The following is a 142,122-nucleotide window of genomic DNA, read 5'->3' on the forward strand; positions in this document are numbered from 1 at the left end:
AAGGCAACGTGGAAGCCCAGGCGCTGCTGCAGGGAAGGAAATCCTCGTTCCTCACAGAATTTATATATCCGTTTCCCACGAGCTGGATCAACAAAGCCTCACAGCCTCTGCCCAGGCAAAGTACGGAACGTGTCCCTGGGGGCAGGAGGAAACGGCTCTTCCATTTTGGGTAGACTTGCACATAAGCCGGTCTCAAGTTCCATGGGCAAGCTTCTCTGTTGTCATCTACAAATAAGTGGGAAAGCCAGTAGAGGACCTGCACCGCTTGTCTCTTCCTCATCAGAGTATGTATGCATGTGCCACAGGCAAGGTGCAAGTACAGAGTGCTGCGTACTGTGCCTGCAATGTCAGCCAGCTAACCTTCTCCAGCACTGAGTGCTTTCTTCCTCTGCCCATTCACACAACGCGCTTGACCAAGGACTCTGATGTGTTCCTGGAAATGGACTTGACCGGACAGGAAACGGAGCCTATTCGTCCCTCTTAGAATGGGAAGTTTCCCCCGGTATCCTGAGAAACACTTTGAATGGAGCCACCCACACCATGTTTGTCTCACAGGGTTGAGGACTCTGAAGGAAAGGTAGACTTTTGCCTTTGACACACGGAGGGGTGCGTTTCGTAAACATGGAGAGCTGATATTTCCATTTGCTGTCAGAACTTGACTGCCACCACAGCCGCTGACGAATGTGATCGCAAGGGCTTGCAGACGGCCACTCGCAGCAGGTTTCTCCCTGAAAGCCCATTAGGGAAGCGTTCCTCACCTTCAGAAGCAACGACTACACGCTCTAATGTATCTCGCAGCGAAGACATATTTGAAGTCTAGTGCAGCACTACATTGTTGAAGAGATCAGGAATACTTTGGGCTCTCCGCTGAGGTGTTTGCAAGAAGTGCAAAACCTCTGCGTGCCGAAGGAGAGAAGGCCGGAGGGCTTGACACACTGCTGTGAATTCCTGCTGCCCATCGTAAACGGAATGTGTCGCCCTAAGCTCTGTACTCGCCGAGGTGTGTCAGAGAAGGCCAGTAAGGGCCGGAAGAGGTTGAGAGGGCTAGAGCCCGAGGAGTGTCGGCGAGAGCCCTAAAATCAGCCTACCATGAGCTTCACGGAACGCTGCGTGATGCTCTCTGCGCCAAAGCCATCAAGGGAGTAAGCTGTTCAGACGGCCTGCCAAGGCTGAGTTGTGCCCAGTCAAACTTCCTCTCTCCCATTTACAGGAAGGTATCTCTGGGAACACTGTCCTTGACGTGTATGTATGGCTGGCAGGGGACTGAAACAGGGCGTGAGTTCTCTCCCATGCGTGCTAACAAGCGTGCTGGGATAGGCGGTGTTTCCTCCGTCCTAGCCTGGCAATGGCCACAGCCTGCAAGCAAAGGCCTTCCCGTCCCGCCTACAACGAAGAGCTTCCCAAAGGGAACCTGAGCTTTTCAGCCGGCACAGTTTGACCTGTGTCTCACCTGAGGAATGCAGCCAAGTGTTTCCCTCTCTCGATTCAATGACCCTGCCCTGCGGCCTTTCCTTGAAAGGAAGTCAAGGTCCAAGTGTGCTGTGTACGACATTGCTTGTTGCAGCCACCAGGAGTATTGCACGTGCTCTGGGAACTTCGAGCTCTGCCGGAGCTCTGTGTGCCCACCAGCGGAATTGTATGTGCGATTGGGTACGGATCTAACACGCCGTGATCTCAGTCAGGTGCAGGGCAAGATCTTTCAGACGGCAGAGTGAAACCTGCATTTCACCCTAAGTTTGCGGGCACTTGTTTCTCCCCCTAAGACTCGACTACCCTTCAGGGATATTTCTCTGAGGGGAAGATGTATGTGAAGGGTGAGGGTGGTGCATCAAGCGTCGTGATTAACACTCCTGTCATTTGGCTCTTTCCAGTTCATTGAGAGCGCCGCTCGAGCACCGTGTGCCAAAGGCAACGTGGAAGCACAGGCGCTGCTGCAGGGAAGGAAATCCTCGTTCCTCACAGAATTTATATATCCGTTTCCCACGAGCTGGATCAACAAAGCCTCACAGCCTCTGCCCAGGCAAAGTACGGAACGTGTCCCTGGGGGCAGGAGGAAACGGCTCTTCCATTTTGGGTAGACTTGCACATAAGCCGGTCTCAAGTTCCATGGGCAAGCTTCTCTGTTGTCATCTACAAATAAGTGGGAAAGCCAGTAGAGGACCTGCACCGCTTGTCTCTTCCTCATCAGAGTATGTATGCATGTGCCACAGGCAAGGTGCAAGTACAGAGTGCTGCGTACTGTGCCTGCAATGTCAGCCAGCTAACCTTCTCCAGCACTGAGTGCTTTCTTCCTCTGCCCATTCACACAACGCGCTTGACCAAGGACTCTGATGTGTTCCTGGAAATGGACTTGACCGGACAGGAAACGGAGCCTATTCGTCCCTCTTAGAATGGGAAGTTTCCCCCGGTATCCTGAGAAACACTTTGAATGGAGCCACCCACACCATGTTTGTCTCACAGGGTTGAGGACTCTGAAGGAAAGGTAGACTTTTGCCTTTGACACACGGAGGGGTGCGTTTCGTAAACATGGAGAGCTGATATTTCCATTTGCTGTCAGAACTTGACTGCCACCACAGCCGCTGACGAATGTGATCGCAAGGGCTTGCAGACGGCCACTCGCAGCAGGTTTCTCCCTGAAAGCCCATTAGGGAAGCGTTCCTCACCTTCAGAAGCAACGACTACACGCTCTAATGTATCTCGCAGCGAAGACATATTTGAAGTCTAGTGCAGCACTACATTGTTGAAGAGATCAGGAATACTTTGGGCTCTCCGCTGAGGTGTTTGCAAGAAGTGCAAAACCTCTGCGTGCCGAAGGAGAGAAGGCCGGAGGGCTTGACACACTGCTGTGAATTCCTGCTGCCCATCGTAAACGGAATGTGTCGCCCTAAGCTCTGTACTCGCCGGGGTGTGTCAGAGAAGGCCAGTAAGGGCCGGAAGAGGTTGAGAGGGCTAGAGCCCGAGGAGTGTCGGCGAGAGCCCTAAAATCAGCCTACCATGAGCTTCACGGAACGCTGCGTGATGCTCTCTGCGCCAAAGCCATCAAGGGAGTAAGCTGTTCAGACGGCCTGCCAAGGCTGAGTTTTGCCCAGTCAAACTTCCTCTCTCCCATTTACAGGAAGGTATCTCTGGGAACACTGTCCTTGACGTGTATGTATGGCTGGCAGGGGACTGAAACAGGGCGTGAGTTCTCTCCCATGCGTGCTAACAAGCGTGCTGGGATAGGCGGTGTTTCCTCCGTCCTAGCCTGGCAATGGCCACAGCCTGCAAGCAAAGGCCTTCCCGTCCCGCCTACAACGAAGAGCTTCCCAAAGGGAACCTGAGCTTTTCAGCCGGCACAGTTTGACCTGTGTCTCACCTGAGGAATGCAGCCAAGTGTTTCCCTCTCTCGATTCAATGACCCTGCCCTGCGGCCTTTCCTTGAAAGGAAGTCAAGGTCCAAGTGTGCTGTGTACGACATTGCTTGTTGCAGCCACCAGGAGGATTGCACGTGCTCTGGGAACTTCGAGCTCTGCCGGAGCTCTGTGTGCCCACCAGCGGAATTGTATGTGCGATTGGGTACGGATCTAACACGCCGTGATCTCAGTCAGGTGCAGGGCAAGATCTTTCAGACGGCAGAGTGAAACCTGCATTTCACCCTAAGTTTGCGGGCACTTGTTTCTCCCCCTAAGACTCGACTACCCTTCAGGGATATTTCTCTGAGGGGAAGATGTATGTGAAGGGTGAGGGTGGTGCATCAAGCGTCGTGATTAACACTCCTGTCATTTGGCTCTTTCCAGTTCATTGAGAGCGCCGCTCGAGCACCGTGTGCCAAAGGCAACGTGGAAGCCCAGGCGCTGCTGCAGGGAAGGAAATCCTCGTTCCTCACAGAATTTATATATCCGTTTCCCACGAGCTGGATCAACAAAGCCTCACAGCCTCTGCCCAGGCAAAGTACGGAACGTGTCCCTGGGGGCAGGAGGAAACGGCTCTTCCATTTTGGGTAGACTTGCACATAAGCCGGTCTCAAGTTCCATGGGCAAGCTTCTCTGTTGTCATCTACAAATAAGTGGGAAAGCCAGTAGAGGACCTGCACCGCTTGTCTCTTCCTCATCAGAGTATGTATGCATTTGCCACAGGCAAGGTGCAAGTACAGAGTGCTGCGTACTGTGCCTGCAATGTCAGCCAGCTAACCTTCTCCAGCACTGAGTGCTTTCTTCCTCTGCTCATTCACACAACGCGCTTGACCAAGGACTCTGATGTGTTCCTGGAAATGGACTTGACCGGACAGGAAACGGAGCCTATTCGTCCCTCTTAGAATGGGAAGTTTCCCCCGGTATCCTGAGAAACACTTTGAATGGAGCCACCCGCACCATGTTTGTCTCACAGGGTTGAGGACTCTGAAGGAAAGGTAGACTTTTGCCTTTGACACACGGAGGGGTGCGTTTCGTAAACATGGAGAGCTGATATTTCCATTTGCTGTCAGAACTTGACTGCCACCACAGCCGCTGACGAATGTGATCGCAAGGGCTTGCAGACGGCCACTCGCAGCAGGTTTCTCCCTGAAAGCCCATTAGGGAAGCGTTCCTCACCTTCAGAAGCAACGACTACACGCTCTAATGTATCTCGCAGCGAAGACATATTTGAAGTCTAGTGCAGCACTACATTGTTGAAGAGATCAGGAATACTTTGGGCTCTCCGCTGAGGTGTTTGCAAGAAGTGCAAAACCTCTGCGTGCCGAAGGAGAGAAGGCCGGAGGGCTTGACACACTGCTGTGAATTCCTGCTGCCCATCGTAAACGGAATGTGTCGCCCTAAGCCCTGTACTCGCCGGGGTGTGTCAGAGAAGGCCAGTAAGGGCCGGAAGAGGTTGAGAGGGCTAGAGCCCGAGGAGTGTCGGCGAGAGCCCTAAAATCAGCCTACCATGAGCTTCACGGAACGCTGCGTGATGCTCTCTGCGCCAAAGCCATCAAGGGAGTAAGCTGTTCAGACGGCCTGCCAAGGCTGAGTTGTGCCCAGTCAAACTTCCTCTCTCCCATTTACAGGAAGGTATCTCTGGGAACACTGTCCTTGACGTGTATGTATGGCTGGCAGGGGACTGAAACAGGGCGTGAGTTCTCTCCCATGCGTGCTAACAAGCGTGCTGGGATAGGCGGTGTTTCCTCCGTCCTAGCCTGGCAATGGCCACAGCCTGCAAGCAAAGGCCTTCCCGTCCCGCCTACAACGAAGAGCTTCCCAAAGGGAACCTGAGCTTTTCAGCCGGCACAGTTTGACCTGTGTCTCACCTGAGGAATGCAGCCAAGTGTTTCCCTCTCTCGATTCAATGACCCTGCCCTGCGGCCTTTCCTTGAAAGGAAGTCAAGGTCCAAGTGTGCTGTGTACGACATTGCTTGTTGCAGCCACCAGGAGTATTGCACGTGCTCTGGGAACTTCGAGCTCTGCCGGAGCTCTGTGTGCCCACCAGCGGAATTGTATGTGCGATTGGGTACGGATCTAACACGCCGTGATCTCAGTCAGGTGCAGGGCAAGATCTTTCAGACGGCAGAGTGAAACCTGCATTTCACCCTAAGTTTGCGGGCACTTGTTTCTCCCCCTAAGACTCGACTACCCTTCAGGGATATTTCTCTGAGGGGAAGATGTATGTGAAGGGTGAGGGTGGTGCATCAAGCGTCGTGATTAACACTCCTGTCATTTGGCTCTTTCCAGTTCATTGAGAGCGCCGCTCGAGCACCGTGTGCCAAAGGCAACGTGGAAGCCCAGGCGCTGCTGCAGGGAAGGAAATCCTCGTTCCTCACAGAATTTATATATCCGTTTCCCACGAGCTGGATCAACAAAGCCTCACAGCCTCTGCCCAGGCAAAGTACGGAACGTGTCCCTGGGGGCAGGAGGAAACGGCTCTTCCATTTTGGGTAGACTTGCACATAAGCCGGTCTCAAGTTCCATGGGCAAGCTTCTCTGTTGTCATCTACAAATAAGTGGGAAAGCCAGTAGAGGACCTGCACCGCTTGTCTCTTCCTCATCAGAGTATGTATGCATTTGCCACAGGCAAGGTGCAAGTACAGAGTGCTGCGTACTGTGCCTGCAATGTCAGCCAGCTAACCTTCTCCAGCACTGAGTGCTTTCTTCCTCTGCCCATTCACACAACGCGCTTGACCAAGGACTCTGATGTGTTCCTGGAAATGGACTTGACCGGACAGGAAACAGAGCCTATTCGTCCCTCTTAGAATGGGAAGTTTCCCCCGGTATCCTGAGAAACACTTTGAATGGAGCCACCCGCACCATGTTTGTCTCACAGGGTTGAGGACTCTGAAGGAAAGGTAGACTTTTGCCTTTGACACACGGAGGGGTGCGTTTCGTAAACCTGGAGAGCTGATATTTCCATTTGCTGTCAGAACTTGACTGCCACCACAGCCGCTGACGAATGTGATCGCAAGGGCTTGCAGACGGCCACTCGCAGCAGGTTTCTCCCTGAAAGCCCATTAGGGAAGCGTTCCTCACCTTCAGAAGCAACGACTACACGCTCTAATGTATCTCGCAGCGAAGACATATTTGAAGTCTAGTGCAGCACTACATTGTTGAAGAGATCAGGAATACTTTGGGCTCTCCGCTGAGGTGTTTGCAAGAAGTGCAAAACCTCTGCGTGCCGAAGGAGAGAAGGCCGGAGGGCTTGACACACTGCTGTGAATTCCTGCTGCCCATCGTAAACGGAATGTGTCGCCCTAAGCCCTGTACTCGCCGGGGTGTGTCAGAGAAGGCCAGTAAGGGCCGGAAGAGGTTGAGAGGGCTAGAGCCCGAGGAGTGTCGGCGAGAGCCCTAAAATCAGCCTACCATGAGCTTCACGGAACGCTGCGTGATGCTCTCTGCGCCAAAGCCATCAAGGGAGTAAGCTGTTCAGACGGCCTGCCAAGGCTGAGTTGTGCCCAGTCAAACTTCCTCTCTCCCATTTACAGGAAGGTATCTCTGGGAACACTGTCCTTGACGTGTATGTATGGCTGGCAGGGGACTGAAACAGGGCGTGAGTTCTCTCCCATGCGTGCTAACAAGCGTGCTGGGATAGGCGGTGTTTCCTCCGTCCTAGCCTGGCAATGGCCACAGCCTGCAAGCAAAGGCCTTCCCGTCCCGCCTACAACGAAGAGCTTCCCAAAGGGAACCTGAGCTTTTCAGCCGGCACAGTTTGACCTGTGTCTCACCTGAGGAATGCAGCCAAGTGTTTCCCTCTCTCGATTCAATGACCCTGCCCTGCGGCCTTTCCTTGAAAGGAAGTCAAGGTCCAAGTGTGCTGTGTACGACATTGCTTGTTGCAGCCACCAGGAGGATTGCACGTGCTCTGGGAACTTCGAGCTCTGCCGGAGCTCTGTGTGCCCACCAGCGGAATTGTATGTGCGATTGGGTACGGATCTAACACGCCGTGATCTCAGTCAGGTGCAGGGCAAGATCTTTCAGACGGCAGAGTGAAACCTGCATTTCACCCTAAGTTTGCGGGCACTTGTTTCTCCCCCTAAGACTCGACTACCCTTCAGGGATATTTCTCTGAGGGGAAGATGTATGTGAAGGGTGAGGGTGGTGCATCAAGCGTCGTGATTAACACTCCTGTCATTTGGCTCTTTCCAGTTCATTGAGAGCGCCGCTCGAGCACCGTGTGCCAAAGGCAACGTGGAAGCCCAGGCGCTGCTGCAGGGAAGGAAATCCTCGTTCCTCACAGAATTTATATATCCGTTTCCCACGAGCTGGATCAACAAAGCCTCACAGCCTCTGCCCAGGCAAAGTACGGAACGTGTCCCTGGGGGCAGGAGGAAACGGCTCTTCCATTTTGGGTAGACTTGCACATAAGCCGGTCTCAAGTTCCATGGGCAAGCTTCTCTGTTGTCATCTACAAATAAGTGGGAAAGCCAGTAGAGGACCTGCACCGCTTGTCTCTTCCTCATCAGAGTATGTATGCATTTGCCACAGGCAAGGTGCAAGTACAGAGTGCTGCGTACTGTGCCTGCAATGTCAGCCAGCTAACCTTCTCCAGCACTGAGTGCTTTCTTCCTCTGCCCATTCACACAACGCGCTTGACCAAGGACTCTGATGTGTTCCTGGAAATGGACTTGACCGGACAGGAAACAGAGCCTATTCGTCCCTCTTAGAATGGGAAGTTTCCCCCGGTATCCTGAGAAACACTTTGAATGGAGCCACCCGCACCATGTTTGTCTCACAGGGTTGAGGACTCTGAAGGAAAGGTAGACTTTTGCCTTTGACACACGGAGGGGTGCGTTTCGTAAACCTGGAGAGCTGATATTTCCATTTGCTGTCAGAACTTGACTGCCACCACAGCCGCTGACGAATGTGATCGCAAGGGCTTGCAGACGGCCACTCGCAGCAGGTTTCTCCCTGAAAGCCCATTAGGGAAGCGTTCCTCACCTTCAGAAGCAACGACTACACGCTCTAATGTATCTCGCAGCGAAGACATATTTGAAGTCTAGTGCAGCACTACATTGTTGAAGAGATCAGGAATACTTTGGGCTCTCCGCTGAGGTGTTTGCAAGAAGTGCAAAACCTCTGCGTGCCGAAGGAGAGAAGGCCGGAGGGCTTGACACACTGCTGTGAATTCCTGCTGCCCATCGTAAACGGAATGTGTCGCCCTAAGCCCTGTACTCGCCGGGGTGTGTCAGAGAAGGCCAGTAAGGGCCGGAAGAGGTTGAGAGGGCTAGAGCCCGAGGAGTGTCGGCGAGAGCCCTAAAATCAGCCTACCATGAGCTTCACGGAACGCTGCGTGATGCTCTCTGCGCCAAAGCCATCAAGGGAGTAAGCTGTTCAGACGGCCTGCCAAGGCTGAGTTGTGCCCAGTCAAACTTCCTCTCTCCCATTTACAGGAAGGTATCTCTGGGAACACTGTCCTTGACGTGTATGTATGGCTGGCAGGGGACTGAAACAGGGCGTGAGTTCTCTCCCATGCGTGCTAACAAGCGTGCTGGGATAGGCGGTGTTTCCTCCGTCCTAGCCTGGCAATGGCCACAGCCTGCAAGCAAAGGCCTTCCCGTCCCGCCTACAACGAAGAGCTTCCCAAAGGGAACCTGAGCTTTTCAGCCGGCACAGTTTGACCTGTGTCTCACCTGAGGAATGCAGCCAAGTGTTTCCCTCTCTCGATTCAATGACCCTGCCCTGCGGCCTTTCCTTGAAAGGAAGTCAAGGTCCAAGTGTGCTGTGTACGACATTGCTTGTTGCAGCCACCAGGAGGATTGCACGTGCTCTGGGAACTTCGAGCTCTGCCGGAGCTCTGTGTGCCCACCAGCGGAATTGTATGTGCGATTGGGTACGGATCTAACACGCCGTGATCTCAGTCAGGTGCAGGGCAAGATCTTTCAGACGGCAGAGTGAAACCTGCATTTCACCCTAAGTTTGCGGGCACTTGTTTCTCCCCCTAAGACTCGACTACCCTTCAGGGATATTTCTCTGAGGGGAAGATGTATGTGAAGGGTGAGGGTGGTGCATCAAGCGTCGTGATTAACACTCCTGTCATTTGGCTCTTTCCAGTTCATTGAGAGCGCCGCTCGAGCACCGTGTGCCAAAGGCAACGTGGAAGCCCAGGCGCTGCTGCAGGGAAGGAAATCCTCGTTCCTCACAGAATTTATATATCCGTTTCCCACGAGCTGGATCAACAAAGCCTCACAGCCTCTGCCCAGGCAAAGTACGGAACGTGTCCCTGGGGGCAGGAGGAAACGGCTCTTCCATTTTGGGTAGACTTGCACATAAGCCGGTCTCAAGTTCCATGGGCAAGCTTCTCTGTTGTCATCTACAAATAAGTGGGAAAGCCAGTAGAGGACCTGCACCGCTTGTCTCTTCCTCATCAGAGTATGTATGCATTTGCCACAGGCAAGGTGCAAGTACAGAGTGCTGCGTACTGTGCCTGCAATGTCAGCCAGCTAACCTTCTCCAGCACTGAGTGCTTTCTTCCTCTGCCCATTCACACAACGCGCTTGACCAAGGACTCTGATGTGTTCCTGGAAATGGACTTGACCGGACAGGAAACAGAGCCTATTCGTCCCTCTTAGAATGGGAAGTTTCCCCCGGTATCCTGAGAAACACTTTGAATGGAGCCACCCGCACCATGTTTGTCTCACAGGGTTGAGGACTCTGAAGGAAAGGTAGACTTTTGCCTTTGACACACGGAGGGGTGCGTTTCGTAAACCTGGAGAGCTGATATTTCCATTTGCTGTCAGAACTTGACTGCCACCACAGCCGCTGACGAATGTGATCGCAAGGGCTTGCAGACGGCCACTCGCAGCAGGTTTCTCCCTGAAAGCCCATTAGGGAAGCGTTCCTCACCTTCAGAAGCAACGACTACACGCTCTAATGTATCTCGCAGCGAAGACATATTTGAAGTCTAGTGCAGCACTACATTGTTGAAGAGATCAGGAATACTTTGGGCTCTCCGCTGAGGTGTTTGCAAGAAGTGCAAAACCTCTGCGTGCCGAAGGAGAGAAGGCCGGAGGGCTTGACACACTGCTGTGAATTCCTGCTGCCCATCGTAAACGGAATGTGTCGCCCTAAGCCCTGTACTCGCCGAGGTGTGTCAGAGAAGGCCAGTAAGGGCCGGAAGAGGTTGAGAGGGCTAGAGCCCGAGGAGTGTCGGCGAGAGCCCTAAAATCAGCCTACCATGAGCTTCACGGAACGCTGCGTGATGCTCTCTGCGCCAAAGCCATCAAGGGAGTAAGCTGTTCAGACGGCCTGCCAAGGCTGAGTTGTGCCCAGTCAAACTTCCTCTCTCCCATTTACAGGAAGGTATCTCTGGGAACACTGTCCTTGACGTGTATGTATGGCTGGCAGGGGACTGAAACAGGGCGTGAGTTCTCTCCCATGCGTGCTAACAAGCGTGCTGGGATAGGCGGTGTTTCCTCCGTCCTAGCCTGGCAATGGCCACAGCCTGCAAGCAAAGGCCTTCCCGTCCCGCCTACAACGAAGAGCTTCCCAAAGGGAACCTGAGCTTTTCAGCCGGCACAGTTTGACCTGTGTCTCACCTGAGGAATGCAGCCAAGTGTTTCCCTCTCTCGATTCAATGACCCTGCCCTGCGGCCTTTCCTTGAAAGGAAGTCAAGGTCCAAGTGTGCTGTGTACGACATTGCTTGTTGCAGCCACCAGGAGGATTGCACGTGCTCTGGGAACTTCGAGCTCTGCCGGAGCTCTGTGTGCCCACCAGCGGAATTGTATGTGCGATTGGGTACGGATCTAACACGCCGTGATCTCAGTCAGGTGCAGGGCAAGATCTTTCAGACGGCAGAGTGAAACCTGCATTTCACCCTAAGTTTGCGGGCACTTGTTTCTCCCCCTAAGACTCGACTACCCTTCAGGGATATTTCTCTGAGGGGAAGATGTATGTGAAGGGTGAGGGTGGTGCATCAAGCGTCGTGATTAACACTCCTGTCATTTGGCTCTTTCCAGTTCATTGAGAGCGCCGCTCGAGCACCGTGTGCCAAAGGCAACGTGGAAGCCCAGGCGCTGCTGCAGGGAAGGAAATCCTCGTTCCTCACAGAATTTATATATCCGTTTCCCACGAGCTGGATCAACAAAGCCTCACAGCCTCTGCCCAGGCAAAGTACGGAACGTGTCCCTGGGGGCAGGAGGAAACGGCTCTTCCATTTTGGGTAGACTTGCACATAAGCCGGTCTCAAGTTCCATGGGCAAGCTTCTCTGTTGTCATCTACAAATAAGTGGGAAAGCCAGTAGAGGACCTGCACCGCTTGTCTCTTCCTCATCAGAGTATGTATGCATTTGCCACAGGCAAGGTGCAAGTACAGAGTGCTGCGTACTGTGCCTGCAATGTCAGCCAGCTAACCTTCTCCAGCACTGAGTGCTTTCTTCCTCTGCCCATTCACACAACGCGCTTGACCAAGGACTCTGATGTGTTCCTGGAAATGGACTTGACCGGACAGGAAACGGAGCCTATTCGTCCCTCTTAGAATGGGAAGTTTCCCCCGGTATCCTGAGAAACACTTTGAATGGAGCCACCCGCACCATGTTTGTCTCACAGGGTTGAGGACTCTGAAGGAAAGGTAGACTTTTGCCTTTGACACACGGAGGGGTGCGTTTCGTAAACCTGGAGAGCTGATATTTCCATTTGCTGTCAGAACTTGACTGCCACCACAGCCGCTGACGAATGTGATCGCAAGGGCTTGCAGACGGCCACTCGCAGCAGGTTTCTCCCTGAAAGCCCATTAGGGAAGCGTTCCTCACCTTCAGAAGCAACGACTACACACTCTAATGTATCTCGCAGCGAAGACATATTTGAAGTCTAGTGCAGCACTACATTGTTGAAGAGATCAGGAATACTTTGGGCTCTCCGCTGAGGTGTTTGCAAGAAGTGCAAAACCTCTGCGTGCCGAAGGAGAGAAGGCCGGAGGGCTTGACACACTGCTGTGAATTCCTGCTGCCCATCGTAAACGGAATGTGTCGCCCTAAGCCCTGTACTCGCCGGGGTGTGTCAGAGAAGGCCAGTAAGGGCCGGAAGAGGTTGAGAGGGCTAGAGCCCGAGGAGTGTCGGCGAGAGCCCTAAAATCAGCCTACCATGAGCTTCACGGAACGCTGCGTGATGCTCTCGGCGCCAAAGCCATCAAGGGAGTAAGCTGTTCAGACGGCCTGCCAAGGCTGAGTTGTGCCCAGTCAAACTTCCTCTCTCCCATTTACAGGAAGGTATCTCTGGGAACACTGTCCTTGACGTGTATGTATGGCTGGCAGGGGACTGAAACAGGGCGTGAGTTCTCTCCCATGCGTGCTAACAAGCGTGCTGGGATAGGCGGTGTTTCCTCCGTCCTAGCCTGGCAATGGCCACAGCCTGCAAGCAAAGGCCTTCCCGTCCCGCCTACAACGAAGAGCTTCCCAAAGGGAACCTGAGCTTTTCAGCCGGCACAGTTTGACCTGTGTCTCACCTGAGGAATGCAGCCAAGTGTTTCCCTCTCTCGATTCAATGACCCTGCCCTGCGGCCTTTCCTTGAAAGGAAGTCAAGGTCCAAGTGTGCTGTGTACGACATTGCTTGTTGCAGCCACCAGGAGTATTGCACGTGCTCTGGGAACTTCGAGCTCTGCCGGAGCTCTGTGTGCCCACCAGCGGAATTGTATGTGCGATTGGGTACGGATCTAACACGCCGTGATCTCAGTCAGGTGCAGGGCAAGATCTTTCAGACGGCAGAGTGAAACCTGCATTTCACCCTAAGTTTGCGGGCACTTGTTTCTCCCCCTAAGACTCGACTACCCTTCAGGGATATTTCTCTGAGGGGAAGATGTATGTGAAGGGTGAGGGTGGTGCATCAAGCGTCGTGATTAACACTCCTGTCATTTGGCTCTTTCCAGTTCATTGAGAGCGCCGCTCGAGCACCGTGTGCCAAAGGCAACGTGGAAGCCCAGGCGCTGCTGCAGGGAAGGAAATCCTCGTTCCTCACAGAATTTATATATCCGTTTCCCACGAGCTGGATCAACAAAGCCTCACAGCCTCTGCCCAGGCAAAGTACGGAACGTGTCCCTGGGGGCAGGAGGAAACGGCTCTTCCATTTTGGGTAGACTTGCACATAAGCCGGTCTCAAGTTCCATGGGCAAGCTTCTCTGTTGTCATCTACAAATAAGTGGGAAAGCCAGTAGAGGACCTGCACCGCTTGTCTCTTCCTCATCAGAGTATGTATGCATTTGCCACAGGCAAGGTGCAAGTACAGAGTGCTGCGTACTGTGCCTGCAATGTCAGCCAGCTAACCTTCTCCAGCACTGAGTGCTTTCTTCCTCTGCCCATTCACACAACGCGCTTGACCAAGGACTCTGATGTGTTCCTGGAAATGGACTTGACCGGACAGGAAACGGAGCCTATTCGTCCCTCTTAGAATGGGAAGTTTCCCCCGGTATCCTGAGAAACACTTTGAATGGAGCCACCCGCACCATGTTTGTCTCACAGGGTTGAGGACTCTGAAGGAAAGGTAGACTTTTGCCTTTGACACACGGAGGGGTGCGTTTCGTAAACCTGGAGAGCTGATATTTCCATTTGCTGTCAGAACTTGACTGCCACCACAGCCGCTGACGAATGTGATCGCAAGGGCTTGCAGACGGCCACTCGCAGCAGGTTTCTCCCTGAAAGCCCATTAGGGAAGCGTTCCTCACCTTCAGAAGCAACGACTACACGCTCTAATGTATCTCGCAGCGAAGACATATTTGAAGTCTAGTGCAGCACTACATTGTTGAAGAGATCAGGAATACTTTGGGCTCTCCGCTGAGGTGTTTGCAAGAAGTGCAAAACCTCTGCGTGCCGAAGGAGAGAAGGCCGGAGGGCTTGACACACTGCTGTGAATTCCTGCTGCCCATCGTAAACGGAATGTGTCGCCCTAAGCTCTGTACTCGCCGAGGTGTGTCAGAGAAGGCCAGTAAGGGCCGGAAGAGGTTGAGAGGGCTAGAGCCCGAGGAGTGTCGGCGAGAGCCCTAAAATCAGCCTACCATGAGCTTCACGGAACGCTGCGTGATGCTCTCTGCGCCAAAGCCATCAAGGGAGTAAGCTGTTCAGACGGCCTGCCAAGGCTGAGTTTTGCCCAGTCAAACTTCCTCTCTCCCATTTACAGGAAGGTATCTCTGGGAACACTGTCCTTGACGTGTATGTATGGCTGGCAGGGGACTGAAACAGGGCGTGAGTTCTCTCCCATGCGTGCTAACAAGCGTGCTGGGATAGGCGGTGTTTCCTCCGTCCTAGCCTGGCAATGGCCACAGCCTGCAAGCAAAGGCCTTCCCGTCCCGCCTACAACGAAGAGCTTCCCAAAGGGAACCTGAGCTTTTCAGCCGGCACAGTTTGACCTGTGTCTCACCTGAGGAATGCAGCCAAGTGTTTCCCTCTCTCGATTCAATGACCCTGCCCTGCGGCCTTTCCTTGAAAGGAAGTCAAGGTCCAAGTGTGCTGTGTACGACATTGCTTGTTGCAGCCACCAGGAGGATTGCACGTGCTCTGGGAACTTCGAGCTCTGCCGGAGCTCTGTGTGCCCACCAGCGGAATTGTATGTGCGATTGGGTACGGATCTAACACGCCGTGATCTCAGTCACGTGCAGGGCAAGATTTTTCAGACGGCAGAGTGAAACCTGCATTTCACCCTAAGTTTGCGGGCACTTGTTTCTCCCCCTAAGACTCGACTACCCGGCAGGGATATTTCTCTGAGGGGAAGATGTATGTGAAGGGTGAGGGTGGTGCATCAAGCGTCGTGATTAACATTCCTGTCATTTGGCTCTTTCCAGTTCATTGAGAGCGCCGCTCGAGCACCGTGTGCCAAAGGCAACGTGGAAGCCCAGGCGCTGCTGCAGGGAAGGAAATCCTCGTTCCTCACAGAATTTATATATCCATTTCCCACGAGCTGGATCAACAAAGCCTCACAGCCTCTGCCCAGGCAAAGTACGGAACGTGTCCCTGGGGGCAGGAGGAAACGGCTCTTCCATTTTGGGTAGACTTGCACATAAGCCGGTCTCAAGTTCCATGGGCAAGCTTCTCTGTTGTCATCTACAAATAAGTGGGAAAGCCAGTAGAGGACCTGCACCGCTTGTCTCTTCCTCATCAGAGTATGTATGCATTTGCCACAGGCAAGGTGCAAGTACAGAGTGCTGCGTACTGTGCCTGCAATGTCAGCCAGCTAACCTTCTCCAGCACTGAGTGCTTTCTTCCTCTGCCCATTCACACAACGCGCTTGACCAAGGACTCTGATGTGTTCCTGGAAATGGACTTGACCGGACAGGAAACGGAGCCTATTCGTCCCTCTTAGAATGGGAAGTTTCCCCCGGTATCCTGAGAAACACTTTGAATGGAGCCACCCGCACCATGTTTGTCTCACAGGGTTGAGGACTCTGAAGGAAAGGTAGACTTTTGCCTTTGACACACGGAGGGGTGCGTTTCGTAAACCTGGAGAGCTGATATTTCCATTTGCTGTCAGAACTTGACTGCCACCACAGCCGCTGACGAATGTGATCGCAAGGGCTTGCAGACGGCCACTCGCAGCAGGTTTCTCCCTGAAAGCCCATTAGGGAAGCGTTCCTCACCTTCAGAAGCAACGACTACACGCTCTAATGTATCTCGCAGCGAAGACATATTTGAAGTCTAGTGCAGCACTACATTGTTGAAGAGATCAGGAATACTTTGGGCTCTCCGCTGAGGTGTTTGCAAGAAGTGCAAAACCTCTGCGTGCCGAAGGAGAGAAGGCCGGAGGGCTTGACACACTGTTGTGAATTCCTGCTGCCCATCGTAAACGGAATGTGTCGCCCTAAGCCCTGTACTCGCCGGGGTGTGTCAGAGAAGGCCAGTAAGGGCCGGAAGAGGTTGAGAGGGCTAGAGCCCGAGGAGTGTCGGCGAGAGCCCTAAAATCAGCCTACCATGAGCTTCACGGAACGCTGCGTGATGCTCTCGGCGCCAAAGCCATCAAGGGAGTAAGCTGTTCAGACGGCCTGCCAAGGCTGAGTTGTGCCCAGTCAAACTTCCTCTCTCCCATTTACAGGAAGGTATCTCTGGGAACACTGTCCTTGACGTGTATGTATGGCTGGCAGGGGACTGAAACAGGGCGTGAGTTCTCTCCCATGCGTGCTAACAAGCGTGCTGGGATAGGCGGTGTTTCCTCCGTCCTAGCCTGGCAATGGCCACAGCCTGCAAGCAAAGGCCTTCCCGTCCCGCCTACAACGAAGAGCTTCCCAAAGGGAACCTGAGCTTTTCAGCCGGCACAGTTTGACCTGTGTCTCACCTGAGGAATGCAGCCAAGTGTTTCCCTCTCTCGATTCAATGACCCTGCCCTGCGGCCTTTCCTTGAAAGGAAGTCAAGGTCCAAGTGTGCTGTGTACGACATTGCTTGTTGCAGCCACCAGGAGTATTGCACGTGCTCTGGGAACTTCGAGCTCTGCCGGAGCTCTGTGTGCCCACCAGCGGAATTGTATGTGCGATTGGGTACGGATCTAACACGCCGTGATCTCAGTCAGGTGCAGGGCAAGATCTTTCAGACGGCAGAGTGAAACCTGCATTTCACCCTAAGTTTGCGGGCACTTGTTTCTCCCCCTAAGACTCGACTACCCTTCAGGGATATTTCTCTGAGGGGAAGATGTATGTGAAGGGTGAGGGTGGTGCATCAAGCGTCGTGATTAACACTCCTGTCATTTGGCTCTTTCCAGTTCATTGAGAGCGCCGCTCGAGCACCGTGTGCCAAAGGCAACGTGGAAGCCCAGGCGCTGCTGCAGGGAAGGAAATCCTCGTTCCTCACAGAATTTATATATCCGTTTCCCACGAGCTGGATCAACAAAGCCTCACAGCCTCTGCCCAGGCAAAGTACGGAACGTGTCCCTGGGGGCAGGAGGAAACGGCTCTTCCATTTTGGGTAGACTTGCACATAAGCCGGTCTCAAGTTCCATGGGCAAGCTTCTCTGTTGTCATCTACAAATAAGTGGGAAAGCCAGTAGAGGACCTGCACCGCTTGTCTCTTCCTCATCAGAGTATGTATGCATTTGCCACAGGCAAGGTGCAAGTACAGAGTGCTGCGTACTGTGCCTGCAATGTCAGCCAGCTAACCTTCTCCAGCACTGAGTGCTTTCTTCCTCTGCCCATTCACACAACGCGCTTGACCAAGGACTCTGATGTGTTCCTGGAAATGGACTTGACCGGACAGGAAACGGAGCCTATTCGTCCCTCTTAGAATGGGAAGTTTCCCCCGGTATCCTGAGAAACACTTTGAATGGAGCCACCCGCACCATGTTTGTCTCACAGGGTTGAGGACTCTGAAGGAAAGGTAGACTTTTGCCTTTGACACACGGAGGGGTGCGTTTCGTAAACCTGGAGAGCTGATATTTCCATTTGCTGTCAGAACTTGACTGCCACCACAGCCGCTGACGAATGTGATCGCAAGGGCTTGCAGACGGCCACTCGCAGCAGGTTTCTCCCTGAAAGCCCATTAGGGAAGCGTTCCTCACCTTCAGAAGCAACGACTACACGCTCTAATGTATCTCGCAGCGAAGACATATTTGAAGTCTAGTGCAGCACTACATTGTTGAAGAGATCAGGAATACTTTGGGCTCTCCGCTGAGGTGTTTGCAAGAAGTGCAAAACCTCTGCGTGCCGAAGGAGAGAAGGCCGGAGGGCTTGACACACTGCTGTGAATTCCTGCTGCCCATCGTAAACGGAATGTGTCGCCCTAAGCTCTGTACTCGCCGAGGTGTGTCAGAGAAGGCCAGTAAGGGCCGGAAGAGGTTGAGAGGGCTAGAGCCCGAGGAGTGTCGGCGAGAGCCCTAAAATCAGCCTACCATGAGCTTCACGGAACGCTGCGTGATGCTCTCGGCGCCAAAGCCATCAAGGGAGTAAGCTGTTCAGACGGCCTGCCAAGGCTGAGTTGTGCCCAGTCAAACTTCCTCTCTCCCATTTACAGGAAGGTATCTCTGGGAACACTGTCCTTGACGTGTATGTATGGCTGGCAGGGGACTGAAACAGGGCGTGAGTTCTCTCCCATGCGTGCTAACAAGCGTGCTGGGATAGGCGGTGTTTCCTCCGTCCTAGCCTGGCAATGGCCACAGCCTGCAAGCAAAGGCCTTCCCGTCCCGCCTACAACGAAGAGCTTCCCAAAGGGAACCTGAGCTTTTCAGCCGGCACAGTTTGACCTGTGTCTCACCTGAGGAATGCAGCCAAGTGTTTCCCTCTCTCGATTCAATGACCCTGCCCTGCGGCCTTTCCTTGAAAGGAAGTCAAGGTCCAAGTGTGCTGTGTACGACATTGCTTGTTGCAGCCACCAGGAGGATTGCACGTGCTCTGGGAACTTCGAGCTCTGCCGGAGCTCTGTGTGCCCACCAGCGGAATTGTATGTGCGATTGGGTACGGATCTAACACGCCGTGATCTCAGTCAGGTGCAGGGCAAGATCTTTCAGACGGCAGAGTGAAACCTGCATTTCACCCTAAGTTTGCGGGCACTTGTTTCTCCCCCTAAGACTCGACTACCCTTCAGGGATATTTCTCTGAGGGGAAGATGTATGTGAAGGGTGAGGGTGGTGCATCAAGCGTCGTGTTTAACATTCCTGTCATTTGGCTCTTTCCAGTTCATTGAGAGCGCCGCTCGAGCACCGTGTGCCAAAGGCAACGTGGAAGCACAGGCGCTGCTGCAGGGAAGGAAATCCTCGTTCCTCACAGAATTTATATATCCGTTTCCCACGAGCTGGATCAACAAAGCCTCACAGCCTCTGCCCAGGCAAAGTACGGAACGTGTCCCTGGGGGCAGGAGGAAACGGCTCTTCCATTTTGGGTAGACTTGCACATAAGCCGGTCTCAAGTTCCATGGGCAAGCTTCTCTGTTGTCATCTACAAATAAGTGGGAAAGCCAGTAGAGGACCTGCACCGCTTGTCTCTTCCTCATCAGAGTATGTATGCATTTGCCACAGGCAAGGTGCAAGTACAGAGTGCTGCGTACTGTGCCTGCAATGTCAGCCAGCTAACCTTCTCCAGCACTGAGTGCTTTCTTCCTCTGCCCATTCACACAACACGCTTGACCAAGGACTCTGATGTGTTCCTGGAAATGGACTTGACCGGACAGGAAACAGAGCCTATTCGTCCCTCTTAGAATGGGAAGTTTCCCCCGGTATCCTGAGAAACACTTTGAATGGAGCCACCCGCACCATGTTTGTCTCACAGGGTTGAGGACTCTGAAGGAAAGGTAGACTTTTGCCTTTGACACACGGAGGGGTGCGTTTCGTAAACCTGGAGAGCTGATATTTCCATTTGCTGTCAGAACTTGACTGCCACCACAGCCGCTGACGAATGTGATCGCAAGGGCTTGCAGACGGCCACTCGCAGCAGGTTTCTCCCTGAAAGCCCATTAGGGAAGCGTTCCTCACCTTCAGAAGCAACGACTACACGCTCTAATGTATCTCGCAGCGAAGACATATTTGAAGTCTAGTGCAGCACTACATTGTTGAAGAGATCAGGAATACTTTGGGCTCTCCGCTGAGGTGTTTGCAAGAAGTGCAAAACCTCTGCGTGCCGAAGGAGAGAAGGCCGGAGGGCTTGACACACTGCTGTGAATTCCTGCTGCCCATCGTAAACGGAATGTGTCGCCCTAAGCTCTGTACTCGCCGAGGTGTGTCAGAGAAGGCCAGTAAGGGCCGGAAGAGGTTGAGAGGGCTAGAGCCCGAGGAGTGTCGGCGAGAGCCCTAAAATCAGCCTACCATGAGCTTCACGGAACGCTGCGTGATGCTCTCTGCGCCAAAGCCATCAAGGGAGTAAGCTGTTCAGACGGCCTGCCAAGGCTGAGTTTTGCCCAAACTTCCTCTCTCCCATTTACAGGAAGGTATCTCTGGGAACACTGTCCTTGACGTGTATGTATGGCTGGCAGGGGACTGAAACAGGGCGTGAGTTCTCTCCCATGCATGCTAACAAGCGTGCTGGGATAGGCGGTGTTTCCTCCGTCATAGCCTGGCAATGGCCACAGCCTGCAAGCAAAGGCCTTCCCGTCCCGCCTACAACGAAGAGCTTCCCAAAGGGAACCTGAGCTTTTCAGCCGGCACAGTTTGACCTGTGTCTCACCTGAGGAATGCAGCCAAGTGTTTCCCTCTCTCGATTCAATGACCCTGCCCTGCGGCCTTTCCTTGAAAGGAAGTCAAGGTCCAAGTGTGCTGTGTACGACATTGCTTGTTGCAGCCACCAGGAGGATTGCACGTGCTCTGGGAACTTCGAGCTCTGCCGGAGCTCTGTGTGCCCACCAGCGGAATTGTATGTGCGATTGGGTACGGATCTAACACGCCGTGATCTCAGTCAGGTGCAGGGCAAGATCTTTCAGACGGCAGAGTGAAACCTGCATTTCACCCTAAGTTTGCGGGCACTTGTTTCTCCCCCTAAGACTCGACTACCCTTCAGGGATATTTCTCTGAGGGGAAGATGTATGTGAAGGGTGAGGGTGGTGCATCAAGCGTCGTGATTAACATTCCTGTCATTTGGCTCTTTCCAGTTCATTGAGAGCGCCGCTCGAGCACCGTGTGCCAAAGGCAACGTGGAAGCCCAGGCGCTGCTGCAGGGAAGGAAATCCTCGTTCCTCACAGAATTTATATATCCGTTTCCCACGAGCTGGATCAACAAAGCCTCACAGCCTCTGCCCAGGCAAAGTACGGAACGTGTCCCTGGGGGCAGGAGGAAACGGCTCTTCCATTTTGGGTAGACTTGCACATAAGCCGGTCTCAAGTTCCATGGGCAAGCTTCTCTGTTGTCATCTACAAATAAGTGGGAAAGCCAGTAGAGGACCTGCACCGCTTGTCTCTTCCTCATCAGAGTATGTATGCATTTGCCACAGGCAAGGTGCAAGTACAGAGTGCTGCGTACTGTGCCTGCAATGTCAGCCAGCTAACCTTCTCCAGCACTGAGTGCTTTCTTCCTCTGCCCATTCACACAACGCGCTTGACCAAGGACTCTGATGTGTTCCTGGAAATGGACTTGACCGGACAGGAAACGGAGCCTATTCGTCCCTCTTAGAATGGGAAGTTTCCCCCGGTATCCTGAGAAACACTTTGAATGGAGCCACCCACACCATGTTTGTCTCACAGGGTTGAGGACTCTGAAGGAAAGGTAGACTTTTGCCTTTGACACACGGAGGGGTGCGTTTCGTAAACATGGAGAGCTGATATTTCCATTTGCTGTCAGAACTTGACTGCCACCACAGCCGCTGACGAATGTGATCGCAAGGGCTTGCAGACGGCCACTCGCAGCAGGTTTCTCCCTGAAAGCCCATTAGGGAAGCGTTCCTCACCTTCAGAAGCAACGACTACACGCTCTAATGTATCTCGCAGCGAAGACATATTTGAAGTCTAGTGCAGCACTACATTGTTGAAGAGATCAGGAATACTTTGGGCTCTCCGCTGAGGTGTTTGCAAGAAGTGCAAAACCTCTGCGTGCCGAAGGAGAGAAGGCCGGAGGGCTTGACACACTGCTGTGAATTCCTGCTGCCCATCGTAAACGGAATGTGTCGCCCTAAGCTCTGTACTCGCCGAGGTGTGTCAGAGAAGGCCAGTAAGGGCCGGAAGAGGTTGAGAGGGCTAGAGCCCGAGGAGTGTCGGCGAGAGCCCTAAAATCAGCCTACCATGAGCTTCACGGAACGCTGCGTGATGCTCTCTGCGCCAAAGCCATCAAGGGAGTAAGCTGTTCAGACGGCCTGCCAAGGCTGAGTTGTGCCCAGTCAAACTTCCTCTCTCCCATTTACAGGAAGGTATCTCTGGGAACACTGTCCTTGACGTGTATGTATGGCTGGCAGGGGACTGAAACAGGGCGTGAGTTCTCTCCCATGCGTGCTAACAAGCGTGCTGGGATAGGCGGTGTTTCCTCCGTCCTAGCCTGGCAATGGCCACAGCCTGCAAGCAAAGGCCTTCCCGTCCCGCCTACAACGAAGAGCTTCCCAAAGGGAACCTGAGCTTTTCAGCCGGCACAGTTTGACCTGTGTCTCACCTGAGGAATGCAGCCAAGTGTTTCCCTCTCTCGATTCAATGACCCTGCCCTGCGGCCTTTCCTTGAAAGGAAGTCAAGGTCCAAGTGTGCTGTGTACGACATTGCTTGTTGCAGCCACCAGGAGTATTGCACGTGCTCTGGGAACTTCGAGCTCTGCCGGAGCTCTGTGTGCCCACCAGCGGAATTGTATGTGCGATTGGGTACGGATCTAACACGCCGTGATCTCAGTCAGGTGCAGGGCAAGATCTTTCAGACGGCAGAGTGAAACCTGCATTTCACCCTAAGTTTGCGGGCACTTGTTTCTCCCCCTAAGACTCGACTACCCTTCAGGGATATTTCTCTGAGGGGAAGATGTATGTGAAGGGTGAGGGTGGTGCATCAAGCGTCGTGATTAACACTCCTGTCATTTGGCTCTTTCCAGTTCATTGAGAGCGCCGCTCGAGCACCGTGTGCCAAAGGCAACGTGGAAGCACAGGCGCTGCTGCAGGGAAGGAAATCCTCGTTCCTCACAGAATTTATATATCCGTTTCCCACGAGCTGGATCAACAAAGCCTCACAGCCTCTGCCCAGGCAAAGTACGGAACGTGTCCCTGGGGGCAGGAGGAAACGGCTCTTCCATTTTGGGTAGACTTGCACATAAGCCGGTCTCAAGTTCCATGGGCAAGCTTCTCTGTTGTCATCTACAAATAAGTGGGAAAGCCAGTAGAGGACCTGCACCGCTTGTCTCTTCCTCATCAGAGTATGTATGCATGTGCCACAGGCAAGGTGCAAGTACAGAGTGCTGCGTACTGTGCCTGCAATGTCAGCCAGCTAACCTTCTCCAGCACTGAGTGCTTTCTTCCTCTGCCCATTCACACAACGCGCTTGACCAAGGACTCTGATGTGTTCCTGGAAATGGACTTGACCGGACAGGAAACGGAGCCTATTCGTCCCTCTTAGAATGGGAAGTTTCCCCCGGTATCCTGAGAAACACTTTGAATGGAGCCACCCACACCATGTTTGTCTCACAGGGTTGAGGACTCTGAAGGAAAGGTAGACTTTTGCCTTTGACACACGGAGGGGTGCGTTTCGTAAACATGGAGAGCTGATATTTCCATTTGCTGTCAGAACTTGACTGCCACCACAGCCGCTGACGAATGTGATCGCAAGGGCTTGCAGACGGCCACTCGCAGCAGGTTTCTCCCTGAAAGCCCATTAGGGAAGCGTTCCTCACCTTCAGAAGCAACGACTACACGCTCTAATGTATCTCGCAGCGAAGACATATTTGAAGTCTAGTGCAGCACTACATTGTTGAAGAGATCAGGAATACTTTGGGCTCTCCGCTGAGGTGTTTGCAAGAAGTGCAAAACCTCTGCGTGCCGAAGGAGAGAAGGCCGGAGGGCTTGACACACTGCTGTGAATTCCTGCTGCCCATCGTAAACGGAATGTGTCGCCCTAAGCTCTGTACTCGCCGAGGTGTGTCAGAGAAGGCCAGTAAGGGCCGGAAGAGGTTGAGAGGGCTAGAGCCCGAGGAGTGTCGGCGAGAGCCCTAAAATCAGCCTACCATGAGCTTCACGGAACGCTGCGTGATGCTCTCTGCGCCAAAGCCATCAAGGGAGTAAGCTGTTCAGACGGCCTGCCAAGGCTGAGTTTTGCCCAGTCAAACTTCCTCTCTCCCATTTACAGGAAGGTATCTCTGGGAACACTGTCCTTGACGTGTATGTATGGCTGGCAGGGGACTGAAACAGGGCGTGAGTTCTCTCCCATGCGTGCTAACAAGCGTGCTGGGATAGGCGGTGTTTCCTCCGTCCTAGCCTGGCAATGGCCACAGCCTGCAAGCAAAGGCCTTCCCGTCCCGCCTACAACGAAGAGCTTCCCAAAGGGAACCTGAGCTTTTCAGCCGGCACAGTTTGACCTGTGTCTCACCTGAGGAATGCAGCCAAGTGTTTCCCTCTCTCGATTCAATGACCCTGCCCTGCGGCCTTTCCTTGAAAGGAAGTCAAGGTCCAAGTGTGCTGTGTACGACATTGCTTGTTGCAGCCACCAGGAGTATTGCACGTGCTCTGGGAACTTCGAGCTCTGCCGGAGCTCTGTGTGCCCACCAGCGGAATTGTATGTGCGATTGGGTACGGATCTAACACGCCGTGATCTCAGTCAGGTGCAGGGCAAGATCTTTCAGACGGCAGAGTGAAACCTGCATTTCACCCTAAGTTTGCGGGCACTTGTTTCTCCCCCTAAGACTCGACTACCCTTCAGGGATATTTCTCTGAGGGGAAGATGTATGTGAAGGGTGAGGGTGGTGCATCAAGCGTCGTGATTAACACTCCTGTCATTTGGCTCTTTCCAGTTCATTGAGAGCGCCGCTCGAGCACCGTGTGCCAAAGGCAACGTGGAAGCACAGGCGCTGCTGCAGGGAAGGAAATCCTCGTTCCTCACAGAATTTATATATCCGTTTCCCACGAGCTGGATCAACAAAGCCTCACAGCCTCTGCCCAGGCAAAGTACGGAACGTGTCCCTGGGGGCAGGAGGAAACGGCTCTTCCATTTTGGGTAGACTTGCACATAAGCCGGTCTCAAGTTCCATGGGCAAGCTTCTCTGTTGTCATCTACAAATAAGTGGGAAAGCCAGTAGAGGACCTGCACCGCTTGTCTCTTCCTCATCAGAGTATGTATGCATGTGCCACAGGCAAGGTGCAAGTACAGAGTGCTGCGTACTGTGCCTGCAATGTCAGCCAGCTAACCTTCTCCAGCACTGAGTGCTTTCTTCCTCTGCCCATTCACACAACGCGCTTGACCAAGGACTCTGATGTGTTCCTGGAAATGGACTTGACCGGACAGGAAACGGAGCCTATTCGTCCCTCTTAGAATGGGAAGTTTCCCCCGGTATCCTGAGAAACACTTTGAATGGAGCCACCCACACCATGTTTGTCTCACAGGGTTGAGGACTCTGAAGGAAAGGTAGACTTTTGCCTTTGACACACGGAGGGGTGCGTTTCGTAAACATGGAGAGCTGATATTTCCATTTGCTGTCAGAACTTGACTGCCACCACAGCCGCTGACGAATGTGATCGCAAGGGCTTGCAGACGGCCACTCGCAGCAGGTTTCTCCCTGAAAGCCCATTAGGGAAGCGTTCCTCACCTTCAGAAGCAACGACTACACGCTCTAATGTATCTCGCAGCGAAGACATATTTGAAGTCTAGTGCAGCACTACATTGTTGAAGAGATCAGGAATACTTTGGGCTCTCCGCTGAGGTGTTTGCAAGAAGTGCAAAACCTCTGCGTGCCGAAGGAGAGAAGGCCGGAGGGCTTGACACACTGCTGTGAATTCCTGCTGCCCATCGTAAACGGAATGTGTCGCCCTAAGCTCTGTACTCGCCGAGGTGTGTCAGAGAAGGCCAGTAAGGGCCGGAAGAGGTTGAGAGGGCTAGAGCCCGAGGAGTGTCGGCGAGAGCCCTAAAATCAGCCTACCATGAGCTTCACGGAACGCTGCGTGATGCTCTCTGCGCCAAAGCCATCAAGGGAGTAAGCTGTTCAGACGGCCTGCCAAGGCTGAGTTGTGCCCAGTCAAACTTCCTCTCTCCCATTTACAGGAAGGTATCTCTGGGAACACTGTCCTTGACGTGTATGTATGGCTGGCAGGGGACTGAAACAGGGCGTGAGTTCTCTCCCATGCGTGCTAACAAGCGTGCTGGGATAGGCGGTGTTTCCTCCGTCCTAGCCTGGCAATGGCCACAGCCTGCAAGCAAAGGCCTTCCCGTCCCGCCTACAACGAAGAGCTTCCCAAAGGGAACCTGAGCTTTTCAGCCGGCACAGTTTGACCTGTGTCTCACCTGAGGAATGCAGCCAAGTGTTTCCCTCTCTCGATTCAATGACCCTGCCCTGCGGCCTTTCCTTGAAAGGAAGTCAAGGTCCAAGTGTGCTGTGTACGACATTGCTTGTTGCAGCCACCAGGAGGATTGCACGTGCTCTGGGAACTTCGAGCTCTGCCGGAGCTCTGTGTGCCCACCAGCGGAATTGTATGTGCGATTGGGTACGGATCTAACACGCCGTGATCTCAGTCAGGTGCAGGGCAAGATCTTTCAGACGGCAGAGTGAAACCTGCATTTCACCCTAAGTTTGCGGGCACTTGTTTCTCCCCCTAAGACTCGACTACCCTTCAGGGATATTTCTCTGAGGGGAAGATGTATGTGAAGGGTGAGGGTGGTGCATCAAGCGTCGTGATTAACACTCCTGTCATTTGGCTCTTTCCAGTTCATTGAGAGCGCCGCTCGAGCACCGTGTGCCAAAGGCAACGTGGAAGCACAGGCGCTGCTGCAGGGAAGGAAATCCTCGTTCCTCACAGAATTTATATATCCGTTTCCCACGAGCTGGATCAACAAAGCCTCACAGCCTCTGCCCAGGCAAAGTACGGAACGTGTCCCTGGGGGCAGGAGGAAACGGCTCTTCCATTTTGGGTAGACTTGCACATAAGCCGGTCTCAAGTTCCATGGGCAAGCTTCTCTGTTGTCATCTACAAATAAGTGGGAAAGCCAGTAGAGGACCTGCACCGCTTGTCTCTTCCTCATCAGAGTATGTATGCATTTGCCACAGGCAAGGTGCAAGTACAGAGTGCTGCGTACTGTGCCTGCAATGTCAGCCAGCTAACCTTCTCCAGCACTGAGTGCTTTCTTCCTCTGCCCATTCACACAACGCGCTTGACCAAGGACTCTGATGTGTTCCTGGAAATGGACTTGACCGGACAGGAAACGGAGCCTATTCGTCCCTCTTAGAATGGGAAGTTTCCCCCGGTATCCTGAGAAACACTTTGAATGGAGCCACCCACACCATGTTTGTCTCACAGGGTTGAGGACTCTGAAGGAAAGGTAGACTTTTGCCTTTGACACACGGAGGGGTGCGTTTCGTAAACATGGAGAGCTGATATTTCCATTTGCTGTCAGAACTTGACTGCCACCACAGCCGCTGACGAATGTGATCGCAAGGGCTTGCAGACGGCCACTCGCAGCAGGTTTCTCCCTGAAAGCCCATTAGGGAAGCGTTCCTCACCTTCAGAAGCAACGACTACACGCTCTAATGTATCTCGCAGCGAAGACATATTTGAAGTCTAGTGCAGCACTACATTGTTGAAGAGATCAGGAATACTTTGGGCTCTCCGCTGAGGTGTTTGCAAGAAGTGCAAAACCTCTGCGTGCCGAAGGAGAGAAGGCCGGAGGGCTTGACACACTGCTGTGAATTCCTGCTGCCCATCGTAAACGGAATGTGTCGCCCTAAGCTCTGTACTCGCCGAGGTGTGTCAGAGAAGGCCAGTAAGGGCCGGAAGAGGTTGAGAGGGCTAGAGCCCGAGGAGTGTCGGCGAGAGCCCTAAAATCAGCCTACCATGAGCTTCACGGAACGCTGCGTGATGCTCTCTGCGCCAAAGCCATCAAGGGAGTAAGCTGTTCAGACGGCCTGCCAAGGCTGAGTTGTGCCCAGTCAAACTTCCTCTCTCCCATTTACAGGAAGGTATCTCTGGGAACACTGTCCTTGACGTGTATGTATGGCTGGCAGGGGACTGAAACAGGGCGTGAGTTCTCTCCCATGCGTGCTAACAAGCGTGCTGGGATAGGCGGTGTTTCCTCCGTCCTAGCCTGGCAATGGCCACAGCCTGCAAGCAAAGGCCTTCCCGTCCCGCCTACAACGAAGAGCTTCCCAAAGGGAACCTGAGCTTTTCAGCCGGCACAGTTTGACCTGTGTCTCACCTGAGGAATGCAGCCAAGTGTTTCCCTCTCTCGATTCAATGACCCTGCCCTGCGGCCTTTCCTTGAAAGGAAGTCAAGGTCCAAGTGTGCTGTGTACGACATTGCTTGTTGCAGCCACCAGGAGGATTGCACGTGCTCTGGGAACTTCGAGCTCTGCCGGAGCTCTGTGTGCCCACCAGCGGAATTGTATGTGCGATTGGGTACGGATCTAACACGCCGTGATCTCAGTCAGGTGCAGGGCAAGATCTTTCAGACGGCAGAGTGAAACCTGCATTTCACCCTAAGTTTGCGGGCACTTGTTTCTCCCCCTAAGACTCGACTACCCTTCAGGGATATTTCTCTGAGGGGAAGATGTATGTGAAGGGTGAGGGTGGTGCATCAAGCGTCGTGATTAACACTCCTGTCATTTGGCTCTTTCAAGTTCATTGAGAGCGCCGCTCGAGCACCGTGTGCCAAAGGCAACGTGGAAGCACAGGCGCTGCTGCAGGGAAGGAAATCCTCGTTCCTCACAGAATTTATATATCCGTTTCCCACGAGCTGGATCAACAAAGCCTCACAGCCTCTGCCCAGGCAAAGTACGGAACGTGTCCCTGGGGGCAGGAGGAAACGGCTCTTCCATTTTGGGTAGACTTGCACACAAGCCGGTCTCAAGTTCCATGGGCAAGCTTCTCTGTTGTCATCTACAAATAAGTGGGAAAGCCAGTAGAGGACCTGCACCGCTTGTCTCTTCCTCATCAGAGTATGTATGCATTTGCCACAGGCAAGGTGCAAGTACAGAGTGCTGCGTACTGTGCCTGCAATGTCAGCCAGCTAACCTTCTCCAGCACTGAGTGCTTTCTTCCTCTGCCCATTCACACAACGCGCTTGACCAAGGACTCTGATGTGTTCCTGGAAATGGACTTGACCGGACAGGAAACGGAGCCTATTCGTCCCTCTTAGAATGGGAAGTTTCCCCCGGTATCCTGAGAAACACTTTGAATGGAGCCACCCACACCATGTTTGTCTCACAGGGTTGAGGACTCTGAAGGAAAGGTAGACTTTTGCCTTTGACACACGGAGGGGTGCGTTTCGTAAACATGGAGAGCTGATATTTCCATTTGCTGTCAGAACTTGACTGCCACCACAGCCGCTGACGAATGTGATCGCAAGGGCTTGCAGACGGCCACTCGCAGCAGGTTTCTCCCTGAAAGCCCATTAGGGAAGCGTTCCTCACCTTCAGAAGCAACGACTACACGCTCTAATGTATCTCGCAGCGAAGACATATTTGAAGTCTAGTGCAGCACTACATTGTTGAAGAGATCAGGAATACTTTGGGCTCTCCGCTGAGGTGTTTGCAAGAAGTGCAAAACCTCTGCGCGCCGAAGGAGAGAAGGCCGGAGGGCTTGACACACTGCTGTGAATTCCTGCTGCCCATCGTAAACGGAATGTGTCGCCCTAAGCTCTGTACTCGCCGAGGTGTGTCAGAGAAGGCCAGTAAGGGCCGGAAGAGGTTGAGAGGGCTAGAGCCCGAGGAGTGTCGGCGAGAGCCCTAAAATCAGCCTACCATGAGCTTCACGGAACGCTGCGTGATGCTCTCTGCGCCAAAGCCATCAAGGGAGTAAGCTGTTCAGACGGCCTGCCAAGGCTGAGTTGTGCCCAGTCAAACTTCCTCTCTCCCATTTACAGGAAGGTATCTCTGGGAACACTGTCCTTGACGTGTATGTATGGCTGGCAGGGGACTGAAACAGGGCGTGAGTTCTCTCCCATGCGTGCTAACAAGCGTGCTGGGATAGGCGGTGTTTCCTCCGTCCTAGCCTGGCAATGGCCACAGCCTGCAAGCAAAGGCCTTCCCGTCCCGCCTACAACGAAGAGCTTCCCAAAGGGAACCTGAGCTTTTCAGCCGGCACAGTTTGACCTGTGTCTCACCTGAGGAATGCAGCCAAGTGTTTCCCTCTCTCGATTCAATGACCCTGCCCTGCGGCCTTTCCTTGAAAGGAAGTCAAGGTCCAAGTGTGCTGTGTACGACATTGCTTGTTGCAGCCACCAGGAGTATTGCACGTGCTCTGGGAACTTCGAGCTCTGCCGGAGCTCTGTGTGCCCACCAGCGGAATTGTATGTGCGATTGGGTACGGATCTAACACGCCGTGATCTCAGTCAGGTGCAGGGCAAGATCTTTCAGACGGCAGAGTGAAACCTGCATTTCACCCTAAGTTTGCGGGCACTTGTTTCTCCCCCTAAGACTCGACTACCCTTCAGGGATATTTCTCTGAGGGGAAGATGTATGTGAAGGGTGAGGGTGGTGCATCAAGCGTCGTGATTAACACTCCTGTCATTTGGCTCTTTCCAGTTCATTGAGAGCGCCGCTCGAGCACCGTGTGCCAAAGGCAACGTGGAAGCACAGGCGCTGCTGCAGGGAAGGAAATCCTCGTTCCTCACAGAATTTATATATCCGTTTCCCACGAGCTGGATCAACAAAGCCTCACAGCCTCTGCCCAGGCAAAGTACGGAACGTGTCCCTGGGGGCAGGAGGAAACGGCTCTTCCATTTTGGGTAGACTTGCACATAAGCCGGTCTCAAGTTCCATGGGCAAGCTTCTCTGTTGTCATCTACAAATAAGTGGGAAAGCCAGTAGAGGACCTGCACCGCTTGTCTCTTCCTCATCAGAGTATGTATGCATTTGCCACAGGCAAGGTGCAAGTACAGAGTGCTGCGTACTGTGCCTGCAATGTCAGCCAGCTAACCTTCTCCAGCACTGAGTGCTTTCTTCCTCTGCCCATTCACACAACGCGCTTGACCAAGGACTCTGATGTGTTCCTGGAAATGGACTTGACCGGACAGGAAACAGAGCCTATTCGTCCCTCTTAGAATGGGAAGTTTCCCCCGGTATCCTGAGAAACACTTTGAATGGAGCCACCCGCACCATGTTTGTCTCACAGGGTTGAGGACTCTGAAGGAAAGGTAGACTTTTGCCTTTGACACACGGAGGGGTGCGTTTCGTAAACATGGAGAGCTGATATTTCCATTTGCTGTCAGAACTTGACTGCCACCACAGCCGCTGACGAATGTGATCGCAAGGGCTTGCAGACGGCCACTCGCAGCAGGTTTCTCCCTGAAAGCCCATTAGGGAAGCGTTCCTCACCTTCAGAAGCAACGACTACACGCTCTAATGTATCTCGCAGCGAAGACATATTTGAAGTCTAGTGCAGCACTACATTGTTGAAGAGATCAGGAATACTTTGGGCTCTCCGCTGAGGTGTTTGCAAGAAGTGCAAAACCTCTGCGTGCCGAAGGAGAGAAGGCCGGAGGGCTTGACACACTGCTGTGAATTCCTGCTGCCCATCGTAAACGGAATGTGTCGCCCTAAGCTCTGTACTCGCCGAGGTGTGTCAGAGAAGGCCAGTAAGGGCCGGAAGAGGTTGAGAGGGCTAGAGCCCGAGGAGTGTCGGCGAGAGCCCTAAAATCAGCCTACCATGAGCTTCACGGAACGCTGCGTGATGCTCTCTGCGCCAAAGCCATCAAGGGAGTAAGCTGTTCAGACGGCCTGCCAAGGCTGAGTTTTGCCCAGTCAAACTTCCTCTCTCCCATTTACAGGAAGGTATCTCTGGGAACACTGTCCTTGACGTGTATGTATGGCTGGCAGGGGACTGAAACAGGGCGTGAGTTCTCTCCCATGCGTGCTAACAAGCGTGCTGGGATAGGCGGTGTTTCCTCCGTCCTAGCCTGGCAATGGCCACAGCCTGCAAGCAAAGGCCTTCCCGTCCCGCCTACAACGAAGAGCTTCCCAAAGGGAACCTGAGCTTTTCAGCCGGCACAGTTTGACCTGTGTCTCACCTGAGGAATGCAGCCAAGTGTTTCCCTCTCTCGATTCAATGACCCTGCCCTGCGGCCTTTCCTTGAAAGGAAGTCAAGGTCCAAGTGTGCTGTGTACGACATTGCTTGTTGCAGCCACCAGGAGTATTGCACGTGCTCTGGGAACTTCGAGCTCTGCCGGAGCTCTGTGTGCCCACCAGCGGAATTGTATGTGCGATTGGGTACGGATCTAACACGCCGTGATCTCAGTCAGGTGCAGGGCAAGATCTTTCAGACGGCAGAGTGAAACCTGCATTTCACCCTAAGTTTGCGGGCACTTGTTTCTCCCCCTAAGACTCGACTACCCTTCAGGGATATTTCTCTGAGGGGAAGATGTATGTGAAGGGTGAGGGTGGTGCATCAAGCGTCGTGATTAACATTCCTGTCATTTGGCTCTTTCCAGTTCATTGAGAGCGCCGCTCGAGCACCGTGTGCCAAAGGCAACGTGGAAGCCCAGGCGCTGCTGCAGGGAAGGAAATCCTCGTTCCTCACAGAATTTATATATCCGTTTCCCACGAGCTGGATCAACAAAGCCTCACAGCCTCTGCCCAGGCAAAGTACGGAACGTGTCCCTGGGGGCAGGAGGAAACGGCTCTTCCATTTTGGGTAGACTTGCACACAAGCCGGTCTCAAGTTCCATGGGCAAGCTTCTCTGTTGTCATCTACAAATAAGTGGGAAAGCCAGTAGAGGACCTGCACCGCTTGTCTCTTCCTCATCAGAGTATGTATGCATTTGCCACAGGCAAGGTGCAAGTACAGAGTGCTGCGTACTGTGCCTGCAATGTCAGCCAGCTAACCTTCTCCAGCACTGAGTGCTTTCTTCCTCTGCCCATTCACACAACGCGCTTGACCAAGGACTCTGATGTGTTCCTGGAAATGGACTTGACCGGACAGGAAACAGAGCCTATTCGTCCCTCTTAGAATGGGAAGTTTCCCCCGGTATCCTGAGAAACACTTTGAATGGAGCCACCCACACCATGTTTGTCTCACAGGGTTGAGGACTCTGAAGGAAAGGTAGACTTTTGCCTTTGACACACGGAGGGGTGCGTTTCGTAAACATGGAGAGCTGATATTTCCATTTGCTGTCAGAACTTGACTGCCACCACAGCCGCTGACGAATGTGATCGCAAGGGCTTGCAGACGGCCACTCGCAGCAGGTTTCTCCCTGAAAGCCCATTAGGGAAGCGTTCCTCACCTTCAGAAGCAACGACTACACGCTCTAATGTATCTCGCAGCGAAGACATATTTGAAGTCTAGTGCAGCACTACATTGTTGAAGAGATCAGGAATACTTTGGGCTCTCCGCTGAGGTGTTTGCAAGAAGTGCAAAACCTCTGCGCGCCGAAGGAGAGAAGGCCGGAGGGCTTGACACACTGCTGTGAATTCCTGCTGCCCATCGTAAACGGAATGTGTCGCCCTAAGCTCTGTACTCGCCGAGGTGTGTCAGAGAAGGCCAGTAAGGGCCGGAAGAGGTTGAGAGGGCTAGAGCCCGAGGAGTGTCGGCGAGAGCCCTAAAATCAGCCTACCATGAGCTTCACGGAACGCTGCGTGATGCTCTCTGCGCCAAAGCCATCAAGGGAGTAAGCTGTTCAGACGGCCTGCCAAGGCTGAGTTGTGCCCAGTCAAACTTCCTCTCTCCCATTTACAGGAAGGTATCTCTGGGAACACTGTCCTTGACGTGTATGTATGGCTGGCAGGGGACTGAAACAGGGCGTGAGTTCTCTCCCATGCGTGCTAACAAGCGTGCTGGGATAGGCGGTGTTTCCTCCGTCCTAGCCTGGCAATGGCCACAGCCTGCAAGCAAAGGCCTTCCCGTCCCGCCTACAACGAAGAGCTTCCCAAAGGGAACCTGAGCTTTTCAGCCGGCACAGTTTGACCTGTGTCTCACCTGAGGAATGCAGCCAAGTGTTTCCCTCTCTCGATTCAATGACCCTGCCCTGCGGCCTTTCCTTGAAAGGACGTCAAGGTCCAAGTGTGCTGTGTACGACATTGCTTGTTGCAGCCACCAGGAGGATTGCACGTGCTCTGGGAACTTCGAGCTCTGCCGGAGCTCTGTGTGCCCACCAGCGGAATTGTATGTGCGATTGGGTACGGATCTAACACGCCGTGATCTCAGTCAGGTGCAGGGCAAGATCTTTCAGACGGCAGAGTGAAACCTGCATTTCACCCTAAGTTTGCGGGCACTTGTTTCTCCCCCTAAGACTCGACTACCCTTCAGGGATATTTCTCTGAGGGGAAGATGTATGTGAAGGGTGAGGGTGGTGCATCAAGCGTCGTGATTAACATTCCTGTCATTTGGCTCTTTCCAGTTCATTGAGAGCGCCGCTCGAGCACCGTGTGCCAAAGGCAACGTGGAAGCCCAGGCGCTGCTGCAGGGAAGGAAATCCTCGTTCCTCACAGAATTTATATATCCGTTTCCCACGAGCTGGATCAACAAAGCCTCACAGCCTCTGCCCAGGCAAAGTACGGAACGTGTCCCTGGGGGCAGGAGGAAACGGCTCTTCCATTTTGGGTAGACTTGCACACAAGCCGGTCTCAAGTTCCATGGGCAAGCTTCTCTGTTGTCATCTACAAATAAGTGGGAAAGCCAGTAGAGGACCTGCACCGCTTGTCTCTTCCTCATCAGAGTATGTATGCATTTGCCACAGGCAAGGTGCAAGTACAGAGTGCTGCGTACTGTGCCTGCAATGTCAGCCAGCTAACCTTCTCCAGCACTGAGTGCTTTCTTCCTCTGCCCATTCACACAACGCGCTTGACCAAGGACTCTGATGTGTTCCTGGAAATGGACTTGACCGGACAGGAAACAGAGCCTATTCGTCCCTCTTAGAATGGGAAGTTTCCCCCGGTATCCTGAGAAACACTTTGAATGGAGCCACCCACACCATGTTTGTCTCACAGGGTTGAGGACTCTGAAGGAAAGGTAGACTTTTGCCTTTGACACACGGAGGGGTGCGTTTCGTAAACATGGAGAGCTGATATTTCCATTTGCTGTCAGAACTTGACTGCCACCACAGCCGCTGACGAATGTGATCTCAAGGGCTTGCAGACGGCCACTCGCAGCAGGTTTCTCCCTGAAAGCCCATTAGGGAAGCGTTCCTCACCTTCAGAAGCAACGACTACACGCTCTAATGTATCTCGCAGCGAAGACATATTTGAAGTCTAGTGCAGCACTACATTGTTGAAGAGATCAGGAATACTTTGGGCTCTCCGCTGAGGTGTTTGCAAGAAGTGCAAAACCTCTGCGTGCCGAAGGAGAGAAGGCCGGAGGGCTTGACACACTGCTGTGAATTCCTGCTGCCCATCGTAAACGGAATGTGTCGCCCTAAGCTCTGTACTCGCCGAGGTGTGTCAGAGAAGGCCAGTAAGGGCCGGAAGAGGTTGAGAGGGCTAGAGCCCGAGGAGTGTCGGCGAGAGCCCTAAAATCAGCCTACCATGAGCTTCACGGAACGCTGCGTGATGCTCTCTGCGCCAAAGCCATCAAGGGAGTAAGCTGTTCAGACGGCCTGCCAAGGCTGAGTTGTGCCCAGTCAAACTTCCTCTCTCCCATTTACAGGAAGGTATCTCTGGGAACACTGTCCTTGACGTGTATGTATGGCTGGCAGGGGACTGAAACAGGGCGTGAGTTCTCTCCCATGCGTGCTAACAAGCGTGCTGGGATAGGCGGTGTTTCCTCCGTCCTAGCCTGGCAATGGCCACAGCCTGCAAGCAAAGGCCTTCCCGTCCCGCCTACAACGAAGAGCTTCCCAAAGGGAACCTGAGCTTTTCAGCCGGCACAGTTTGACCTGTGTCTCACCTGAGGAATGCAGCCAAGTGTTTCCCTCTCTCGATTCAATGACCCTGCCCTGCAGCCTTTCCTTGAAAGGACGTCAAGGTCCAAGTGTGCTGTGTACGACATTGCTTGTTGCAGCCACCAGGAGTATTGCACGTGCTCTGGGAACTTCGAGCTCTGCCGGAGCTCTGTGTGCCCACCAGCGGAATTGTATGTGCGATTGGGTACGGATCTAACACGCCGTGATCTCAGTCAGGTGCAGGGCAAGATCTTTCAGACGGCAGAGTGAAACCTGCATTTCACCCTAAGTTTGCGGGCACTTGTTTCTCCCCCTAAGACTCGACTACCCTTCAGGGATATTTCTCTGAGGGGAAGATGTATGTGAAGGGTGAGGGTGGTGCATCAAGCGTCGTGATTAACATTCCTGTCATTTGGCTCTTTCCAGTTCATTGAGAGCGCCGCTCGAGCACCGTGTGCCAAAGGCAACGTGGAAGCCCAGGCGCTGCTGCAGGGAAGGAAATCCTCGTTCCTCACAGAATTTATATATCCGTTTCCCACGAGCTGGATCAACAAAGCCTCACAGCCTCTGCCCAGGCAAAGTACGGAACGTGTCCCTGGGGGCAGGAGGAAACGGCTCTTCCATTTTGGGTAGACTTGCACACAAGCCGGTCTCAAGTTCCATGGGCAAGCTTCTCTGTTGTCATCTACAAATAAGTGGGAAAGCCAGTAGAGGACCTGCACCGCTTGTCTCTTCCTCATCAGAGTATGTATGCATTTGCCACAGGCAAGGTGCAAGTACAGAGTGCTGCGTACTGTGCCTGCAATGTCAGCCAGCTAACCTTCTCCAGCACTGAGTGCTTTCTTCCTCTGCCCATTCACACAACGCGCTTGACCAAGGACTCTGATGTGTTCCTGGAAATGGACTTGACCGGACAGGAAACAGAGCCTATTCGTCCCTCTTAGAATGGGAAGTTTCCCCCGGTATCCTGAGAAACACTTTGAATGGAGCCACCCACACCATGTTTGTCTCACAGGGTTGAGGACTCTGAAGGAAAGGTAGACTTTTGCCTTTGACACACGGAGGGGTGCGTTTCGTAAACATGGAGAGCTGATATTTCCATTTGCTGTCAGAACTTGACTGCCACCACAGCCGCTGACGAATGTGATCGCAAGGGCTTGCAGACGGCCACTCGCAGCAGGTTTCTCCCTGAAAGCCCATTAGGGAAGCGTTCCTCACCTTCAGAAGCAACGACTACACGCTCTAATGTATCTCGCAGCGAAGACATATTTGAAGTCTAGTGCAGCACTACATTGTTGAAGAGATCAGGAATACTTTGGGCTCTCCGCTGAGGTGTTTGCAAGAAGTGCAAAACCTCTGCGTGCCGAAGGAGAGAAGGCCGGAGGGCTTGACACACTGCTGTGAATTCCTGCTGCCCATCGTAAACGGAATGTGTCGCCCTAAGCTCTGTACTCGCCGAGGTGTGTCAGAGAAGGCCAGTAAGGGCCGGAAGAGGTTGAGAGGGCTAGAGCCCGAGGAGTGTCGGCGAGAGCCCTAAAATCAGCCTACCATGAGCTTCACGGAACGCTGCGTGATGCTCTCTGCGCCAAAGCCATCAAGGGAGTAAGCTGTTCAGACGGCCTGCCAAGGCTGAGTTGTGCCCAGTCAAACTTCCTCTCTCCCATTTACAGGAAGGTATCTCTGGGAACACTGTCCTTGACGTGTATGTATGGCTGGCAGGGGACTGAAACAGGGCGTGAGTTCTCTCCCATGCGTGCTAACAAGCGTGCTGGGATAGGCGGTGTTTCCTCCGTCCTAGCCTGGCAATGGCCACAGCCTGCAAGCAAAGGCCTTCCCGTCCCGCCTACAACGAAGAGCTTCCCAAAGGGAACCTGAGCTTTTCAGCCGGCACAGTTTGACCTGTGTCTCACCTGAGGAATGCAGCCAAGTGTTTCCCTCTCTCGATTCAATGACCCTGCCCTGCAGCCTTTCCTTGAAAGGACGTCAAGGTCCAAGTGTGCTGTGTACGACATTGCTTGTTGCAGCCACCAGGAGTATTGCACGTGCTCTGGGAACTTCGAGCTCTGCCGGAGCTCTGTGTGCCCACCAGCGGAATTGTATGTGCGATTGGGTACGGATCTAACACGCCGTGATCTCAGTCAGGTGCAGGGCAAGATCTTTCAGACGGCAGAGTGAAACCTGCATTTCACCCTAAGTTTGCGGGCACTTGTTTCTCCCCCTAAGACTCGACTACCCTTCAGGGATATTTCTCTGAGGGGAAGATGTATGTGAAGGGTGAGGGTGGTGCATCAAGCGTCGTGATTAACATTCCTGTCATTTGGCTCTTTCCAGTTCATTGAGAGCGCCGCTCGAGCACCGTGTGCCAAAGGCAACGTGGAAGCCCAGGCGCTGCTGCAGGGAAGGAAATCCTCGTTCCTCACAGAATTTATATATCCGTTTCCCACGAGCTGGATCAACAAAGCCTCACAGCCTCTGCCCAGGCAAAGTACGGAACGTGTCCCTGGGGGCAGGAGGAAACGGCTCTTCCATTTTGGGTAGACTTGCACACAAGCCGGTCTCAAGTTCCATGGGCAAGCTTCTCTGTTGTCATCTACAAATAAGTGGGAAAGCCAGTAGAGGACCTGCACCGCTTGTCTCTTCCTCATCAGAGTATGTATGCATTTGCCACAGGCAAGGTGCAAGTACAGAGTGCTGCGTACTGTGCCTGCAATGTCAGCCAGCTAACCTTCTCCAGCACTGAGTGCTTTCTTCCTCTGCCCATTCACACAACGCGCTTGACCAAGGACTCTGATGTGTTCCTGGAAATGGACTTGACCGGACAGGAAACAGAGCCTATTCGTCCCTCTTAGAATGGGAAGTTTCCCCCGGTATCCTGAGAAACACTTTGAATGGAGCCACCCACACCATGTTTGTCTCACAGGGTTGAGGACTCTGAAGGAAAGGTAGACTTTTGCCTTTGACACACGGAGGGGTGCGTTTCGTAAACATGGAGAGCTGATATTTCCATTTGCTGTCAGAACTTGACTGCCACCACAGCCGCTGACGAATGTGATCGCAAGGGCTTGCAGACGGCCACTCGCAGCAGGTTTCTCCCTGAAAGCCCATTAGGGAAGCGTTCCTCACCTTCAGAAGCAACGACTACACGCTCTAATGTATCTCGCAGCGAAGACATATTTGAAGTCTAGTGCAGCACTACATTGTTGAAGAGATCAGGAATACTTTGGGCTCTCCGCTGAGGTGTTTGCAAGAAGTGCAAAACCTCTGCGTGCCGAAGGAGAGAAGGCCGGAGGGCTTGACACACTGCTGTGAATTCCTGCTGCCCATCGTAAACGGAATGTGTCGCCCTAAGCTCTGTACTCGCCGAGGTGTGTCAGAGAAGGCCAGTAAGGGCCGGAAGAGGTTGAGAGGGCTAGAGCCCGAGGAGTGTCGGCGAGAGCCCTAAAATCAGCCTACCATGAGCTTCACGGAACGCTGCGTGATGCTCTCTGCGCCAAAGCCATCAAGGGAGTAAGCTGTTCAGACGGCCTGCCAAGGCTGAGTTGTGCCCAGTCAAACTTCCTCTCTCCCATTTACAGGAAGGTATCTCTGGGAACACTGTCCTTGACGTGTATGTATGGCTGGCAGGGGACTGAAACAGGGCGTGAGTTCTCTCCCATGCGTGCTAACAAGCGTGCTGGGATAGGCGGTGTTTCCTCCGTCCTAGCCTGGCAATGGCCACAGCCTGCAAGCAAAGGCCTTCCCGTCCCGCCTACAACGAAGAGCTTCCCAAAGGGAACCTGAGCTTTTCAGCCGGCACAGTTTGACCTGTGTCTCACCTGAGGAATGCAGCCAAGTGTTTCCCTCTCTCGATTCAATGACCCTGCCCTGCAGCCTTTCCTTGAAAGGACGTCAAGGTCCAAGTGTGCTGTGTACGACATTGCTTGTTGCAGCCACCAGGAGTATTGCACGTGCTCTGGGAACTTCGAGCTCTGCCGGAGCTCTGTGTGCCCACCAGCGGAATTGTATGTGCGATTGGGTACGGATCTAACACGCCGTGATCTCAGTCAGGTGCAGGGCAAGATCTTTCAGACGGCAGAGTGAAACCTGCATTTCACCCTAAGTTTGCGGGCACTTGTTTCTCCCCCTAAGACTCGACTACCCTTCAGGGATATTTCTCTGAGGGGAAGATGTATGTGAAGGGTGAGGGTGGTGCATCAAGCGTCGTGATTAACATTCCTGTCATTTGGCTCTTTCCAGTTCATTGAGAGCGCCGCTCGAGCACCGTGTGCCAAAGGCAACGTGGAAGCCCAGGCGCTGCTGCAGGGAAGGAAATCCTCGTTCCTCACAGAATTTATATATCCGTTTCCCACGAGCTGGATCAACAAAGCCTCACAGCCTCTGCCCAGGCAAAGTACGGAACGTGTCCCTGGGGGCAGGAGGAAACGGCTCTTCCATTTTGGGTAGACTTGCACACAAGCCGGTCTCAAGTTCCATGGGCAAGCTTCTCTGTTGTCATCTACAAATAAGTGGGAAAGCCAGTAGAGGACCTGCACCGCTTGTCTCTTCCTCATCAGAGTATGTATGCATTTGCCACAGGCAAGGTGCAAGTACAGAGTGCTGCGTACTGTGCCTGCAATGTCAGCCAGCTAACCTTCTCCAGCACTGAGTGCTTTCTTCCTCTGCCCATTCACACAACGCGCTTGACCAAGGACTCTGATGTGTTCCTGGAAATGGACTTGACCGGACAGGAAACAGAGCCTATTCGTCCCTCTTAGAATGGGAAGTTTCCCCCGGTATCCTGAGAAACACTTTGAATGGAGCCACCCACACCATGTTTGTCTCACAGGGTTGAGGACTCTGAAGGAAAGGTAGACTTTTGCCTTTGACACACGGAGGGGTGCGTTTCGTAAACATGGAGAGCTGATATTTCCATTTGCTGTCAGAACTTGACTGCCACCACAGCCGCTGACGAATGTGATCGCAAGGGCTTGCAGACGGCCACTCGCAGCAGGTTTCTCCCTGAAAGCCCATTAGGGAAGCGTTCCTCACCTTCAGAAGCAACGACTACACGCTCTAATGTATCTCGCAGCGAAGACATATTTGAAGTCTAGTGCAGCACTACATTGTTGAAGAGATCAGGAATACTTTGGGCTCTCCGCTGAGGTGTTTGCAAGAAGTGCAAAACCTCTGCGTGCCGAAGGAGAGAAGGCCGGAGGGCTTGACACACTGCTGTGAATTCCTGCTGCCCATCGTAAACGGAATGTGTCGCCCTAAGCTCTGTACTCGCCGAGGTGTGTCAGAGAAGGCCAGTAAGGGCCGGAAGAGGTTGAGAGGGCTAGAGCCCGAGGAGTGTCGGCGAGAGCCCTAAAATCAGCCTACCATGAGCTTCACGGAACGCTGCGTGATGCTCTCTGCGCCAAAGCCATCAAGGGAGTAAGCTGTTCAGACGGCCTGCCAAGGCTGAGTTGTGCCCAGTCAAACTTCCTCTCTCCCATTTACAGGAAGGTATCTCTGGGAACACTGTCCTTGACGTGTATGTATGGCTGGCAGGGGACTGAAACAGGGCGTGAGTTCTCTCCCATGCGTGCTAACAAGCGTGCTGGGATAGGCGGTGTTTCCTCCGTCCTAGCCTGGCAATGGCCACAGCCTGCAAGCAAAGGCCTTCCCGTCCCGCCTACAACGAAGAGCTTCCCAAAGGGAACCTGAGCTTTTCAGCCGGCACAGTTTGACCTGTGTCTCACCTGAGGAATGCAGCCAAGTGTTTCCCTCTCTCGATTCAATGACCCTGCCCTGCAGCCTTTCCTTGAAAGGACGTCAAGGTCCAAGTGTGCTGTGTACGACATTGCTTGTTGCAGCCACCAGGAGTATTGCACGTGCTCTGGGAACTTCGAGCTCTGCCGGAGCTCTGTGTGCCCACCAGCGGAATTGTATGTGCGATTGGGTACGGATCTAACACGCCGTGATCTCAGTCAGGTGCAGGGCAAGATCTTTCAGACGGCAGAGTGAAACCTGCATTTCACCCTAAGTTTGCGGGCACTTGTTTCTCCCCCTAAGACTCGACTACCCTTCAGGGATATTTCTCTGAGGGGAAGATGTATGTGAAGGGTGAGGGTGGTGCATCAAGCGTCGTGATTAACATTCCTGTCATTTGGCTCTTTCCAGTTCATTGAGAGCGCCGCTCGAGCACCGTGTGCCAAAGGCAACGTGGAAGCCCAGGCGCTGCTGCAGGGAAGGAAATCCTCGTTCCTCACAGAATTTATATATCCGTTTCCCACGAGCTGGATCAACAAAGCCTCACAGCCTCTGCCCAGGCAAAGTACGGAACGTGTCCCTGGGGGCAGGAGGAAACGGCTCTTCCATTTTGGGTAGACTTGCACACAAGCCGGTCTCAAGTTCCATGGGCAAGCTTCTCTGTTGTCATCTACAAATAAGTGGGAAAGCCAGTAGAGGACCTGCACCGCTTGTCTCTTCCTCATCAGAGTATGTATGCATTTGCCACAGGCAAGGTGCAAGTACAGAGTGCTGCGTACTGTGCCTGCAATGTCAGCCAGCTAACCTTCTCCAGCACTGAGTGCTTTCTTCCTCTGCCCATTCACACAACGCGCTTGACCAAGGACTCTGATGTGTTCCTGGAAATGGACTTGACCGGACAGGAAACAGAGCCTATTCGTCCCTCTTAGAATGGGAAGTTTCCCCCGGTATCCTGAGAAACACTTTGAATGGAGCCACCCACACCATGTTTGTCTCACAGGGTTGAGGACTCTGAAGGAAAGGTAGACTTTTGCCTTTGACACACGGAGGGGTGCGTTTCGTAAACATGGAGAGCTGATATTTCCATTTGCTGTCAGAACTTGACTGCCACCACAGCCGCTGACGAATGTGATCGCAAGGGCTTGCAGACGGCCACTCGCAGCAGGTTTCTCCCTGAAAGCCCATTAGGGAAGCGTTCCTCACCTTCAGAAGCAACGACTACACGCTCTAATGTATCTCGCAGCGAAGACATATTTGAAGTCTAGTGCAGCACTACATTGTTGAAGAGATCAGGAATACTTTGGGCTCTCCGCTGAGGTGTTTGCAAGAAGTGCAAAACCTCTGCGTGCCGAAGGAGAGAAGGCCGGAGGGCTTGACACACTGCTGTGAATTCCTGCTGCCCATCGTAAACGGAATGTGTCGCCCTAAGCTCTGTACTCGCCGAGGTGTGTCAGAGAAGGCCAGTAAGGGCCGGAAGAGGTTGAGAGGGCTAGAGCCCGAGGAGTGTCGGCGAGAGCCCTAAAATCAGCCTACCATGAGCTTCACGGAACGCTGCGTGATGCTCTCTGCGCCAAAGCCATCAAGGGAGTAAGCTGTTCAGACGGCCTGCCAAGGCTGAGTTGTGCCCAGTCAAACTTCCTCTCTCCCATTTACAGGAGGGTATCTCTGGGAACACTGTCCTTGACGTGTATGTATGGCTGGCAGGGGACTGAAACAGGGCGTGAGTTCTCTCCCATGCGTGCTAACAAGCGTGCTGGGATAGGCGGTGTTTCCTCCGTCCTAGCCTGGCAATGGCCACAGCCTGCAAGCAAAGGCCTTCCCGTCCCGCCTACAACGAAGAGCTTCCCAAAGGGAACCTGAGCTTTTCAGCCGGCACAGTTTGACCTGTGTCTCACCTGAGGAATGCAGCCAAGTGTTTCCCTCTCTCGATTCAATGACCCTGCCCTGCGGCCTTTCCTTGAAAGGACGTCAAGGTCCAAGTGTGCTGTGTACGACATTGCTTGTTGCAGCCACCAGGAGTATTGCACGTGCTCTGGGAACTTCGAGCTCTGCCGGAGCTCTGTGTGCCCACCAGCGGAATTGTATGTGCGATTGGGTACGGATCTAACACGCCGTGATCTCAGTCAGGTGCAGGGCAAGATCTTTCAGACGGCAGAGTGAAACCTGCATTTCACCCTAAGTTTGCGGGCACTTGTTTCTCCCCCTAAGACTCGACTACCCTTCAGGGATATTTCTCTGAGGGGAAGATGTATGTGAAGGGTGAGGGTGGTGCATCAAGCGTCGTGATTAACATTCCTGTCATTTGGCTCTTTCCAGTTCATTGAGAGCGCCGCTCGAGCACCGTGTGCCAAAGGCAACGTGGAAGCCCAGGCGCTGCTGCAGGGAAGGAAATCCTCGTTCCTCACAGAATTTATATATCCGTTTCCCACGAGCTGGATCAACAAAGCCTCACAGCCTCTGCCCAGGCAAAGTACGGAACGTGTCCCTGGGGGCAGGAGGAAACGGCTCTTCCATTTTGGGTAGACTTGCACACAAGCCGGTCTCAAGTTCCATGGGCAAGCTTCTCTGTTGTCATCTACAAATAAGTGGGAAAGCCAGTAGAGGACCTGCACCGCTTGTCTCTTCCTCATCAGAGTATGTATGCATTTGCCACAGGCAAGGTGCAAGTACAGAGTGCTGCGTACTGTGCCTGCAATGTCAGCCAGCTAACCTTCTCCAGCACTGAGTGCTTTCTTCCTCTGCCCATTCACACAACGCGCTTGACCAAGGACTCTGATGTGTTCCTGGAAATGGACTTGACCGGACAGGAAACAGAGCCTATTCGTCCCTCTTAGAATGGGAAGTTTCCCCCGGTATCCTGAGAAACACTTTGAATGGAGCCACCCACACCATGTTTGTCTCACAGGGTTGAGGACTCTGAAGGAAAGGTAGACTTTTGCCTTTGACACACGGAGGGGTGCGTTTCGTAAACATGGAGAGCTGATATTTCCATTTGCTGTCAGAACTTGACTGCCACCACAGCCGCTGACGAATGTGATCGCAAGGGCTTGCAGACGGCCACTCGCAGCAGGTTTCTCCCTGAAAGCCCATTAGGGAAGCGTTCCTCACCTTCAGAAGCAACGACTACACGCTCTAATGTATCTCGCAGCGAAGACATATTTGAAGTCTAGTGCAGCACTACATTGTTGAAGAGATCAGGAATACTTTGGGCTCTCCGCTGAGGTGTTTGCAAGAAGTGCAAAACCTCTGCGTGCCGAAGGAGAGAAGGCCGGAGGGCTTGACACACTGCTGTGAATTCCTGCTGCCCATCATAAACGGAATGTGTCGCCCTAAGCTCTGTACTCGCCGAGGTGTGTCAGAGAAGGCCAGTAAGGGCCGGAAGAGGTTGAGAGGGCTAGAGCCCGAGGAGTGTCGGCGAGAGCCCTAAAATCAGCCTACCATGAGCTTCACGGAACGCTGCGTGATGCTCTCTGCGCCAAAGCCATCAAGGGAGTAAGCTGTTCAGACGGCCTGCCAAGGCTGAGTTGTGCCCAGTCAAACTTCCTCTCTCCCATTTACAGGAGGGTATCTCTGGGAACACTGTCCTTGACGTGTATGTATGGCTGGCAGGGGACTGAAACAGGGCGTGAGTTCTCTCCCATGCGTGCTAACAAGCGTGCTGGGATAGGCGGTGTTTCCTCCGTCCTAGCCTGGCAATGGCCACAGCCTGCAAGCAAAGGCCTTCCCGTCCCGCCTACAACGAAGAGCTTCCCAAAGGGAACCTGAGCTTTTCAGCCGGCACAGTTTGACCTGTGTCTCACCTGAGGAATGCAGCCAAGTGTTTCCCTCTCTCGATTCAATGACCCTGCCCTGCGGCCTTTCCTTGAAAGGACGTCAAGGTCCAAGTGTGCTGTGTACGACATTGCTTGTTGCAGCCACCAGGAGTATTGCACGTGCTCTGGGAACTTCGAGCTCTGCCGGAGCTCTGTGTGCCCACCAGCGGAATTGTATGTGCGATTGGGTACGGATCTAACACGCCGTGATCTCAGTCAGGTGCAGGGCAAGATCTTTCAGACGGCAGAGTGAAACCTGCATTTCACCCTAAGTTTGCGGGCACTTGTTTCTCCCCCTAAGACTCGACTACCCTTCAGGGATATTTCTCTGAGGGGAAGATGTATGTGAAGGGTGAGGGTGGTGCATCAAGCGTCGTGATTAACATTCCTGTCATTTGGCTCTTTCCAGTTCATTGAGAGCGCCGCTCGAGCACCGTGTGCCAAAGGCAACGTGGAAGCCCAGGCGCTGCTGCAGGGAAGGAAATCCTCGTTCCTCACAGAATTTATATATCCGTTTCCCACGAGCTGGATCAACAAAGCCTCACAGCCTCTGCCCAGGCAAAGTACGGAACGTGTCCCTGGGGGCAGGAGGAAACGGCTCTTCCATTTTGGGTAGACTTGCACACAAGCCGGTCTCAAGTTCCATGGGCAAGCTTCTCTGTTGTCATCTACAAATAAGTGGGAAAGCCAGTAGAGGACCTGCACCGCTTGTCTCTTCCTCATCAGAGTATGTATGCATTTGCCACAGGCAAGGTGCAAGTACAGAGTGCTGCGTACTGTGCCTGCAATGTCAGCCAGCTAACCTTCTCCAGCACTGAGTGCTTTCTTCCTCTGCCCATTCACACAACGCGCTTGACCAAGGACTCTGATGTGTTCCTGGAAATGGACTTGACCGGACAGGAAACAGAGCCTATTCGTCCCTCTTAGAATGGGAAGTTTCCCCCGGTATCCTGAGAAACACTTTGAATGGAGCCACCCACACCATGTTTGTCTCACAGGGTTGAGGACTCTGAAGGAAAGGTAGACTTTTGCCTTTGACACACGGAGGGGTGCGTTTCGTAAACATGGAGAGCTGATATTTCCATTTGCTGTCAGAACTTGACTGCCACCACAGCCGCTGACGAATGTGATCGCAAGGGCTTGCAGACGGCCACTCGCAGCAGGTTTCTCCCTGAAAGCCCATTAGGGAAGCGTTCCTCACCTTCAGAAGCAACGACTACACGCTCTAATGTATCTCGCAGCGAAGACATATTTGAAGTCTAGTGCAGCACTACATTGTTGAAGAGATCAGGAATACTTTGGGCTCTCCGCTGAGGTGTTTGCAAGAAGTGCAAAACCTCTGCGTGCCGAAGGAGAGAAGGCCGGAGGGCTTGACACACTGCTGTGAATTCCTGCTGCCCATCGTAAACGGAATGTGTCGCCCTAAGCTCTGTACTCGCCGAGGTGTGTCAGAGAAGGCCAGTAAGGGCCGGAAGAGGTTGAGAGGGCTAGAGCCCGAGGAGTGTCGGCGAGAGCCCTAAAATCAGCCTACCATGAGCTTCACGGAACGCTGCGTGATGCTCTCTGCGCCAAAGCCATCAAGGGAGTAAGCTGTTCAGACGGCCTGCCAAGGCTGAGTTGTGCCCAGTCAAACTTCCTCTCTCCCATTTACAGGAGGGTATCTCTGGGAACACTGTCCTTGACGTGTATGTATGGCTGGCAGGGGACTGAAACAGGGCGTGAGTTCTCTCCCATGCGTGCTAACAAGCGTGCTGGGATAGGCGGTGTTTCCTCCGTCCTAGCCTGGCAATGGCCACAGCCTGCAAGCAAAGGCCTTCCCGTCCCGCCTACAACGAAGAGCTTCCCAAAGGGAACCTGAGCTTTTCAGCCGGCACAGTTTGACCTGTGTCTCACCTGAGGAATGCAGCCAAGTGTTTCCCTCTCTCGATTCAATGACCCTGCCCTGCGGCCTTTCCTTGAAAGGACGTCAAGGTCCAAGTGTGCTGTGTACGACATTGCTTGTTGCAGCCACCAGGAGTATTGCACGTGCTCTGGGAACTTCGAGCTCTGCCGGAGCTCTGTGTGCCCACCAGCGGAATTGTATGTGCGATTGGGTACGGATCTAACACGCCGTGATCTCAGTCAGGTGCAGGGCAAGATCTTTCAGACGGCAGAGTGAAACCTGCATTTCACCCTAAGTTTGCGGGCACTTGTTTCTCCCCCTAAGACTCGACTACCCTTCAGGGATATTTCTCTGAGGGGAAGATGTATGTGAAGGGTGAGGGTGGTGCATCAAGCGTCGTGATTAACATTCCTGTCATTTGGCTCTTTCCAGTTCATTGAGAGCGCCGCTCGAGCACCGTGTGCCAAAGGCAACGTGGAAGCCCAGGCGCTGCTGCAGGGAAGGAAATCCTCGTTCCTCACAGAATTTATATATCCGTTTCCCACGAGCTGGATCAACAAAGCCTCACAGCCTCTGCCCAGGCAAAGTACGGAACGTGTCCCTGGGGGCAGGAGGAAACGGCTCTTCCATTTTGGGTAGACTTGCACACAAGCCGGTCTCAAGTTCCATGGGCAAGCTTCTCTGTTGTCATCTACAAATAAGTGGGAAAGCCAGTAGAGGACCTGCACCGCTTGTCTCTTCCTCATCAGAGTATGTATGCATTTGCCACAGGCAAGGTGCAAGTACAGAGTGCTGCGTACTGTGCCTGCAATGTCAGCCAGCTAACCTTCTCCAGCACTGAGTGCTTTCTTCCTCTGCCCATTCACACAACGCGCTTGACCAAGGACTCTGATGTGTTCCTGGAAATGGACTTGACCGGACAGGAAACAGAGCCTATTCGTCCCTCTTAGAATGGGAAGTTTCCCCCGGTATCCTGAGAAACACTTTGAATGGAGCCACCCACACCATGTTTGTCTCACAGGGTTGAGGACTCTGAAGGAAAGGTAGACTTTTGCCTTTGACACACGGAGGGGTGCGTTTCGTAAACATGGAGAGCTGATATTTCCATTTGCTGTCAGAACTTGACTGCCACCACAGCCGCTGACGAATGTGATCGCAAGGGCTTGCAGACGGCCACTCGCAGCAGGTTTCTCCCTGAAAGCCCATTAGGGAAGCGTTCCTCACCTTCAGAAGCAACGACTACACGCTCTAATGTATCTCGCAGCGAAGACATATTTGAAGTCTAGTGCAGCACTACATTGTTGAAGAGATCAGGAATACTTTGGGCTCTCCGCTGAGGTGTTTGCAAGAAGTGCAAAACCTCTGCGTGCCGAAGGAGAGAAGGCCGGAGGGCTTGACACACTGCTGTGAATTCCTGCTGCCCATCGTAAACGGAATGTGTCGCCCTAAGCTCTGTACTCGCCGAGGTGTGTCAGAGAAGGCCAGTAAGGGCCGGAAGAGGTTGAGAGGGCTAGAGCCCGAGGAGTGTCGGCGAGAGCCCTAAAATCAGCCTACCATGAGCTTCACGGAACGCTGCGTGATGCTCTCTGCGCCAAAGCCATCAAGGGAGTAAGCTGTTCAGACGGCCTGCCAAGGCTGAGTTGTGCCCAGTCAAACTTCCTCTCTCCCATTTACAGGAGGGTATCTCTGGGAACACTGTCCTTGACGTGTATGTATGGCTGGCAGGGGACTGAAACAGGGCGTGAGTTCTCTCCCATGCGTGCTAACAAGCGTGCTGGGATAGGCGGTGTTTCCTCCGTCCTAGCCTGGCAATGGCCACAGCCTGCAAGCAAAGGCCTTCCCGTCCCGCCTACAACGAAGAGCTTCCCAAAGGGAACCTGAGCTTTTCAGCCGGCACAGTTTGACCTGTGTCTCACCTGAGGAATGCAGCCAAGTGTTTCCCTCTCTCGATTCAATGACCCTGCCCTGCGGCCTTTCCTTGAAAGGACGTCAAGGTCCAAGTGTGCTGTGTACGACATTGCTTGTTGCAGCCACCAGGAGTATTGCACGTGCTCTGGGAACTTCGAGCTCTGCCGGAGCTCTGTGTGCCCACCAGCGGAATTGTATGTGCGATTGGGTACGGATCTAACACGCCGTGATCTCAGTCAGGTGCAGGGCAAGATCTTTCAGACGGCAGAGTGAAACCTGCATTTCACCCTAAGTTTGCGGGCACTTGTTTCTCCCCCTAAGACTCGACTACCCTTCAGGGATATTTCTCTGAGGGGAAGATGTATGTGAAGGGTGAGGGTGGTGCATCAAGCGTCGTGATTAACATTCCTGTCATTTGGCTCTTTCCAGTTCATTGAGAGCGCCGCTCGAGCACCGTGTGCCAAAGGCAACGTGGAAGCCCAGGCGCTGCTGCAGGGAAGGAAATCCTCGTTCCTCACAGAATTTATATATCCGTTTCCCACGAGCTGGATCAACAAAGCCTCACAGCCTCTGCCCAGGCAAAGTACGGAACGTGTCCCTGGGGGCAGGAGGAAACGGCTCTTCCATTTTGGGTAGACTTGCACACAAGCCGGTCTCAAGTTCCATGGGCAAGCTTCTCTGTTGTCATCTACAAATAAGTGGGAAAGCCAGTAGAGGACCTGCACCGCTTGTCTCTTCCTCATCAGAGTATGTATGCATTTGCCACAGGCAAGGTGCAAGTACAGAGTGCTGCGTACTGTGCCTGCAATGTCAGCCAGCTAACCTTCTCCAGCACTGAGTGCTTTCTTCCTCTGCCCATTCACACAACGCGCTTGACCAAGGACTCTGATGTGTTCCTGGAAATGGACTTGACCGGACAGGAAACAGAGCCTATTCGTCCCTCTTAGAATGGGAAGTTTCCCCCGGTATCCTGAGAAACACTTTGAATGGAGCCACCCACACCATGTTTGTCTCACAGGGTTGAGGACTCTGAAGGAAAGGTAGACTTTTGCCTTTGACACACGGAGGGGTGCGTTTCGTAAACATGGAGAGCTGATATTTCCATTTGCTGTCAGAACTTGACTGCCACCACAGCCGCTGACGAATGTGATCGCAAGGGCTTGCAGACGGCCACTCGCAGCAGGTTTCTCCCTGAAAGCCCATTAGGGAAGCGTTCCTCACCTTCAGAAGCAACGACTACACGCTCTAATGTATCTCGCAGCGAAGACATATTTGAAGTCTAGTGCAGCACTACATTGTTGAAGAGATCAGGAATACTTTGGGCTCTCCGCTGAGGTGTTTGCAAGAAGTGCAAAACCTCTGCGTGCCGAAGGAGAGAAGGCCGGAGGGCTTGACACACTGCTGTGAATTCCTGCTGCCCATCGTAAACGGAATGTGTCGCCCTAAGCTCTGTACTCGCCGAGGTGTGTCAGAGAAGGCCAGTAAGGGCCGGAAGAGGTTGAGAGGGCTAGAGCCCGAGGAGTGTCGGCGAGAGCCCTAAAATCAGCCTACCATGAGCTTCACGGAACGCTGCGTGATGCTCTCTGCGCCAAAGCCATCAAGGGAGTAAGCTGTTCAGACGGCCTGCCAAGGCTGAGTTGTGCCCAGTCAAACTTCCTCTCTCCCATTTACAGGAGGGTATCTCTGGGAACACTGTCCTTGACGTGTATGTATGGCTGGCAGGGGACTGAAACAGGGCGTGAGTTCTCTCCCATGCGTGCTAACAAGCGTGCTGGGATAGGCGGTGTTTCCTCCGTCCTAGCCTGGCAATGGCCACAGCCTGCAAGCAAAGGCCTTCCCGTCCCGCCTACAACGAAGAGCTTCCCAAAGGGAACCTGAGCTTTTCAGCCGGCACAGTTTGACCTGTGTCTCACCTGAGGAATGCAGCCAAGTGTTTCCCTCTCTCGATTCAATGACCCTGCCCTGCGGCCTTTCCTTGAAAGGACGTCAAGGTCCAAGTGTGCTGTGTACGACATTGCTTGTTGCAGCCACCAGGAGTATTGCACGTGCTCTGGGAACTTCGAGCTCTGCCGGAGCTCTGTGTGCCCACCAGCGGAATTGTATGTGCGATTGGGTACGGATCTAACACGCCGTGATCTCAGTCAGGTGCAGGGCAAGATCTTTCAGACGGCAGAGTGAAACCTGCATTTCACCCTAAGTTTGCGGGCACTTGTTTCTCCCCCTAAGACTCGACTACCCTTCAGGGATATTTCTCTGAGGGGAAGATGTATGTGAAGGGTGAGGGTGGTGCATCAAGCGTCGTGATTAACATTCCTGTCATTTGGCTCTTTCCAGTTCATTGAGAGCGCCGCTCGAGCACCGTGTGCCAAAGGCAACGTGGAAGCCCAGGCGCTGCTGCAGGGAAGGAAATCCTCGTTCCTCACAGAATTTATATATCCGTTTCCCACGAGCTGGATCAACAAAGCCTCACAGCCTCTGCCCAGGCAAAGTACGGAACGTGTCCCTGGGGGCAGGAGGAAACGGCTCTTCCATTTTGGGTAGACTTGCACACAAGCCGGTCTCAAGTTCCATGGGCAAGCTTCTCTGTTGTCATCTACAAATAAGTGGGAAAGCCAGTAGAGGACCTGCACCGCTTGTCTCTTCCTCATCAGAGTATGTATGCATTTGCCACAGGCAAGGTGCAAGTACAGAGTGCTGCGTACTGTGCCTGCAATGTCAGCCAGCTAACCTTCTCCAGCACTGAGTGCTTTCTTCCTCTGCCCATTCACACAACGCGCTTGACCAAGGACTCTGATGTGTTCCTGGAAATGGACTTGACCGGACAGGAAACAGAGCCTATTCGTCCCTCTTAGAATGGGAAGTTTCCCCCGGTATCCTGAGAAACACTTTGAATGGAGCCACCCACACCATGTTTGTCTCACAGGGTTGAGGACTCTGAAGGAAAGGTAGACTTTTGCCTTTGACACACGGAGGGGTGCGTTTCGTAAACATGGAGAGCTGATATTTCCATTTGCTGTCAGAACTTGACTGCCACCACAGCCGCTGACGAATGTGATCGCAAGGGCTTGCAGACGGCCACTCGCAGCAGGTTTCTCCCTGAAAGCCCATTAGGGAAGCGTTCCTCACCTTCAGAAGCAACGACTACACGCTCTAATGTATCTCGCAGCGAAGACATATTTGAAGTCTAGTGCAGCACTACATTGTTGAAGAGATCAGGAATACTTTGGGCTCTCCGCTGAGGTGTTTGCAAGAAGTGCAAAACCTCTGCGTGCCGAAGGAGAGAAGGCCGGAGGGCTTGACACACTGCTGTGAATTCCTGCTGCCCATCGTAAACGGAATGTGTCGCCCTAAGCTCTGTACTCGCCGAGGTGTGTCAGAGAAGGCCAGTAAGGGCCGGAAGAGGTTGAGAGGGCTAGAGCCCGAGGAGTGTCGGCGAGAGCCCTAAAATCAGCCTACCATGAGCTTCACGGAACGCTGCGTGATGCTCTCTGCGCCAAAGCCATCAAGGGAGTAAGCTGTTCAGACGGCCTGCCAAGGCTGAGTTGTGCCCAGTCAAACTTCCTCTCTCCCATTTACAGGAGGGTATCTCTGGGAACACTGTCCTTGACGTGTATGTATGGCTGGCAGGGGACTGAAACAGGGCGTGAGTTCTCTCCCATGCGTGCTAACAAGCGTGCTGGGATAGGCGGTGTTTCCTCCGTCCTAGCCTGGCAATGGCCACAGCCTGCAAGCAAAGGCCTTCCCGTCCCGCCTACAACGAAGAGCTTCCCAAAGGGAACCTGAGCTTTTCAGCCGGCACAGTTTGACCTGTGTCTCACCTGAGGAATGCAGCCAAGTGTTTCCCTCTCTCGATTCAATGACCCTGCCCTGCGGCCTTTCCTTGAAAGGACGTCAAGGTCCAAGTGTGCTGTGTACGACATTGCTTGTTGCAGCCACCAGGAGTATTGCACGTGCTCTGGGAACTTCGAGCTCTGCCGGAGCTCTGTGTGCCCACCAGCGGAATTGTATGTGCGATTGGGTACGGATCTAACACGCCGTGATCTCAGTCAGGTGCAGGGCAAGATCTTTCAGACGGCAGAGTGAAACCTGCATTTCACCCTAAGTTTGCGGGCACTTGTTTCTCCCCCTAAGACTCGACTACCCTTCAGGGATATTTCTCTGAGGGGAAGATGTATGTGAAGGGTGAGGGTGGTGCATCAAGCGTCGTGATTAACATTCCTGTCATTTGGCTCTTTCCAGTTCATTGAGAGCGCCGCTCGAGCACCGTGTGCCAAAGGCAACGTGGAAGCCCAGGCGCTGCTGCAGGGAAGGAAATCCTCGTTCCTCACAGAATTTATATATCCGTTTCCCACGAGCTGGATCAACAAAGCCTCACAGCCTCTGCCCAGGCAAAGTACGGAACGTGTCCCTGGGGGCAGGAGGAAACGGCTCTTCCATTTTGGGTAGACTTGCACACAAGCCGGTCTCAAGTTCCATGGGCAAGCTTCTCTGTTGTCATCTACAAATAAGTGGGAAAGCCAGTAGAGGACCTGCACCGCTTGTCTCTTCCTCATCAGAGTATGTATGCATTTGCCACAGGCAAGGTGCAAGTACAGAGTGCTGCGTACTGTGCCTGCAATGTCAGCCAGCTAACCTTCTCCAGCACTGAGTGCTTTCTTCCTCTGCCCATTCACACAACGCGCTTGACCAAGGACTCTGATGTGTTCCTGGAAATGGACTTGACCGGACAGGAAACAGAGCCTATTCGTCCCTCTTAGAATGGGAAGTTTCCCCCGGTATCCTGAGAAACACTTTGAATGGAGCCACCCACACCATGTTTGTCTCACAGGGTTGAGGACTCTGAAGGAAAGGTAGACTTTTGCCTTTGACACACGGAGGGGTGCGTTTCGTAAACATGGAGAGCTGATATTTCCATTTGCTGTCAGAACTTGACTGCCACCACAGCCGCTGACGAATGTGATCGCAAGGGCTTGCAGACGGCCACTCGCAGCAGGTTTCTCCCTGAAAGCCCATTAGGGAAGCGTTCCTCACCTTCAGAAGCAACGACTACACGCTCTAATGTATCTCGCAGCGAAGACATATTTGAAGTCTAGTGCAGCACTACATTGTTGAAGAGATCAGGAATACTTTGGGCTCTCCGCTGAGGTGTTTGCAAGAAGTGCAAAACCTCTGCGTGCCGAAGGAGAGAAGGCCGGAGGGCTTGACACACTGCTGTGAATTCCTGCTGCCCATCGTAAACGGAATGTGTCGCCCTAAGCTCTGTACTCGCCGAGGTGTGTCAGAGAAGGCCAGTAAGGGCCGGAAGAGGTTGAGAGGGCTAGAGCCCGAGGAGTGTCGGCGAGAGCCCTAAAATCAGCCTACCATGAGCTTCACGGAACGCTGCGTGATGCTCTCTGCGCCAAAGCCATCAAGGGAGTAAGCTGTTCAGACGGCCTGCCAAGGCTGAGTTGTGCCCAGTCAAACTTCCTCTCTCCCATTTACAGGAGGGTATCTCTGGGAACACTGTCCTTGACGTGTATGTATGGCTGGCAGGGGACTGAAACAGGGCGTGAGTTCTCTCCCATGCGTGCTAACAAGCGTGCTGGGATAGGCGGTGTTTCCTCCGTCCTAGCCTGGCAATGGCCACAGCCTGCAAGCAAAGGCCTTCCCGTCCCGCCTACAACGAAGAGCTTCCCAAAGGGAACCTGAGCTTTTCAGCCGGCACAGTTTGACCTGTGTCTCACCTGAGGAATGCAGCCAAGTGTTTCCCTCTCTCGATTCAATGACCCTGCCCTGCGGCCTTTCCTTGAAAGGACGTCAAGGTCCAAGTGTGCTGTGTACGACATTGCTTGTTGCAGCCACCAGGAGTATTGCACGTGCTCTGGGAACTTCGAGCTCTGCCGGAGCTCTGTGTGCCCACCAGCGGAATTGTATGTGCGATTGGGTACGGATCTAACACGCCGTGATCTCAGTCAGGTGCAGGGCAAGATCTTTCAGACGGCAGAGTGAAACCTGCATTTCACCCTAAGTTTGCGGGCACTTGTTTCTCCCCCTAAGACTCGACTACCCTTCAGGGATATTTCTCTGAGGGGAAGATGTATGTGAAGGGTGAGGGTGGTGCATCAAGCGTCGTGATTAACATTCCTGTCATTTGGCTCTTTCCAGTTCATTGAGAGCGCCGCTCGAGCACCGTGTGCCAAAGGCAACGTGGAAGCCCAGGCGCTGCTGCAGGGAAGGAAATCCTCGTTCCTCACAGAATTTATATATCCGTTTCCCACGAGCTGGATCAACAAAGCCTCACAGCCTCTGCCCAGGCAAAGTACGGAACGTGTCCCTGGGGGCAGGAGGAAACGGCTCTTCCATTTTGGGTAGACTTGCACACAAGCCGGTCTCAAGTTCCATGGGCAAGCTTCTCTGTTGTCATCTACAAATAAGTGGGAAAGCCAGTAGAGGACCTGCACCGCTTGTCTCTTCCTCATCAGAGTATGTATGCATTTGCCACAGGCAAGGTGCAAGTACAGAGTGCTGCGTACTGTGCCTGCAATGTCAGCCAGCTAACCTTCTCCAGCACTGAGTGCTTTCTTCCTCTGCCCATTCACACAACGCGCTTGACCAAGGACTCTGATGTGTTCCTGGAAATGGACTTGACCGGACAGGAAACAGAGCCTATTCGTCCCTCTTAGAATGGGAAGTTTCCCCCGGTATCCTGAGAAACACTTTGAATGGAGCCACCCACACCATGTTTGTCTCACAGGGTTGAGGACTCTGAAGGAAAGGTAGACTTTTGCCTTTGACACACGGAGGGGTGCGTTTCGTAAACATGGAGAGCTGATATTTCCATTTGCTGTCAGAACTTGACTGCCACCACAGCCGCTGACGAATGTGATCGCAAGGGCTTGCAGACGGCCACTCGCAGCAGGTTTCTCCCTGAAAGCCCATTAGGGAAGCGTTCCTCACCTTCAGAAGCAACGACTACACGCTCTAATGTATCTCGCAGCGAAGACATATTTGAAGTCTAGTGCAGCACTACATTGTTGAAGAGATCAGGAATACTTTGGGCTCTCCGCTGAGGTGTTTGCAAGAAGTGCAAAACCTCTGCGTGCCGAAGGAGAGAAGGCCGGAGGGCTTGACACACTGCTGTGAATTCCTGCTGCCCATCGTAAACGGAATGTGTCGCCCTAAGCTCTGTACTCGCCGAGGTGTGTCAGAGAAGGCCAGTAAGGGCCGGAAGAGGTTGAGAGGGCTAGAGCCCGAGGAGTGTCGGCGAGAGCCCTAAAATCAGCCTACCATGAGCTTCACGGAACGCTGCGTGATGCTCTCTGCGCCAAAGCCATCAAGGGAGTAAGCTGTTCAGACGGCCTGCCAAGGCTGAGTTGTGCCCAGTCAAACTTCCTCTCTCCCATTTACAGGAGGGTATCTCTGGGAACACTGTCCTTGACGTGTATGTATGGCTGGCAGGGGACTGAAACAGGGCGTGAGTTCTCTCCCATGCGTGCTAACAAGCGTGCTGGGATAGGCGGTGTTTCCTCCGTCCTAGCCTGGCAATGGCCACAGCCTGCAAGCAAAGGCCTTCCCGTCCCGCCTACAACGAAGAGCTTCCCAAAGGGAACCTGAGCTTTTCAGCCGGCACAGTTTGACCTGTGTCTCACCTGAGGAATGCAGCCAAGTGTTTCCCTCTCTCGATTCAATGACCCTGCCCTGCGGCCTTTCCTTGAAAGGACGTCAAGGTCCAAGTGTGCTGTGTACGACATTGCTTGTTGCAGCCACCAGGAGTATTGCACGTGCTCTGGGAACTTCGAGCTCTGCCGGAGCTCTGTGTGCCCACCAGCGGAATTGTATGTGCGATTGGGTACGGATCTAACACGCCGTGATCTCAGTCAGGTGCAGGGCAAGATCTTTCAGACGGCAGAGTGAAACCTGCATTTCACCCTAAGTTTGCGGGCACTTGTTTCTCCCCCTAAGACTCGACTACCCTTCAGGGATATTTCTCTGAGGGGAAGATGTATGTGAAGGGTGAGGGTGGTGCATCAAGCGTCGTGATTAACATTCCTGTCATTTGGCTCTTTCCAGTTCATTGAGAGCGCCGCTCGAGCACCGTGTGCCAAAGGCAACGTGGAAGCCCAGGCGCTGCTGCAGGGAAGGAAATCCTCGTTCCTCACAGAATTTATATATCCGTTTCCCACGAGCTGGATCAACAAAGCCTCACAGCCTCTGCCCAGGCAAAGTACGGAACGTGTCCCTGGGGGCAGGAGGAAACGGCTCTTCCATTTTGGGTAGACTTGCACACAAGCCGGTCTCAAGTTCCATGGGCAAGCTTCTCTGTTGTCATCTACAAATAAGTGGGAAAGCCAGTAGAGGACCTGCACCGCTTGTCTCTTCCTCATCAGAGTATGTATGCATTTGCCACAGGCAAGGTGCAAGTACAGAGTGCTGCGTACTGTGCCTGCAATGTCAGCCAGCTAACCTTCTCCAGCACTGAGTGCTTTCTTCCTCTGCCCATTCACACAACGCGCTTGACCAAGGACTCTGATGTGTTCCTGGAAATGGACTTGACCGGACAGGAAACAGAGCCTATTCGTCCCTCTTAGAATGGGAAGTTTCCCCCGGTATCCTGAGAAACACTTTGAATGGAGCCACCCACACCATGTTTGTCTCACAGGGTTGAGGACTCTGAAGGAAAGGTAGACTTTTGCCTTTGACACACGGAGGGGTGCGTTTCGTAAACATGGAGAGCTGATATTTCCATTTGCTGTCAGAACTTGACTGCCACCACAGCCGCTGACGAATGTGATCGCAAGGGCTTGCAGACGGCCACTCGCAGCAGGTTTCTCCCTGAAAGCCCATTAGGGAAGCGTTCCTCACCTTCAGAAGCAACGACTACACGCTCTAATGTATCTCGCAGCGAAGACATATTTGAAGTCTAGTGCAGCACTACATTGTTGAAGAGATCAGGAATACTTTGGGCTCTCCGCTGAGGTGTTTGCAAGAAGTGCAAAACCTCTGCGTGCCGAAGGAGAGAAGGCCGGAGGGCTTGACACACTGCTGTGAATTCCTGCTGCCCATCGTAAACGGAATGTGTCGCCCTAAGCTCTGTACTCGCCGAGGTGTGTCAGAGAAGGCCAGTAAGGGCCGGAAGAGGTTGAGAGGGCTAGAGCCCGAGGAGTGTCGGCGAGAGCCCTAAAATCAGCCTACCATGAGCTTCACGGAACGCTGCGTGATGCTCTCTGCGCCAAAGCCATCAAGGGAGTAAGCTGTTCAGACGGCCTGCCAAGGCTGAGTTGTGCCCAGTCAAACTTCCTCTCTCCCATTTACAGGAGGGTATCTCTGGGAACACTGTCCTTGACGTGTATGTATGGCTGGCAGGGGACTGAAACAGGGCGTGAGTTCTCTCCCATGCGTGCTAACAAGCGTGCTGGGATAGGCGGTGTTTCCTCCGTCCTAGCCTGGCAATGGCCACAGCCTGCAAGCAAAGGCCTTCCCGTCCCGCCTACAACGAAGAGCTTCCCAAAGGGAACCTGAGCTTTTCAGCCGGCACAGTTTGACCTGTGTCTCACCTGAGGAATGCAGCCAAGTGTTTCCCTCTCTCGATTCAATGACCCTGCCCTGCGGCCTTTCCTTGAAAGGACGTCAAGGTCCAAGTGTGCTGTGTACGACATTGCTTGTTGCAGCCACCAGGAGTATTGCACGTGCTCTGGGAACTTCGAGCTCTGCCGGAGCTCTGTGTGCCCACCAGCGGAATTGTATGTGCGATTGGGTACGGATCTAACACGCCGTGATCTCAGTCAGGTGCAGGGCAAGATCTTTCAGACGGCAGAGTGAAACCTGCATTTCACCCTAAGTTTGCGGGCACTTGTTTCTCCCCCTAAGACTCGACTACCCTTCAGGGATATTTCTCTGAGGGGAAGATGTATGTGAAGGGTGAGGGTGGTGCATCAAGCGTCGTGATTAACATTCCTGTCATTTGGCTCTTTCCAGTTCATTGAGAGCGCCGCTCGAGCACCGTGTGCCAAAGGCAACGTGGAAGCCCAGGCGCTGCTGCAGGGAAGGAAATCCTCGTTCCTCACAGAATTTATATATCCGTTTCCCACGAGCTGGATCAACAAAGCCTCACAGCCTCTGCCCAGGCAAAGTACGGAACGTGTCCCTGGGGGCAGGAGGAAACGGCTCTTCCATTTTGGGTAGACTTGCACACAAGCCGGTCTCAAGTTCCATGGGCAAGCTTCTCTGTTGTCATCTACAAATAAGTGGGAAAGCCAGTAGAGGACCTGCACCGCTTGTCTCTTCCTCATCAGAGTATGTATGCATTTGCCACAGGCAAGGTGCAAGTACAGAGTGCTGCGTACTGTGCCTGCAATGTCAGCCAGCTAACCTTCTCCAGCACTGAGTGCTTTCTTCCTCTGCCCATTCACACAACGCGCTTGACCAAGGACTCTGATGTGTTCCTGGAAATGGACTTGACCGGACAGGAAACAGAGCCTATTCGTCCCTCTTAGAATGGGAAGTTTCCCCCGGTATCCTGAGAAACACTTTGAATGGAGCCACCCACACCATGTTTGTCTCACAGGGTTGAGGACTCTGAAGGAAAGGTAGACTTTTGCCTTTGACACACGGAGGGGTGCGTTTCGTAAACATGGAGAGCTGATATTTCCATTTGCTGTCAGAACTTGACTGCCACCACAGCCGCTGACGAATGTGATCGCAAGGGCTTGCAGACGGCCACTCGCAGCAGGTTTCTCCCTGAAAGCCCATTAGGGAAGCGTTCCTCACCTTCAGAAGCAACGACTACACGCTCTAATGTATCTCGCAGCGAAGACATATTTGAAGTCTAGTGCAGCACTACATTGTTGAAGAGATCAGGAATACTTTGGGCTCTCCGCTGAGGTGTTTGCAAGAAGTGCAAAACCTCTGCGTGCCGAAGGAGAGAAGGCCGGAGGGCTTGACACACTGCTGTGAATTCCTGCTGCCCATCGTAAACGGAATGTGTCGCCCTAAGCTCTGTACTCGCCGAGGTGTGTCAGAGAAGGCCAGTAAGGGCCGGAAGAGGTTGAGAGGGCTAGAGCCCGAGGAGTGTCGGCGAGAGCCCTAAAATCAGCCTACCATGAGCTTCACGGAACGCTGCGTGATGCTCTCTGCGCCAAAGCCATCAAGGGAGTAAGCTGTTCAGACGGCCTGCCAAGGCTGAGTTGTGCCCAGTCAAACTTCCTCTCTCCCATTTACAGGAGGGTATCTCTGGGAACACTGTCCTTGACGTGTATGTATGGCTGGCAGGGGACTGAAACAGGGCGTGAGTTCTCTCCCATGCGTGCTAACAAGCGTGCTGGGATAGGCGGTGTTTCCTACGTCCTAGCCTGGCAATGGCCACAGCCTGCAAGCAAAGGCCTTCCCGTCCCGCCTACAACGAAGAGCTTCCCAAAGGGAACCTGAGCTTTTCAGCCGGCACAGTTTGACCTGTGTCTCACCTGAGGAATGCAGCCAAGTGTTTCCCTCTCTCGATTCAATGACCCTGCCCTGCGGCCTTTCCTTGAAAGGAAGTCAAGGTCCAAGTGTGCTGTGTACGACATTGCTTGTTGCAGCCACCAGGAGTATTGCACGTGCTCTGGGAACTTCGAGCTCTGCCGGAGCTCTGTGTGCCCACCAGCGGAATTGTATGTGCGATTGGGTACGGATCTAACACGCCGTGATCTCAGTCAGGTGCAGGGCAAGATCTTTCAGACGGCAGAGTGAAACCTGCATTTCACCCTAAGTTTGCGGGCACTTGTTTCTCCCCCTAAGACTCGACTACCCTTCAGGGATATTTCTCTGAGGGGAAGATGTATGTGAAGGGTGAGGGTGGTGCATCAAGCGTCGTGATTAACATTCCTGTCATTTGGCTCTTTCCAGTTCATTGAGAGCGCCGCTCGAGCACCGTGTGCCAAAGGCAACGTGGAAGCCCAGGCGCTGCTGCAGGGAAGGAAATCCTCGTTCCTCACAGAATTTATATATCCGTTTCCCACGAGCTGGATCAACAAAGCCTCACAGCCTCTGCCCAGGCAAAGTACGGAACGTGTCCCTGGGGGCAGGAGGAAACGGCTCTTCCATTTTGGGTAGACTTGCACACAAGCCGGTCTCAAGTTCCATGGGCAAGCTTCTCTGTTGTCATCTACAAATAAGTGGGAAAGCCAGTAGAGGACCTGCACCGCTTGTCTCTTCCTCATCAGAGTATGTATGCATTTGCCACAGGCAAGGTGCAAGTACAGAGTGCTGCGTACTGTGCCTGCAATGTCAGCCAGCTAACCTTCTCCAGCACTGAGTGCTTTCTTCCTCTGCCCATTCACACAACGCGCTTGACCAAGGACTCTGATGTGTTCCTGGAAATGGACTTGACCGGACAGGAAACAGAGCCTATTCGTCCCTCTTAGAATGGGAAGTTTCCCCCGGTATCCTGAGAAACACTTTGAATGGAGCCACCCACACCATGTTTGTCTCACAGGGTTGAGGACTCTGAAGGAAAGGTAGACTTTTGCCTTTGACACACGGAGGGGTGCGTTTCGTAAACATGGAGAGCTGATATTTCCATTTGCTGTCAGAACTTGACTGCCACCACAGCCGCTGACGAATGTGATCGCAAGGGCTTGCAGACGGCCACTCGCAGCAGGTTTCTCCCTGAAAGCCCATTAGGGAAGCGTTCCTCACCTTCAGAAGCAACGACTACACGCTCTAATGTATCTCGCAGCGAAGACATATTTGAAGTCTAGTGCAGCACTACATTGTTGAAGAGATCAGGAATACTTTGGGCTCTCCGCTGAGGTGTTTGCAAGAAGTGCAAAACCTCTGCGTGCCGAAGGAGAGAAGGCCGGAGGGCTTGACACACTGCTGTGAATTCCTGCTGCCCATCGTAAACGGAATGTGTCGCCCTAAGCTCTGTACTCGCCGAGGTGTGTCAGAGAAGGCCAGTAAGGGCCGGAAGAGGTTGAGAGGGCTAGAGCCCGAGGAGTGTCGGCGAGAGCCCTAAAATCAGCCTACCATGAGCTTCACGGAACGCTGCGTGATGCTCTCTGCGCCAAAGCCATCAAGGGAGTAAGCTGTTCAGACGGCCTGCCAAGGCTGAGTTGTGCCCAGTCAAACTTCCTCTCTCCCATTTACAGGAGGGTATCTCTGGGAACACTGTCCTTGACGTGTATGTATGGCTGGCAGGGGACTGAAACAGGGCGTGAGTTCTCTCCCATGCGTGCTAACAAGCGTGCTGGGATAGGCGGTGTTTCCTCCGTCCTAGCCTGGCAATGGCCACAGCCTGCAAGCAAAGGCCTTCCCGTCCCGCCTACAACGAAGAGCTTCCCAAAGGGAACCTGAGCTTTTCAGCCGGCACAGTTTGACCTGTGTCTCACCTGAGGAATGCAGCCAAGTGTTTCCCTCTCTCGATTCAATGACCCTGCCCTGCGGCCTTTCCTTGAAAGGAAGTCAAGGTCCAAGTGTGCTGTGTACGACATTGCTTGTTGCAGCCACCAGGAGTATTGCACGTGCTCTGGGAACTTCGAGCTCTGCCGGAGCTCTGTGTGCCCACCAGCGGAATTGTATGTGCGATTGGGTACGGATCTAACACGCCGTGATCTCAGTCAGGTGCAGGGCAAGATCTTTCAGACGGCAGAGTGAAACCTGCATTTCACCCTAAGTTTGCGGGCACTTGTTTCTCCCCCTAAGACTCGACTACCCTTCAGGGATATTTCTCTGAGGGGAAGATGTATGTGAAGGGTGAGGGTGGTGCATCAAGCGTCGTGATTAACATTCCTGTCATTTGGCTCTTTCCAGTTCATTGAGAGCGCCGCTCGAGCACCGTGTGCCAAAGGCAACGTGGAAGCCCAGGCGCTGCTGCAGGGAAGGAAATCCTCGTTCCTCACAGAATTTATATATCCGTTTCCCACGAGCTGGATCAACAAAGCCTCACAGCCTCTGCCCAGGCAAAGTACGGAACGTGTCCCTGGGGGCAGGAGGAAACGGCTCTTCCATTTTGGGTAGACTTGCACATAAGCCGGTCTCAAGTTCCATGGGCAAGCTTCTCTGTTGTCATCTACAAATAAGTGGGAAAGCCAGTAGAGGACCTGCACCGCTTGTCTCTTCCTCATCAGAGTATGTATGCATTTGCCACAGGCAAGGTGCAAGTACAGAGTGCTGCGTACTGTGCCTGCAATGTCAGCCAGCTAACCTTCTCCAGCACTGAGTGCTTTCTTCCTCTGCCCATTCACACAACGCGCTTGACCAAGGACTCTGATGTGTTCCTGGAAATGGACTTGACCGGACAGGAAACAGAGCCTATTCGTCCCTCTTAGAATGGGAAGTTTCCCCCGGTATCCTGAGAAACACTTTGAATGGAGCCACCCACACCATGTTTGTCTCACAGGGTTGAGGACTCTGAAGGAAAGGTAGACTTTTGCCTTTGACACACGGAGGGGTGCGTTTCGTAAACATGGAGAGCTGATATTTCCATTTGCTGTCAGAACTTGACTGCCACCACAGCCGCTGACGAATGTGATCGCAAGGGCTTGCAGACGGCCACTCGCAGCAGGTTTCTCCCTGAAAGCCCATTAGGGAAGCGTTCCTCACCTTCAGAAGCAACGACTACACGCTCTAATGTATCTCGCAGCGAAGACATATTTGAAGTCTAGTGCAGCACTACATTGTTGAAGAGATCAGGAATACTTTGGGCTCTCCGCTGAGGTGTTTGCAAGAAGTGCAAAACCTCTGCGTGCCGAAGGAGAGAAGGCCGGAGGGCTTGACACACTGCTGTGAATTCCTGCTGCCCATCGTAAACGGAATGTGTCGCCCTAAGCTCTGTACTCGCCGAGGTGTGTCAGAGAAGGCCAGTAAGGGCCGGAAGAGGTTGAGAGGGCTAGAGCCCGAGGAGTGTCGGCGAGAGCCCTAAAATCAGCCTACCATGAGCTTCACGGAACGCTGCGTGATGCTCTCTGCGCCAAAGCCATCAAGGGAGTAAGCTGTTCAGACGGCCTGCCAAGGCTGAGTTGTGCCCAGTCAAACTTCCTCTCTCCCATTTACAGGAAGGTATCTCTGGGAACACTGTCCTTGACGTGTATGTATGGCTGGCAGGGGACTGAAACAGGGCGTGAGTTCTCTCCCATGCGTGCTAACAAGCGTGCTGGGATAGGCGGTGTTTCCTCCGTCCTAGCCTGGCAATGGCCACAGCCTGCAAGCAAAGGCCTTCCCGTCCCGCCTACAACGAAGAGCTTCCCAAAGGGAACCTGAGCTTTTCAGCCGGCACAGTTTGACCTGTGTCTCACCTGAGGAATGCAGCCAAGTGTTTCCCTCTCTCGATTCAATGACCCTGCCCTGCGGCCTTTCCTTGAAAGGAAGTCAAGGTCCAAGTGTGCTGTGTACGACATTGCTTGTTGCAGCCACCAGGAGTATTGCACGTGCTCTGGGAACTTCGAGCTCTGCCGGAGCTCTGTGTGCCCACCAGCGGAATTGTATGTGCGATTGGGTACGGATCTAACACGCCGTGATCTCAGTCACGTGCAGGGCAAGATTTTTCAGACGGCAGAGTGAAACCTGCATTTCACCCTAAGTTTGCGGGCACTTGTTTCTCCCCCTAAGACTCGACTACCCTTCAGGGATATTTCTCTGAGGGGAAGATGTATGTGAAGGGTGAGGGTGGTGCATCAAGCGTCGTGATTAACATTCCTGTCATTTGGCTCTTTCCAGTTCATTGAGAGCGCCGCTCGAGCACCGTGTGCCAAAGGCAACGTGGAAGCCCAGGCGCTGCTGCAGGGAAGGAAATCCTCGTTCCTCACAGAATTTATATATCCGTTTCCCACGAGCTGGATCAACAAAGCCTCACAGCCTCTGCCCAGGCAAAGTACGGAACGTGTCCCTGGGGGCAGGAGGAAACGGCTCTTCCATTTTGGGTAGACTTGCACACAAGCCGGTCTCAAGTTCCATGGGCAAGCTTCTCTGTTGTCATCTACAAATAAGTGGGAAAGCCAGTAGAGGACCTGCACCGCTTGTCTCTTCCTCATCAGAGTATGTATGCATTTGCCACAGGCAAGGTGCAAGTACAGAGTGCTGCGTACTGTGCCTGCAATGTCAGCCAGCTAACCTTCTCCAGCACTGAGTGCTTTCTTCCTCTGCCCATTCACACAACGCGCTTGACCAAGGACTCTGATGTGTTCCTGGAAATGGACTTGACCGGACAGGAAACAGAGCCTATTCGTCCCTCTTAGAATGGGAAGTTTCCCCCGGTATCCTGAGAAACACTTTGAATGGAGCCACCCACACCATGTTTGTCTCACAGGGTTGAGGACTCTGAAGGAAAGGTAGACTTTTGCCTTTGACACACGGAGGGGTGCGTTTCGTAAACATGGAGAGCTGATATTTCCATTTGCTGTCAGAACTTGACTGCCACCACAGCCGCTGACGAATGTGATCGCAAGGGCTTGCAGACGGCCACTCGCAGCAGGTTTCTCCCTGAAAGCCCATTAGGGAAGCGTTCCTCACCTTCAGAAGCAACGACTACACGCTCTAATGTATCTCGCAGCGAAGACATATTTGAAGTCTAGTGCAGCACTACATTGTTGAAGAGATCAGGAATACTTTGGGCTCTCCGCTGAGGTGTTTGCAAGAAGTGCAAAACCTCTGCGTGCCGAAGGAGAGAAGGCCGGAGGGCTTGACACACTGCTGTGAATTCCTGCTGCCCATCGTAAACGGAATGTGTCGCCCTAAGCTCTGTACTCGCCGAGGTGTGTCAGAGAAGGCCAGTAAGGGCCGGAAGAGGTTGAGAGGGCTAGAGCCCGAGGAGTGTCGGCGAGAGCCCTAAAATCAGCCTACCATGAGCTTCACGGAACGCTGCGTGATGCTCTCTGCGCCAAAGCCATCAAGGGAGTAAGCTGTTCAGACGGCCTGCCAAGGCTGAGTTGTGCCCAGTCAAACTTCCTCTCTCCCATTTACAGGAAGGTATCTCTGGGAACACTGTCCTTGACGTGTATGTATGGCTGGCAGGGGACTGAAACAGGGCGTGAGTTCTCTCCCATGCGTGCTAACAAGCGTGCTGGGATAGGCGGTGTTTCCTCCGTCCTAGCCTGGCAATGGCCACAGCCTGCAAGCAAAGGCCTTCCCGTCCCGCCTACAACGAAGAGCTTCCCAAAGGGAACCTGAGCTTTTCAGCCGGCACAGTTTGACCTGTGTCTCACCTGAGGAATGCAGCCAAGTGTTTCCCTCTCTCGATTCAATGACCCTGCCCTGCGGCCTTTCCTTGAAAGGAAGTCAAGGTCCAAGTGTGCTGTGTACGACATTGCTTGTTGCAGCCACCAGGAGGATTGCACGTGCTCTGGGAACTTCGAGCTCTGCCGGAGCTCTGTGTGCCCACCAGCGGAATTGTATGTGCGATTGGGTACGGATCTAACACGCCGTGATCTCAGTCAGGTGCAGGGCAAGATCTTTCAGACGGCAGAGTGAAACCTGCATTTCACCCTAAGTTTGCGGGCACTTGTTTCTCCCCCTAAGACTCGACTACCCTTCAGGGATATTTCTCTGAGGGGAAGATGTATGTGAAGGGTGAGGGTGGTGCATCAAGCGTCGTGATTAACATTCCTGTCATTTGGCTCTTTCCAGTTCATTGAGAGCGCCGCTCGAGCACCGTGTGCCAAAGGCAACGTGGAAGCCCAGGCGCTGCTGCAGGGAAGGAAATCCTCGTTCCTCACAGAATTTATATATCCGTTTCCCACGAGCTGGATCAACAAAGCCTCACAGCCTCTGCCCAGGCAAAGTACGGAACGTGTCCCTGGGGGCAGGAGGAAACGGCTCTTCCATTTTGGGTAGACTTGCACACAAGCCGGTCTCAAGTTCCATGGGCAAGCTTCTCTGTTGTCATCTACAAATAAGTGGGAAAGCCAGTAGAGGACCTGCACCGCTTGTCTCTTCCTCATCAGAGTATGTATGCATTTGCCACAGGCAAGGTGCAAGTACAGAGTGCTGCGTACTGTGCCTGCAATGTCAGCCAGCTAACCTTCTCCAGCACTGAGTGCTTTCTTCCTCTGCCCATTCACACAACGCGCTTGACCAAGGACTCTGATGTGTTCCTGGAAATGGACTTGACCGGACAGGAAACAGAGCCTATTCGTCCCTCTTAGAATGGGAAGTTTCCCCCGGTATCCTGAGAAACACTTTGAATGGAGCCACCCACACCATGTTTGTCTCACAGGGTTGAGGACTCTGAAGGAAAGGTAGACTTTTGCCTTTGACACACGGAGGGGTGCGTTTCGTAAACATGGAGAGCTGATATTTCCATTTGCTGTCAGAACTTGACTGCCACCACAGCCGCTGACGAATGTGATCGCAAGGGCTTGCAGACGGCCACTCGCAGCAGGTTTCTCCCTGAAAGCCCATTAGGGAAGCGTTCCTCACCTTCAGAAGCAACGACTACACGCTCTAATGTATCTCGCAGCGAAGACATATTTGAAGTCTAGTGCAGCACTACATTGTTGAAGAGATCAGGAATACTTTGGGCTCTCCGCTGAGGTGTTTGCAAGAAGTGCAAAACCTCTGCGTGCCGAAGGAGAGAAGGCCGGAGGGCTTGACACACTGCTGTGAATTCCTGCTGCCCATCGTAAACGGAATGTGTCGCCCTAAGCTCTGTACTCGCCGAGGTGTGTCAGAGAAGGCCAGTAAGGGCCGGAAGAGGTTGAGAGGGCTAGAGCCCGAGGAGTGTCGGCGAGAGCCCTAAAATCAGCCTACCATGAGCTTCACGGAACGCTGCGTGATGCTCTCTGCGCCAAAGCCATCAAGGGAGTAAGCTGTTCAGACGGCCTGCCAAGGCTGAGTTGTGCCCAGTCAAACTTCCTCTCTCCCATTTACAGGAAGGTATCTCTGGGAACACTGTCCTTGACGTGTATGTATGGCTGGCAGGGGACTGAAACAGGGCGTGAGTTCTCTCCCATGCGTGCTAACAAGCGTGCTGGGATAGGCGGTGTTTCCTCCGTCCTAGCCTGGCAATGGCCACAGCCTGCAAGCAAAGGCCTTCCCGTCCCGCCTACAACGAAGAGCTTCCCAAAGGGAACCTGAGCTTTTCAGCCGGCACAGTTTGACCTGTGTCTCACCTGAGGAATGCAGCCAAGTGTTTCCCTCTCTCGATTCAATGACCCTGCCCTGCGGCCTTTCCTTGAAAGGAAGTCAAGGTCCAAGTGTGCTGTGTACGACATTGCTTGTTGCAGCCACCAGGAGTATTGCACGTGCTCTGGGAACTTCGAGCTCTGCCGGAGCTCTGTGTGCCCACCAGCGGAATTGTATGTGCGATTGGGTACGGATCTAACACGCCGTGATCTCAGTCAGGTGCAGGGCAAGATCTTTCAGACGGCAGAGTGAAACCTGCATTTCACCCTAAGTTTGCGGGCACTTGTTTCTCCCCCTAAGACTCGACTACCCTTCAGGGATATTTCTCTGAGGGGAAGATGTATGTGAAGGGTGAGGGTGGTGCATCAAGCGTCGTGATTAACACTCCTGTCATTTGGCTCTTTCCAGTTCATTGAGAGCGCCGCTCGAGCACCGTGTGCCAAAGGCAACGTGGAAGCCCAGGCGCTGCTGCAGGGAAGGAAATCCTCGTTCCTCACAGAATTTATATATCCGTTTCCCACGAGCTGGATCAACAAAGCCTCACAGCCTCTGCCCAGGCAAAGTACGGAACGTGTCCCTGGGGGCAGGAGGAAACGGCTCTTCCATTTTGGGTAGACTTGCACATAAGCCGGTCTCAAGTTCCATGGGCAAGCTTCTCTGTTGTCATCTACAAATAAGTGGGAAAGCCAGTAGAGGACCTGCACCGCTTGTCTCTTCCTCATCAGAGTATGTATGCATTTGCCACAGGCAAGGTGCAAGTACAGAGTGCTGCGTACTGTGCCTGCAATGTCAGCCAGCTAACCTTCTCCAGCACTGAGTGCTTTCTTCCTCTGCCCATTCACACAACGCGCTTGACCAAGGACTCTGATGTGTTCCTGGAAATGGACTTGACCGGACAGGAAACGGAGCCTATTCGTCCCTCTTAGAATGGGAAGTTTCCCCCGGTATCCTGAGAAACACTTTGAATGGAGCCACCCACACCATGTTTGTCTCACAGGGTTGAGGACTCTGAAGGAAAGGTAGACTTTTGCCTTTGACACACGGAGGGGTGCGTTTCGTAAACATGGAGAGCTGATATTTCCATTTGCTGTCAGAACTTGACTGCCACCACAGCCGCTGACGAATGTGATCGCAAGGGCTTGCAGACGGCCACTCGCAGCAGGTTTCTCCCTGAAAGCCCATTAGGGAAGCGTTCCTCACCTTCAGAAGCAACGACTACACGCTCTAATGTATCTCGCAGCGAAGACATATTCGAAGTCTAGTGCAGCACTACATTGTTGAAGAGATCAGGAATACTTTGGGCTCTCCGCTGAGGTGTTTGCAAGAAGTGCAAAACCTCTGCGTGCCGAAGGAGAGAAGGCCGGAGGGCTTGACACACTGCTGTGAATTCCTGCTGCCCATCGTAAACGGAATGTGTCGCCCTAAGCTCTGTACTCGCCGAGGTGTGTCAGAGAAGGCCAGTAAGGGCCGGAAGAGGTTGAGAGGGCTAGAGCCCGAGGAGTGTCGGCGAGAGCCCTAAAATCAGCCTACCATGAGCTTCACGGAACGCTGCGTGATGCTCTCTGCGCCAAAGCCATCAAGGGAGTAAGCTGTTCAGACGGCCTGCCAAGGCTGAGTTTTGCCCAGTCAAACTTCCTCTCTCCCATTTACAGGAAGGTATCTCTGGGAACACTGTCCTTGACGTGTATGTATGGCTGGCAGGGGACTGAAACAGGGCGTGAGTTCTCTCCCATGCGTGCCAACAAGCGTGCTGGGATAGGCGGTGTTTCCTCCGTCCTAGCCTGGCAATGGCCACAGCCTGCAAGCAAAGGCCTTCCCGTCCCGCATACAACGAAGAGCTTCCCAAAGGGAACCTGAGCTTTTCAGCCGGCACAGTTTGACCTGTGTCTCACCTGAGGAATGCAGCCAAGTGTTTCCCTCTCTCGATTCAATGACCCTGCCCTGCGGCCTTTCCTTGAAAGGAAGTCAAGGTCCAAGTGTGCTGTGTACGACATTGCTTGTTGCAGCCACCAGGAGTATTGCACGTGCTCTGGGAACTTCGAGCTCTGCCGGAGCTCTGTGTGCCCACCAGCGGAATTGTATGTGCGATTGGGTACGGATCTAACACGCCGTGATCTCAGTCAGGTGCAGGGCAAGATCTTTCAGACGGCAGAGTGAAACCTGCATTTCACCCTAAGTTTGCGGGCACTTGTTTCTCCCCCTAAGACTCGACTACCCTTCAGGGATATTTCTCTGAGGGGAAGATGTATGTGAAGGGTGAGGGTGGTGCATCAAGCGTCGTGATTAACACTCCTGTCATTTGGCTCTTTCCAGTTCATTGAGAGCGCCGCTCGAGCACCGTGTGCCAAAGGCAACGTGGAAGCACAGGCGCTGCTGCAGGGAAGGAAATCCTCGTTCCTCACAGAATTTATATATCCGTTTCCCACGAGCTGGATCAACAAAGCCTCACAGCCTCTGCCCAGGCAAAGTACGGAACGTGTCCCTGGGGGCAGGAGGAAACGGCTCTTCCATTTTGGGTAGACTTGCACATAAGCCGGTCTCAAGTTCCATGGGCAAGCTTCTCTGTTGTCATCTACAAATAAGTGGGAAAGCCAGTAGAGGACCTGCACCGCTTGTCTCTTCCTCATCAGAGTATGTATGCATTTGCCACAGGCAAGGTGCAAGTACAGAGTGCTGCGTACTGTGCCTGCAATGTCAGCCAGCTAACCTTCTCCAGCACTGAGTGCTTTCTTCCTCTGCCCATTCACACAACGCGCTTGACCAAGGACTCTGATGTGTTCCTGGAAATGGACTTGACCGGACAGGAAACGGAGCCTATTCGTCCCTCTTAGAATGGGAAGTTTCCCCCGGTATCCTGAGAAACACTTTGAATGGAGCCACCCACACCATGTTTGTCTCACAGGGTTGAGGACTCTGAAGGAAAGGTAGACTTTTGCCTTTGACACACGGAGGGGTGCGTTTCGTAAACATGGAGAGCTGATATTTCCATTTGCTGTCAGAACTTGACTGCCACCACAGCCGCTGACGAATGTGATCGCAAGGGCTTGCAGACGGCCACTCGCAGCAGGTTTCTCCCTGAAAGCCCATTAGGGAAGCGTTCCTCACCTTCAGAAGCAACGACTACACGCTCTAATGTATCTCGCAGCGAAGACATATTTGAAGTCTAGTGCAGCACTACATTGTTGAAGAGATCAGGAATACTTTGGGCTCTCCGCTGAGGTGTTTGCAAGAAGTGCAAAACCTCTGCGTGCCGAAGGAGAGAAGGCCGGAGGGCTTGACACACTGCTGTGAATTCCTGCTGCCCATCGTAAACGGAATGTGTCGCCCTAAGCTCTGTACTCGCCGAGGTGTGTCAGAGAAGGCCAGTAAGGGCCGGAAGAGGTTGAGAGGGCTAGAGCCCGAGGAGTGTCGGCGAGAGCCCTAAAATCAGCCTACCATGAGCTTCACGGAACGCTGCGTGATGCTCTCTGCGCCAAAGCCATCAAGGGAGTAAGCTGTTCAGACGGCCTGCCAAGGCTGAGTTTTGCCCAGTCAAACTTCCTCTCTCCCATTTACAGGAAGGTATCTCTGGGAACACTGTCCTTGACGTGTATGTATGGCTGGCAGGGGACTGAAACAGGGCGTGAGTTCTCTCCCATGCGTGCTAACAAGCGTGCTGGGATAGGCGGTGTTTCCTCCGTCCTAGCCTGGCAATGGCCACAGCCTGCAAGCAAAGGCCTTCCCGTCCCGCATACAACGAAGAGCTTCCCAAAGGGAACCTGAGCTTTTCAGCCGGCACAGTTTGACCTGTGTCTCACCTGAGGAATGCAGCCAAGTGTTTCCCTCTCTCGATTCAATGACCCTGCCCTGCGGCCTTTCCTTGAAAGGAAGTCAAGGTCCAAGTGTGCTGTGTACGACATTGCTTGTTGCAGCCACCAGGAGTATTGCACGTGCTCTGGGAACTTCGAGCTCTGCCGGAGCTCTGTGTGCCCACCAGCGGAATTGTATGTGCGATTGGGTACGGATCTAACACGCCGTGATCTCAGTCAGGTGCAGGGCAAGATCTTTCAGATGGCAGAGTGAAACCTGCATTTCACCCTAAGTTTGCGGGCACTTGTTTCTCCCCCTAAGACTCGACTACCCTTCAGGGATATTTCTCTGAGGGGAAGATGTATGTGAAGGGTGAGGGTGGTGCATCAAGCGTCGTGATTAACACTCCTGTCATTTGGCTCTTTCCAGTTCATTGAGAGCGCCGCTCGAGCACCGTGTGCCAAAGGCAACGTGGAAGCACAGGCGCTGCTGCAGGGAAGGAAATCCTCGTTCCTCACAGAATTTATATATCCGTTTCCCACGAGCTGGATCAACAAAGCCTCACAGCCTCTGCCCAGGCAAAGTACGGAACGTGTCCCTGGGGGCAGGAGGAAACGGCTCTTCCATTTTGGGTAGACTTGCACATAAGCCGGTCTCAAGTTCCATGGGCAAGCTTCTCTGTTGTCATCTACAAATAAGTGGGAAAGCCAGTAGAGGACCTGCACCGCTTGTCTCTTCCTCATCAGAGTATGTATGCATTTGCCACAGGCAAGGTGCAAGTACAGAGTGCTGCGTACTGTGCCTGCAATGTCAGCCAGCTAACCTTCTCCAGCACTGAGTGCTTTCTTCCTCTGCTCATTCACACAACGCGCTTGACCAAGGACTCTGATGTGTTCCTGGAAATGGACTTGACCGGACAGGAAACGGAGCCTATTCGTCCCTCTTAGAATGGGAAGTTTCCCCCGGTATCCTGAGAAACACTTTGAATGGAGCCACCCACACCATGTTTGTCTCACAGGGTTGAGGACTCTGAAGGAAAGGTAGACTTTTGCCTTTGACACACGGAGGGGTGCGTTTCGTAAACATGGAGAGCTGATATTTCCATTTGCTGTCAGAACTTGACTGCCACCACAGCCGCTGACGAATGTGATCGCAAGGGCTTGCAGACGGCCACTCGCAGCAGGTTTCTCCCTGAAAGCCCATTAGGGAAGCGTTCCTCACCTTCAGAAGCAACGACTACACGCTCTAATGTATCTCGCAGCGAAGACATATTTGAAGTCTAGTGCAGCACTACATTGTTGAAGAGATCAGGAATACTTTGGGCTCTCCGCTGAGGTGTTTGCAAGAAGTGCAAAACCTCTGCGTGCCGAAGGAGAGAAGGCCGGAGGGCTTGACACACTGCTGTGAATTCCTGCTGCCCATCGTAAACGGAATGTGTCGCCCTAAGCTCTGTACTCGCCGAGGTGTGTCAGAGAAGGCCAGTAAGGGCCGGAAGAGGTTGAGAGGGCTAGAGCCCGAGGAGTGTCGGCGAGAGCCCTAAAATCAGCCTACCATGAGCTTCACGGAACGCTGCGTGATGCTCTCTGCGCCAAAGCCATCAAGGGAGTAAGCTGTTCAGACGGCCTGCCAAGGCTGAGTTTTGCCCAGTCAAACTTCCTCTCTCCCATTTACAGGAAGGTATCTCTGGGAACACTGTCCTTGACGTGTATGTATGGCTGGCAGGGGACTGAAACAGGGCGTGAGTTCTCTCCCATGCGTGCTAACAAGCGTGCTGGGATAGGCGGTGTTTCCTCCGTCCTAGCCTGGCAATGGCCACAGCCTGCAAGCAAAGGCCTTCCCGTCCCGCATACAACGAAGAGCTTCCCAAAGGGAACCTGAGCTTTTCAGCCGGCACAGTTTGACCTGTGTCTCACCTGAGGAATGCAGCCAAGTGTTTCCCTCTCTCGATTCAATGACCCTGCCCTGCGGCCTTTCCTTGAAAGGACGTCAAGGTCCAAGTGTGCTGTGTACGACATTGCTTGTTGCAGCCACCAGGAGTATTGCACGTGCTCTGGGAACTTCGAGCTCTGCCGGAGCTCTGTGTGCCCACCAGCGGAATTGTATGTTCGATTGGGTACGGATCTAACACGCCGTGATCTCAGTCAGGTGCAGGGCAAGATCTTTCAGACGGCAGAGTGAAACCTGCATTTCACCCTAAGTTTGCGGGCACTTGTTTCTCCCCCTAAGACTCGACTACCCTTCAGGGATATTTCTCTGAGGGGAAGATGTATGTGAAGGGTGAGGGTGGTGCATCAAGCGTCGTGATTAACACTCCTGTCATTTGGCTCTTTCCAGTTCATTGAGAGCGCCGCTCGAGCACCGTGTGCCAAAGGCAACGTGGAAGCCCAGGCGCTGCTGCAGGGAAGGAAATCCTCGTTCCTCACAGAATTTATATATCCGTTTCCCACGAGCTGGATCAACAAAGCCTCACAGCCTCTGCCCAGGCAAAGTACGGAACGTGTCCCTGGGGGCAGGAGGAAACGGCTCTTCCATTTTGGGTAGACTTGCACATAAGCCGGTCTCAAGTTCCATGGGCAAGCTTCTCTGTTGTCATCTACAAATAAGTGGGAAAGCCAGTAGAGGACCTGCACCGCTTGTCTCTTCCTCATCAGAGTATGTATGCATTTGCCACAGGCAAGGTGCAAGTACAGAGTGCTGCGTACTGTGCCTGCAATGTCAGCCAGCTAACCTTCTCCAGCACTGAGTGCTTTCTTCCTCTGCCCATTCACACAACGCGCTTGACCAAGGACTCTGATGTGTTCCTGGAAATGGACTTGACCGGACAGGAAACAGAGCCTATTCGTCCCTCTTAGAATGGGAAGTTTCCCCCGGTATCCTGAGAAACACTTTGAATGGAGCCACCCGCACCATGTTTGTCTCACAGGGTTGAGGACTCTGAAGGAAAGGTAGACTTTTGCCTTTGACACACGGAGGGGTGCGTTTCGTAAACCTGGAGAGCTGATATTTCCATTTGCTGTCAGAACTTGACTGCCACCACAGCCGCTGACGAATGTGATCGCAAGGGCTTGCAGACGGCCACTCGCAGCAGGTTTCTCCCTGAAAGCCCATTAGGGAAGCGTTCCTCACCTTCAGAAGCAACGACTACACGCTCTAATGTATCTCGCAGCGAAGACATATTTGAAGTCTAGTGCAGCACTACATTGTTGAAGAGATCAGGAATACTTTGGGCTCTCCGCTGAGGTGTTTGCAAGAAGTGCAAAACCTCTGCGTGCCGAAGGAGAGAAGGCCGGAGGGCTTGACACACTGCTGTGAATTCCTGCTGCCCATCGTAAACGGAATGTGTCGCCCTAAGCCCTGTACTCGCCGGGGTGTGTCAGAGAAGGCCAGTAAGGGCCGGAAGAGGTTGAGAGGGCTAGAGCCCGAGGAGTGTCGGCGAGAGCCCTAAAATCAGCCTACCATGAGCTTCACGGAACGCTGCGTGATGCTCTCTGCGCCAAAGCCATCAAGGGAGTAAGCTGTTCAGACGGCCTGCCAAGGCTGAGTTGTGCCCAGTCAAACTTCCTCTCTCCCATTTACAGGAAGGTATCTCTGGGAACACTGTCCTTGACGTGTATGTATGGCTGGCAGGGGACTGAAACAGGGCGTGAGTTCTCTCCCATGCGTGCTAACAAGCGTGCTGGGATAGGCGGTGTTTCCTCCGTCCTAGCCTGGCAATGGCCACAGCCTGCAAGCAAAGGCCTTCCCGTCCCGCCTACAACGAAGAGCTTCCCAAAGGGAACCTGAGCTTTTCAGCCGGCACAGTTTGACCTGTGTCTCACCTGAGGAATGCAGCCAAGTGTTTCCCTCTCTCGATTCAATGACCCTGCCCTGCGGCCTTTCCTTGAAAGGAAGTCAAGGTCCAAGTGTGCTGTGTACGACATTGCTTGTTGCAGCCACCAGGAGGATTGCACGTGCTCTGGGAACTTCGAGCTCTGCCGGAGCTCTGTGTGCCCACCAGCGGAATTGTATGTGCGATTGGGTACGGATCTAACACGCCGTGATCTCAGTCAGGTGCAGGGCAAGATCTTTCAGACGGCAGAGTGAAACCTGCATTTCACCCTAAGTTTGCGGGCACTTGTTTCTCCCCCTAAGACTCGACTACCCTTCAGGGATATTTCTCTGAGGGGAAGATGTATGTGAAGGGTGAGGGTGGTGCATCAAGCGTCGTGATTAACACTCCTGTCATTTGGCTCTTTCCAGTTCATTGAGAGCGCCGCTCGAGCACCGTGTGCCAAAGGCAACGTGGAAGCCCAGGCGCTGCTGCAGGGAAGGAAATCCTCGTTCCTCACAGAATTTATATATCCGTTTCCCACGAGCTGGATCAACAAAGCCTCACAGCCTCTGCCCAGGCAAAGTACGGAACGTGTCCCTGGGGGCAGGAGGAAACGGCTCTTCCATTTTGGGTAGACTTGCACATAAGCCGGTCTCAAGTTCCATGGGCAAGCTTCTCTGTTGTCATCTACAAATAAGTGGGAAAGCCAGTAGAGGACCTGCACCGCTTGTCTCTTCCTCATCAGAGTATGTATGCATTTGCCACAGGCAAGGTGCAAGTACAGAGTGCTGCGTACTGTGCCTGCAATGTCAGCCAGCTAACCTTCTCCAGCACTGAGTGCTTTCTTCCTCTGCCCATTCACACAACGCGCTTGACCAAGGACTCTGATGTGTTCCTGGAAATGGACTTGACCGGACAGGAAACAGAGCCTATTCGTCCCTCTTAGAATGGGAAGTTTCCCCCGGTATCCTGAGAAACACTTTGAATGGAGCCACCCGCACCATGTTTGTCTCACAGGGTTGAGGACTCTGAAGGAAAGGTAGACTTTTGCCTTTGACACACGGAGGGGTGCGTTTCGTAAACCTGGAGAGCTGATATTTCCATTTGCTGTCAGAACTTGACTGCCACCACAGCCGCTGACGAATGTGATCGCAAGGGCTTGCAGACGGCCACTCGCAGCAGGTTTCTCCCTGAAAGCCCATTAGGGAAGCGTTCCTCACCTTCAGAAGCAACGACTACACGCTCTAATGTATCTCGCAGCGAAGACATATTTGAAGTCTAGTGCAGCACTACATTGTTGAAGAGATCAGGAATACTTTGGGCTCTCCGCTGAGGTGTTTGCAAGAAGTGCAAAACCTCTGCGTGCCGAAGGAGAGAAGGCCGGAGGGCTTGACACACTGCTGTGAATTCCTGCTGCCCATCGTAAACGGAATGTGTCGCCCTAAGCCCTGTACTCGCCGGGGTGTGTCAGAGAAGGCCAGTAAGGGCCGGAAGAGGTTGAGAGGGCTAGAGCCCGAGGAGTGTCGGCGAGAGCCCTAAAATCAGCCTACCATGAGCTTCACGGAACGCTGCGTGATGCTCTCTGCGCCAAAGCCATCAAGGGAGTAAGCTGTTCAGACGGCCTGCCAAGGCTGAGTTGTGCCCAGTCAAACTTCCTCTCTCCCATTTACAGGAAGGTATCTCTGGGAACACTGTCCTTGACGTGTATGTATGGCTGGCAGGGGACTGAAACAGGGCGTGAGTTCTCTCCCATGCGTGCTAACAAGCGTGCTGGGATAGGCGGTGTTTCCTCCGTCCTAGCCTGGCAATGGCCACAGCCTGCAAGCAAAGGCCTTCCCGTCCCGCCTACAACGAAGAGCTTCCCAAAGGGAACCTGAGCTTTTCAGCCGGCACAGTTTGACCTGTGTCTCACCTGAGGAATGCAGCCAAGTGTTTCCCTCTCTCGATTCAATGACCCTGCCCTGCGGCCTTTCCTTGAAAGGAAGTCAAGGTCCAAGTGTGCTGTGTACGACATTGCTTGTTGCAGCCACCAGGAGGATTGCACGTGCTCTGGGAACTTCGAGCTCTGCCGGAGCTCTGTGTGCCCACCAGCGGAATTGTATGTGCGATTGGGTACGGATCTAACACGCCGTGATCTCAGTCAGGTGCAGGGCAAGATCTTTCAGACGGCAGAGTGAAACCTGCATTTCACCCTAAGTTTGCGGGCACTTGTTTCTCCCCCTAAGACTCGACTACCCTTCAGGGATATTTCTCTGAGGGGAAGATGTATGTGAAGGGTGAGGGTGGTGCATCAAGCGTCGTGATTAACACTCCTGTCATTTGGCTCTTTCCAGTTCATTGAGAGCGCCGCTCGAGCACCGTGTGCCAAAGGCAACGTGGAAGCCCAGGCGCTGCTGCAGGGAAGGAAATCCTCGTTCCTCACAGAATTTATATATCCGTTTCCCACGAGCTGGATCAACAAAGCCTCACAGCCTCTGCCCAGGCAAAGTACGGAACGTGTCCCTGGGGGCAGGAGGAAACGGCTCTTCCATTTTGGGTAGACTTGCACATAAGCCGGTCTCAAGTTCCATGGGCAAGCTTCTCTGTTGTCATCTACAAATAAGTGGGAAAGCCAGTAGAGGACCTGCACCGCTTGTCTCTTCCTCATCAGAGTATGTATGCATTTGCCACAGGCAAGGTGCAAGTACAGAGTGCTGCGTACTGTGCCTGCAATGTCAGCCAGCTAACCTTCTCCAGCACTGAGTGCTTTCTTCCTCTGCCCATTCACACAACGCGCTTGACCAAGGACTCTGATGTGTTCCTGGAAATGGACTTGACCGGACAGGAAACAGAGCCTATTCGTCCCTCTTAGAATGGGAAGTTTCCCCCGGTATCCTGAGAAACACTTTGAATGGAGCCACCCGCACCATGTTTGTCTCACAGGGTTGAGGACTCTGAAGGAAAGGTAGACTTTTGCCTTTGACACACGGAGGGGTGCGTTTCGTAAACCTGGAGAGCTGATATTTCCATTTGCTGTCAGAACTTGACTGCCACCACAGCCGCTGACGAATGTGATCGCAAGGGCTTGCAGACGGCCACTCGCAGCAGGTTTCTCCCTGAAAGCCCATTAGGGAAGCGTTCCTCACCTTCAGAAGCAACGACTACACGCTCTAATGTATCTCGCAGCGAAGACATATTTGAAGTCTAGTGCAGCACTACATTGTTGAAGAGATCAGGAATACTTTGGGCTCTCCGCTGAGGTGTTTGCAAGAAGTGCAAAACCTCTGCGTGCCGAAGGAGAGAAGGCCGGAGGGCTTGACACACTGCTGTGAATTCCTGCTGCCCATCGTAAACGGAATGTGTCGCCCTAAGCCCTGTACTCGCCGGGGTGTGTCAGAGAAGGCCAGTAAGGGCCGGAAGAGGTTGAGAGGGCTAGAGCCCGAGGAGTGTCGGCGAGAGCCCTAAAATCAGCCTACCATGAGCTTCACGGAACGCTGCGTGATGCTCTCTGCGCCAAAGCCATCAAGGGAGTAAGCTGTTCAGACGGCCTGCCAAGGCTGAGTTGTGCCCAGTCAAACTTCCTCTCTCCCATTTACAGGAAGGTATCTCTGGGAACACTGTCCTTGACGTGTATGTATGGCTGGCAGGGGACTGAAACAGGGCGTGAGTTCTCTCCCATGCGTGCTAACAAGCGTGCTGGGATAGGCGGTGTTTCCTCCGTCCTAGCCTGGCAATGGCCACAGCCTGCAAGCAAAGGCCTTCCCGTCCCGCCTACAACGAAGAGCTTCCCAAAGGGAACCTGAGCTTTTCAGCCGGCACAGTTTGACCTGTGTCTCACCTGAGGAATGCAGCCAAGTGTTTCCCTCTCTCGATTCAATGACCCTGCCCTGCGGCCTTTCCTTGAAAGGAAGTCAAGGTCCAAGTGTGCTGTGTACGACATTGCTTGTTGCAGCCACCAGGAGGATTGCACGTGCTCTGGGAACTTCGAGCTCTGCCGGAGCTCTGTGTGCCCACCAGCGGAATTGTATGTGCGATTGGGTACGGATCTAACACGCCGTGATCTCAGTCAGGTGCAGGGCAAGATCTTTCAGACGGCAGAGTGAAACCTGCATTTCACCCTAAGTTTGCGGGCACTTGTTTCTCCCCCTAAGACTCGACTACCCTTCAGGGATATTTCTCTGAGGGGAAGATGTATGTGAAGGGTGAGGGTGGTGCATCAAGCGTCGTGATTAACACTCCTGTCATTTGGCTCTTTCCAGTTCATTGAGAGCGCCGCTCGAGCACCGTGTGCCAAAGGCAACGTGGAAGCCCAGGCGCTGCTGCAGGGAAGGAAATCCTCGTTCCTCACAGAATTTATATATCCGTTTCCCACGAGCTGGATCAACAAAGCCTCACAGCCTCTGCCCAGGCAAAGTACGGAACGTGTCCCTGGGGGCAGGAGGAAACGGCTCTTCCATTTTGGGTAGACTTGCACATAAGCCGGTCTCAAGTTCCATGGGCAAGCTTCTCTGTTGTCATCTACAAATAAGTGGGAAAGCCAGTAGAGGACCTGCACCGCTTGTCTCTTCCTCATCAGAGTATGTATGCATTTGCCACAGGCAAGGTGCAAGTACAGAGTGCTGCGTACTGTGCCTGCAATGTCAGCCAGCTAACCTTCTCCAGCACTGAGTGCTTTCTTCCTCTGCCCATTCACACAACGCGCTTGACCAAGGACTCTGATGTGTTCCTGGAAATGGACTTGACCGGACAGGAAACGGAGCCTATTCGTCCCTCTTAGAATGGGAAGTTTCCCCCGGTATCCTGAGAAACACTTTGAATGGAGCCACCCGCACCATGTTTGTCTCACAGGGTTGAGGACTCTGAAGGAAAGGTAGACTTTTGCCTTTGACACACGGAGGGGTGCGTTTCGTAAACCTGGAGAGCTGATATTTCCATTTGCTGTCAGAACTTGACTGCCACCACAGCCGCTGACGAATGTGATCGCAAGGGCTTGCAGACGGCCACTCGCAGCAGGTTTCTCCCTGAAAGCCCATTAGGGAAGCGTTCCTCACCTTCAGAAGCAACGACTACACGCTCTAATGTATCTCGCAGCGAAGACATATTTGAAGTCTAGTGCAGCACTACATTGTTGAAGAGATCAGGAATACTTTGGGCTCTCCGCTGAGGTGTTTGCAAGAAGTGCAAAACCTCTGCGTGCCGAAGGAGAGAAGGCCGGAGGGCTTGACACACTGCTGTGAATTCCTGCTGCCCATCGTAAACGGAATGTGTCGCCCTAAGCCCTGTACTCGCCGGGGTGTGTCAGAGAAGGCCAGTAAGGGCCGGAAGAGGTTGAGAGGGCTAGAGCCCGAGGAGTGTCGGCGAGAGCCCTAAAATCAGCCTACCATGAGCTTCACGGAACGCTGCGTGATGCTCTCTGCGCCAAAGCCATCAAGGGAGTAAGCTGTTCAGACGGCCTGCCAAGGCTGAGTTGTGCCCAGTCAAACTTCCTCTCTCCCATTTACAGGAAGGTATCTCTGGGAACACTGTCCTTGACGTGTATGTATGGCTGGCAGGGGACTGAAACAGGGCGTGAGTTCTCTCCCATGCGTGCTAACAAGCGTGCTGGGATAGGCGGTGTTTCCTCCGTCCTAGCCTGGCAATGGCCACAGCCTGCAAGCAAAGGCCTTCCCGTCCCGCCTACAACGAAGAGCTTCCCAAAGGGAACCTGAGCTTTTCAGCCGGCACAGTTTGACCTGTGTCTCACCTGAGGAATGCAGCCAAGTGTTTCCCTCTCTCGATTCAATGACCCTGCCCTGCGGCCTTTCCTTGAAAGGAAGTCAAGGTCCAAGTGTGCTGTGTACGACATTGCTTGTTGCAGCCACCAGGAGTATTGCACGTGCTCTGGGAACTTCGAGCTCTGCCGGAGCTCTGTGTGCCCACCAGCGGAATTGTATGTGCGATTGGGTACGGATCTAACACGCCGTGATCTCAGTCAGGTGCAGGGCAAGATCTTTCAGACGGCAGAGTGAAACCTGCATTTCACCCTAAGTTTGCGGGCACTTGTTTCTCCCCCTAAGACTCGACTACCCTTCAGGGATATTTCTCTGAGGGGAAGATGTATGTGAAGGGTGAGGGTGGTGCATCAAGCGTCGTGATTAACACTCCTGTCATTTGGCTCTTTCCAGTTCATTGAGAGCGCCGCTCGAGCACCATGTGCCAAAGGCAACGTGGAAGCCCAGGCGCTGCTGCAGGGAAGGAAATCCTCGTTCCTCACAGAATTTATATATCCGTTTCCCACGAGCTGGATCAACAAAGCCTCACAGCCTCTGCCCAGGCAAAGTACGGAACGTGTCCCTGGGGGCAGGAGGAAACGGCTCTTCCATTTTGGGTAGACTTGCACATAAGCCGGTCTCAAGTTCCATGGGCAAGCTTCTCTGTTGTCATCTACAAATAAGTGGGAAAGCCAGTAGAGGACCTGCACCGCTTGTCTCTTCCTCATCAGAGTATGTATGCATTTGCCACAGGCAAGGTGCAAGTACAGAGTGCTGCGTACTGTGCCTGCAATGTCAGCCAGCTAACCTTCTCCAGCACTGAGTGCTTTCTTCCTCTGCCCATTCACACAACGCGCTTGACCAAGGACTCTGATGTGTTCCTGGAAATGGACTTGACCGGACAGGAAACAGAGCCTATTCGTCCCTCTTAGAATGGGAAGTTTCCCCCGGTATCCTGAGAAACACTTTGAATGGAGCCACCCGCACCATGTTTGTCTCACAGGGTTGAGGACTCTGAAGGAAAGGTAGACTTTTGCCTTTGACACACGGAGGGGTGCGTTTCGTAAACCTGGAGAGCTGATATTTCCATTTGCTGTCAGAACTTGACTGCCACCACAGCCGCTGACGAATGTGATCGCAAGGGCTTGCAGACGGCCACTCGCAGCAGGTTTCTCCCTGAAAGCCCATTAGGGAAGCGTTCCTCACCTTCAGAAGCAACGACTACACGCTCTAATGTATCTCGCAGCGAAGACATATTTGAAGTCTAGTGCAGCACTACATTGTTGAAGAGATCAGGAATACTTTGGGCTCTCCGCTGAGGTGTTTGCAAGAAGTGCAAAACCTCTGCGTGCCGAAGGAGAGAAGGCCGGAGGGCTTGACACACTGCTGTGAATTCCTGCTGCCCATCGTAAACGGAATGTGTCGCCCTAAGCCCTGTACTCGCCGGGGTGTGTCAGAGAAGGCCAGTAAGGGCCGGAAGAGGTTGAGAGGGCTAGAGCCCGAGGAGTGTCGGCGAGAGCCCTAAAATCAGCCTACCATGAGCTTCACGGAACGCTGCGTGATGCTCTCTGCGCCAAAGCCATCAAGGGAGTAAGCTGTTCAGACGGCCTGCCAAGGCTGAGTTGTGCCCAGTCAAACTTCCTCTCTCCCATTTACAGGAAGGTATCTCTGGGAACACTGTCCTTGACGTGTATGTATGGCTGGCAGGGGACTGAAACAGGGCGTGAGTTCTCTCCCATGCGTGCTAACAAGCGTGCTGGGATAGGCGGTGTTTCCTCCGTCCTAGCCTGGCAATGGCCACAGCCTGCAAGCAAAGGCCTTCCCGTCCCGCCTACAACGAAGAGCTTCCCAAAGGGAACCTGAGCTTTTCAGCCGGCACAGTTTGACCTGTGTCTCACCTGAGGAATGCAGCCAAGTGTTTCCCTCTCTCGATTCAATGACCCTGCCCTGCGGCCTTTCCTTGAAAGGAAGTCAAGGTCCAAGTGTGCTGTGTACGACATTGCTTGTTGCAGCCACCAGGAGGATTGCACGTGCTCTGGGAACTTCGAGCTCTGCCGGAGCTCTGTGTGCCCACCAGCGGAATTGTATGTGCGATTGGGTACGGATCTAACACGCCGTGATCTCAGTCAGGTGCAGGGCAAGATCTTTCAGACGGCAGAGTGAAACCTGCATTTCACCCTAAGTTTGCGGGCACTTGTTTCTCCCCCTAAGACTCGACTACCCTTCAGGGATATTTCTCTGAGGGGAAGATGTATGTGAAGGGTGAGGGTGGTGCATCAAGCGTCGTGATTAACACTCCTGTCATTTGGCTCTTTCCAGTTCATTGAGAGCGCCGCTCGAGCACCGTGTGCCAAAGGCAACGTGGAAGCCCAGGCGCTGCTGCAGGGAAGGAAATCCTCGTTCCTCACAGAATTTATATATCCGTTTCCCACGAGCTGGATCAACAAAGCCTCACAGCCTCTGCCCAGGCAAAGTACGGAACGTGTCCCTGGGGGCAGGAGGAAACGGCTCTTCCATTTTGGGTAGACTTGCACATAAGCCGGTCTCAAGTTCCATGGGCAAGCTTCTCTGTTGTCATCTACAAATAAGTGGGAAAGCCAGTAGAGGACCTGCACCGCTTGTCTCTTCCTCATCAGAGTATGTATGCATTTGCCACAGGCAAGGTGCAAGTACAGAGTGCTGCGTACTGTGCCTGCAATGTCAGCCAGCTAACCTTCTCCAGCACTGAGTGCTTTCTTCCTCTGCCCATTCACACAACGCGCTTGACCAAGGACTCTGATGTGTTCCTGGAAATGGACTTGACCGGACAGGAAACAGAGCCTATTCGTCCCTCTTAGAATGGGAAGTTTCCCCCGGTATCCTGAGAAACACTTTGAATGGAGCCACCCGCACCATGTTTGTCTCACAGGGTTGAGGACTCTGAAGGAAAGGTAGACTTTTGCCTTTGACACACGGAGGGGTGCGTTTCGTAAACCTGGAGAGCTGATATTTCCATTTGCTGTCAGAACTTGACTGCCACCACAGCCGCTGACGAATGTGATCGCAAGGGCTTGCAGACGGCCACTCGCAGCAGGTTTCTCCCTGAAAGCCCATTAGGGAAGCGTTCCTCACCTTCAGAAGCAACGACTACACGCTCTAATGTATCTCGCAGCGAAGACATATTTGAAGTCTAGTGCAGCACTACATTGTTGAAGAGATCAGGAATACTTTGGGCTCTCCGCTGAGGTGTTTGCAAGAAGTGCAAAACCTCTGCGTGCCGAAGGAGAGAAGGCCGGAGGGCTTGACACACTGCTGTGAATTCCTGCTGCCCATCGTAAACGGAATGTGTCGCCCTAAGCCCTGTACTCGCCGGGGTGTGTCAGAGAAGGCCAGTAAGGGCCGGAAGAGGTTGAGAGGGCTAGAGCCCGAGGAGTGTCGGCGAGAGCCCTAAAATCAGCCTACCATGAGCTTCACGGAACGCTGCGTGATGCTCTCTGCGCCAAAGCCATCAAGGGAGTAAGCTGTTCAGACGGCCTGCCAAGGCTGAGTTGTGCCCAGTCAAACTTCCTCTCTCCCATTTACAGGAAGGTATCTCTGGGAACACTGTCCTTGACGTGTATGTATGGCTGGCAGGGGACTGAAACAGGGCGTGAGTTCTCTCCCATGCGTGCTAACAAGCGTGCTGGGATAGGCGGTGTTTCCTCCGTCCTAGCCTGGCAATGGCCACAGCCTGCAAGCAAAGGCCTTCCCGTCCCGCCTACAACGAAGAGCTTCCCAAAGGGAACCTGAGCTTTTCAGCCGGCACAGTTTGACCTGTGTCTCACCTGAGGAATGCAGCCAAGTGTTTCCCTCTCTCGATTCAATGACCCTGCCCTGCGGCCTTTCCTTGAAAGGAAGTCAAGGTCCAAGTGTGCTGTGTACGACATTGCTTGTTGCAGCCACCAGGAGGATTGCACGTGCTCTGGGAACTTCGAGCTCTGCCGGAGCTCTGTGTGCCCACCAGCGGAATTGTATGTGCGATTGGGTACGGATCTAACACGCCGTGATCTCAGTCAGGTGCAGGGCAAGATCTTTCAGACGGCAGAGTGAAACCTGCATTTCACCCTAAGTTTGCGGGCACTTGTTTCTCCCCCTAAGACTCGACTACCCTTCAGGGATATTTCTCTGAGGGGAAGATGTATGTGAAGGGTGAGGGTGGTGCATCAAGCGTCGTGATTAACACTCCTGTCATTTGGCTCTTTCCAGTTCATTGAGAGCGCCGCTCGAGCACCGTGTGCCAAAGGCAACGTGGAAGCCCAGGCGCTGCTGCAGGGAAGGAAATCCTCGTTCCTCACAGAATTTATATATCCGTTTCCCACGAGCTGGATCAACAAAGCCTCACAGCCTCTGCCCAGGCAAAGTACGGAACGTGTCCCTGGGGGCAGGAGGAAACGGCTCTTCCATTTTGGGTAGACTTGCACATAAGCCGGTCTCAAGTTCCATGGGCAAGCTTCTCTGTTGTCATCTACAAATAAGTGGGAAAGCCAGTAGAGGACCTGCACCGCTTGTCTCTTCCTCATCAGAGTATGTATGCATTTGCCACAGGCAAGGTGCAAGTACAGAGTGCTGCGTACTGTGCCTGCAATGTCAGCCAGCTAACCTTCTCCAGCACTGAGTGCTTTCTTCCTCTGCCCATTCACACAACGCGCTTGACCAAGGACTCTGATGTGTTCCTGGAAATGGACTTGACCGGACAGGAAACAGAGCCTATTCGTCCCTCTTAGAATGGGAAGTTTCCCCCGGTATCCTGAGAAACACTTTGAATGGAGCCACCCGCACCATGTTTGTCTCACAGGGTTGAGGACTCTGAAGGAAAGGTAGACTTTTGCCTTTGACACACGGAGGGGTGCGTTTCGTAAACCTGGAGAGCTGATATTTCCATTTGCTGTCAGAACTTGACTGCCACCACAGCCGCTGACGAATGTGATCGCAAGGGCTTGCAGACGGCCACTCGCAGCAGGTTTCTCCCTGAAAGCCCATTAGGGAAGCGTTCCTCACCTTCAGAAGCAACGACTACACGCTCTAATGTATCTCGCAGCGAAGACATATTTGAAGTCTAGTGCAGCACTACATTGTTGAAGAGATCAGGAATACTTTGGGCTCTCCGCTGAGGTGTTTGCAAGAAGTGCAAAACCTCTGCGTGCCGAAGGAGAGAAGGCCGGAGGGCTTGACACACTGCTGTGAATTCCTGCTGCCCATCGTAAACGGAATGTGTCGCCCTAAGCCCTGTACTCGCCGGGGTGTGTCAGAGAAGGCCAGTAAGGGCCGGAAGAGGTTGAGAGGGCTAGAGCCCGAGGAGTGTCGGCGAGAGCCCTAAAATCAGCCTACCATGAGCTTCACGGAACGCTGCGTGATGCTCTCTGCGCCAAAGCCATCAAGGGAGTAAGCTGTTCAGACGGCCTGCCAAGGCTGAGTTGTGCCCAGTCAAACTTCCTCTCTCCCATTTACAGGAAGGTATCTCTGGGAACACTGTCCTTGACGTGTATGTATGGCTGGCAGGGGACTGAAACAGGGCGTGAGTTCTCTCCCATGCGTGCTAACAAGCGTGCTGGGATAGGCGGTGTTTCCTCCGTCCTAGCCTGGCAATGGCCACAGCCTGCAAGCAAAGGCCTTCCCGTCCCGCCTACAACGAAGAGCTTCCCAAAGGGAACCTGAGCTTTTCAGCCGGCACAGTTTGACCTGTGTCTCACCTGAGGAATGCAGCCAAGTGTTTCCCTCTCTCGATTCAATGACCCTGCCCTGCGGCCTTTCCTTGAAAGGAAGTCAAGGTCCAAGTGTGCTGTGTACGACATTGCTTGTTGCAGCCACCAGGAGGATTGCACGTGCTCTGGGAACTTCGAGCTCTGCCGGAGCTCTGTGTGCCCACCAGCGGAATTGTATGTGCGATTGGGTACGGATCTAACACGCCGTGATCTCAGTCAGGTGCAGGGCAAGATCTTTCAGACGGCAGAGTGAAACCTGCATTTCACCCTAAGTTTGCGGGCACTTGTTTCTCCCCCTAAGACTCGACTACCCTTCAGGGATATTTCTCTGAGGGGAAGATGTATGTGAAGGGTGAGGGTGGTGCATCAAGCGTCGTGATTAACACTCCTGTCATTTGGCTCTTTCCAGTTCATTGAGAGCGCCGCTCGAGCACCGTGTGCCAAAGGCAACGTGGAAGCCCAGGCGCTGCTGCAGGGAAGGAAATCCTCGTTCCTCACAGAATTTATATATCCGTTTCCCACGAGCTGGATCAACAAAGCCTCACAGCCTCTGCCCAGGCAAAGTACGGAACGTGTCCCTGGGGGCAGGAGGAAACGGCTCTTCCATTTTGGGTAGACTTGCACATAAGCCGGTCTCAAGTTCCATGGGCAAGCTTCTCTGTTGTCATCTACAAATAAGTGGGAAAGCCAGTAGAGGACCTGCACCGCTTGTCTCTTCCTCATCAGAGTATGTATGCATTTGCCACAGGCAAGGTGCAAGTACAGAGTGCTGCGTACTGTGCCTGCAATGTCAGCCAGCTAACCTTCTCCAGCACTGAGTGCTTTCTTCCTCTGCCCATTCACACAACGCGCTTGACCAAGGACTCTGATGTGTTCCTGGAAATGGACTTGACCGGACAGGAAACGGAGCCTATTCGTCCCTCTTAGAATGGGAAGTTTCCCCCGGTATCCTGAGAAACACTTTGAATGGAGCCACCCGCACCATGTTTGTCTCACAGGGTTGAGGACTCTGAAGGAAAGGTAGACTTTTGCCTTTGACACACGGAGGGGTGCGTTTCGTAAACCTGGAGAGCTGATATTTCCATTTGCTGTCAGAACTTGACTGCCACCACAGCCGCTGACGAATGTGATCGCAAGGGCTTGCAGACGGCCACTCGCAGCAGGTTTCTCCCTGAAAGCCCATTAGGGAAGCGTTCCTCACCTTCAGAAGCAACGACTACACGCTCTAATGTATCTCGCAGCGAAGACATATTTGAAGTCTAGTGCAGCACTACATTGTTGAAGAGATCAGGAATACTTTGGGCTCTCCGCTGAGGTGTTTGCAAGAAGTGCAAAACCTCTGCGTGCCGAAGGAGAGAAGGCCGGAGGGCTTGACACACTGCTGTGAATTCCTGCTGCCCATCGTAAACGGAATGTGTCGCCCTAAGCCCTGTACTCGCCGGGGTGTGTCAGAGAAGGCCAGTAAGGGCCGGAAGAGGTTGAGAGGGCTAGAGCCCGAGGAGTGTCGGCGAGAGCCCTAAAATCAGCCTACCATGAGCTTCACGGAACGCTGCGTGATGCTCTCTGCGCCAAAGCCATCAAGGGAGTAAGCTGTTCAGACGGCCTGCCAAGGCTGAGTTGTGCCCAGTCAAACTTCCTCTCTCCCATTTACAGGAAGGTATCTCTGGGAACACTGTCCTTGACGTGTATGTATGGCTGGCAGGGGACTGAAACAGGGCGTGAGTTCTCTCCCATGCGTGCTAACAAGCGTGCTGGGATAGGCGGTGTTTCCTCCGTCCTAGCCTGGCAATGGCCACAGCCTGCAAGCAAAGGCCTTCCCGTCCCGCCTACAACGAAGAGCTTCCCAAAGGGAACCTGAGCTTTTCAGCCGGCACAGTTTGACCTGTGTCTCACCTGAGGAATGCAGCCAAGTGTTTCCCTCTCTCGATTCAATGACCCTGCCCTGCGGCCTTTCCTTGAAAGGAAGTCAAGGTCCAAGTGTGCTGTGTACGACATTGCTTGTTGCAGCCACCAGGAGTATTGCACGTGCTCTGGGAACTTCGAGCTCTGCCGGAGCTCTGTGTGCCCACCAGCGGAATTGTATGTGCGATTGGGTACGGATCTAACACGCCGTGATCTCAGTCAGGTGCAGGGCAAGATCTTTCAGACGGCAGAGTGAAACCTGCATTTCACCCTAAGTTTGCGGGCACTTGTTTCTCCCCCTAAGACTCGACTACCCTTCAGGGATATTTCTCTGAGGGGAAGATGTATGTGAAGGGTGAGGGTGGTGCATCAAGCGTCGTGATTAACACTCCTGTCATTTGGCTCTTTCCAGTTCATTGAGAGCGCCGCTCGAGCACCATGTGCCAAAGGCAACGTGGAAGCCCAGGCGCTGCTGCAGGGAAGGAAATCCTCGTTCCTCACAGAATTTATATATCCGTTTCCCACGAGCTGGATCAACAAAGCCTCACAGCCTCTGCCCAGGCAAAGTACGGAACGTGTCCCTGGGGGCAGGAGGAAACGGCTCTTCCATTTTGGGTAGACTTGCACATAAGCCGGTCTCAAGTTCCATGGGCAAGCTTCTCTGTTGTCATCTACAAATAAGTGGGAAAGCCAGTAGAGGACCTGCACCGCTTGTCTCTTCCTCATCAGAGTATGTATGCATTTGCCACAGGCAAGGTGCAAGTACAGAGTGCTGCGTACTGTGCCTGCAATGTCAGCCAGCTAACCTTCTCCAGCACTGAGTGCTTTCTTCCTCTGCCCATTCACACAACGCGCTTGACCAAGGACTCTGATGTGTTCCTGGAAATGGACTTGACCGGACAGGAAACGGAGCCTATTCGTCCCTCTTAGAATGGGAAGTTTCCCCCGGTATCCTGAGAAACACTTTGAATGGAGCCACCCGCACCATGTTTGTCTCACAGGGTTGAGGACTCTGAAGGAAAGGTAGACTTTTGCCTTTGACACACGGAGGGGTGCGTTTCGTAAACCTGGAGAGCTGATATTTCCATTTGCTGTCAGAACTTGACTGCCACCACAGCCGCTGACGAATGTGATCGCAAGGGCTTGCAGACGGCCACTCGCAGCAGGTTTCTCCCTGAAAGCCCATTAGGGAAGCGTTCCTCACCTTCAGAAGCAACGACTACACGCTCTAATGTATCTCGCAGCGAAGACATATTTGAAGTCTAGTGCAGCACTACATTGTTGAAGAGATCAGGAATACTTTGGGCTCTCCGCTGAGGTGTTTGCAAGAAGTGCAAAACCTCTGCGTGCCGAAGGAGAGAAGGCCGGAGGGCTTGACACACTGCTGTGAATTCCTGCTGCCCATCGTAAACGGAATGTGTCGCCCTAAGCCCTGTACTCGCCGGGGTGTGTCAGAGAAGGCCAGTAAGGGCCGGAAGAGGTTGAGAGGGCTAGAGCCCGAGGAGTGTCGGCGAGAGCCCTAAAATCAGCCTACCATGAGCTTCACGGAACGCTGCGTGATGCTCTCTGCGCCAAAGCCATCAAGGGAGTAAGCTGTTCAGACGGCCTGCCAAGGCTGAGTTGTGCCCAGTCAAACTTCCTCTCTCCCATTTACAGGAAGGTATCTCTGGGAACACTGTCCTTGACGTGTATGTATGGCTGGCAGGGGACTGAAACAGGGCGTGAGTTCTCTCCCATGCGTGCTAACAAGCGTGCTGGGATAGGCGGTGTTTCCTCCGTCCTAGCCTGGCAATGGCCACAGCCTGCAAGCAAAGGCCTTCCCGTCCCGCCTACAACGAAGAGCTTCCCAAAGGGAACCTGAGCTTTTCAGCCGGCACAGTTTGACCTGTGTCTCACCTGAGGAATGCAGCCAAGTGTTTCCCTCTCTCGATTCAATGACCCTGCCCTGCGGCCTTTCCTTGAAAGGAAGTCAAGGTCCAAGTGTGCTGTGTACGACATTGCTTGTTGCAGCCACCAGGAGGATTGCACGTGCTCTGGGAACTTCGAGCTCTGCCGGAGCTCTGTGTGCCCACCAGCGGAATTGTATGTGCGATTGGGTACGGATCTAACACGCCGTGATCTCAGTCAGGTGCAGGGCAAGATCTTTCAGACGGCAGAGTGAAACCTGCATTTCACCCTAAGTTTGCGGGCACTTGTTTCTCCCCCTAAGACTCGACTACCCTTCAGGGATATTTCTCTGAGGGGAAGATGTATGTGAAGGGTGAGGGTGGTGCATCAAGCGTCGTGATTAACACTCCTGTCATTTGGCTCTTTCCAGTTCATTGAGAGCGCCGCTCGAGCACCGTGTGCCAAAGGCAACGTGGAAGCCCAGGCGCTGCTGCAGGGAAGGAAATCCTCGTTCCTCACAGAATTTATATATCCGTTTCCCACGAGCTGGATCAACAAAGCCTCACAGCCTCTGCCCAGGCAAAGTACGGAACGTGTCCCTGGGGGCAGGAGGAAACGGCTCTTCCATTTTGGGTAGACTTGCACATAAGCCGGTCTCAAGTTCCATGGGCAAGCTTCTCTGTTGTCATCTACAAATAAGTGGGAAAGCCAGTAGAGGACCTGCACCGCTTGTCTCTTCCTCATCAGAGTATGTATGCATTTGCCACAGGCAAGGTGCAAGTACAGAGTGCTGCGTACTGTGCCTGCAATGTCAGCCAGCTAACCTTCTCCAGCACTGAGTGCTTTCTTCCTCTGCCCATTCACACAACGCGCTTGACCAAGGACTCTGATGTGTTCCTGGAAATGGACTTGACCGGACAGGAAACGGAGCCTATTCGTCCCTCTTAGAATGGGAAGTTTCCCCCGGTATCCTGAGAAACACTTTGAATGGAGCCACCCGCACCATGTTTGTCTCACAGGGTTGAGGACTCTGAAGGAAAGGTAGACTTTTGCCTTTGACACACGGAGGGGTGCGTTTCGTAAACCTGGAGAGCTGATATTTCCATTTGCTGTCAGAACTTGACTGCCACCACAGCCGCTGACGAATGTGATCGCAAGGGCTTGCAGACGGCCACTCGCAGCAGGTTTCTCCCTGAAAGCCCATTAGGGAAGCGTTCCTCACCTTCAGAAGCAACGACTACACGCTCTAATGTATCTCGCAGCGAAGACATATTTGAAGTCTAGTGCAGCACTACATTGTTGAAGAGATCAGGAATACTTTGGGCTCTCCGCTGAGGTGTTTGCAAGAAGTGCAAAACCTCTGCGTGCCGAAGGAGAGAAGGCCGGAGGGCTTGACACACTGCTGTGAATTCCTGCTGCCCATCGTAAACGGAATGTGTCGCCCTAAGCTCTGTACTCGCCGAGGTGTGTCAGAGAAGGCCAGTAAGGGCCGGAAGAGGTTGAGAGGGCTAGAGCCCGAGGAGTGTCGGCGAGAGCCCTAAAATCAGCCTACCATGAGCTTCACGGAACGCTGCGTGATGCTCTCTGCGCCAAAGCCATCAAGGGAGTAAGCTGTTCAGACGGCCTGCCAAGGCTGAGTTGTGCCCAGTCAAACTTCCTCTCTCCCATTTACAGGAAGGTATCTCTGGGAACACTGTCCTTGACGTGTATGTATGGCTGGCAGGGGACTGAAACAGGGCGTGAGTTCTCTCCCATGCGTGCTAACAAGCGTGCTGGGATAGGCGGTGTTTCCTCCGTCCTAGCCTGGCAATGGCCACAGCCTGCAAGCAAAGGCCTTCCCGTCCCGCCTACAACGAAGAGCTTCCCAAAGGGAACCTGAGCTTTTCAGCCGGCACAGTTTGACCTGTGTCTCACCTGAGGAATGCAGCCAAGTGTTTCCCTCTCTCGATTCAATGACCCTGCCCTGCGGCCTTTCCTTGAAAGGAAGTCAAGGTCCAAGTGTGCTGTGTACGACATTGCTTGTTGCAGCCACCAGGAGTATTGCACGTGCTCTGGGAACTTCGAGCTCTGCCGGAGCTCTGTGTGCCCACCAGCGGAATTGTATGTGCGATTGGGTACGGATCTAACACGCCGTGATCTCAGTCAGGTGCAGGGCAAGATCTTTCAGACGGCAGAGTGAAACCTGCATTTCACCCTAAGTTTGCGGGCACTTGTTTCTCCCCCTAAGACTCGACTACCCTTCAGGGATATTTCTCTGAGGGGAAGATGTATGTGAAGGGTGAGGGTGGTGCATCAAGCGTCGTGATTAACATTCCTGTCATTTGGCTCTTTCCAGTTCATTGAGAGCGCCGCTCGAGCACCGTGTGCCAAAGGCAACGTGGAAGCACAGGCGCTGCTGCAGGGAAGGAAATCCTCGTTCCTCACAGAATTTATATATCCGTTTCCCACGAGCTGGATCAACAAAGCCTCACAGCCTCTGCCCAGGCAAAGTACGGAACGTGTCCCTGGGGGCAGGAGGAAACGGCTCTTCCATTTTGGGTAGACTTGCACATAAGCCGGTCTCAAGTTCCATGGGCAAGCTTCTCTGTTGTCATCTACAAATAAGTGGGAAAGCCAGTAGAGGACCTGCACCGCTTGTCTCTTCCTCATCAGAGTATGTATGCATTTGCCACAGGCAAGGTGCAAGTACAGAGTGCTGCGTACTGTGCCTGCAATGTCAGCCAGCTAACCTTCTCGAGCACTGAGTGCTTTCTTCCTCTGCCCATTCACACAACGCGCTTGACCAAGGACTCTGATGTGTTCCTGGAAATGGACTTGACCGGACAGGAAACAGAGCCTATTCGTCCCTCTTAGAATGGGAAGTTTCCCCCGGTATCCTGAGAAACACTTTGAATGGAGCCACCCGCACCATGTTTGTCTCACAGGGTTGAGGACTCTGAAGGAAAGGTAGACTTTTGCCTTTGACACACGGAGGGGTGCGTTTCGTAAACATGGAGAGCTGATATTTCCATTTGCTGTCAGAACTTGACTGCCACCACAGCCGCTGACGAATGTGATGGCAAGGGCTTGCAGACGGCCACTCGCAGCAGGTTTCTCCCTGAAAGCCCATTAGGGAAGCGTTCCTCACCTTCAGAAGCAACGACTACACGCTCTAATGTATCTCGCAGCGAAGACATATTTGAAGTCTAGTGCAGCACTACATTGTTGAAGAGATCAGGAATACTTTGGGCTCTCCGCTGAGGTGTTTGCAAGAAGTGCAAAACCTCTGCGTGCCGAAGGAGAGAAGGCCGGAGGGCTTGACACACTGCTGTGAATTCCTGCTGCCCATCGTAAACGGAATGTGTCGCCCTAAGCTCTGTACTCGCCGAGGTGTGTCAGAGAAGGCCAGTAAGGGCCGGAAGAGGTTGAGAGGGCTAGAGCCCGAGGAGTGTCGGCGAGAGCCCTAAAATCAGCCTACCATGAGCTTCACGGAACGCTGCGTGATGCTCTCTGCGCCAAAGCCATCAAGGGAGTAAGCTGTTCAGACGGCCTGCCAAGGCTGAGTTTTGCCCAAACTTCCTCTCTCCCATTTACAGGAAGGTATCTCTGGGAACACTGTCCTTGACGTGTATGTATGGCTGGCAGGGGACTGAAACAGGGCGTGAGTTCTCTCCCATGCATGCTAACAAGCGTGCTGGGATAGGCGGTGTTTCCTCCGTCCTAGCCTGGCAATGGCCACAGCCTGCAAGCAAAGGCCTTCCCGTCCCGCCTACAACGAAGAGCTTCCCAAAGGGAACCTGAGCTTTTCAGCCGGCACAGTTTGACCTGTGTCTCACCTGAGGAATGCAGCCAAGTGTTTCCCTCTCTCGATTCAATGACCCTGCCCTGCGGCCTTTCCTTGAAAGGAAGTCAAGGTCCAAGTGTGCTGTGTACGACATTGCTTGTTGCAGCCACCAGGAGGATTGCACGTGCTCTGGGAACTTCGAGCTCTGCCGGAGCTCTGTGTGCCCACCAGCGGAATTGTATGTGCGATTGGGTACGGATCTAACACGCCGTGATCTCAGTCAGGTGCAGGGCAAGATCTTTCAGACGGCAGAGTGAAACCTGCATTTCACCCTAAGTTTGCGGGCACTTGTTTCTCCCCCTAAGACTCGACTACCCTTCAGGGATATTTCTCTGAGGGGAAGATGTATGTGAAGGGTGAGGGTGGTGCATCAAGCGTCGTGATTAACACTCCTGTCATTTGGCTCTTTCCAGTTCATTGAGAGCGCCGCTCGAGCACCGTGTGCCAAAGGCAACGTGGAAGCACAGGCGCTGCTGCAGGGAAGGAAATCCTCGTTCCTCACAGAATTTATATATCCGTTTCCCACGAGCTGGATCAACAAAGCCTCACAGCCTCTGCCCAGGCAAAGTACGGAACGTGTCCCTGGGGGCAGGAGGAAACGGCTCTTCCATTTTGGGTAGACTTGCACATAAGCCGGTCTCAAGTTCCATGGGCAAGCTTCTCTGTTGTCATCTACAAATAAGTGGGAAAGCCAGTAGAGGACCTGCACCGCTTGTCTCTTCCTCATCAGAGTATGTATGCATTTGCCACAGGCAAGGTGCAAGTACAGAGTGCTGCGTACTGTGCCTGCAATGTCAGCCAGCTAACCTTCTCCAGCACTGAGTGCTTTCTTCCTCTGCCCATTCACACAACGCGCTTGACCAAGGACTCTGATGTGTTCCTGGAAATGGACTTGACCGGACAGGAAACGGAGCCTATTCGTCCCTCTTAGAATGGGAAGTTTCCCCCGGTATCCTGAGAAACACTTTGAATGGAGCCACCCACACCATGTTTGTCTCACAGGGTTGAGGACTCTGAAGGAAAGGTAGACTTTTGCCTTTGACACACGGAGGGGTGCGTTTCGTAAACATGGAGAGCTGATATTTCCATTTGCTGTCAGAACTTGACTGCCACCACAGCCGCTGACGAATGTGATCGCAAGGGCTTGCAGACGGCCACTCGCAGCAGGTTTCTCCCTGAAAGCCCATTAGGGAAGCGTTCCTCACCTTCAGAAGCAACGACTACACGCTCTAATGTATCTCGCAGCGAAGACATATTTGAAGTCTAGTGCAGCACTACATTGTTGAAGAGATCAGGAATACTTTGGGCTCTCCGCTGAGGTGTTTGCAAGAAGTGCAAAACCTCTGCGTGCCGAAGGAGAGAAGGCCGGAGGGCTTGACACACTGCTGTGAATTCCTGCTGCCCATCGTAAACGGAATGTGTCGCCCTAAGCTCTGTACTCGCCGAGGTGTGTCAGAGAAGGCCAGTAAGGGCCGGAAGAGGTTGAGAGGGCTAGAGCCCGAGGAGTGTCGGCGAGAGCCCTAAAATCAGCCTACCATGAGCTTCACGGAACGCTGCGTGATGCTCTCTGCGCCAAAGCCATCAAGGGAGTAAGCTGTTCAGACGGCCTGCCAAGGCTGAGTTTTGCCCAGTCAAACTTCCTCTCTCCCATTTACAGGAAGGTATCTCTGGGAACACTGTCCTTGACGTGTATGTATGGCTGGCAGGGGACTGAAACAGGGCGTGAGTTCTCTCCCATGCGTGCTAACAAGCGTGCTGGGATAGGCGGTGTTTCCTCCGTCCTAGCCTGGCAATGGCCACAGCCTGCAAGCAAAGGCCTTCCCGTCCCGCCTACAACGAAGAGCTTCCCAAAGGGAACCTGAGCTTTTCAGCCGGCACAGTTTGACCTGTGTCTCACCTGAGGAATGCAGCCAAGTGTTTCCCTCTCTCGATTCAATGACCCTGCCCTGCGGCCTTTCCTTGAAAGGAAGTCAAGGTCCAAGTGTGCTGTGTACGACATTGCTTGTTGCAGCCACCAGGAGTATTGCACGTGCTCTGGGAACTTCGAGCTCTGCCGGAGCTCTGTGTGCCCACCAGCGGAATTGTATGTGCGATTGGGTACGGATCTAACACGCCGTGATCTCAGTCAGGTGCAGGGCAAGATCTTTCAGACGGCAGAGTGAAACCTGCATTTCACCCTAAGTTTGCGGGCACTTGTTTCTCCCCCTAAGACTCGACTACCCTTCAGGGATATTTCTCTGAGGGGAAGATGTATGTGAAGGGTGAGGGTGGTGCATCAAGCGTCGTGATTAACACTCCTGTCATTTGGCTCTTTCCAGTTCATTGAGAGCGCCGCTCGAGCACCGTGTGCCAAAGGCAACGTGGAAGCACAGGCGCTGCTGCAGGGAAGGAAATCCTCGTTCCTCACAGAATTTATATATCCGTTTCCCACGAGCTGGATCAACAAAGCCTCACAGCCTCTGCCCAGGCAAAGTACGGAACGTGTCCCTGGGGGCAGGAGGAAACGGCTCTTCCATTTTGGGTAGACTTGCACATAAGCCGGTCTCAAGTTCCATGGGCAAGCTTCTCTGTTGTCATCTACAAATAAGTGGGAAAGCCAGTAGAGGACCTGCACCGCTTGTCTCTTCCTCATCAGAGTATGTATGCATGTGCCACAGGCAAGGTGCAAGTACAGAGTGCTGCGTACTGTGCCTGCAATGTCAGCCAGCTAACCTTCTCCAGCACTGAGTGCTTTCTTCCTCTGCCCATTCACACAACGCGCTTGACCAAGGACTCTGATGTGTTCCTGGAAATGGACTTGACCGGACAGGAAACGGAGCCTATTCGTCCCTCTTAGAATGGGAAGTTTCCCCCGGTATCCTGAGAAACACTTTGAATGGAGCCACCCACACCATGTTTGTCTCACAGGGTTGAGGACTCTGAAGGAAAGGTAGACTTTTGCCTTTGACACACGGAGGGGTGCGTTTCGTAAACATGGAGAGCTGATATTTCCATTTGCTGTCAGAACTTGACTGCCACCACAGCCGCTGACGAATGTGATCGCAAGGGCTTGCAGACGGCCACTCGCAGCAGGTTTCTCCCTGAAAGCCCATTAGGGAAGCGTTCCTCACCTTCAGAAGCAACGACTACACGCTCTAATGTATCTCGCAGCGAAGACATATTTGAAGTCTAGTGCAGCACTACATTGTTGAAGAGATCAGGAATACTTTGGGCTCTCCGCTGAGGTGTTTGCAAGAAGTGCAAAACCTCTGCGTGCCGAAGGAGAGAAGGCCGGAGGGCTTGACACACTGCTGTGAATTCCTGCTGCCCATCGTAAACGGAATGTGTCGCCCTAAGCTCTGTACTCGCCGAGGTGTGTCAGAGAAGGCCAGTAAGGGCCGGAAGAGGTTGAGAGGGCTAGAGCCCGAGGAGTGTCGGCGAGAGCCCTAAAATCAGCCTACCATGAGCTTCACGGAACGCTGCGTGATGCTCTCTGCGCCAAAGCCATCAAGGGAGTAAGCTGTTCAGACGGCCTGCCAAGGCTGAGTTTTGCCCAGTCAAACTTCCTCTCTCCCATTTACAGGAAGGTATCTCTGGGAACACTGTCCTTGACGTGTATGTATGGCTGGCAGGGGACTGAAACAGGGCGTGAGTTCTCTCCCATGCGTGCTAACAAGCGTGCTGGGATAGGCGGTGTTTCCTCCGTCCTAGCCTGGCAATGGCCACAGCCTGCAAGCAAAGGCCTTCCCGTCCCGCCTACAACGAAGAGCTTCCCAAAGGGAACCTGAGCTTTTCAGCCGGCACAGTTTGACCTGTGTCTCACCTGAGGAATGCAGCCAAGTGTTTCCCTCTCTCGATTCAATGACCCTGCCCTGCGGCCTTTCCTTGAAAGGAAGTCAAGGTCCAAGTGTGCTGTGTACGACATTGCTTGTTGCAGCCACCAGGAGTATTGCACGTGCTCTGGGAACTTCGAGCTCTGCCGGAGCTCTGTGTGCCCACCAGCGGAATTGTATGTGCGATTGGGTACGGATCTAACACGCCGTGATCTCAGTCAGGTGCAGGGCAAGATCTTTCAGACGGCAGAGTGAAACCTGCATTTCACCCTAAGTTTGCGGGCACTTGTTTCTCCCCCTAAGACTCGACTACCCTTCAGGGATATTTCTCTGAGGGGAAGATGTATGTGAAGGGTGAGGGTGGTGCATCAAGCGTCGTGATTAACACTCCTGTCATTTGGCTCTTTCCAGTTCATTGAGAGCGCCGCTCGAGCACCGTGTGCCAAAGGCAACGTGGAAGCACAGGCGCTGCTGCAGGGAAGGAAATCCTCGTTCCTCACAGAATTTATATATCCGTTTCCCACGAGCTGGATCAACAAAGCCTCACAGCCTCTGCCCAGGCAAAGTACGGAACGTGTCCCTGGGGGCAGGAGGAAACGGCTCTTCCATTTTGGGTAGACTTGCACATAAGCCGGTCTCAAGTTCCATGGGCAAGCTTCTCTGTTGTCATCTACAAATAAGTGGGAAAGCCAGTAGAGGACCTGCACCGCTTGTCTCTTCCTCATCAGAGTATGTATGCATGTGCCACAGGCAAGGTGCAAGTACAGAGTGCTGCGTACTGTGCCTGCAATGTCAGCCAGCTAACCTTCTCCAGCACTGAGTGCTTTCTTCCTCTGCCCATTCACACAACGCGCTTGACCAAGGACTCTGATGTGTTCCTGGAAATGGACTTGACCGGACAGGAAACAGAGCCTATTCGTCCCTCTTAGAATGGGAAGTTTCCCCCGGTATCCTGAGAAACACTTTGAATGGAGCCACCCACACCATGTTTGTCTCACAGGGTTGAGGACTCTGAAGGAAAGGTAGACTTTTGCCTTTGACACACGGAGGGGTGCGTTTCGTAAACATGGAGAGCTGATATTTCCATTTGCTGTCAGAACTTGACTGCCACCACAGCCGCTGACGAATGTGATCGCAAGGGCTTGCAGACGGCCACTCGCAGCAGGTTTCTCCCTGAAAGCCCATTAGGGAAGCGTTCCTCACCTTCAGAAGCAACGACTACACGCTCTAATGTATCTCGCAGCGAAGACATATTTGAAGTCTAGTGCAGCACTACATTGTTGAAGAGATCAGGAATACTTTGGGCTCTCCGCTGAGGTGTTTGCAAGAAGTGCAAAACCTCTGCGTGCCGAAGGAGAGAAGGCCGGAGGGCTTGACACACTGCTGTGAATTCCTGCTGCCCATCGTAAACGGAATGTGTCGCCCTAAGCTCTGTACTCGCCGAGGTGTGTCAGAGAAGGCCAGTAAGGGCCGGAAGAGGTTGAGAGGGCTAGAGCCCGAGGAGTGTCGGCGAGAGCCCTAAAATCAGCCTACCATGAGCTTCACGGAACGCTGCGTGATGCTCTCTGCGCCAAAGCCATCAAGGGAGTAAGCTGTTCAGACGGCCTGCCAAGGCTGAGTTTTGCCCAGTCAAACTTCCTCTCTCCCATTTACAGGAAGGTATCTCTGGGAACACTGTCCTTGACGTGTATGTATGGCTGGCAGGGGACTGAAACAGGGCGTGAGTTCTCTCCCATGCGTGCTAACAAGCGTGCTGGGATAGGCGGTGTTTCCTCCGTCCTAGCCTGGCAATGGCCACAGCCTGCAAGCAAAGGCCTTCCCGTCCCGCCTACAACGAAGAGCTTCCCAAAGGGAACCTGAGCTTTTCAGCCGGCACAGTTTGACCTGTGTCTCACCTGAGGAATGCAGCCAAGTGTTTCCCTCTCTCGATTCAATGACCCTGCCCTGCGGCCTTTCCTTGAAAGGAAGTCAAGGTCCAAGTGTGCTGTGTACGACATTGCTTGTTGCAGCCACCAGGAGTATTGCACGTGCTCTGGGAACTTCGAGCTCTGCCGGAGCTCTGTGTGCCCACCAGCGGAATTGTATGTGCGATTGGGTACGGATCTAACACGCCGTGATCTCAGTCAGGTGCAGGGCAAGATCTTTCAGACGGCAGAGTGAAACCTGCATTTCACCCTAAGTTTGCGGGCACTTGTTTCTCCCCCTAAGACTCGACTACCCTTCAGGGATATTTCTCTGAGGGGAAGATGTATGTGAAGGGTGAGGGTGGTGCATGAAGCGTCGTGATTAACACTCCTGTCATTTGGCTCTTTCCAGTTCATTGAGAGCGCCGCTCGAGCACCGTGTGCCAAAGGCAACGTGGAAGCCCAGGCGCTGCTGCAGGGAAGGAAATCCTCGTTCCTCACAGAATTTATATATCCGTTTCCCACGAGCTGGATCAACAAAGCCTCACAGCCTCTGCCCAGGCAAAGTACGGAACGTGTCCCTGGGGGCAGGAGGAAACGGCTCTTCCATTTTGGGTAGACTTGCACATAAGCCGGTCTCAAGTTCCATGGGCAAGCTTCTCTGTTGTCATCTACAAATAAGTGGGAAAGCCAGTAGAGGACCTGCACCGCTTGTCTCTTCCTCATCAGAGTATGTATGCATTTGCCACAGGCAAGGTGCAAGTACAGAGTGCTGCGTACTGTGCCTGCAATGTCAGCCAGCTAACCTTCTCCAGCACTGAGTGCTTTCTTCCTCTGCCCATTCACACAACGCGCTTGACCAAGGACTCTGATGTGTTCCTGGAAATGGACTTGACCGGACAGGAAACGGAGCCTATTCGTCCCTCTTAGAATGGGAAGTTTCCCCCGGTATCCTGAGAAACACTTTGAATGGAGCCACCCACACCATGTTTGTCTCACAGGGTTGAGGACTCTGAAGGAAAGGTAGACTTTTGCCTTTGACACACGGAGGGGTGCGTTTCGTAAACATGGAGAGCTGATATTTCCATTTGCTGTCAGAACTTGACTGCCACCACAGCCGCTGACGAATGTGATCGCAAGGGCTTGCAGACGGCCACTCGCAGCAGGTTTCTCCCTGAAAGCCCATTAGGGAAGCGTTCCTCACCTTCAGAAGCAACGACTACACGCTCTAATGTATCTCGCAGCGAAGACATATTTGAAGTCTAGTGCAGCACTACATTGTTGAAGAGATCAGGAATACTTTGGGCTCTCCGCTGAGGTGTTTGCAAGAAGTGCAAAACCTCTGCGTGCCGAAGGAGAGAAGGCCGGAGGGCTTGACACACTGCTGTGAATTCCTGCTGCCCATCGTAAACGGAATGTGTCGCCCTAAGCTCTGTACTCGCCGAGGTGTGTCAGAGAAGGCCAGTAAGGGCCGGAAGAGGTTGAGAGGGCTAGAGCCCGAGGAGTGTCGGCGAGAGCCCTAAAATCAGCCTACCATGAGCTTCACGGAACGCTGCGTGATGCTCTCTGCGCCAAAGCCATCAAGGGAGTAAGCTGTTCAGACGGCCTGCCAAGGCTGAGTTTTGCCCAGTCAAACTTCCTCTCTCCCATTTACAGGAAGGTATCTCTGGGAACACTGTCCTTGACGTGTATGTATGGCTGGCAGGGGACTGAAACAGGGCGTGAGTTCTCTCCCATGCGTGCTAACAAGCGTGCTGGGATAGGCGGTGTTTCCTCCGTCCTAGCCTGGCAATGGCCACAGCCTGCAAGCAAAGGCCTTCCCGTCCCGCCTACAACGAAGAGCTTCCCAAAGGGAACCTGAGCTTTTCAGCCGGCACAGTTTGACCTGTGTCTCACCTGAGGAATGCAGCCAAGTGTTTCCCTCTCTCGATTCAATGACCCTGCCCTGCGGCCTTTCCTTGAAAGGAAGTCAAGGTCCAAGTGTGCTGTGTACGACATTGCTTGTTGCAGCCACCAGGAGGATTGCACGTGCTCTGGGAACTTCGAGCTCTGCCGGAGCTCTGTGTGCCCACCAGCGGAATTGTATGTGCGATTGGGTACGGATCTAACACGCCGTGATCTCAGTCAGGTGCAGGGCAAGATCTTTCAGACGGCAGAGTGAAACCTGCATTTCACCCTAAGTTTGCGGGCACTTGTTTCTCCCCCTAAGACTCGACTACCCTTCAGGGATATTTCTCTGAGGGGAAGATGTATGTGAAGGGTGAGGGTGGTGCATCAAGCGTCGTGATTAACACTCCTGTCATTTGGCTCTTTCCAGTTCATTGAGAGCGCCGCTCGAGCACCGTGTGCCAAAGGCAACGTGGAAGCACAGGCGCTGCTGCAGGGAAGGAAATCCTCGTTCCTCACAGAATTTATATATCCGTTTCCCACGAGCTGGATCAACAAAGCCTCACAGCCTCTGCCCAGGCAAAGTACGGAACGTGTCCCTGGGGGCAGGAGGAAACGGCTCTTCCATTTTGGGTAGACTTGCACATAAGCCGGTCTCAAGTTCCATGGGCAAGCTTCTCTGTTGTCATCTACAAATAAGTGGGAAAGCCAGTAGAGGACCTGCACCGCTTGTCTCTTCCTCATCAGAGTATGTATGCATGTGCCACAGGCAAGGTGCAAGTACAGAGTGCTGCGTACTGTGCCTGCAATGTCAGCCAGCTAACCTTCTCCAGCACTGAGTGCTTTCTTCCTCTGCCCATTCACACAACGCGCTTGACCAAGGACTCTGATGTGTTTCTGGAAATGGACTTGACCGGACAGGAAACGGAGCCTATTCGTCCCTCTTAGAATGGGAAGTTTCCCCCGGTATCCTGAGAAACACTTTGAATGGAGCCACCCACACCATGTTTGTCTCACAGGGTTGAGGACTCTGAAGGAAAGGTAGACTTTTGCCTTTGACACACGGAGGGGTGCGTTTCGTAAACATGGAGAGCTGATATTTCCATTTGCTGTCAGAACTTGACTGCCACCACAGCCGCTGACGAATGTGATCGCAAGGGCTTGCAGACGGCCACTCGCAGCAGGTTTCTCCCTGAAAGCCCATTAGGGAAGCGTTCCTCACCTTCAGAAGCAACGACTACACGCTCTAATGTATCTCGCAGCGAAGACATATTTGAAGTCTAGTGCAGCACTACATTGTTGAAGAGCTCAGGAATACTTTGGGCTCTCCGCTGAGGTGTTTGCAAGAAGTGCAAAACCTCTGCGCGCCGAAGGAGAGAAGGCCGGAGGGCTTGACACACTGCTGTGAATTCCTGCTGCCCATCGTAAACGGAATGTGTCGCCCTAAGCTCTGTACTCGCCGAGGTGTGTCAGAGAAGGCCAGTAAGGGCCGGAAGAGGTTGAGAGGGCTAGAGCCCGAGGAGTGTCGGCGAGAGCCCTAAAATCAGCCTACCATGAGCTTCACGGAACGCTGCGTGATGCTCTCTGCGCCAAAGCCATCAAGGGAGTAAGCTGTTCAGACGGCCTGCCAAGGCTGAGTTTTGCCCAGTCAAACTTCCTCTCTCCCATTTACAGGAAGGTATCTCTGGGAACACTGTCTTTGACGTGTATGTATGGCTGGCAGGGGACTGAAACAGGGCGTGAGTTCTCTCCCATGCGTGCTAACAAGCGTGCTGGGATAGGCGGTGTTTCCTCCGTCCTAGCCTGGCAATGGCCACAGCCTGCAAGCAAAGGCCTTCCCGTCCCGCCTACAACGAAGAGCTTCCCAAAGGGAACCTGAGCTTTTCAGCCGGCACAGTTTGACCTGTGTCTCACCTGAGGAATGCAGCCAAGTGTTTCCCTCTCTCGATTCAATGACCCTGCCCTGCGGCCTTTCCTTGAAAGGAAGTCAAGGTCCAAGTGTGCTGTGTACGACATTGCTTGTTGCAGCCACCAGGAGTATTGCACGTGCTCTGGGAACTTCGAGCTCTGCCGGAGCTCTGTGTGCCCACCAGCGGAATTGTATGTGCAATTGGGTACGGATCTAACACGCCGTGATCTCAGTCAGGTGCAGGGCAAGATCTTTCAGACGGCAGAGTGAAACCTGCATTTCACCCTAAGTTTGCGGGCACTTGTTTCTCCCCCTAAGACTCGACTACCCTTCAGGGATATTTCTCTGAGGGGAAGATGTATGTGAAGGGTGAGGGTGGTGCATCAAGCGTCGTGATTAACACTCCTGTCATTTGGCTCTTTCCAGTTCATTGAGAGCGCCGCTCGAGCACCGTGTGCCAAAGGCAACGTGGAAGCACAGGCGCTGCTGCAGGGAAGGAAATCCTCGTTCCTCACAGAATTTATATATCCGTTTCCCACGAGCTGGATCAACAAAGCCTCACAGCCTCTGCCCAGGCAAAGTACGGAACGTGTCCCTGGGGGCAGGAGGAAACGGCTCTTCCATTTTGGGTAGACTTGCACACAAGCCGGTCTCAAGTTCCATGGGCAAGCTTCTCTGTTGTCATCTACAAATAAGTGGGAAAGCCAGTAGAGGACCTGCACCGCTTGTCTCTTCCTCATCAGAGTATGTATGCATGTGCCACAGGCAAGGTGCAAGTACAGAGTGCTGCGTACTGTGCCTGCAATGTCAGCCAGCTAACCTTCTCCAGCACTGAGTGCTTTCTTCCTCTGCCCATTCACACAACGCGCTTGACCAAGGACTCTGATGTGTTCCTGGAAATGGACTTGACCGGACAGGAAACGGAGCCTATTCGTCCCTCTTAGAATGGGAAGTTTCCCCCGGTATCCTGAGAAACACTTTGAATGGAGCCACCCACACCATGTTTGTCTCACAGGGTTGAGGACTCTGAAGGAAAGGTAGACTTTTGCCTTTGACACACGGAGGGGTGCGTTTCGTAAACATGGAGAGCTGATATTTCCATTTGCTGTCAGAACTTGACTGCCACCACAGCCGCTGACGAATGTGATCGCAAGGGCTTGCAGACGGCCACTCGCAGCAGGTTTCTCCCTGAAAGCCCATTAGGGAAGCGTTCCTCACCTTCAGAAGCAACGACTACACGCTCTAATGTATCTCGCAGCGAAGACATATTTGAAGTCTAGTGCAGCACTACATTGTTGAAGAGATCAGGAATACTTTGGGCTCTCCGCTGAGGTGTTTGCAAGAAGTGCAAACCCTCTGCGTGCCGAAGGAGAGAAGGCCGGAGGGCTTGACACACTGCTGTGAATTCCTGCTGCCCATCGTAAACGGAATGTGTCGCCCTAAGCTCTGTACTCGCCGAGGTGTGTCAGAGAAGGCCAGTAAGGGCCGGAAGAGGTTGAGAGGGCTAGAGCCCGAGGAGTGTCGGCGAGAGCCCTAAAATCAGCCTACCATGAGCTTCACGGAACGCTGCGTGATGCTCTCTGCGCCAAAGCCATCAAGGGAGTAAGCTGTTCAGACGGCCTGCCAAGGCTGAGTTTTGCCCAGTCAAACTTCCTCTCTCCCATTTACAGGAAGGTATCTCTGGGAACACTGTCCTTGACGTGTATGTATGGCTGGCAGGGGACTGAAACAGGGCGTGAGTTCTCTCCCATGCGTGCTAACAAGCGTGCTGGGATAGGCGGTGTTTCCTCCGTCCTAGCCTGGCAATGGCCACAGCCTGCAAGCAAAGGCCTTCCCGTCCCGCCTACAACGAAGAGCTTCCCAAAGGGAACCTGAGCTTTTCAGCCGGCACAGTTTGACCTGTGTCTCACCTGAGGAATGCAGCCAAGTGTTTCCCTCTCTCGATTCAATGACCCTGCCCTGCGGCCTTTCCTTGAAAGGAAGTCAAGGTCCAAGTGTGCTGTGTACGACATTGCTTGTTGCAGCCACCAGGAGTATTGCACGTGCTCTGGGAACTTCGAGCTCTGCCGGAGCTCTGTGTGCCCACCAGCGGAATTGTATGTGCGATTGGGTACGGATCTAACACGCCGTGATCTCAGTCAGGTGCAGGGCAAGATCTTTCAGACGGCAGAGTGAAACCTGCATTTCACCCTAAGTTTGCGGGCACTTGTTTCTCCCCCTAAGACTCGACTACCCTTCAGGGATATTTCTCTGAGGGGAAGATGTATGTGAAGGGTGAGGGTGGTGCATCAAGCGTCGTGATTAACATTCCTGTCATTTGGCTCTTTCCAGTTCATTGAGAGCGCCGCTCGAGCACCGTGTGCCAAAGGCAACGTGGAAGCCCAGGCGCTGCTGCAGGGAAGGAAATCCTCGTTCCTCACAGAATTTATATATCCGTTTCCCACGAGCTGGATCAACAAAGCCTCACAGCCTCTGCCCAGGCAAAGTACGGAACGTGTCCCTGGGGGCAGGAGGAAACGGCTCTTCCATTTTGGGTAGACTTGCACACAAGCCGGTCTCAAGTTCCATGGGCAAGCTTCTCTGTTGTCATCTACAAATAAGTGGGAAAGCCAGTAGAGGACCTGCACCGCTTGTCTCTTCCTCATCAGAGTATGTATGCATTTGCCACAGGCAAGGTGCAAGTACAGAGTGCTGCGTACTGTGCCTGCAATGTCAGCCAGCTAACCTTCTCCAGCACTGAGTGCTTTCTTCCTCTGCCCATTCACACAACGCGCTTGACCAAGGACTCTGATGTGTTCCTGGAAATGGACTTGACCGGACAGGAAACAGAGCCTATTCGTCCCTCTTAGAATGGGAAGTTTCCCCCGGTATCCTGAGAAACACTTTGAATGGAGCCACCCACACCATGTTTGTCTCACAGGGTTGAGGACTCTGAAGGAAAGGTAGACTTTTGCCTTTGACACATGGAGGGGTGCGTTTCGTAAACATGGAGAGCTGATATTTCCATTTGCTGTCAGAACTTGACTGCCACCACAGCCGCTGACGAATGTGATCGCAAGGGCTTGCAGACGGCCACTCGCAGCAGGTTTCTCCCTGAAAGCCCATTAGGGAAGCGTTCCTCACCTTCAGAAGCAACGACTACACGCTCTAATGTATCTCGCAGCGAAGACATATTTGAAGTCTAGTGCAGCACTACATTGTTGAAGAGATCAGGAATACTTTGGGCTCTCCGCTGAGGTGTTTGCAAGAAGTGCAAAACCTCTGCGTGCCGAAGGAGAGAAGGCTGGAGGGCTTGACACACTGCTGTGAATTCCTGCTGCCCATCGTAAACGGAATGTGTCGCCCTAAGCTCTGTACTCGCCGAGGTGTGTCAGAGAAGGCCAGTAAGGGCCGGAAGAGGTTGAGAGGGCTAGAGCCCGAGGAGTGTCGGCGAGAGCCCTAAAATCAGCCTACCATGAGCTTCACGGAACGCTGCGTGATGCTCTCTGCGCCAAAGCCATCAAGGGAGTAAGCTGTTCAGACGGCCTGCCAAGGCTGAGTTGTGCCCAGTCAAACTTCCTCTCTCCCATTTACAGGAAGGTATCTCTGGGAACACTGTCCTTGACGTGTATGTATGGCTGGCAGGGGACTGAAACAGGGCGTGAGTTCTCTCCCATGCGTGCTAACAAGCGTGCTGGGATAGGCGGTGTTTCCTCCGTCCTAGCCTGGCAATGGCCACAGCCTGCAAGCAAAGGCCTTCCCGTCCCGCCTACAACGAAGAGCTTCCCAAAGGGAACCTGAGCTTTTCAGCCGGCACAGTTTGACCTGTGTCTCACCTGAGGAATGCAGCCAAGTGTTTCCCTCTCTCGATTCAATGACCCTGCCCTGCGGCCTTTCCTTGAAAGGAAGTCAAGGTCCAAGTGTGCTGTGTACGACATTGCTTGTTGCAGCCACCAGGAGGATTGCACGTGCTCTGGGAACTTCGAGCTCTGCCGGAGCTCTGTGTGCCCACCAGCGGAATTGTATGTGCGATTGGGTACGGATCTAACACGCCGTGATCTCAGTCAGGTGCAGGGCAAGATCTTTCAGACGGCAGAGTGAAACCTGCATTTCACCCTAAGTTTGCGGGCACTTGTTTCTCCCCCTAAGACTCGACTACCCTTCAGGGATATTTCTCTGAGGGGAAGATGTATGTGAAGGGTGAGGGTGGTGCATCAAGCGTCGTGATTAACATTCCTGTCATTTGGCTCTTTCCAGTTCATTGAGAGCGCCGCTCGAGCACCGTGTGCCAAAGGCAACGTGGAAGCCCAGGCGCTGCTGCAGGGAAGGAAATCCTCGTTCCTCACAGAATTTATATATCCGTTTCCCACGAGCTGGATCAACAAAGCCTCACAGCCTCTGCCCAGGCAAAGTACGGAACGTGTCCCTGGGGGCAGGAGGAAACGGCTCTTCCATTTTGGGTAGACTTGCACACAAGCCGGTCTCAAGTTCCATGGGCAAGCTTCTCTGTTGTCATCTACAAATAAGTGGGAAAGCCAGTAGAGGACCTGCACCGCTTGTCTCTTCCTCATCAGAGTATGTATGCATTTGCCACAGGCAAGGTGCAAGTACAGAGTGCTGCGTACTGTGCCTGCAATGTCAGCCAGCTAACCTTCTCCAGCACTGAGTGCTTTCTTCCTCTGCCCATTCACACAACGCGCTTGACCAAGGACTCTGATGTGTTCCTGGAAATGGACTTGACCGGACAGGAAACAGAGCCTATTCGTCCCTCTTAGAATGGGAAGTTTCCCCCGGTATCCTGAGAAACACTTTGAATGGAGCCACCCACAGCATGTTTGTCTCACAGGGTTGAGGACTCTGAAGGAAAGGTAGACTTTTGCCTTTGACACACGGAGGGGTGCGTTTCGTAAACATGGAGAGCTGATATTTCCATTTGCTGTCAGAACTTGACTGCCACCACAGCCGCTGACGAATGTGATCGCAAGGGCTTGCAGACGGCCACTCGCAGCAGGTTTCTCCCTGAAAGCCCATTAGGGAAGCGTTCCTCACCTTCAGAAGCAACGACTACACGCTCTAATGTATCTCGCAGCGAAGACATATTTGAAGTCTAGTGCAGCACTACATTGTTGAAGAGATCAGGAATACTTTGGGCTCTCCGCTGAGGTGTTTGCAAGAAGTGCAAAACCTCTGCGTGCCGAAGGAGAGAAGGCCGGAGGGCTTGACACACTGCTGTGAATTCCTGCTGCCCATCGTAAACGGAATGTGTCGCCCTAAGCTCTGTACTCGCCGAGGTGTGTCAGAGAAGGCCAGTAAGGGCCGGAAGAGGTTGAGAGGGCTAGAGCCCGAGGAGTGTCGGCGAGAGCCCTAAAATCAGCCTACCATGAGCTTCACGGAACGCTGCGTGATGCTCTCTGCGCCAAAGCCATCAAGGGAGTAAGCTGTTCAGACGGCCTGCCAAGGCTGAGTTGTGCCCAGTCAAACTTCCTCTCTCCCATTTACAGGAGGGTATCTCTGGGAACACTGTCCTTGCGGTGTATGTATGGCTGGCAGGGGACTGAAACAGGGTGTGAGTTCTCTCCCATGCGTGCTAACAAGCGTGCTGGGATAGGCGGTGTTTCCTCCGTCCTAGCCTGGCAATGGCCACAGCCTGCAAGCAAAGGCCTTCCCGTCCCGCCTACAACGAAGAGCTTCCCAAAGGGAACCTGAGCTTTTCAGCCGGCACAGTTTGACCTGTGTCTCACCTGAGGAATGCAGCCAAGTGTTTCCCTCTCTCGATTCAATGACCCTGCCCTGCGGCCTTTCCTTGAAAGGACGTCAAGGTCCAAGTGTGCTGTGTACGACATTGCTTGTTGCAGCCACCAGGAGTATTGCACGTGCTCTGGGAACTTCGAGCTCTGCCGGAGCTCTGTGTGCCCACCAGCGGAATTGTATGTGCGATTGGGTACGGATCTAACACGCCGTGATCTCAGTCAGGTGCAGGGCAAGATCTTTCAGACGGCAGAGTGAAACCTGCATTTCACCCTAAGTTTGCGGGCACTTGTTTCTCCCCCTAAGACTCGACTACCCTTCAGGGATATTTCTCTGAGGGGAAGATGTATGTGAAGGGTGAGGGTGGTGCATCAAGCGTCGTGATTAACATTCCTGTCATTTGGCTCTTTCCAGTTCATTGAGAGCGCCGCTCGAGCACCGTGTGCCAAAGGCAACGTGGAAGCCCAGGCGCTGCTGCAGGGAAGGAAATCCTCGTTCCTCACAGAATTTATATATCCGTTTCCCACGAGCTGGATCAACAAAGCCTCACAGCCTCTGCCCAGGCAAAGTACGGAACGTGTCCCTGGGGGCAGGAGGAAACGGCTCTTCCATTTTGGGTAGACTTGCACACAAGCCGGTCTCAAGTTCCATGGGCAAGCTTCTCTGTTGTCATCTACAAATAAGTGGGAAAGCCAGTAGAGGACCTGCACCGCTTGTCTCTTCCTCATCAGAGTATGTATGCATTTGCCACAGGCAAGGTGCAAGTACAGAGTGCTGCGTACTGTGCCTGCAATGTCAGCCAGCTAACCTTCTCCAGCACTGAGTGCTTTCTTCCTCTGCCCATTCACACAACGCGCTTGACCAAGGACTCTGATGTGTTCCTGGAAATGGACTTGACCGGACAGGAAACAGAGCCTATTCGTCCCTCTTAGAATGGGAAGTTTCCCCCGGTATCCTGAGAAACACTTTGAATGGAGCCACCCACAGCATGTTTGTCTCACAGGGTTGAGGACTCTGAAGGAAAGGTAGACTTTTGCCTTTGACACACGGAGGGGTGCGTTTCGTAAACATGGAGAGCTGATATTTCCATTTGCTGTCAGAACTTGACTGCCACCACAGCCGCTGACGAATGTGATCGCAAGGGCTTGCAGACGGCCACTCGCAGCAGGTTTCTCCCTGAAAGCCCATTAGGGAAGCGTTCCTCACCTTCAGAAGCAACGACTACACGCTCTAATGTATCTCGCAGCGAAGACATATTTGAAGTCTAGTGCAGCACTACATTGTTGAAGAGATCAGGAATACTTTGGGCTCTCCGCTGAGGTGTTTGCAAGAAGTGCAAAACCTCTGCGTGCCGAAGGAGAGAAGGCCGGAGGGCTTGACACACTGCTGTGAATTCCTGCTGCCCATCGTAAACGGAATGTGTCGCCCTAAGCTCTGTACTCGCCGAGGTGTGTCAGAGAAGGCCAGTAAGGGCCGGAAGAGGTTGAGAGGGCTAGAGCCCGAGGAGTGTCGGCGAGAGCCCTAAAATCAGCCTACCATGAGCTTCACGGAACGCTGCGTGATGCTCTCTGCGCCAAAGCCATCAAGGGAGTAAGCTGTTCAGACGGCCTGCCAAGGCTGAGTTGTGCCCAGTCAAACTTCCTCTCTCCCATTTACAGGAGGGTATCTCTGGGAACACTGTCCTTGACGTGTATGTATGGCTGGCAGGGGACTGAAACAGGGCGTGAGTTCTCTCCCATGCGTGCTAACAAGCGTGCTGGGATAGGCGGTGTTTCCTCCGTCCTAGCCTGGCAATGGCCACAGCCTGCAAGCAAAGGCCTTCCCGTCCCGCATACAACGAAGAGCTTCCCAAAGGGAACCTGAGCTTTTCAGCCGGCACAGTTTGACCTGTGTCTCACCTGAGGAATGCAGCCAAGTGTTTCCCTCTCTCGATTCAATGACCCTGCCCTGCGGCCTTTCCTTGAAAGGACGTCAAGGTCCAAGTGTGCTGTGTACGACATTGCTTGTTGCAGCCACCAGGAGTATTGCACGTGCTCTGGGAACTTCGAGCTCTGCCGGAGCTCTGTGTGCCCACCAGCGGAATTGTATGTGCGATTGGGTACGGATCTAACACGCCGTGATCTCAGTCAGGTGCAGGGCAAGATCTTTCAGACGGCAGAGTGAAACCTGCATTTCACCCTAAGTTTGCGGGCACTTGTTTCTCCCCCTAAGACTCGACTACCCTTCAGGGATATTTCTCTGAGGGGAAGATGTATGTGAAGGGTGAGGGTGGTGCATCAAGCGTCGTGATTAACATTCCTGTCATTTGGCTCTTTCCAGTTCATTGAGAGCGCCGCTCGAGCACCGTGTGCCAAAGGCAACGTGGAAGCCCAGGCGCTGCTGCAGGGAAGGAAATCCTCGTTCCTCACAGAATTTATATATCCGTTTCCCACGAGCTGGATCAACAAAGCCTCACAGCCTCTGCCCAGGCAAAGTACGGAACGTGTCCCTGGGGGCAGGAGGAAACGGCTCTTCCATTTTGGGTAGACTTGCACACAAGCCGGTCTCAAGTTCCATGGGCAAGCTTCTCTGTTGTCATCTACAAATAAGTGGGAAAGCCAGTAGAGGACCTGCACCGCTTGTCTCTTCCTCATCAGAGTATGTATGCATTTGCCACAGGCAAGGTGCAAGTACAGAGTGCTGCGTACTGTGCCTGCAATGTCAGCCAGCTAACCTTCTCCAGCACTGAGTGCTTTCTTCCTCTGCCCATTCACACAACGCGCTTGACCAAGGACTCTGATGTGTTCCTGGAAATGGACTTGACCGGACAGGAAACAGAGCCTATTCGTCCCTCTTAGAATGGGAAGTTTCCCCCGGTATCCTGAGAAACACTTTGAATGGAGCCACCCACACCATGTTTGTCTCACAGGGTTGAGGACTCTGAAGGAAAGGTAGACTTTTGCCTTTGACACACGGAGGGGTGCGTTTCGTAAACATGGAGAGCTGATATTTCCATTTGCTGTCAGAACTTGACTGCCACCACAGCCGCTGACGAATGTGATCGCAAGGGCTTGCAGACGGCCACTCGCAGCAGGTTTCTCCCTGAAAGCCCATTAGGGAAGCGTTCCTCACCTTCAGAAGCAACGACTACACGCTCTAATGTATCTCGCAGCGAAGACATATTTGAAGTCTAGTGCAGCACTACATTGTTGAAGAGATCAGGAATACTTTGGGCTCTCCGCTGAGGTGTTTGCAAGAAGTGCAAAACCTCTGCGTGCCGAAGGAGAGAAGGCCGGAGGGCTTGACACACTGCTGTGAATTCCTGCTGCCCATCGTAAACGGAATGTGTCGCCCTAAGCTCTGTACTCGCCGAGGTGTGTCAGAGAAGGCCAGTAAGGGCCGGAAGAGGTTGAGAGGGCTAGAGCCCGAGGAGTGTCGGCGAGAGCCCTAAAATCAGCCTACCATGAGCTTCACGGAACGCTGCGTGATGCTCTCTGCGCCAAAGCCATCAAGGGAGTAAGCTGTTCAGACGGCCTGCCAAGGCTGAGTTGTGCCCAGTCAAACTTCCTCTCTCCCATTTACAGGAGGGTATCTCTGGGAACACTGTCCTTGACGTGTATGTATGGCTGGCAGGGGACTGAAACAGGGCGTGAGTTCTCTCCCATGCGTGCTAACAAGCGTGCTGGGATAGGCGGTGTTTCCTCCGTCCTAGCCTGGCAATGGCCACAGCCTGCAAGCAAAGGCCTTCCCGTCCCGCCTACAACGAAGAGCTTCCCAAAGGGAACCTGAGCTTTTCAGCCGGCACAGTTTGACCTGTGTCTCACCTGAGGAATGCAGCCAAGTGTTTCCCTCTCTCGATTCAATGACCCTGCCCTGCGGCCTTTCCTTGAAAGGACGTCAAGGTCCAAGTGTGCTGTGTACGACATTGCTTGTTGCAGCCACCAGGAGTATTGCACGTGCTCTGGGAACTTCGAGCTCTGCCGGAGCTCTGTGTGCCCACCAGCGGAATTGTATGTGCGATTGGGTACGGATCTAACACGCCGTGATCTCAGTCAGGTGCAGGGCAAGATCTTTCAGACGGCAGAGTGAAACCTGCATTTCACCCTAAGTTTGCGGGCACTTGTTTCTCCCCCTAAGACTCGACTACCCTTCAGGGATATTTCTCTGAGGGGAAGATGTATGTGAAGGGTGAGGGTGGTGCATCAAGCGTCGTGATTAACATTCCTGTCATTTGGCTCTTTCCAGTTCATTGAGAGCGCCGCTCGAGCACCGTGTGCCAAAGGCAACGTGGAAGCCCAGGCGCTGCTGCAGGGAAGGAAATCCTCGTTCCTCACAGAATTTATATATCCGTTTCCCACGAGCTGGATCAACAAAGCCTCACAGCCTCTGCCCAGGCAAAGTACGGAACGTGTCCCTGGGGGCAGGAGGAAACGGCTCTTCCATTTTGGGTAGACTTGCACACAAGCCGGTCTCAAGTTCCATGGGCAAGCTTCTCTGTTGTCATCTACAAATAAGTGGGAAAGCCAGTAGAGGACCTGCACCGCTTGTCTCTTCCTCATCAGAGTATGTATGCATTTGCCACAGGCAAGGTGCAAGTACAGAGTGCTGCGTACTGTGCCTGCAATGTCAGCCAGCTAACCTTCTCCAGCACTGAGTGCTTTCTTCCTCTGCCCATTCACACAACACGCTTGACCAAGGACTCTGATGTGTTCCTGGAAATGGACTTGACCGGACAGGAAACAGAGCCTATTCGTCCCTCTTAGAATGGGAAGTTTCCCCCGGTATCCTGAGAAACACTTTGAATGGAGCCACCCACACCATGTTTGTCTCACAGGGTTGAGGACTCTGAAGGAAAGGTAGACTTTTGCCTTTGACACACGGAGGGGTGCGTTTCGTAAACATGGAGAGCTGATATTTCCATTTGCTGTCAGAACTTGACTGCCACCACAGCCGCTGACGAATGTGATCGCAAGGGCTTGCAGACGGCCACTCGCAGCAGGTTTCTCCCTGAAAGCCCATTAGGGAAGCGTTCCTCACCTTCAGAAGCAACGACTACACGCTCTAATGTATCTCGCAGCGAAGACATATTTGAAGTCTAGTGCAGCACTACATTGTTGAAGAGATCAGGAATACTTTGGGCTCTCCGCTGAGGTGTTTGCAAGAAGTGCAAAACCTCTGCGTGCCGAAGGAGAGAAGGCCGGAGGGCTTGACACACTGCTGTGAATTCCTGCTGCCCATCGTAAACGGAATGTGTCGCCCTAAGCTCTGTACTCGCCGAGGTGTGTCAGAGAAGGCCAGTAAGGGCCGGAAGAGGTTGAGAGGGCTAGAGCCCGAGGAGTGTCGGCGAGAGCCCTAAAATCAGCCTACCATGAGCTTCACGGAACGCTGCGTGATGCTCTCTGCGCCAAAGCCATCAAGGGAGTAAGCTGTTCAGACGGCCTGCCAAGGCTGAGTTGTGCCCAGTCAAACTTCCTCTCTCCCATTTACAGGAGGGTATCTCTGGGAACACTGTCCTTGACGTGTATGTATGGCTGGCAGGGGACTGAAACAGGGCGTGAGTTCTCTCCCATGCGTGCTAACAAGCGTGCTGGGATAGGCGGTGTTTCCTCCGTCCTAGCCTGGCAATGGCCACAGCCTGCAAGCAAAGGCCTTCCCGTCCCGCCTACAACGAAGAGCTTCCCAAAGGGAACCTGAGCTTTTCAGCCGGCACAGTTTGACCTGTGTCTCACCTGAGGAATGCAGCCAAGTGTTTCCCTCTCTCGATTCAATGACCCTGCCCTGCGGCCTTTCCTTGAAAGGACGTCAAGGTCCAAGTGTGCTGTGTACGACATTGCTTGTTGCAGCCACCAGGAGTATTGCACGTGCTCTGGGAACTTCGAGCTCTGCCGGAGCTCTGTGTGCCCACCAGCGGAATTGTATGTGCGATTGGGTACGGATCTAACACGCCGTGATCTCAGTCAGGTGCAGGGCAAGATCTTTCAGACGGCAGAGTGAAACCTGCATTTCACCCTAAGTTTGCGGGCACTTGTTTCTCCCCCTAAGACTCGACTACCCTTCAGGGATATTTCTCTGAGGGGAAGATGTATGTGAAGGGTGAGGGTGGTGCATCAAGCGTCGTGATTAACATTCCTGTCATTTGGCTCTTTCCAGTTCATTGAGAGCGCCGCTCGAGCACCGTGTGCCAAAGGCAACGTGGAAGCCCAGGCGCTGCTGCAGGGAAGGAAATCCTCGTTCCTCACAGAATTTATATATCCGTTTCCCACGAGCTGGATCAACAAAGCCTCACAGCCTCTGCCCAGGCAAAGTACGGAACGTGTCCCTGGGGGCAGGAGGAAACGGCTCTTCCATTTTGGGTAGACTTGCACACAAGCCGGTCTCAAGTTCCATGGGCAAGCTTCTCTGTTGTCATCTACAAATAAGTGGGAAAGCCAGTAGAGGACCTGCACCGCTTGTCTCTTCCTCATCAGAGTATGTATGCATTTGCCACAGGCAAGGTGCAAGTACAGAGTGCTGCGTACTGTGCCTGCAATGTCAGCCAGCTAACCTTCTCCAGCACTGAGTGCTTTCTTCCTCTGCCCATTCACACAACGCGCTTGACCAAGGACTCTGATGTGTTCCTGGAAATGGACTTGACCGGACAGGAAACAGAGCCTATTCGTCCCTCTTAGAATGGGAAGTTTCCCCCGGTATCCTGAGAAACACTTTGAATGGAGCCACCCACAGCATGTTTGTCTCACAGGGTTGAGGACTCTGAAGGAAAGGTAGACTTTTGCCTTTGACACACGGAGGGGTGCGTTTCGTAAACATGGAGAGCTGATATTTCCATTTGCTGTCAGAACTTGACTGCCACCACAGCCGCTGACGAATGTGATCGCAAGGGCTTGCAGACGGCCACTCGCAGCAGGTTTCTCCCTGAAAGCCCATTAGGGAAGCGTTCCTCACCTTCAGAAGCAACGACTACACGCTCTAATGTATCTCGCAGCGAAGACATATTTGAAGTCTAGTGCAGCACTACATTGTTGAAGAGATCAGGAATACTTTGGGCTCTCCGCTGAGGTGTTTGCAAGAAGTGCAAAACCTCTGCGTGCCGAAGGAGAGAAGGCCGGAGGGCTTGACACACTGCTGTGAATTCCTGCTGCCCATCGTAAACGGAATGTGTCGCCCTAAGCTCTGTACTCGCCGAGGTGTGTCAGAGAAGGCCAGTAAGGGCCGGAAGAGGTTGAGAGGGCTAGAGCCCGAGGAGTGTCGGCGAGAGCCCTAAAATCAGCCTACCATGAGCTTCACGGAACGCTGCGTGATGCTCTCTGCGCCAAAGCCATCAAGGGAGTAAGCTGTTCAGACGGCCTGCCAAGGCTGAGTTGTGCCCAGTCAAACTTCCTCTCTCCCATTTACAGGAGGGTATCTCTGGGAACACTGTCCTTGACGTGTATGTATGGCTGGCAGGGGACTGAAACAGGGCGTGAGTTCTCTCCCATGCGTGCTAACAAGCGTGCTGGGATAGGCGGTGTTTCCTCCGTCCTAGCCTGGCAATGGCCACAGCCTGCAAGCAAAGGCCTTCCCGTCCCGCCTACAACGAAGAGCTTCCCAAAGGGAACCTGAGCTTTTCAGCCGGCACAGTTTGACCTGTGTCTCACCTGAGGAATGCAGCCAAGTGTTTCCCTCTCTCGATTCAATGACCCTGCCCTGCGGCCTTTCCTTGAAAGGACGTCAAGGTCCAAGTGTGCTGTGTACGACATTGCTTGTTGCAGCCACCAGGAGTATTGCACGTGCTCTGGGAACTTCGAGCTCTGCCGGAGCTCTGTGTGCCCACCAGCGGAATTGTATGTGCGATTGGGTACGGATCTAACACGCCGTGATCTCAGTCAGGTGCAGGGCAAGATCTTTCAGACGGCAGAGTGAAACCTGCATTTCACCCTAAGTTTGCGGGCACTTGTTTCTCCCCCTAAGACTCGACTACCCTTCAGGGATATTTCTCTGAGGGGAAGATGTATGTGAAGGGTGAGGGTGGTGCATCAAGCGTCGTGATTAACATTCCTGTCATTTGGCTCTTTCCAGTTCATTGAGAGCGCCGCTCGAGCACCGTGTGCCAAAGGCAACGTGGAAGCCCAGGCGCTGCTGCAGGGAAGGAAATCCTCGTTCCTCACAGAATTTATATATCCGTTTCCCACGAGCTGGATCAACAAAGCCTCACAGCCTCTGCCCAGGCAAAGTACGGAACGTGTCCCTGGGGGCAGGAGGAAACGGCTCTTCCATTTTGGGTAGACTTGCACACAAGCCGGTCTCAAGTTCCATGGGCAAGCTTCTCTGTTGTCATCTACAAATAAGTGGGAAAGCCAGTAGAGGACCTGCACCGCTTGTCTCTTCCTCATCAGAGTATGTATGCATTTGCCACAGGCAAGGTGCAAGTACAGAGTGCTGCGTACTGTGCCTGCAATGTCAGCCAGCTAACCTTCTCCAGCACTGAGTGCTTTCTTCCTCTGCCCATTCACACAACGCGCTTGACCAAGGACTCTGATGTGTTCCTGGAAATGGACTTGACCGGACAGGAAACAGAGCCTATTCGTCCCTCTTAGAATGGGAAGTTTCCCCCGGTATCCTGAGAAACACTTTGAATGGAGCCACCCACAGCATGTTTGTCTCACAGGGTTGAGGACTCTGAAGGAAAGGTAGACTTTTGCCTTTGACACACGGAGGGGTGCGTTTCGTAAACATGGAGAGCTGATATTTCCATTTGCTGTCAGAACTTGACTGCCACCACAGCCGCTGACGAATGTGATCGCAAGGGCTTGCAGACGGCCACTCGCAGCAGGTTTCTCCCTGAAAGCCCATTAGGGAAGCGTTCCTCACCTTCAGAAGCAACGACTACACGCTCTAATGTATCTCGCAGCGAAGACATATTTGAAGTCTAGTGCAGCACTACATTGTTGAAGAGATCAGGAATACTTTGGGCTCTCCGCTGAGGTGTTTGCAAGAAGTGCAAAACCTCTGCGTGCCGAAGGAGAGAAGGCCGGAGGGCTTGACACACTGCTGTGAATTCCTGCTGCCCATCGTAAACGGAATGTGTCGCCCTAAGCTCTGTACTCGCCGAGGTGTGTCAGAGAAGGCCAGTAAGGGCCGGAAGAGGTTGAGAGGGCTAGAGCCCGAGGAGTGTCGGCGAGAGCCCTAAAATCAGCCTACCATGAGCTTCACGGAACGCTGCGTGATGCTCTCTGCGCCAAAGCCATCAAGGGAGTAAGCTGTTCAGACGGCCTGCCAAGGCTGAGTTGTGCCCAGTCAAACTTCCTCTCTCCCATTTACAGGAGGGTATCTCTGGGAACACTGTCCTTGACGTGTATGTATGGCTGGCAGGGGACTGAAACAGGGCGTGAGTTCTCTCCCATGCGTGCTAACAAGCGTGCTGGGATAGGCGGTGTTTCCTCCGTCCTAGCCTGGCAATGGCCACAGCCTGCAAGCAAAGGCCTTCCCGTCCCGCCTACAACGAAGAGCTTCCCAAAGGGAACCTGAGCTTTTCAGCCGGCACAGTTTGACCTGTGTCTCACCTGAGGAATGCAGCCAAGTGTTTCCCTCTCTCGATTCAATGACCCTGCCCTGCGGCCTTTCCTTGAAAGGACGTCAAGGTCCAAGTGTGCTGTGTACGACATTGCTTGTTGCAGCCACCAGGAGGATTGCACGTGCTCTGGGAACTTCGAGCTCTGCCGGAGCTCTGTGTGCCCACCAGCGGAATTGTATGTGCGATTGGGTACGGATCTAACACGCCGTGATCTCAGTCAGGTGCAGGGCAAGATCTTTCAGACGGCAGAGTGAAACCTGCATTTCACCCTAAGTTTGCGGGCACTTGTTTCTCCCCCTAAGACTCGACTACCCTTCAGGGATATTTCTCTGAGGGGAAGATGTATGTGAAGGGTGAGGGTGGTGCATCAAGCGTCGTGATTAACATTCCTGTCATTTGGCTCTTTCCAGTTCATTGAGAGCGCCGCTCGAGCACCGTGTGCCAAAGGCAACGTGGAAGCCCAGGCGCTGCTGCAGGGAAGGAAATCCTCGTTCCTCACAGAATTTATATATCCGTTTCCCACGAGCTGGATCAACAAAGCCTCACAGCCTCTGCCCAGGCAAAGTACGGAACGTGTCCCTGGGGGCAGGAGGAAACGGCTCTTCCATTTTGGGTAGACTTGCACACAAGCCGGTCTCAAGTTCCATGGGCAAGCTTCTCTGTTGTCATCTACAAATAAGTGGGAAAGCCAGTAGAGGACCTGCACCGCTTGTCTCTTCCTCATCAGAGTATGTATGCATTTGCCACAGGCAAGGTGCAAGTACAGAGTGCTGCGTACTGTGCCTGCAATGTCAGCCAGCTAACCTTCTCCAGCACTGAGTGCTTTCTTCCTCTGCCCATTCACACAACGCGCTTGACCAAGGACTCTGATGTGTTCCTGGAAATGGACTTGACCGGACAGGAAACAGAGCCTATTCGTCCCTCTTAGAATGGGAAGTTTCCCCCGGTATCCTGAGAAACACTTTGAATGGAGCCACCCACAGCATGTTTGTCTCACAGGGTTGAGGACTCTGAAGGAAAGGTAGACTTTTGCCTTTGACACACGGAGGGGTGCGTTTCGTAAACATGGAGAGCTGATATTTCCATTTGCTGTCAGAACTTGACTGCCACCACAGCCGCTGACGAATGTGATCGCAAGGGCTTGCAGACGGCCACTCGCAGCAGGTTTCTCCCTGAAAGCCCATTAGGGAAGCGTTCCTCACCTTCAGAAGCAACGACTACACGCTCTAATGTATCTCGCAGCGAAGACATATTTGAAGTCTAGTGCAGCACTACATTGTTGAAGAGATCAGGAATACTTTGGGCTCTCCGCTGAGGTGTTTGCAAGAAGTGCAAAACCTCTGCGTGCCGAAGGAGAGAAGGCCGGAGGGCTTGACACACTGCTGTGAATTCCTGCTGCCCATCGTAAACGGAATGTGTCGCCCTAAGCTCTGTACTCGCCGAGGTGTGTCAGAGAAGGCCAGTAAGGGCCGGAAGAGGTTGAGAGGGCTAGAGCCCGAGGAGTGTCGGCGAGAGCCCTAAAATCAGCCTACCATGAGCTTCACGGAACGCTGCGTGATGCTCTCTGCGCCAAAGCCATCAAGGGAGTAAGCTGTTCAGACGGCCTGCCAAGGCTGAGTTTTGCCCAGTCAAACTTCCTCTCTCCCATTTACAGGAAGGTATCTCTGGGAACACTGTCCTTGACGTGTATGTATGGCTGGCAGGGGACTGAAACAGGGCGTGAGTTCTCTCCCATGCGTGCTAACAAGCGTGCTGGGATAGGCGGTGTTTCCTCCGTCCTAGCCTGGCAATGGCCACAGCCTGCAAGCAAAGGCCTTCCCGTCCCGCATACAACGAAGAGCTTCCCAAAGGGAACCTGAGCTTTTCAGCCGGCACAGTTTGACCTGTGTCTCACCTGAGGAATGCAGCCAAGTGTTTCCCTCTCTCGATTCAATGACCCTGCCCTGCGGCCTTTCCTTGAAAGGAAGTCAAGGTCCAAGTGTGCTGTGTACGACATTGCTTGTTGCAGCCACCAGGAGTATTGCACGTGCTCTGGGAACTTCGAGCTCTGCCGGAGCTCTGTGTGCCCACCAGCGGAATTGTATGTGCGATTGGGTACGGATCTAACACGCCGTGATCTCAGTCAGGTGCAGGGCAAGATCTTTCAGACGGCAGAGTGAAACCTGCATTTCACCCTAAGTTTGCGGGCACTTGTTTCTCCCCCTAAGACTCGACTACCCTTCAGGGATATTTCTCTGAGGGGAAGATGTATGTGAAGGGTGAGGGTGGTGCATGAAGCGTCGTGATTAACACTCCTGTCATTTGGCTCTTTCCAGTTCATTGAGAGCGCCGCTCGAGCACCGTGTGCCAAAGGCAACGTGGAAGCCCAGGCGCTGCTGCAGGGAAGGAAATCCTCGTTCCTCACAGAATTTATATATCCGTTTCCCACGAGCTGGATCAACAAAGCCTCACAGCCTCTGCCCAGGCAAAGTACGGAACGTGTCCCTGGGGGCAGGAGGAAACGGCTCTTCCATTTTGGGTAGACTTGCACATAAGCCGGTCTCAAGTTCCATGGGCAAGCTTCTCTGTTGTCATCTACAAATAAGTGGGAAAGCCAGTAGAGGACCTGCACCGCTTGTCTCTTCCTCATCAGAGTATGTATGCATTTGCCACAGGCAAGGTGCAAGTACAGAGTGCTGCGTACTGTGCCTGCAATGTCAGCCAGCTAACCTTCTCCAGCACTGAGTGCTTTCTTCCTCTGCCCATTCACACAACGCGCTTGACCAAGGACTCTGATGTGTTCCTGGAAATGGACTTGACCGGACAGGAAACGGAGCCTATTCGTCCCTCTTAGAATGGGAAGTTTCCCCCGGTATCCTGAGAAACACTTTGAATGGAGCCACCCACAGCATGTTTGTCTCACAGGGTTGAGGACTCTGAAGGAAAGGTAGACTTTTGCCTTTGACACACGGAGGGGTGCGTTTCGTAAACATGGAGAGCTGATATTTCCATTTGCTGTCAGAACTTGACTGCCACCACAGCCGCTGACGAATGTGATCGCAAGGGCTTGCAGACGGCCACTCGCAGCAGGTTTCTCCCTGAAAGCCCATTAGGGAAGCGTTCCTCACCTTCAGAAGCAACGACTACACGCTCTAATGTATCTCGCAGCGAAGACATATTTGAAGTCTAGTGCAGCACTACATTGTTGAAGAGATCAGGAATACTTTGGGCTCTCCGCTGAGGTGTTTGCAAGAAGTGCAAAACCTCTGCGTGCCGAAGGAGAGAAGGCCGGAGGGCTTGACACACTGCTGTGAATTCCTGCTGCCCATCGTAAACGGAATGTGTCGCCCTAAGCTCTGTACTCGCCGAGGTGTGTCAGAGAAGGCCAGTAAGGGCCGGAAGAGGTTGAGAGGGCTAGAGCCCGAGGAGTGTCGGCGAGAGCCCTAAAATCAGCCTACCATGAGCTTCACGGAACGCTGCGTGATGCTCTCTGCGCCAAAGCCATCAAGGGAGTAAGCTGTTCAGACGGCCTGCCAAGGCTGAGTTTTGCCCAGTCAAACTTCCTCTCTCCCATTTACAGGAAGGTATCTCTGGGAACACTGTCCTTGACGTGTATGTATGGCTGGCAGGGGACTGAAACAGGGCGTGAGTTCTCTCCCATGCGTGCTAACAAGCGTGCTGGGATAGGCGGTGTTTCCTCCGTCCTAGCCTGGCAATGGCCACAGCCTGCAAGCAAAGGCCTTCCCGTCCCGCCTACAACGAAGAGCTTCCCAAAGGGAACCTGAGCTTTTCAGCCGGCACAGTTTGACCTGTGTCTCACCTGAGGAATGCAGCCAAGTGTTTCCCTCTCTCGATTCAATGACCCTGCCCTGCGGCCTTTCCTTGAAAGGAAGTCAAGGTCCAAGTGTGCTGTGTACGACATTGCTTGTTGCAGCCACCAGGAGTATTGCACGTGCTCTGGGAACTTCGAGCTCTGCCGGAGCTCTGTGTGCCCACCAGCGGAATTGTATGTGCGATTGGGTACGGATCTAACACGCCGTGATCTCAGTCAGGTGCAGGGCAAGATCTTTCAGACGGCAGAGTGAAACCTGCATTTCACCCTAAGTTTGCGGGCACTTGTTTCTCCCCCTAAGACTCGACTACCCTTCAGGGATATTTCTCTGAGGGGAAGATGTATGTGAAGGGTGAGGGTGGTGCATCAAGCGTCGTGATTAACACTCCTGTCATTTGGCTCTTTCCAGTTCATTGAGAGCGCCGCTCGAGCACCGTGTGCCAAAGGCAACGTGGAAGCACAGGCGCTGCTGCAGGGAAGGAAATCCTCGTTCCTCACAGAATTTATATATCCGTTTCCCACGAGCTGGATCAACAAAGCCTCACAGCCTCTGCCCAGGCAAAGTACGGAACGTGTCCCTGGGGGCAGGAGGAAACGGCTCTTCCATTTTGGGTAGACTTGCACATAAGCCGGTCTCAAGTTCCATGGGCAAGCTTCTCTGTTGTCATCTACAAATAAGTGGGAAAGCCAGTAGAGGACCTGCACCGCTTGTCTCTTCCTCATCAGAGTATGTATGCATGTGCCACAGGCAAGGTGCAAGTACAGAGTGCTGCGTACTGTGCCTGCAATGTCAGCCAGCTAACCTTCTCCAGCACTGAGTGCTTTCTTCCTCTGCCCATTCACACAACGCGCTTGACCAAGGACTCTGATGTGTTTCTGGAAATGGACTTGACCGGACAGGAAACGGAGCCTATTCGTCCCTCTTAGAATGGGAAGTTTCCCCCGGTATCCTGAGAAACACTTTGAATGGAGCCACCCACACCATGTTTGTCTCACAGGGTTGAGGACTCTGAAGGAAAGGTAGACTTTTGCCTTTGACACACGGAGGGGTGCGTTTCGTAAACATGGAGAGCTGATATTTCCATTTGCTGTCAGAACTTGACTGCCACCACAGCCGCTGACGAATGTGATCGCAAGGGCTTGCAGACGGCCACTCGCAGCAGGTTTCTCCCTGAAAGCCCATTAGGGAAGCGTTCCTCACCTTCAGAAGCAACGACTACACGCTCTAATGTATCTCGCAGCGAAGACATATTTGAAGTCTAGTGCAGCACTACATTGTTGAAGAGCTCAGGAATACTTTGGGCTCTCCGCTGAGGTGTTTGCAAGAAGTGCAAAACCTCTGCGCGCCGAAGGAGAGAAGGCCGGAGGGCTTGACACACTGCTGTGAATTCCTGCTGCCCATCGTAAACGGAATGTGTCGCCCTAAGCTCTGTACTCGCCGAGGTGTGTCAGAGAAGGCCAGTAAGGGCCGGAAGAGGTTGAGAGGGCTAGAGCCCGAGGAGTGTCGGCGAGAGCCCTAAAATCAGCCTACCATGAGCTTCACGGAACGCTGCGTGATGCTCTCTGCGCCAAAGCCATCAAGGGAGTAAGCTGTTCAGACGGCCTGCCAAGGCTGAGTTTTGCCCAGTCAAACTTCCTCTCTCCCATTTACAGGAAGGTATCTCTGGGAACACTGTCTTTGACGTGTATGTATGGCTGGCAGGGGACTGAAACAGGGCGTGAGTTCTCTCCCATGCGTGCTAACAAGCGTGCTGGGATAGGCGGTGTTTCCTCCGTCCTAGCCTGGCAATGGCCACAGCCTGCAAGCAAAGGCCTTCCCGTCCCGCCTACAACGAAGAGCTTCCCAAAGGGAACCTGAGCTTTTCAGCCGGCACAGTTTGACCTGTGTCTCACCTGAGGAATGCAGCCAAGTGTTTCCCTCTCTCGATTCAATGACCCTGCCCTGCGGCCTTTCCTTGAAAGGAAGTCAAGGTCCAAGTGTGCTGTGTACGACATTGCTTGTTGCAGCCACCAGGAGTATTGCACGTGCTCTGGGAACTTCGAGCTCTGCCGGAGCTCTGTGTGCCCACCAGCGGAATTGTATGTGCAATTGGGTACGGATCTAACACGCCGTGATCTCAGTCAGGTGCAGGGCAAGATCTTTCAGACGGCAGAGTGAAACCTGCATTTCACCCTAAGTTTGCGGGCACTTGTTTCTCCCCCTAAGACTCGACTACCCTTCAGGGATATTTCTCTGAGGGGAAGATGTATGTGAAGGGTGAGGGTGGTGCATCAAGCGTCGTGATTAACACTCCTGTCATTTGGCTCTTTCCAGTTCATTGAGAGCGCCGCTCGAGCACCGTGTGCCAAAGGCAACGTGGAAGCACAGGCGCTGCTGCAGGGAAGGAAATCCTCGTTCCTCACAGAATTTATATATCCGTTTCCCACGAGCTGGATCAACAAAGCCTCACAGCCTCTGCCCAGGCAAAGTACGGAACGTGTCCCTGGGGGCAGGAGGAAACGGCTCTTCCATTTTGGGTAGACTTGCACACAAGCCGGTCTCAAGTTCCATGGGCAAGCTTCTCTGTTGTCATCTACAAATAAGTGGGAAAGCCAGTAGAGGACCTGCACCGCTTGTCTCTTCCTCATCAGAGTATGTATGCATGTGCCACAGGCAAGGTGCAAGTACAGAGTGCTGCGTACTGTGCCTGCAATGTCAGCCAGCTAACCTTCTCCAGCACTGAGTGCTTTCTTCCTCTGCCCATTCACACAACGCGCTTGACCAAGGACTCTGATGTGTTCCTGGAAATGGACTTGACCGGACAGGAAACGGAGCCTATTCGTCCCTCTTAGAATGGGAAGTTTCCCCCGGTATCCTGAGAAACACTTTGAATGGAGCCACCCACACCATGTTTGTCTCACAGGGTTGAGGACTCTGAAGGAAAGGTAGACTTTTGCCTTTGACACACGGAGGGGTGCGTTTCGTAAACATGGAGAGCTGATATTTCCATTTGCTGTCAGAACTTGACTGCCACCACAGCCGCTGACGAATGTGATCGCAAGGGCTTGCAGACGGCCACTCGCAGCAGGTTTCTCCCTGAAAGCCCATTAGGGAAGCGTTCCTCACCTTCAGAAGCAACGACTACACGCTCTAATGTATCTCGCAGCGAAGACATATTTGAAGTCTAGTGCAGCACTACATTGTTGAAGAGATCAGGAATACTTTGGGCTCTCCGCTGAGGTGTTTGCAAGAAGTGCAAACCCTCTGCGTGCCGAAGGAGAGAAGGCCGGAGGGCTTGACACACTGCTGTGAATTCCTGCTGCCCATCGTAAACGGAATGTGTCGCCCTAAGCTCTGTACTCGCCGAGGTGTGTCAGAGAAGGCCAGTAAGGGCCGGAAGAGGTTGAGAGGGCTAGAGCCCGAGGAGTGTCGGCGAGAGCCCTAAAATCAGCCTACCATGAGCTTCACGGAACGCTGCGTGATGCTCTCTGCGCCAAAGCCATCAAGGGAGTAAGCTGTTCAGACGGCCTGCCAAGGCTGAGTTTTGCCCAGTCAAACTTCCTCTCTCCCATTTACAGGAAGGTATCTCTGGGAACACTGTCCTTGACGTGTATGTATGGCTGGCAGGGGACTGAAACAGGGCGTGAGTTCTCTCCCATGCGTGCTAACAAGCGTGCTGGGATAGGCGGTGTTTCCTCCGTCCTAGCCTGGCAATGGCCACAGCCTGCAAGCAAAGGCCTTCCCGTCCCGCCTACAACGAAGAGCTTCCCAAAGGGAACCTGAGCTTTTCAGCCGGCACAGTTTGACCTGTGTCTCACCTGAGGAATGCAGCCAAGTGTTTCCCTCTCTCGATTCAATGACCCTGCCCTGCGGCCTTTCCTTGAAAGGAAGTCAAGGTCCAAGTGTGCTGTGTACGACATTGCTTGTTGCAGCCACCAGGAGTATTGCACGTGCTCTGGGAACTTCGAGCTCTGCCGGAGCTCTGTGTGCCCACCAGCGGAATTGTATGTGCGATTGGGTACGGATCTAACACGCCGTGATCTCAGTCAGGTGCAGGGCAAGATCTTTCAGACGGCAGAGTGAAACCTGCATTTCACCCTAAGTTTGCGGGCACTTGTTTCTCCCCCTAAGACTCGACTACCCTTCAGGGATATTTCTCTGAGGGGAAGATGTATGTGAAGGGTGAGGGTGGTGCATCAAGCGTCGTGATTAACATTCCTGTCATTTGGCTCTTTCCAGTTCATTGAGAGCGCCGCTCGAGCACCGTGTGCCAAAGGCAACGTGGAAGCCCAGGCGCTGCTGCAGGGAAGGAAATCCTCGTTCCTCACAGAATTTATATATCCGTTTCCCACGAGCTGGATCAACAAAGCCTCACAGCCTCTGCCCAGGCAAAGTACGGAACGTGTCCCTGGGGGCAGGAGGAAACGGCTCTTCCATTTTGGGTAGACTTGCACACAAGCCGGTCTCAAGTTCCATGGGCAAGCTTCTCTGTTGTCATCTACAAATAAGTGGGAAAGCCAGTAGAGGACCTGCACCGCTTGTCTCTTCCTCATCAGAGTATGTATGCATTTGCCACAGGCAAGGTGCAAGTACAGAGTGCTGCGTACTGTGCCTGCAATGTCAGCCAGCTAACCTTCTCCAGCACTGAGTGCTTTCTTCCTCTGCCCATTCACACAACGCGCTTGACCAAGGACTCTGATGTGTTCCTGGAAATGGACTTGACCGGACAGGAAACAGAGCCTATTCGTCCCTCTTAGAATGGGAAGTTTCCCCCGGTATCCTGAGAAACACTTTGAATGGAGCCACCCACACCATGTTTGTCTCACAGGGTTGAGGACTCTGAAGGAAAGGTAGACTTTTGCCTTTGACACATGGAGGGGTGCGTTTCGTAAACATGGAGAGCTGATATTTCCATTTGCTGTCAGAACTTGACTGCCACCACAGCCGCTGACGAATGTGATCGCAAGGGCTTGCAGACGGCCACTCGCAGCAGGTTTCTCCCTGAAAGCCCATTAGGGAAGCGTTCCTCACCTTCAGAAGCAACGACTACACGCTCTAATGTATCTCGCAGCGAAGACATATTTGAAGTCTAGTGCAGCACTACATTGTTGAAGAGATCAGGAATACTTTGGGCTCTCCGCTGAGGTGTTTGCAAGAAGTGCAAAACCTCTGCGTGCCGAAGGAGAGAAGGCTGGAGGGCTTGACACACTGCTGTGAATTCCTGCTGCCCATCGTAAACGGAATGTGTCGCCCTAAGCTCTGTACTCGCCGAGGTGTGTCAGAGAAGGCCAGTAAGGGCCGGAAGAGGTTGAGAGGGCTAGAGCCCGAGGAGTGTCGGCGAGAGCCCTAAAATCAGCCTACCATGAGCTTCACGGAACGCTGCGTGATGCTCTCTGCGCCAAAGCCATCAAGGGAGTAAGCTGTTCAGACGGCCTGCCAAGGCTGAGTTGTGCCCAGTCAAACTTCCTCTCTCCCATTTACAGGAAGGTATCTCTGGGAACACTGTCCTTGACGTGTATGTATGGCTGGCAGGGGACTGAAACAGGGCGTGAGTTCTCTCCCATGCGTGCTAACAAGCGTGCTGGGATAGGCGGTGTTTCCTCCGTCCTAGCCTGGCAATGGCCACAGCCTGCAAGCAAAGGCCTTCCCGTCCCGCCTACAACGAAGAGCTTCCCAAAGGGAACCTGAGCTTTTCAGCCGGCACAGTTTGACCTGTGTCTCACCTGAGGAATGCAGCCAAGTGTTTCCCTCTCTCGATTCAATGACCCTGCCCTGCGGCCTTTCCTTGAAAGGACGTCAAGGTCCAAGTGTGCTGTGTACGACATTGCTTGTTGCAGCCACCAGGAGTATTGCACGTGCTCTGGGAACTTCGAGCTCTGCCGGAGCTCTGTGTGCCCACCAGCGGAATTGTATGTGCGATTGGGTACGGATCTAACACGCCGTGATCTCAGTCAGGTGCAGGGCAAGATCTTTCAGACGGCAGAGTGAAACCTGCATTTCACCCTAAGTTTGCGGGCACTTGTTTCTCCCCCTAAGACTCGACTACCCTTCAGGGATATTTCTCTGAGGGGAAGATGTATGTGAAGGGTGAGGGTGGTGCATCAAGCGTCGTGATTAACATTCCTGTCATTTGGCTCTTTCCAGTTCATTGAGAGCGCCGCTCGAGCACCGTGTGCCAAAGGCAACGTGGAAGCCCAGGCGCTGCTGCAGGGAAGGAAATCCTCGTTCCTCACAGAATTTATATATCCGTTTCCCACGAGCTGGATCAACAAAGCCTCACAGCCTCTGCCCAGGCAAAGTACGGAACGTGTCCCTGGGGGCAGGAGGAAACGGCTCTTCCATTTTGGGTAGACTTGCACACAAGCCGGTCTCAAGTTCCATGGGCAAGCTTCTCTGTTGTCATCTACAAATAAGTGGGAAAGCCAGTAGAGGACCTGCACCGCTTGTCTCTTCCTCATCAGAGTATGTATGCATTTGCCACAGGCAAGGTGCAAGTACAGAGTGCTGCGTACTGTGCCTGCAATGTCAGCCAGCTAACCTTCTCCAGCACTGAGTGCTTTCTTCCTCTGCCCATTCACACAACGCGCTTGACCAAGGACTCTGATGTGTTCCTGGAAATGGACTTGACCGGACAGGAAACAGAGCCTATTCGTCCCTCTTAGAATGGGAAGTTTCCCCCGGTATCCTGAGAAACACTTTGAATGGAGCCACCCACAGCATGTTTGTCTCACAGGGTTGAGGACTCTGAAGGAAAGGTAGACTTTTGCCTTTGACACACGGAGGGGTGCGTTTCGTAAACATGGAGAGCTGATATTTCCATTTGCTGTCAGAACTTGACTGCCACCACAGCCGCTGACGAATGTGATCGCAAGGGCTTGCAGACGGCCACTCGCAGCAGGTTTCTCCCTGAAAGCCCATTAGGGAAGCGTTCCTCACCTTCAGAAGCAACGACTACACGCTCTAATGTATCTCGCAGCGAAGACATATTTGAAGTCTAGTGCAGCACTACATTGTTGAAGAGATCAGGAATACTTTGGGCTCTCCGCTGAGGTGTTTGCAAGAAGTGCAAAACCTCTGCGTGCCGAAGGAGAGAAGGCCGGAGGGCTTGACACACTGCTGTGAATTCCTGCTGCCCATCGTAAACGGAATGTGTCGCCCTAAGCTCTGTACTCGCCGAGGTGTGTCAGAGAAGGCCAGTAAGGGCCGGAAGAGGTTGAGAGGGCTAGAGCCCGAGGAGTGTCGGCGAGAGCCCTAAAATCAGCCTACCATGAGCTTCACGGAACGCTGCGTGATGCTCTCTGCGCCAAAGCCATCAAGGGAGTAAGCTGTTCAGACGGCCTGCCAAGGCTGAGTTGTGCCCAGTCAAACTTCCTCTCTCCCATTTACAGGAGGGTATCTCTGGGAACACTGTCCTTGCGGTGTATGTATGGCTGGCAGGGGACTGAAACAGGGTGTGAGTTCTCTCCCATGCGTGCTAACAAGCGTGCTGGGATAGGCGGTGTTTCCTCCGTCCTAGCCTGGCAATGGCCACAGCCTGCAAGCAAAGGCCTTCCCGTCCCGCCTACAACGAAGAGCTTCCCAAAGGGAACCTGAGCTTTTCAGCCGGCACAGTTTGACCTGTGTCTCACCTGAGGAATGCAGCCAAGTGTTTCCCTCTCTCGATTCAATGACCCTGCCCTGCGGCCTTTCCTTGAAAGGACGTCAAGGTCCAAGTGTGCTGTGTACGACATTGCTTGTTGCAGCCACCAGGAGTATTGCACGTGCTCTGGGAACTTCGAGCTCTGCCGGAGCTCTGTGTGCCCACCAGCGGAATTGTATGTGCGATTGGGTACGGATCTAACACGCCGTGATCTCAGTCAGGTGCAGGGCAAGATCTTTCAGACGGCAGAGTGAAACCTGCATTTCACCCTAAGTTTGCGGGCACTTGTTTCTCCCCCTAAGACTCGACTACCCTTCAGGGATATTTCTCTGAGGGGAAGATGTATGTGAAGGGTGAGGGTGGTGCATCAAGCGTCGTGATTAACATTCCTGTCATTTGGCTCTTTCCAGTTCATTGAGAGCGCCGCTCGAGCACCGTGTGCCAAAGGCAACGTGGAAGCCCAGGCGCTGCTGCAGGGAAGGAAATCCTCGTTCCTCACAGAATTTATATATCCGTTTCCCACGAGCTGGATCAACAAAGCCTCACAGCCTCTGCCCAGGCAAAGTACGGAACGTGTCCCTGGGGGCAGGAGGAAACGGCTCTTCCATTTTGGGTAGACTTGCACACAAGCCGGTCTCAAGTTCCATGGGCAAGCTTCTCTGTTGTCATCTACAAATAAGTGGGAAAGCCAGTAGAGGACCTGCACCGCTTGTCTCTTCCTCATCAGAGTATGTATGCATTTGCCACAGGCAAGGTGCAAGTACAGAGTGCTGCGTACTGTGCCTGCAATGTCAGCCAGCTAACCTTCTCCAGCACTGAGTGCTTTCTTCCTCTGCCCATTCACACAACGCGCTTGACCAAGGACTCTGATGTGTTCCTGGAAATGGACTTGACCGGACAGGAAACAGAGCCTATTCGTCCCTCTTAGAATGGGAAGTTTCCCCCGGTATCCTGAGAAACACTTTGAATGGAGCCACCCACAGCATGTTTGTCTCACAGGGTTGAGGACTCTGAAGGAAAGGTAGACTTTTGCCTTTGACACACGGAGGGGTGCGTTTCGTAAACATGGAGAGCTGATATTTCCATTTGCTGTCAGAACTTGACTGCCACCACAGCCGCTGACGAATGTGATCGCAAGGGCTTGCAGACGGCCACTCGCAGCAGGTTTCTCCCTGAAAGCCCATTAGGGAAGCGTTCCTCACCTTCAGAAGCAACGACTACACGCTCTAATGTATCTCGCAGCGAAGACATATTTGAAGTCTAGTGCAGCACTACATTGTTGAAGAGATCAGGAATACTTTGGGCTCTCCGCTGAGGTGTTTGCAAGAAGTGCAAAACCTCTGCGTGCCGAAGGAGAGAAGGCCGGAGGGCTTGACACACTGCTGTGAATTCCTGCTGCCCATCGTAAACGGAATGTGTCGCCCTAAGCTCTGTACTCGCCGAGGTGTGTCAGAGAAGGCCAGTAAGGGCCGGAAGAGGTTGAGAGGGCTAGAGCCCGAGGAGTGTCGGCGAGAGCCCTAAAATCAGCCTACCATGAGCTTCACGGAACGCTGCGTGATGCTCTCTGCGCCAAAGCCATCAAGGGAGTAAGCTGTTCAGACGGCCTGCCAAGGCTGAGTTGTGCCCAGTCAAACTTCCTCTCTCCCATTTACAGGAGGGTATCTCTGGGAACACTGTCCTTGACGTGTATGTATGGCTGGCAGGGGACTGAAACAGGGCGTGAGTTCTCTCCCATGCGTGCTAACAAGCGTGCTGGGATAGGCGGTGTTTCCTCCGTCCTAGCCTGGCAATGGCCACAGCCTGCAAGCAAAGGCCTTCCCGTCCCGCCTACAACGAAGAGCTTCCCAAAGGGAACCTGAGCTTTTCAGCCGGCACAGTTTGACCTGTGTCTCACCTGAGGAATGCAGCCAAGTGTTTCCCTCTCTCGATTCAATGACCCTGCCCTGCGGCCTTTCCTTGAAAGGACGTCAAGGTCCAAGTGTGCTGTGTACGACATTGCTTGTTGCAGCCACCAGGAGTATTGCACGTGCTCTGGGAACTTCGAGCTCTGCCGGAGCTCTGTGTGCCCACCAGCGGAATTGTATGTGCGATTGGGTACGGATCTAACACGCCGTGATCTCAGTCAGGTGCAGGGCAAGATCTTTCAGACGGCAGAGTGAAACCTGCATTTCACCCTAAGTTTGCGGGCACTTGTTTCTCCCCCTAAGACTCGACTACCCTTCAGGGATATTTCTCTGAGGGGAAGATGTATGTGAAGGGTGAGGGTGGTGCATCAAGCGTCGTGATTAACATTCCTGTCATTTGGCTCTTTCCAGTTCATTGAGAGCGCCGCTCGAGCACCGTGTGCCAAAGGCAACGTGGAAGCCCAGGCGCTGCTGCAGGGAAGGAAATCCTCGTTCCTCACAGAATTTATATATCCGTTTCCCACGAGCTGGATCAACAAAGCCTCACAGCCTCTGCCCAGGCAAAGTACGGAACGTGTCCCTGGGGGCAGGAGGAAACGGCTCTTCCATTTTGGGTAGACTTGCACACAAGCCGGTCTCAAGTTCCATGGGCAAGCTTCTCTGTTGTCATCTACAAATAAGTGGGAAAGCCAGTAGAGGACCTGCACCGCTTGTCTCTTCCTCATCAGAGTATGTATGCATTTGCCACAGGCAAGGTGCAAGTACAGAGTGCTGCGTACTGTGCCTGCAATGTCAGCCAGCTAACCTTCTCCAGCACTGAGTGCTTTCTTCCTCTGCCCATTCACACAACGCGCTTGACCAAGGACTCTGATGTGTTCCTGGAAATGGACTTGACCGGACAGGAAACAGAGCCTATTCGTCCCTCTTAGAATGGGAAGTTTCCCCCGGTATCCTGAGAAACACTTTGAATGGAGCCACCCACACCATGTTTGTCTCACAGGGTTGAGGACTCTGAAGGAAAGGTAGACTTTTGCCTTTGACACACGGAGGGGTGCGTTTCGTAAACATGGAGAGCTGATATTTCCATTTGCTGTCAGAACTTGACTGCCACCACAGCCGCTGACGAATGTGATCGCAAGGGCTTGCAGACGGCCACTCGCAGCAGGTTTCTCCCTGAAAGCCCATTAGGGAAGCGTTCCTCACCTTCAGAAGCAACGACTACACGCTCTAATGTATCTCGCAGCGAAGACATATTTGAAGTCTAGTGCAGCACTACATTGTTGAAGAGATCAGGAATACTTTGGGCTCTCCGCTGAGGTGTTTGCAAGAAGTGCAAAACCTCTGCGTGCCGAAGGAGAGAAGGCCGGAGGGCTTGACACACTGCTGTGAATTCCTGCTGCCCATCGTAAACGGAATGTGTCGCCCTAAGCTCTGTACTCGCCGAGGTGTGTCAGAGAAGGCCAGTAAGGGCCGGAAGAGGTTGAGAGGGCTAGAGCCCGAGGAGTGTCGGCGAGAGCCCTAAAATCAGCCTACCATGAGCTTCACGGAACGCTGCGTGATGCTCTCTGCGCCAAAGCCATCAAGGGAGTAAGCTGTTCAGACGGCCTGCCAAGGCTGAGTTGTGCCCAGTCAAACTTCCTCTCTCCCATTTACAGGAGGGTATCTCTGGGAACACTGTCCTTGACGTGTATGTATGGCTGGCAGGGGACTGAAACAGGGCGTGAGTTCTCTCCCATGCGTGCTAACAAGCGTGCTGGGATAGGCGGTGTTTCCTCCGTCCTAGCCTGGCAATGGCCACAGCCTGCAAGCAAAGGCCTTCCCGTCCCGCCTACAACGAAGAGCTTCCCAAAGGGAACCTGAGCTTTTCAGCCGGCACAGTTTGACCTGTGTCTCACCTGAGGAATGCAGCCAAGTGTTTCCCTCTCTCGATTCAATGACCCTGCCCTGCGGCCTTTCCTTGAAAGGACGTCAAGGTCCAAGTGTGCTGTGTACGACATTGCTTGTTGCAGCCACCAGGAGGATTGCACGTGCTCTGGGAACTTCGAGCTCTGCCGGAGCTCTGTGTGCCCACCAGCGGAATTGTATGTGCGATTGGGTACGGATCTAACACGCCGTGATCTCAGTCAGGTGCAGGGCAAGATCTTTCAGACGGCAGAGTGAAACCTGCATTTCACCCTAAGTTTGCGGGCACTTGTTTCTCCCCCTAAGACTCGACTACCCTTCAGGGATATTTCTCTGAGGGGAAGATGTATGTGAAGGGTGAGGGTGGTGCATCAAGCGTCGTGATTAACATTCCTGTCATTTGGCTCTTTCCAGTTCATTGAGAGCGCCGCTCGAGCACCGTGTGCCAAAGGCAACGTGGAAGCCCAGGCGCTGCTGCAGGGAAGGAAATCCTCGTTCCTCACAGAATTTATATATCCGTTTCCCACGAGCTGGATCAACAAAGCCTCACAGCCTCTGCCCAGGCAAAGTACGGAACGTGTCCCTGGGGGCAGGAGGAAACGGCTCTTCCATTTTGGGTAGACTTGCACACAAGCCGGTCTCAAGTTCCATGGGCAAGCTTCTCTGTTGTCATCTACAAATAAGTGGGAAAGCCAGTAGAGGACCTGCACCGCTTGTCTCTTCCTCATCAGAGTATGTATGCATTTGCCACAGGCAAGGTGCAAGTACAGAGTGCTGCGTACTGTGCCTGCAATGTCAGCCAGCTAACCTTCTCCAGCACTGAGTGCTTTCTTCCTCTGCCCATTCACACAACGCGCTTGACCAAGGACTCTGATGTGTTCCTGGAAATGGACTTGACCGGACAGGAAACAGAGCCTATTCGTCCCTCTTAGAATGGGAAGTTTCCCCCGGTATCCTGAGAAACACTTTGAATGGAGCCACCCACACCATGTTTGTCTCACAGGGTTGAGGACTCTGAAGGAAAGGTAGACTTTTGCCTTTGACACACGGAGGGGTGCGTTTCGTAAACATGGAGAGCTGATATTTCCATTTGCTGTCAGAACTTGACTGCCACCACAGCCGCTGACGAATGTGATCGCAAGGGCTTGCAGACGGCCACTCGCAGCAGGTTTCTCCCTGAAAGCCCATTAGGGAAGCGTTCCTCACCTTCAGAAGCAACGACTACACGCTCTAATGTATCTCGCAGCGAAGACATATTTGAAGTCTAGTGCAGCACTACATTGTTGAAGAGATCAGGAATACTTTGGGCTCTCCGCTGAGGTGTTTGCAAGAAGTGCAAAACCTCTGCGTGCCGAAGGAGAGAAGGCCGGAGGGCTTGACACACTGCTGTGAATTCCTGCTGCCCATCGTAAACGGAATGTGTCGCCCTAAGCTCTGTACTCGCCGAGGTGTGTCAGAGAAGGCCAGTAAGGGCCGGAAGAGGTTGAGAGGGCTAGAGCCCGAGGAGTGTCGGCGAGAGCCCTAAAATCAGCCTACCATGAGCTTCACGGAACGCTGCGTGATGCTCTCTGCGCCAAAGCCATCAAGGGAGTAAGCTGTTCAGACGGCCTGCCAAGGCTGAGTTGTGCCCAGTCAAACTTCCTCTCTCCCATTTACAGGAGGGTATCTCTGGGAACACTGTCCTTGACGTGTATGTATGGCTGGCAGGGGACTGAAACAGGGCGTGAGTTCTCTCCCATGCGTGCTAACAAGCGTGCTGGGATAGGCGGTGTTTCCTCCGTCCTAGCCTGGCAATGGCCACAGCCTGCAAGCAAAGGCCTTCCCGTCCCGCCTACAACGAAGAGCTTCCCAAAGGGAACCTGAGCTTTTCAGCCGGCACAGTTTGACCTGTGTCTCACCTGAGGAATGCAGCCAAGTGTTTCCCTCTCTCGATTCAATGACCCTGCCCTGCGGCCTTTCCTTGAAAGGACGTCAAGGTCCAAGTGTGCTGTGTACGACATTGCTTGTTGCAGCCACCAGGAGTATTGCACGTGCTCTGGGAACTTCGAGCTCTGCCGGAGCTCTGTGTGCCCACCAGCGGAATTGTATGTGCGATTGGGTACGGATCTAACACGCCGTGATCTCAGTCAGGTGCAGGGCAAGATCTTTCAGACGGCAGAGTGAAACCTGCATTTCACCCTAAGTTTGCGGGCACTTGTTTCTCCCCCTAAGACTCGACTACCCTTCAGGGATATTTCTCTGAGGGGAAGATGTATGTGAAGGGTGAGGGTGGTGCATCAAGCGTCGTGATTAACATTCCTGTCATTTGGCTCTTTCCAGTTCATTGAGAGCGCCGCTCGAGCACCGTGTGCCAAAGGCAACGTGGAAGCCCAGGCGCTGCTGCAGGGAAGGAAATCCTCGTTCCTCACAGAATTTATATATCCGTTTCCCACGAGCTGGATCAACAAAGCCTCACAGCCTCTGCCCAGGCAAAGTACGGAACGTGTCCCTGGGGGCAGGAGGAAACGGCTCTTCCATTTTGGGTAGACTTGCACACAAGCCGGTCTCAAGTTCCATGGGCAAGCTTCTCTGTTGTCATCTACAAATAAGTGGGAAAGCCAGTAGAGGACCTGCACCGCTTGTCTCTTCCTCATCAGAGTATGTATGCATTTGCCACAGGCAAGGTGCAAGTACAGAGTGCTGCGTACTGTGCCTGCAATGTCAGCCAGCTAACCTTCTCCAGCACTGAGTGCTTTCTTCCTCTGCCCATTCACACAACACGCTTGACCAAGGACTCTGATGTGTTCCTGGAAATGGACTTGACCGGACAGGAAACAGAGCCTATTCGTCCCTCTTAGAATGGGAAGTTTCCCCCGGTATCCTGAGAAACACTTTGAATGGAGCCACCCACACCATGTTTGTCTCACAGGGTTGAGGACTCTGAAGGAAAGGTAGACTTTTGCCTTTGACACACGGAGGGGTGCGTTTCGTAAACATGGAGAGCTGATATTTCCATTTGCTGTCAGAACTTGACTGCCACCACAGCCGCTGACGAATGTGATCGCAAGGGCTTGCAGACGGCCACTCGCAGCAGGTTTCTCCCTGAAAGCCCATTAGGGAAGCGTTCCTCACCTTCAGAAGCAACGACTACACGCTCTAATGTATCTCGCAGCGAAGACATATTTGAAGTCTAGTGCAGCACTACATTGTTGAAGAGATCAGGAATACTTTGGGCTCTCCGCTGAGGTGTTTGCAAGAAGTGCAAAACCTCTGCGTGCCGAAGGAGAGAAGGCCGGAGGGCTTGACACACTGCTGTGAATTCCTGCTGCCCATCGTAAACGGAATGTGTCGCCCTAAGCTCTGTACTCGCCGAGGTGTGTCAGAGAAGGCCAGTAAGGGCCGGAAGAGGTTGAGAGGGCTAGAGCCCGAGGAGTGTCGGCGAGAGCCCTAAAATCAGCCTACCATGAGCTTCACGGAACGCTGCGTGATGCTCTCTGCGCCAAAGCCATCAAGGGAGTAAGCTGTTCAGACGGCCTGCCAAGGCTGAGTTGTGCCCAGTCAAACTTCCTCTCTCCCATTTACAGGAGGGTATCTCTGGGAACACTGTCCTTGACGTGTATGTATGGCTGGCAGGGGACTGAAACAGGGCGTGAGTTCTCTCCCATGCGTGCTAACAAGCGTGCTGGGATAGGCGGTGTTTCCTCCGTCCTAGCCTGGCAATGGCCACAGCCTGCAAGCAAAGGCCTTCCCGTCCCGCCTACAACGAAGAGCTTCCCAAAGGGAACCTGAGCTTTTCAGCCGGCACAGTTTGACCTGTGTCTCACCTGAGGAATGCAGCCAAGTGTTTCCCTCTCTCGATTCAATGACCCTGCCCTGCGGCCTTTCCTTGAAAGGACGTCAAGGTCCAAGTGTGCTGTGTACGACATTGCTTGTTGCAGCCACCAGGAGTATTGCACGTGCTCTGGGAACTTCGAGCTCTGCCGGAGCTCTGTGTGCCCACCAGCGGAATTGTATGTGCGATTGGGTACGGATCTAACACGCCGTGATCTCAGTCAGGTGCAGGGCAAGATCTTTCAGACGGCAGAGTGAAACCTGCATTTCACCCTAAGTTTGCGGGCACTTGTTTCTCCCCCTAAGACTCGACTACCCTTCAGGGATATTTCTCTGAGGGGAAGATGTATGTGAAGGGTGAGGGTGGTGCATCAAGCGTCGTGATTAACATTCCTGTCATTTGGCTCTTTCCAGTTCATTGAGAGCGCCGCTCGAGCACCGTGTGCCAAAGGCAACGTGGAAGCCCAGGCGCTGCTGCAGGGAAGGAAATCCTCGTTCCTCACAGAATTTATATATCCGTTTCCCACGAGCTGGATCAACAAAGCCTCACAGCCTCTGCCCAGGCAAAGTACGGAACGTGTCCCTGGGGGCAGGAGGAAACGGCTCTTCCATTTTGGGTAGACTTGCACACAAGCCGGTCTCAAGTTCCATGGGCAAGCTTCTCTGTTGTCATCTACAAATAAGTGGGAAAGCCAGTAGAGGACCTGCACCGCTTGTCTCTTCCTCATCAGAGTATGTATGCATTTGCCACAGGCAAGGTGCAAGTACAGAGTGCTGCGTACTGTGCCTGCAATGTCAGCCAGCTAACCTTCTCCAGCACTGAGTGCTTTCTTCCTCTGCCCATTCACACAACGCGCTTGACCAAGGACTCTGATGTGTTCCTGGAAATGGACTTGACCGGACAGGAAACAGAGCCTATTCGTCCCTCTTAGAATGGGAAGTTTCCCCCGGTATCCTGAGAAACACTTTGAATGGAGCCACCCACAGCATGTTTGTCTCACAGGGTTGAGGACTCTGAAGGAAAGGTAGACTTTTGCCTTTGACACACGGAGGGGTGCGTTTCGTAAACATGGAGAGCTGATATTTCCATTTGCTGTCAGAACTTGACTGCCACCACAGCCGCTGACGAATGTGATCGCAAGGGCTTGCAGACGGCCACTCGCAGCAGGTTTCTCCCTGAAAGCCCATTAGGGAAGCGTTCCTCACCTTCAGAAGCAACGACTACACGCTCTAATGTATCTCGCAGCGAAGACATATTTGAAGTCTAGTGCAGCACTACATTGTTGAAGAGATCAGGAATACTTTGGGCTCTCCGCTGAGGTGTTTGCAAGAAGTGCAAAACCTCTGCGTGCCGAAGGAGAGAAGGCCGGAGGGCTTGACACACTGCTGTGAATTCCTGCTGCCCATCGTAAACGGAATGTGTCGCCCTAAGCTCTGTACTCGCCGAGGTGTGTCAGAGAAGGCCAGTAAGGGCCGGAAGAGGTTGAGAGGGCTAGAGCCCGAGGAGTGTCGGCGAGAGCCCTAAAATCAGCCTACCATGAGCTTCACGGAACGCTGCGTGATGCTCTCTGCGCCAAAGCCATCAAGGGAGTAAGCTGTTCAGACGGCCTGCCAAGGCTGAGTTGTGCCCAGTCAAACTTCCTCTCTCCCATTTACAGGAGGGTATCTCTGGGAACACTGTCCTTGACGTGTATGTATGGCTGGCAGGGGACTGAAACAGGGCGTGAGTTCTCTCCCATGCGTGCTAACAAGCGTGCTGGGATAGGCGGTGTTTCCTCCGTCCTAGCCTGGCAATGGCCACAGCCTGCAAGCAAAGGCCTTCCCGTCCCGCCTACAACGAAGAGCTTCCCAAAGGGAACCTGAGCTTTTCAGCCGGCACAGTTTGACCTGTGTCTCACCTGAGGAATGCAGCCAAGTGTTTCCCTCTCTCGATTCAATGACCCTGCCCTGCGGCCTTTCCTTGAAAGGACGTCAAGGTCCAAGTGTGCTGTGTACGACATTGCTTGTTGCAGCCACCAGGAGTATTGCACGTGCTCTGGGAACTTCGAGCTCTGCCGGAGCTCTGTGTGCCCACCAGCGGAATTGTATGTGCGATTGGGTACGGATCTAACACGCCGTGATCTCAGTCAGGTGCAGGGCAAGATCTTTCAGACGGCAGAGTGAAACCTGCATTTCACCCTAAGTTTGCGGGCACTTGTTTCTCCCCCTAAGACTCGACTACCCTTCAGGGATATTTCTCTGAGGGGAAGATGTATGTGAAGGGTGAGGGTGGTGCATCAAGCGTCGTGATTAACATTCCTGTCATTTGGCTCTTTCCAGTTCATTGAGAGCGCCGCTCGAGCACCGTGTGCCAAAGGCAACGTGGAAGCCCAGGCGCTGCTGCAGGGAAGGAAATCCTCGTTCCTCACAGAATTTATATATCCGTTTCCCACGAGCTGGATCAACAAAGCCTCACAGCCTCTGCCCAGGCAAAGTACGGAACGTGTCCCTGGGGGCAGGAGGAAACGGCTCTTCCATTTTGGGTAGACTTGCACACAAGCCGGTCTCAAGTTCCATGGGCAAGCTTCTCTGTTGTCATCTACAAATAAGTGGGAAAGCCAGTAGAGGACCTGCACCGCTTGTCTCTTCCTCATCAGAGTATGTATGCATTTGCCACAGGCAAGGTGCAAGTACAGAGTGCTGCGTACTGTGCCTGCAATGTCAGCCAGCTAACCTTCTCCAGCACTGAGTGCTTTCTTCCTCTGCCCATTCACACAACGCGCTTGACCAAGGACTCTGATGTGTTCCTGGAAATGGACTTGACCGGACAGGAAACAGAGCCTATTCGTCCCTCTTAGAATGGGAAGTTTCCCCCGGTATCCTGAGAAACACTTTGAATGGAGCCACCCACACCATGTTTGTCTCACAGGGTTGAGGACTCTGAAGGAAAGGTAGACTTTTGCCTTTGACACACGGAGGGGTGCGTTTCGTAAACATGGAGAGCTGATATTTCCATTTGCTGTCAGAACTTGACTGCCACCACAGCCGCTGACGAATGTGATCGCAAGGGCTTGCAGACGGCCACTCGCAGCAGGTTTCTCCCTGAAAGCCCATTAGGGAAGCGTTCCTCACCTTCAGAAGCAACGACTACACGCTCTAATGTATCTCGCAGCGAAGACATATTTGAAGTCTAGTGCAGCACTACATTGTTGAAGAGATCAGGAATACTTTGGGCTCTCCGCTGAGGTGTTTGCAAGAAGTGCAAAACCTCTGCGTGCCGAAGGAGAGAAGGCCGGAGGGCTTGACACACTGCTGTGAATTCCTGCTGCCCATCGTAAACGGAATGTGTCGCCCTAAGCTCTGTACTCGCCGAGGTGTGTCAGAGAAGGCCAGTAAGGGCCGGAAGAGGTTGAGAGGGCTAGAGCCCGAGGAGTGTCGGCGAGAGCCCTAAAATCAGCCTACCATGAGCTTCACGGAACGCTGCGTGATGCTCTCTGCGCCAAAGCCATCAAGGGAGTAAGCTGTTCAGACGGC

This window comes from Eubalaena glacialis, chromosome 19 (genome assembly GCF_028564815.1).
Source record: "Eubalaena glacialis isolate mEubGla1 chromosome 19, mEubGla1.1.hap2.+ XY, whole genome shotgun sequence".
Taxonomy (NCBI): domain Eukaryota; kingdom Metazoa; phylum Chordata; class Mammalia; order Artiodactyla; family Balaenidae; genus Eubalaena; species Eubalaena glacialis.